The sequence below is a fragment of the Astatotilapia calliptera genome, chromosome 19, assembly GCF_964374335.1.
Source record: "Astatotilapia calliptera chromosome 19, fAstCal68.1, whole genome shotgun sequence".
Classification (NCBI taxonomy): domain Eukaryota; kingdom Metazoa; phylum Chordata; class Actinopteri; order Cichliformes; family Cichlidae; genus Astatotilapia; species Astatotilapia calliptera.
This window is the reverse complement of record NC_137440.1, coordinates 1891726-2034807: the sequence shown is the minus strand read 5'-3', so window position 1 is coordinate 2034807 and position 143082 is coordinate 1891726. Positions and strand designations below refer to the sequence as shown.

General features: G+C 42.9%; 6 protein-coding genes and 1 pseudogene across 12 annotated transcripts; 3 read left to right on the top strand and 4 right to left on the bottom strand.

The window, feature by feature from the left end:
- Positions 1–2733: 2733 nt before the first annotated feature.
- On the bottom strand, positions 2734–3427 carry LOC113012715 (oxygen-dependent coproporphyrinogen-III oxidase, mitochondrial pseudogene; annotated as a pseudogene). Its single transcript, XR_013903912.1, has 2 exons — positions 3400–3427; positions 2734–3254 (listed from the first exon to the last, which is right to left on the bottom strand). The product of XR_013903912.1 is annotated as an oxygen-dependent coproporphyrinogen-III oxidase, mitochondrial pseudogene (transcript).
- enpep (glutamyl aminopeptidase) lies at positions 3317–36735 on the bottom strand. The gene is made up of 20 exons (XM_026152794.2): positions 35563–36735; positions 34214–34355; positions 33173–33307; positions 32942–33062; positions 30208–30362; positions 27945–28058; positions 27715–27849; positions 26793–26858; positions 26604–26669; positions 23645–23805; positions 19783–19865; positions 18475–18611; positions 18232–18287; positions 17981–18131; positions 13646–13719; positions 6804–6908; positions 6053–6226; positions 5626–5766; positions 4968–5049; positions 3317–4809 (listed from the first exon to the last, which is right to left on the bottom strand). Exons 1-20 carry the CDS (start codon positions 36198–36200, stop codon positions 4663–4665), a joined length of 2883 nt encoding a protein of 960 aa, XP_026008579.2. The 5' UTR covers positions 36201–36735; the 3' UTR covers positions 3317–4662.
- A 2687-nt stretch (positions 36736–39422) lies between these two features.
- On the bottom strand, positions 39423–56433 carry lrit3b (leucine-rich repeat, immunoglobulin-like and transmembrane domains 3b). 4 transcript variants are annotated; one of them, XM_080293478.1, is made up of 7 exons: positions 56212–56433; positions 48304–48678; positions 48145–48230; positions 44366–44659; positions 44225–44284; positions 40084–40124; positions 39868–40006 (listed from the first exon to the last, which is right to left on the bottom strand). In XM_080293478.1, the coding sequence occupies exons 1-6, from the start codon at positions 56319–56321 to the stop codon at positions 40099–40101; spliced, it is 951 nt and encodes a 316-aa protein (XP_080149604.1). In that variant the 5' UTR covers positions 56322–56433; the 3' UTR covers positions 39868–40006; positions 40084–40098. The 4 variants fall into 4 exon arrangements, with proteins under 4 accessions (XP_080149603.1, XP_080149601.1, XP_080149602.1 ...); XM_080293477.1 differs by lacking the exon at positions 40084–40124 and having other exon boundaries at positions 39423–40006; positions 44215–44284; positions 56212–56432; XM_080293475.1 differs by lacking the exon at positions 40084–40124 and having other exon boundaries at positions 39423–40006; positions 56212–56426.
- Positions 56434–58042: 1609 nt separating this feature from the next.
- On the top strand, positions 58043–63352 carry fam241a (family with sequence similarity 241 member A). Its single transcript, XM_026151826.2, has 2 exons — positions 58043–58591; positions 62752–63352. Exons 1-2 carry the CDS (start codon positions 58442–58444, stop codon positions 63040–63042), a joined length of 441 nt encoding a protein of 146 aa, XP_026007611.1. The 5' UTR covers positions 58043–58441; the 3' UTR covers positions 63043–63352.
- A 3586-nt stretch (positions 63353–66938) lies between these two features.
- Positions 66939–75846, bottom strand: jkamp (jnk1/mapk8 associated membrane protein). 3 transcript variants are annotated; one of them, XM_026151825.2, is made up of 7 exons: positions 75706–75846; positions 73480–73559; positions 72257–72411; positions 69736–69942; positions 68674–68855; positions 68463–68539; positions 66939–67965 (listed from the first exon to the last, which is right to left on the bottom strand). In XM_026151825.2, the coding sequence occupies exons 1-7, from the start codon at positions 75707–75709 to the stop codon at positions 67747–67749; spliced, it is 924 nt and encodes a 307-aa protein (XP_026007610.1). In that variant the 5' UTR covers positions 75710–75846; the 3' UTR covers positions 66939–67746. The 3 variants fall into 3 exon arrangements, with proteins under 3 accessions (XP_026007610.1, XP_080149600.1, XP_026007609.1); XM_080293474.1 differs by lacking the exon at positions 73480–73559 and having other exon boundaries at positions 75706–75840; XM_026151824.2 differs by lacking the exon at positions 75706–75846 and having other exon boundaries at positions 73480–73569.
- An 8448-nt stretch (positions 75847–84294) lies between these two features.
- baz1a (bromodomain adjacent to zinc finger domain, 1A) lies at positions 84295–120349 on the top strand. Its single transcript, XM_080293468.1, has 29 exons — positions 84295–84854; positions 89119–89397; positions 89519–89680; positions 89760–89858; positions 90265–90352; positions 90439–90561; positions 95881–96123; positions 96228–96323; positions 97270–97408; positions 99674–99805; positions 100473–100793; positions 100906–101071; positions 101994–102101; positions 102409–102470; positions 102554–102651; positions 103326–103570; positions 103689–103873; positions 103970–104100; positions 104177–104319; positions 104428–104579; positions 104760–104831; positions 104959–105041; positions 116065–116229; positions 117471–117679; positions 117762–117860; positions 118747–118925; positions 119182–119390; positions 119841–119928; positions 120024–120349. The coding sequence occupies exons 1-29, from the start codon at positions 84742–84744 to the stop codon at positions 120197–120199; spliced, it is 4365 nt and encodes a 1454-aa protein (XP_080149594.1). The 5' UTR covers positions 84295–84741; the 3' UTR covers positions 120200–120349.
- Positions 120350–123835: 3486 nt separating this feature from the next.
- Positions 123836–134814, top strand: cfl2 (cofilin 2 (muscle)). The gene is made up of 4 exons (XM_026152377.2): positions 123836–124043; positions 126407–126714; positions 127725–127801; positions 133848–134814. Exons 1-4 carry the CDS (start codon positions 124041–124043, stop codon positions 133958–133960), a joined length of 501 nt encoding a protein of 166 aa, XP_026008162.1. The 5' UTR covers positions 123836–124040; the 3' UTR covers positions 133961–134814.
- The last annotated feature ends 8268 nt before the right edge of the window (positions 134815–143082 follow it).

Below are 143082 nucleotides of genomic sequence, written 5' to 3'. Positions count from 1 at the left end.
ACTCTTGATCCAGTGCTGTCTTTGTGCTTTGTGTAGCTGTCTGAAATTTGAGCAGCTGTTTAAAGAGTGGTCAACGCTGTTGCAATTAGGACAATACTTCTTCCCGTTGTGTTTGGCTGCTGCCACTGTTGGAGGGGCACCAGATTCTTGGGACTCAGTGTTCAACAGTATTGTGGTTGTCTTACCAGTGAACTTCCTCTTCTCCTCTCGGAAATACTGCTTTCTTTGAGCTGGACCGTGCCGTGTCGACTTGCACCTGCAGCTTATTATATATAAGCCGGTGTGAGAAGTCAGTCAGTGTAGGAATGGGAATGGTTTGAGGATGAATATACAGTTGTGGTCAAAAGTTTACATACACTTGTAAACAATATAATATAATGGCTCTACCGAGTGTCCCGTTATTTCTAAAACTCTGATTTTTCTCTGATAGAGTGATTGGAACAGATACTTCTTTGTCACAAAAAACATTCATGAAGTTTGGTTCTTTAATGACTTTATTATGGGTTAACAGAAAAAAGTGATCACATCTGCTGGTTCAAAAATATACATACAGCAGTGCTAATATTTGGTTACATGTCCCTTAGCCATTTTCACTTCAATTAGGTGCTTTTGGTAGCCATCCACAAGCTTCTGGTTGAATCTTTGACCACTCCTCTTGACAGAATTGGTGCAGTTCAGTTAAATTTGATGGCTTTCTGACATGGACTTGTTTCTTCAGCATTGTCCACGTGTTTTCAATGGGGTTTAAGTCAGGACTTTGGGAAGGCCATTCTAAAACCCTTATTCTAGCCTGATTTAGCCATTTCTTTACCACTTTTGATGTGTGTTTGGGGTCATTGTCCTGTTGGAACACCCAACTGCGCCCAAGACCCAACCTTCATGCTGATGATTTTAGGCTATGTTGAAGAATGTGAAGGTAATCCTCCTTCTTCATTGTCCCATTTACTCTCTGTAAAGCACCAGTTCCATTGGCAGCAAAACAGCCCCACAGCATAATACTCCCACCACCATGCTTTATTGTAGGCATGGTGTTCTTGGGGTCAAAGGCCTCACCTTTTCTCCTCCAAACATATCGCTGGGCATTGTGGCCAAAAAGCTCGATTTTTGTTTAGTCTGACCACAGCACTTTCCTCCAGAAGGTCTTATCTTTGTCCATGTGATCAGCAGCAAACTTCAGTCGAGCCTTAAGGTGCCGCTTTTGGAGCAAGGGCTTCCTTCTTGCTAGGCAGCCTCTCAGTCCATGGAGACGCAAAACACGTTTAACTGTGGACAATGACACCTGTGTTCCAGCAGCTTCTAATTCTTGGCAGATCTGCCTTTTGGTGATTCTTGGTTGACTCTTTACCCTCCTGACCAATTTTCTCTCAGCAGCAGGTGATAGCTTGCGTTCTCTTCCTGATCTTGGCAGTGACGAAACAGTGCCATGCACTTTATACTTACAAACAATTGTTTGCACTGTTGCTCTTGGGACATGCAGCTGCTTTGAAATGGCCCCAAGTGACTTTCCTGACTTGTTCAAGTCAATAATTCACTTTTTCAGATCCATGCTGAGCTCCTTTGACTTTCCCATTGTAGCATTTGTGGGCGTTTGTATCCAATGAGCCCTATTTAACTGGTCTAAGAGAAGTCACCAGCTGTCGTCACTCATAATCACTCACAAGAAGTTAAGAGGCCATGCTATGAAGCTCAGTTCACTGACAACTTTCTAAGTCACCAAAATTGCTAATTCATGTTGCTGTATGTATATTTTTGACCCAGCAGATGTGATCACTTTTTTCTGTTAACCCATAATAAAGTCATTAAAGAACCAAACTTCATGAATGTTTTTTGTGACAAAGTAGTATTTGTTCCAATCGCTCTATCAGAGAAAAATCAGAGTTTTAGAAATAACGGGACGCTCGGTAGAGCCATTATATTATATTCTTTACAAGTGTATGTAAACTTTTGACCACAACTGTATCGACGGAAGCTGGACCTCAAATCATCATCATAGCGCAAACATTCTGAAGGTCTTGGTATCTCCTGACATAACAGGTAGCGCTTGAGTGCCAGTTGATGCGGCTGTCCATACTGGTGGTTGAGGGCATGCCAGCGTGTTGCTGTATGTTCTAAAGGGTGCACCTTAGTCCGATTCAATCTAAGTCCATAACTTGCCTGCAGCAGCGTTACTCTCCGACTACACTGTTAATTGCCACAGCAATGAGAGGACGGGTGCGCACTCTGAGTGGCTATTGATTCCCCCAGGGAACCTGCATCGCCCCGTGCGCAGGGAACCTGCATCCTCCCATGCAGGTAGCGCATGGGAGGACTTTTTAACAATCACATTAAATGGCAATGGATTGGTTCTTATATAGCGCTTTTCTACTCTTCTGAGCGCTCAAAGCGCTTTACACAACTTGTGCATTCACCCATTCAGACCAACATTTTCTTAGTACACACACATTCATACTCCGATGGATGCATCGGAGAGCAATTTGGGGTTAGTATCTTGCCCAAGGATGTATGCAGACTAGGGGAAGCCAGGAATCGAACCACCAATATTCCGATCATTAGATGACCTGCTCTACTGCCTGAGCTACAGCCTGCCCTAAAATAGAAAAAGGTCTTCAGACACTACAGTGCAGCTCCATGTTATAAAAGCAGTATTAAATGTTACCGAGCTGGTCGATCAGGCCAGCTTTATAAAATAGACGTTTTTGCCCATACTGACGTCCAAACCTGGGGGTGCTCTGGTCACACCCAGTCTTTGGGGTTTCATAATGCGTCCAGCATCTCAACCTTCCGGGTGCCTTTGGCAGGCTCGTGCATGTACTCCCACTTTGCAGGGAGTGGGAGGTACATGAGGATGCTCTCAATTCTTGAGCCGGGCGTGGCCAGGCCAAACTTCACTCCCCTGTCGTACACCAGGTTAAACTCCACATACCGGCCTTGTCGAACCTGCTGCCAGTCCCTCTCCTCATCAGTAAAAGAGTCATTGAGATGTTTGTACACAAAGGGCAGATAGCAGGGCACCACAGTGAGGGTGCAGCGCTTGACGAAGCTGAACACCTCCTCCTGATTTGGGGAGTCCAGGTCGTCAGAGAAGATTCCTCCTATACCACGGCTCTCTCCTCTGTGGCGGATGTAGAAGTACCTATCAAACCATTTATTAAAGTCGGGCTAGTACTGTGGGTGGTGCTTGTCACAGGCCTTCAGGGTTTTGTGGAATTGAAAGACATTACAAAAGTTTACCCCCAAACCCAGGTGACATAAGGCTTTAAGCAAAAAAAGGATGTTTAACCATGTCAGACGCCTTTAAAAAGTCCAAAAACAACACTAAGCTTTCTGTCTTTATTAGTTGATGATAATCAAGCATATCAAGGTTGTGTACATTTCTTCCTTTTATAAAAGCCGACTGACAATCGTCCACTAAAAAGCATTTATTCATCTCATACGTTAATCAATGTGACAGTTTACACAGTTTTGCTTCCTCTATGATGCTAACTTGTTTACTGTTTCATAAAGAGTCAAAAGGGGAATGTCTTCAATTTAGACTTTTGAATGCAGGGCTTTTTTTTTTTAGCAATTTTGCAAGGGTAAGGCAACGCTTTATCAAATGGTAATAATCAGTTATGAATTTCATCCTAATCTAACTAACCTATTCTAAACTAGAGCTGATTTCTGATACCAATCTTGAGCTGAATGAGAGAAAAGAGAACAGATACACCCAGGACACAGATGCACTGATTTCCATCCCATGCCTGATAAAGTCCAAAAGGGGAAGCACTGTCTCGGTACAAAGTCCTCCAACTTCTTTGATCCTATAATCTAACACAGCAAAAATGAGCAAAGAAATAGCCAAAAATTATCATTCCAATTTGTACGTCCACAAAAATTGGGCAGTGGTTAATCCTCTGGTGCTTTTCACTGAAATTTCTACCTGTGAACTCCAAAGTGATGATGCTGCTCTTTAGTCATTTGTGTGAAACTAGAGAAAGAACCCCAAATCTTCTTAACAGCTGCTGTTATACTCATTTATGTTCGATGAGAATTATACACGATTAACTATTTACAGATATACACATAAAGAAATACTCTGATATAGCACTCTGTATTACTTTCACCATATAAACTCTTTATGTTAAGTCCTTTATTCTCCTCTTGGATGGAGATAAGCCAGTGGATTTTAATCTTCTTGGCAATGGTAATACATGTGTGTGAAACATTGCATATGTTTATTAAAAGGCCACCATCAAAGTTAAAGGTGGTTCAACGAAATTTTAGAATGTGTGTGGGTTTATTAGGAAAGAATAATGCATATTCACAGTGATAGAAGCCAGTTTCATATGGGAGCATGTTCATTTACATATTGAAATATCATATTTGTCAATTGCTGAAAGCAAATTGATTCCAATTTCTTTTCCAAGTTAATTTAGTGTGTATACAATACGCTGGTATATCCTGGTAGCAAGTGCCAGAACCTCAGAATTTGGGTGTTTTTTTAGACCGTCATGTTGTTTTGACTGATGAAAATCAGAAGAACCCTCGGATTAGTAGGTCCCTGCTAAAAACAAAGACAAATCACCGAATTGTGTCATTACAAAGTGCCAGTTTCAACAAAGTGTTGTGGGTGCTCTAGTTCTTTACAGCAACAGTATGAATGTACGCCTGTGATGTTTTCCATCAGGCAATGTTACTGTCCAGCCACTCCTTGATCTCATTTTCATTCCTCCTAATCCATTCGATATTGTTCCTCACTGTCTCAAGTGCCTGCTTCCTGGGCATCTCACCAGCACCAGCATTTGGAGTTAGGTTGAAGAAATGCTCCATCTAAAAAACCATAAAAAGGCATAAAAATGTACAATAACTCTAAACACAAGGTGTCAACCTGAAATTGTCAGTAAATAAAATCTATTAGCTACAATTAAAAAATCACAGCCTTGTTTGTATAAGGGCAAAGAGAAAGTTACATAAAAGCTCAGGCTAACCTTCCATAACTGGAGCTCTGTGTTGAATCTGGTGGTAATTCTATTGAGTAGGCGACCAAGGTTCCTGTCATCGATGGTGTACCTGGTAAAACAGTGTAATATATAATTTCCAGGAGTGAGTTTAAAGAAATTCTCTTGTCTTTCCAGTTGTGCCTGTGTGACTGGTGCTTTCATTTTTGGGAAGTGGACAAGTCCTGATAAAATGAATTAAGTCTGCATTAGATGACCTGCTAGAACACAACAAAATTCAGATTATTTCTACCAAGCATTCTCCCTCAGATACCTTAGGACTTTACAGAGGAACTCTGCACTGACAGTTTAAACCTTTGGGATGAATCCCTGTGATTAAAAAGAAAGACATGCAGTTTCCCTCATCTGGTGGAACATATACTCAAAGTGGTGACATGGTGGTGTAGTGATTAACACTGTTGCTTCACAGCAAGAAGGTTCCTGTTTTAACCCCTACTAATTAGTATTTAATTCAAAACACACTTAACTCTCTTAATGTTATAACAGAACAATAGAACTAGACCAGTCTGACCATTTACCAGCCCTACTGTTTCAACGTGGTCAAACATAAATAAACAAATGAATCTACCATCCAAAGTTATGATCATGGTATGCGTGCCTACTTTGTGTGCTGGCTTATTGTACTGACCTGTTTACCAGATAGTCCCAGTTGAGTGTACTCCACTCCCAGGCCATGCTTTGGCCAAGTGGGTTATAGGATACGTATTGGACCAAAGTAAACAAATCCTGACTCCTCACTACGCTCTCATCTTTTGTAGCCTCCAGGAGCCTGTTAGACAAGAAAATGTATTCTTCCTCAAAAAGGGGAAAGTTTATCTTAGTTGCTTAAGCCTAAGTTTAAAGGCAAAAAAGCCTGTGCCAAAACCAGAAAATTACTTGCACTGTTATTAATTCTTATAGTTCACTTAGGACAGCAGTCTACAGAAACATATTTTCAGTGAGTCTGAATTACAGGCACAGACCTAATGAAATATGGGTTAGCTAAATATCACGTAATGAAACTGTAGAAGACATGATAAGTGAACCGGTCAAAATAAATTAGACAGTGTTATTACCTATAAAGAAGCTCCACATTTTCCACAGATGCCAGTCCATACAGCAGCTTGTCCTTCTCTTGGGCCAAAGACGTCTCTTTATACCTCTGGAACATTATGTTCCACTTTTCTTCACTGCCTGAATTCTTCATACCGTATTGATATACCAGCAATCTCAGGTTGACTGCTACGCTGCTGTAGATCAAAAGATAATTACATGGTGCAGTGAAATAAGTTAAATTATTGTTGTTTGGGTTTCTTTTTCAATTTAACCTTTATTTATACAAGTAGTCGCATTGAGAGCCAAGAGAGACCTGTTCCAGACAAACATATTAAAATTACAACAATAAAAAAAAAAAATAGCTACAGTTGTCTTATGTACACAGTCATATTAAAAACAAGAACAAGTTCCCAGAGATGATTTCACAAAAACATTTGTACGTCTTTTGAGGTCTGCAAGTGAAATCAAGTGAGAGAGCTTCAAATTTTTCTGCAATGTATTGCATGAAGACGGGGCAGAAAAGCAGAGTGCCTTCTTCCCACGCTCTCTACAAACTGATGGAACGGTGAATGTCCTGAGACTGCAGTCTGTAACTAAACTGTTTGCATAAACAGTAAACCAGAAATAGAATTGAAGTTAAATTGACACCAACCATCCTGTTCATTGGTGTCAACCAATAATTGCTGTGTTAAAATAATAATGAGAATAGAAAATATATAACTTTTGAATAATATATTTTCTGTCTGTTAGTTAGAACACTGGAGAACTTGCCTAAGACTTCCACTGATCCACTGGTCAAAAATCCGAGAAGCTTCGTTCAGAGCATCCTGATCTCCCATCTGACAAGCGATGCCAAGCACTGTCTCCCTTAGTAACCTGCAAAATATAACATCATTGAATAGCCTCAGAACCCTGACCCTGTTCCAACATGAGATAAGACTCATCTGTGCCTGAACACTTCTGTAAATGTCTGAACACAACTCGCCAAGGACTTAGTTACTTATTTGCACTGTCAATTTTCAAAACCAATACAGCACCACTTGTGCAATACCTCACTTTTCATTACTTTTATGGACAGCATTATGCATATGTTATTAGCATAGGTGGGAAGTAACAAAGTAACAATACTTTGTTACTGTACTTAAGTAGAATTTTCAGATATCTGTACTTGAGTATTTCTTTTTCTGACACGTTTTTACTTTTTACTCCTAATATTTTCAAAACAGACTCTTTAGGGTCAACCGTATCGTTTATAGGGTTTATACTCAAGGCTTAAAGAGGGCGTGTCCGTAAGTTGTGTTCGCAGTACTTCAGAATCTATCTACCACTACAGAAGAGGAGTGAGCATGAAGGGAGTTATGTTTTTTAAGTGGCAGGTAATTTCAATATCGATGTCTTTTTGACTGTCAGAGAAGTGTTTATGTTGAGGTTTTTAAAGCAGTTATGACGCTAAACACTGGAGCTGATGAAGTCACATTAGAGATTTTTAATTTTCCACAAAATACATGTTCTAGGTCCAGCCAAGGCTCCTCTAATAAGCTTGGTTTAATTCATTCTGAAACATATAGCAACCTATTGGAGAAGAAGCAGTGATAGAAACCTGGCAGTTCTTAGACCACCATTGTGTTTTGATTTTTACAATGTCATGGTCCTGGGCCGGGTTGGCCCAGTATTCTTAGTTCTCTTGTATTTTTGTATTCAGTTCCCTGTTTAGGTTCTGTTTCCGGAGTTGCCCTGTTATGTTGTTCCCTGTGTGCTTTCCCTTTGTGACTCTCACCCCCTGTGTGCCCCTCTATGTATTCATGAGCCCTTGTCCCCTTTCGTGTTTTATTCCATGTTTTCCCCAGCCTGTTATGTCTGTGTTCTCCCCGTGCTCTCTCCTCCTGTCTGAACCTCTGTGTACTTCCTGTTTGACTCTGCCCGTCTCCCGTCAGTGTTATGTTCACCCCGCCCTGTCCCGTTATGGTTATCTGTGTCAGCTGTGTTCCCCGTGTGTTCCCACTTTCCTCGTTAACCCTCTGTGTATTTCTGTCTGCGTCTCCCTCTGTTCGGCGTCGCGTTCTCCCTCATGTTGTGTGTTATTCTCCCCGTGGTTCCTGGTACATCTCATGTTTAGTTTTTCCAGTTTAGTTCAGTACTGTTTTGTGTTTCACCTTTAAGCCAGCATTAAAACTGTGATCTTTAAGTTTATCCCCGTGTCTGTGAGTCTGCATCTTGGGTCCTTCTCCTGCCTGCCACACAACGAATCATGACAGAAGAACGCGACCCCGAACTGGACCCAGCAGCTCACAACCCCTCCGCGGACCTCCAGGAAGACTTGGTCTACACGGTGGAATACCACTGTGAGGAATGGGCGACGCTGCCTAGAGGCGAATACCGGGAGACCGTAGCCGTCCGTCTTCAGCGGATGGTGTCCGGGCTCCCGTGGCTATTCGGCGCGCTGCGCCCCCACATCCGGGCCTTTCTTGTGTCCGCCGGGGGCATCCGCCCGGGGCAGCTGTCCCAGAAAGAACCGGAAACGGTCAGGATCGGGACCATGGGGCTCACCACCGTTACGCCGCCTGTTCGCTTCTCTTCGGCTTCTACATCTTCGCCACCGCCTGTCTACACTACGTGGCGCACGGAGATGCCAGAGGCCAGCGACTTCGGTGAAGAGGAGCGGCAGCAGGTGTTACGGGCATATCGGGAGGACGAGCTCTGTTGGAAGCCCTGGCTTATCACCGAGGAGGAGCTCTCGTCAGCTGTCCCACCACAGATCGACCACCCACCCTCGCCGCCGCGATCGGGCTACTCGTCTCCTGCTTCCTGCCTGGCACAGATGTGGTCTGAGGGCGAGGAGCCGGTCGCCACGGAAGGCCGGGCTGAGCCCACGGCCGCCCCTAAGAGGAAACGGCGTTCCCGCCGCTGTCGCACACCGCCACGGCCCGTTCTGCCCTCCACTGAACAACACGAGGTGGCTGTGGGGGGCGCGGATTCCGACCTCGAGGAGCGGCAGCGCGCCATATGCGCGCAACTGGAGGAAGAGCTACGAGAGGAGCCATGGCTCGCTCCCCCCTACGATGAGGTTTTCCGCGGGACACGGCTAGCCCTTGGGGGGCCCCCGGAGTTGCCTGGGACTCCCGCCTGCCACTCCGCTTACTACCGCCTCCTCAGCCGCTGCGACGCCTCAGGAGCCTCCATCTCCCACGTCTACGGGGCCCACGGCCAAAAGAAAACGGCGTTCGCGTTGCCACCGCATCGCCCGATGCTCGGAGGTGAGTGAAACTGTCCAGTCGCTCCAAGTTACCTCTGAGCGGAAGGCATGTGAGGAGGCTACGGACTTAGCCGGTGAGGTGGCTAGCAATGAGCCATTCACCGAGCCGCAGGCCAGAGACAGTTCCGCTCCCGCTTCACTCAACCCGGCAGGGACCACAGACTCGATTCACAGACTGACAAGGTTTCCCACCGCCTTTGGTTTTAATAGCAGTAGGGAGGTGTTTCCTTTGGTGTCTCTTTCCGTGTCTGCAGTTCCAACTAAATCTGAGTTGCCTGTGGTTTCTCTCTTCCCTCCTGAGCCGGCCCTGCTCCTCCATCGGTCACTGAATGAAGGCAACGAAAGCATAGCTAGTGCTCCGGTGTGCCCAGCTACACTTGCTTTTCACGAACCAGAGACTGTGAACACTGGTCATGAACCCCTAGCATGTTACCAAGATGCACACATAACAGCAGATCATGGTGACCAGGACACTGTAATGTCACAACACGTCTCCTGTCTCCCCATAGGTAATAAACCAGGTGGTTCTGAACTGTTTTGCTCCAGCACCATAACCACCACTCAGGAGATGGAAGCTGGGGTCAGGATTTATGTGACACCATTTTCTCCTGCCTCTATGAACTCGTCACTAGATAGGGTTTTGGCCCCGAACAATGTCGTAACCACCCTCTCTCAGCCTGAAGTGTCACCTGCTTCAGTTAATGGTTCACGTACCGTTTCACCTGTATCTGTCTCTCCACTCAATAGGGTTAGCACTCTGAAACCACAGATCACTGCGGGTACGGGTTCCAACAAACACATCCATCCAACACACCACAGTCATGCTACCACGGTGCCAATGGTTAGGTCCATATCTGTGTATTTACTGTTTTTCCAGGAGTCAGCTCCTGATGATCTAAGCTTTGTTTTTGTGGATCAAGTGGTGGTTCTTGTTTTCCGTATGGTCGAACCAGCTCCTCTGAGCCGCACACTACCACCGGTTGAGTCCAACCAGCTTATGTTGACCTCTCCTAGGACTACACAGACTGGGCTAGTAACCTCTGAGCCACTTTGGACTGATGTAGACTCTGGGAACCTAATGATTGCTGGCTCAGAACTGGTGGTCCCTACCACTGTCCACTTCATGGTTTCTTGTGTTAAGATGTTAAGCCCTATAGACTGTTTTTTACCTGCTCTCTCTCTCTCTGGGTTTGTGCCTCAGCAGCCTGTGTTTCCTCAGCTCCTAGTCCAGCCAGGGGCCTTCATAACAGTTTGTCCTGCGTCTGCTGTTGGACTCCCAGGTGTGCCTATCCGGCACCCTGCGGCGACGCCACCGCTTCGCGTCACGTCAGCTGGAGGGCCCGAGGGGCCCGTTCAGTCACCCGTCTCCGCTGGAGGGTCCGAGGGGCCCGTTCAGCCTCCTGTCTCCGCTGGAGGGTCCGAGGGGCCCGTTCAGCCTCCTGTCTCCGCTGGAGGGTCCGAGGGGCCCGTTCAGCCTCCATCAGCCTCTGCAGCTCCGCCTGGTCCAGCCTCAGCCTCAGAGTCTTCGTCCTCGTCTGGCCCAGCCTCAGAGTCTCCCGCCTCGACCGGTCCCGCCTCGACTGGTCCTGTGCTCACCGGGCCTCGGCCAGTACGCCTGACACTGGAGAGCCGCCGCTGCCTTCCGCGCGGCCGGCCTCCTGAACTGCTCCGTCTCCTTCGCCGCCGCCGCTGCCTTCCGCGCGGCCGGCCTCCTGAACTGCTGAGTCGTCTCCTTCGCCGCCGCCGCTGCCTTCCGCGCGGCCGGCCCCCTGAACTGCTCCGTCGTCTCCTTCGTCGCCGCCGTTGCCCTCCGCGCGGCCGGCCTCCGGGTCGGCCCCCTGAACTTTATTTGAACTATGGTCTTGTGCTCCTGTGTTTTCTGTTGTTCGTTTTTGTTTTTTGTTCCGAGCCCTCCGTCCTAGGCCCCCGCCACCCGCCCTGGGTCGTTTTCTGTTTGGTTTTTGTTTTCCTGTGTTTGGGCTGTCTGGAGCCAGCCCTTGTGGGGGGGGTGATGTCATGGTCCTGGGCCGGGTTGGCCCAGTATTCTTAGTTCTCTTGTATTTTTGTATTCAGTTCCCTGTTTAGGTTCTGTTTCCTGAGTTGCCCTGTTATGTTGTTCCCTGTGTGCTTTCCCTTTGTGACTCTCACCCCCTGTGTGCCCCTCTATGTATTCATGAGCCCTTGTCCCCTTTCGTGTTTTATTCCATGTTTTCCCCAGCCTGTTATGTCTGTGTTCTCCCCGTGCTCTCTCCTCCTGTCTGAACCTCTGTGTACTTCCTGTTTGACTCTGCCCGGCTCCCGTCAGTGTTATGTTCACCCCGCCCTGTCTCGTTATGGTTATCTGTGTCAGCTGTGTTCCCCGTGTGTTCCCACTTTCCTCGTTAACCCTCTGTGTATTTCTGTCTGCGTCTCCCTCTGTTCGGCGTCGCGTTCTCCCTCATGTTGTGTGTTATTCTCCCCGTGGTTCCTGGTACATCTCATGTTTAGATTTCCAGTTTAGTTCAGTACTGTTTTGTGTTTCACCTTTAAGCCAGCATTAAAACTGTGATCTTTAAGTTTATCCCCGTGTCTGTGAGTCTGCATCTTGGGTCCTTCTCCTGCCTGCCACACAACGAATCATGACAGAAGAACGCGACCCCGAACTGGACCCAGCAGCTCACAACCCCTCCGCGGACCTCCAGGAAGACTTGGTCTACACGGTGGAATACCACTGTGAGGAATGGGCGACGCTGCCTCCGTCTTCAGCGGATGGTGTCCGGGCTCCCGTGGCTATTCGGCGCGCTGCGCCCCCACATCCGGGCCTTTCTTGTGTCCGCCGGGGGCATCCGCCCGGGGCAGCTGTCCCAGAAAGAACCGGAAACGGTCAGGATCGGGACCATGGGGCTCACAACCGCAGACCTCGTGTAACCACCCAGCCCAGGACCTCCACATCCAGCAGGTTCACCTCCAAGATCGTCTGAGACCAGCCACCCAGACAGCTGCTGGAACAATTGGTTTGCACAACCAAACAATTTCTGCACAAACTGTCAGAAACCGTCTCAGGGACGCTCAACTGCATGCCCGTCGTCCTCATCGGGGTCTTGACCTGACTCCAGCTCGTCGCCGTAACAGACTTGTGTGGGCAAATGCTCACATTCGATGGCGTCTGGCACGTTGGAGAGGTGTGGGCTTCACGGATGAATCATGGTTCACATTGTTCAGGGCAGATGGCAGCTGACAATGTCCCAGTTCTTGCATGGCCAGCATACTCACCGGACATGTCACCCATTGAGCATGTTCGGGATGTGCTTGACCGGCGTATACGACAGCGTGTACCAGTTCCCACGAATATCCAACAACCTCGCACAGCCATTGAAGTGGAGTGGACCAACATTCCACAGGCCACAATTGACAATCTGATAGACTCCATGCGACGATGTGTTGCACTGCATGAGGCAAATGGTGGTCACACCAGATACTGACCGGTTCTGGGTCCCCAGACCCCCAATAGCGCAAAAAACTGCACATTCCAGGGTGGCCTTTTGTTGTGGGCAGTCTGAGGTACACCTGTGCACTACTCATGATGTCAGATCAGCATCCTGATGTGGCACACCTGTGAGGTGGGATGGATTATCTCAATATAGCAGATGTGCCCACTACCACACATTTGGACTGATTTGTGACCACTGTTTGGGAGGGATGGTTATATTGTGTATCTGGAATGAATTTTAGGTCTCTACGTCCATCCCATGGGGAATGGGAGCAGTAACAAAGGTGTTGCGTTTATATTTTTGTTCAGTGTAATTTGGTGATAGAGCAATAATCTATTAGTTTACATTTATTATTTGCTGAGTGTCTACCCTTGATTAAACCTGTCTGGTCAGAATTAATTATGAATGAGTGATTTTTTTTCTAATCTTCTGGCAAGGACATTGCAAAGTATTTTAAGGTCTACATTTATAGTAATAAATCACACAGCAATAGTTACGTTACAAAATACATTTTGGGGCATTTACTCTGTAATCTGTAGTGGAATACATTTTAAAAGTAACCTTCCCAAAACTGTGCAAGACACAGGTGACCTGCATTAGCTGACGATCCTCCCATGCCAGTCAAACAGCAGACCGTGAGTGTGGGAGGGTCGTAACACTGGTTATTAGGTTTTGGGGGCTTACTTTTTCACACAGGGCCTGGTGGGTTTGTATAGCCTTTTCACATTCATCATGTTGTATTTACCTGGTATTCAGTGCATATTTACCTACATTGTTAAACATTAAAGTTTAATTAACGATCTAAAATATTTAAGTGTAAGAAAAATGCAAAAAAAGAAAAAGATTGAGGAAGGGGCTAATACTGTTTGACAGAACTATTAATGTTGTACCTCTCTGTCTGTGTTCCTTCATCCTCCCATCCAAGCTGTGTCGCGATTGCTTTAACATGGTCACGAAACAGTTGCTGGAGAAAAGAACCAAACATTTTTGTTAACTGTCACAGGAAAACCATATGTGTGTAGCAGTGCAGAAATGTCACATTGCAATATAGAAATGTAGTTTCTTCTGAATCAGTGATTACTGAATTTTTACATATTTGGACTCTAGTCTAGAGCCACCCCTCATTTCTTCATATTTTGCTGAGAAAACTGGAACATTTTAAACATTAATGAAAATACAGTATTTAAGACAAGAACAGAGTTTCTGCATTTGTTACAGACATGAAAGTCAATAATTCTTGTACACATCAACAACTCGTTTAGACAAGACTTGTTATGGGGGATTGGCTTGTATATTATGTATTGCCAATGCTTTCAGCTTCAGGTACATGAGCTAGTGCAGTGGTTCCCAAACGTTTTTTGCTAGGCCCCCTTTGTTTTACAACAAAAATGTTCGACAGAATGGCAGATAGACAAAATACTGTTAATCTGACTATCTGCAAGTTTTACACGCTTACATACACACAGGCAGTTACTGTCCCTCCATTTACAAAGGCAGAGGCGTCACAGTGCGATTATTTTACGTGTAGTTGTTTTTTCCTGTGTAATAATATTCAACATTGCTGTCAATACATTTTTCAAAAAATGCCTCTCTGTGCAAAATGGGTTCAAAAACATAAACAGCTGTGGGATCCTGTTTGTCTGTGATTTAGACAGGGGGAACAAATCGTGGCAGGATCAGCCTGATGTTATTTGTATCCCGCTGTAACTTTACTGTATAAAGAGCAAACATCTCCAAAATGTCAGGAGTAGTTAGTCATTACAACAAGTGTTTGTGAACTAAAAATCAAGAATGTGGGATCCTGTTTGTCCGTGATTTGAACAGCCCAGCGCTGCTCCCGACGCAGGGAAAAGCAATTCTGCAGGGAGACCTTCCTCAGCACTAGCTGGACTGGCCATCGGGCATACCGGGCATTTGCTCGGTGGGCTGATGGTGATTTTCCGTTTTTATGGGCCGATGATTTTTTTTTTTTGTAACAGCATGAACAATGAAAGGTGGTGGATTGGCCAGATGCTGGCTGGTGTGTAAAATAACTCAATTGTTTGGTGGTGGCTATGGCTGAGCTTCCACAGATTCAGTAACATTAGCAAGTGGTGGAGGCCAGCAGGTGGATGAGGGAAAGGGGAGGCAGGAAGAGGAGAGACCCGAGGCGGCTGCAGGTCCGAGTGTGAACTGAACTTCAGGTAAGAAGTTATGACCTGCAGTCTATCTGGGTCAGATATGAACCAACTTTAGGTGGAGTTTATTTTCGTTGTGCTGACTTTTTACCGTCAGTTACAATAACTCGTACTGCTACTAGCTAGCATGACAGAGTTTCTATACAGCTGGGTGGTGCTATGATGTTACTGATAGTGAACTTTATTTTATTCATAAGGTTAGTTAGTAGACTTGCCAACCGTCCTGTAAAAAGACGGAATGGTCCCTCATTCAGAGAAAATATTACGCGTTTCGTGTTGAGCTGAGAAGGGACGCAGTTTGTCTAGGATGGAAAAAGACACAAAGCTGGATTTATTCTGTCGTTACGCTGCAGCTGCCTCTTCTTTTCTCATTCTCTCCCCTCCCTCTCCTGTTGCTACTTCAATCATGAAACTGATCAATGATCAGCTGATCGGCTTTTCTCTCTTGTTTATTTATCGCCCACTTTGCGCCAGAAACAGGAAACCAGCGGATGTCGCGTTAAACAACAGCAGCACGTTTAAGCTTGATCAGCTGTTGTTAGAATTTATTTAATATTAATTTCTAGTATCAGCTGATGTTTGCTGGAGCCACAGCTGTAAAGCTGCTGGTCATGATGTCTGTTTGGATATGTGGTGAGAGGGAAACATGAGGATGAAACCAGGAGATGTCCTTACTGAACCATCAGAGCTGAACAGGTGATGGAGAAGCAGGTTTACCTTTTAGGTGACATGAATGAGTTGAAGGGCAGTTATAAGGGAAGGAAGAAATACATGGATACACCCATAGACTCGAGACAGAATTCACAATGCATTTTTGGGACTTTCAGGTGTTTGGACCAATGTTTTATTTTCTGATCAAACCAGAAAGCTTTAATGAGCAGCTAGACTTCTCTTGCATTAACTGGCTGAGTTAATGCAAGGTGAACTCCCAACTCTTGAGCCACGATCGCCCCACGAAAGTAACTTAACTAGTATTATAACAAATGTCTTTCTTCTGGGTGCCATTAAGTAACGTACTGCATTACTTTTAAGAAAAGTGTTCCATGTGATATGTGTAAGAACTTTTTTACTTTACTTTCAATTGAGTAATGACCCAAACACTGATCACATCATCTGACATTTACAAACATTTGAGCACTCAGCATGCAATGTCTTTGATATGCTACTTAGAGATGGTGCTGACAAACCCAATTAGAATTGATAAGGGAATCAACAGGGAACCCAATCGATAAGTGTCATTTCTAATGGAATCGGAATCACTAAATTCTTATCAATTCCTAACCTTAGTGATATGTCCCTGTAAAAGAGAAAATACAGTGTAATCAGATATTAGGGTTGCTATCCACTTTTATCATATCGATTCTCTAGAAAACGAAACGAAATACAAGTCATAATCACACAATCAAACGAATACATTTCTGTTTAACTTAAGTAGTGTGTTGATAAATGCAACATGAAAAGCTTAAAAAAGAGAGACATTTCTTCATGACCTCATACCACTGAGCCATACAGCAATACTGGTAAGATGACTTGATCTGAACAACTATAACTGGGTTCCACAGTTCATACCGTCTGATTTGTTGGTATAAACCTTTTCATCACTACCAAGTTAAATAATTTGGTAACCAATGAAATCAGCTCTGCAGGACTTGCACTCATATTATACTATTTATTTATGAGTGACTTATGTATGTATGTATGTATATATATGTATATATTGTACTATTCTTAGTTAGTGTATTGTCTGTCTTGTCTTAATGTTGGTTTAAAATGGAGCACTGTAACAAAAAATAATTTCCCCCAGGGATCAATAAAGTATTCTGATTCTGATTCTGATTATTATTCTTCAGATACTTGATCTGGGTTTTAACCTCTTCCTCAGAAAAAGTCTTGAAATTAAATATTTAAGTAAATTTGTATTAAAATCAAACAAATCTGTACCATACGGCTTTAGATGTTTATAACCATGAAACTCCTCTACCGTTATTCCATCACAGGCAATCAGTTGTGAAGATGTTCCTATTCATTATCATCCAACACCCTTTAGCATCCTTACTTTTATAGTTAAGCGCATATTAGTTTCTTTTCTATACTTGAGTTTAAACTTAAGTAAACTTTTACCCTGATGGGGGTAAGGCACAGGATATCCTGCCTTAATCTTTTCTTCTTACACTCATGATACTATTAACATTAACAGTTTTCACCATACCATTTATCACCTTAGACACATGTAACCCACTAAATACATACCTAATTGGATGATCTACATTATTAACAAAACCTTTTCCTTCCTTCCAACTTCTTTCTATTCCTTCCAAGCCCAGTGAGAAGCTCGTCAGAGCTTGTTAACTAAATTCTTCTCCCACCTCCACCTTTTCAATGCAAAACAAATTTTCCTGCCCAAATTAGGAGGTATCTGCTTTAGGCCGTGACAGATGTGGCAATCCCAGCTAACACCAGTATCAGAAAGAAGCATTTGAACACTGACAAATGCCAAGAGCTTCCAAGTGCTGTAGCAACCACTGGAGAAGATGTGGAAGGTAAAGTCCAACACAGAACACCCAAGGAGACACACACTTTGTATATATGGCATATATAAGTTAATAAGTATTTCTACCTATCTCACTGTTATGAGCATTATTTCCTGGGGACATTTTTCTAAATGCTACAGGTTGATATTATAATGTAGAAGAGAGATTAAAACTATCTCACCTGGTGTATATAATGGTAATAATATCAACGAAGCATGTGAAACTTGCACATTTCATTGCAGATGGAAACTCAATGTCTTACCCAAAGCACAAGAATATCATCTAAATTGCAGCTATAAAAACTATGCAGATAGTGGGATTAAAAGTTGGAAATGAGTTGAGACGTATTAATATTATTTATTAATAACAGCAATAATAAACTGACAGGTTTATATACTGTGGCCTTGTTTTGTTTGTGATTTGTGTTTCTGCTTACAATGATTATTTGCTTTTAAATAACTGAGCGCTTAAATGTGAATCATACATAGAAAGACAGAAGCGTTAACATTGTGATTACCTGAAACTTTGGATAGAGTAGAGCATTGCTAGACAACATGTTCCGGACATAGGCAATGGAGGCATCCACACGGTCCCAGACTATATACTCCGTCTCACTTGTCAGGTACTTAGTGAGGTTGAAGGCGTGACCGTAATCTATAATGTCCGCTCTAAACAGTTAAAAGAAAAAAGATTAGTATTCTGTATTTCCAATTAGACATCAATGATTTGTTTATGCAGATTTCTTTGAGTGTTTTGATGATATCCAACCTTGCAAGAGCAAAAACATCATCAATATAGCTTGTGCGATCAGCTGCATCAAACTCCTGGGGGACAAGAGATTCAGAAAGAGTAACAGTGAGGCCTATGAATGCTGTGGTATGGTTTGGCTCTGCCTCTTCATTTTCTAACTCCTCCATAATAAGAGTTTAGCAACCCAGATAAAATCTACAATATGATTGGTTGAGTGTAGAATAGATATTATTATGTTCAAGTGGGGTCTGAAAGGTATACCAAATGGTTGGTTTGAAGCTGTTGACTAATAGCAGTCCACATGCGGTCATCATGGTTGACTCTGTAGAATCCAATATGATCATCGTTAACCTTTAGCAGCCCATCCGCTAATGGTGAGTAACCGGTGATGGTTTGCTCTGAAAGTAGTCATTATAAGAACAGTGAAGGAAATATTATGAGCAGTACTGTTTGAAAGTTTGATGTTTAAAGTTAATTGTTACTTGTCACTTCTCTGGTGGGGATAAATCCCCTGGTTGAGCGATACTAACTAGATATATTTGGGCTCGCCTCAAAGCACAGCTCAAGCTCTGGAACCAGTGTCTATCTATTTCCCCCAAGATGTGCCCTCAGTGGGAGGTGGCAGACTGGGATGAATTTACTTGTATCCTCTTGGTTCAATAACTGCATGTTCAGTGTTTTACCCAGTGGATAAAAGGGTTGCCTGCCTGTGCCATCAGATCAGGGAATGGGTCCCTACTGTCGTAACTGTGCACCAAATAACAGTTCAGAGTACTCAGCATTATTGGAATCACTGGGTAGAATGGTGAACAGTGTTCCACCTGTGGACTCCACTGTTGTGCTGGGCACTTCAACACTCACCTGGAGGCTTGTGACCGGGAGGAATGGCCTGCCTGATTTTTCAGTACTGATCCTGGATTGCCCAATTAATTCTCTTAATGCATGAGTCATGAACTCTGGGTATATATACTGAGCTCTCCATTAGGAATATAATGAGCAGCTCAGCTATTTAAGAGGGGTTGGGAGTACAGTTTCTTCTTCTCCATATTAAAAGGCGCCAGTTGAGGTTGTTCGGGTATCTGACAAGGATGCCTCGTAGACAGGTGGAGGCATCCTTGTAGGACAAGCCCAAAATACCTCATCTTGGAGGTCCAAGATGAGGTATTTTGGGCTTGTTCTACTGGCAGGAGGCCCCAGGGCAGACGCAGGACTCGTTGGAGAGATTATTTGTTGGCAAGCTTGGTAATGACTCGTGTCCTCTTGGATGAACTAGAGGAGGTGGTTTCCCTGCTTTGACTGCTCTCCCTACAACCCAAACCTGGATAAGTGGTAGAGGATGGATGGATGGATGGACAGTTATTACCATCCAACTGGTTGCACTTAACATAGATGTTTCTCTATGTAAGAAGATACCAGATAAAAACTAAACTACGTACTATCAATTGCAGCATCTCAACTTTGCTTTTAGTGCAAAACATTTATATCACTGTCCTGCCTGCTGGTTGTGGATTTGCTTTTCATTATAATAAATGTTTTGTAGATGACCACAAAAAATTTAAGCTGAAATACCTGCTGTGTTTTTGTTAAACATAAGCGACATGTTTTTGTCACTTTGAAGAGAATGCCATTGGACTGGAATTGTCCACTTGTACCTGGAACAAAAACACATTTATAGTGATCAATTCACATACATTTTTTTTACTTTTTATCTATTCTGTGACTTAACTAACATGTCCTTATTTAGTCTTTTTCATCAAGATCAACAAATACTCTCCTTTACTGCTAAATGCTCCAATAAGTCACAAGAAAGTCTCTAATTTTGTCTCTCCAAGATCTCCAAGCTTCCTTTTATCTCAAACATTCTTGAAGCGGTTGTAAAACAATAAACAGATCGTCTGCAGCAGAATGGTTGATCTTAAAAGTTTCAGAGCTCAGCACAGCACAGAAACAGCTTCAGTGAAGGTTACAAATGATCTTCTTATGGCCTCTGACAGTGGACTCATCTCTGTGCTTGTCCTGCTAGACCTCAGTGCAGCGTTCGATACTGTCGACCATAATATCCTATTAGAGCGATTATGCTGTAGCATGCGGTCATTAATGTCGACAAATCAAAAGGGGTTTTCTTGAATTGTACAGGTCAACGGGTCTTTCACTTTTCACCCAGGTATAAACCACATCAACTCATTTCTTCAATATTTGGTAAAACTTTGGGGGGGGGGGGGGGGGAACTTTGGTAAAAGATGTCAGGGAATATTTGTCCACCTGTCAAGCTTGTGCCCAAAACAAGGCAGTCGCCTCCCTTTCTTCGGGACTTCTCTGACTTCTTCTAACAGACTCTGGACTTCATCGCCTGCCTTCGTCCCTCAGCAGACAACACAGTTATACTAATGCCTTCAAACAATTCCTGTGGATAATTGTTTTGGATCAAAGACTCCAATTCCATTCTGGTATCCATCCTTAGACCAAAAGCCAGGCAGAGTGGTATCACTGTTCTGGGTCTATAACCCTTTTTTTTAAAACTTTGTTATCCCTTTAATGTTTTAAACTTTATGTTTCCTAGTCTCTATTGGTATAGTTTAGTTACTGTGTGATTATGACTTGTATTTATTTTATGTATCTCTAGGGTAATTCAGACAACTTTAGATATTTTAGCTTTCTTTAATACGCTTCTCTTGAGCTTTAGCTTTCTCTTTGTTTTAGTATTTTTCTTACTTAGTCTTGTTGTTATGTCCAGTCTGTCAGAGTTTTGTCTCTATGTTCTGTGTACAGCGTCCCCATGTTTGGTTCCCTTCGCGCTCTATGTCTCTCATGCTGTCTGTCTCTGGGTCGTGGTATTCGCTTCCAGTGTCAGCTTTGTTTTGAGTCTGGGTATCTTTCTGTGTTTATTGTGTTTCCTGTCTTATTTTGATAGTCTTTGTCTCATGTGCTTTGTGTTTAGTTTTGCTTCTCCTGTCTCGTTGTATCTAATTCGTTCCAGCTGTGTTCCCCTGCTGTCTCCAGTCTGCTCATCACCTGTCTGTGTAGTTAATGGTCGTGTCCAAATTCATGGGCTGCATCCTCCTGAGGCCGCATTTGTAGACCGATTACGTCACAGCAACGCGCCGAAGGCTGTCCAAATTCGTAGACTCCTCCGAATACAGCCGACAAATGCGTCCTCCTTTTCCCTTTGAAGGATGGGTCGGGTGGGTCCTTCATGGCCTACCATATCCCAGAATTCATAGCGCGTCCCAGCCAAACTCCAGTTTCCAACAATGGCGGCCGCTACTAAGTTTTAAAATTACTCTTACTAATCTTTCTGGGTCACAAAATAAACTTTTAACATATTTTCAGGTGAGAAAGTAGCTGTGTAAACATCAAATATCTGCTCGGTTTATCAAGATATCCCATATTTGCCAAAGTGCTTCGATGTTTTCGGAGACGCCTGCTACCCACCAGCTCGACAGCTAGCCGGGAGCTTGAGGGTCACTGAAGCCGCCGAGAACGGCACAACTCCCGGCACATCATTTTCAGATCACCGCGGAGTTTCGCTACTCAGGTTAAACGTAATATATAAGTCACTTAGACAACCTAAACCTTTTTTCAGTGTTTTATTTGTTCGTGAGTAAATCGGTTTGGCTGAGATTAAAGTTATTAGATTAGATTAGATAAAACAAAACTTTATTAATCCCCCGGGTGGGTTCCTCCGGGATTTTCACACAGCTGAATAAACGTCAAGCAGAAAACTGATTAAACAGAAGTATGAGACAGTCGAGAGTTTACTCCAGTGTCCTGTTATATTTTAGATAGCATGAAGCAGACGGCCGAGTTTATTAAACTCCACCGAGACAGCGGTGACGCTAATCTGAAGGCTAGACCATCCAATTTCCCCAGTCATTTACTTCCAGCCTACCCGACCTTCTGAGGACCCGGCCCACGTAGACCGCGAAGGCCGGGTCCTCAGGAGGATGCAGCCTATGAATTTGGACATGACCATTGTGTGAGTTCCTTTTTGTCTCTCACCGGAACGTCAGCTGACCTCCCTTCGTGTCTTTCCCAGGTTCTATTGTTCTAGTTCCTATAGTGTTTTCCTACTCTTGTTTTTTGCAAATGTCAGTCTTACAGTAATTCCCTTTTGCTTTTTGTTTGTATTTTGAATAGTTATTAATCAGCATTAATAAACAATTCGCCTTTTGTTAAGATCCCATCTCTACATGTGCATTTGGGTCCTGTTTTGCTAAACACAATCTGCGCCCCACAGATCCTGACAACTGGACCTAACTAAGAGTGAGCTGGCCCTCCGGTGTGATGTCTATTCCAACCTGTCCACCTGGAGCACCAACTGGCCTTGATATAGTTCCCACACATATCCCTGACATCCTCTGACACTGGCCTCTCATCTCTTGAGTCGTCACTGGGGTATCAGTTGCCTTTGTTACCTTCTGTTAAGGGTGAGTGCACTGTCCCATCTGTTCAGCACCACTTATGCTGGTGTCGCGAGCTCTGGAAATCTGCTCAGGCCACCTTGCTGGGCACCGTGGAGCAGAATAAGCAGCTAGCTGGTCAATGCTGAACCAAGGAACCTCACTACCAGCCAGGTCAGAAAGTTTGGAAGAGGGCTGTGATATTTAGTGCAGCAGTCCCCAACCTTTTTTGCACCACAGACGGTTTAATGTCAGACAATATTTTCATGGACCGGCCTTTCAGGTGTGGCGGATAAATACAGCAAAATAAAATGATACGATCAAATGCGCCAACAACATTGAGAGTAAGATCCTCCTCTCTGCCACTTTATGCTCTCTAGTCGCTATGGTAACGTGTAAATATTTCTTTCAAAATAAGACACACAACTACAACACGGGAAAAGACCCAGGGAAACCGAGTTAACGATAAAAATCCTGAAAACCCTAAATATCACACCCGAGCCTCAACTCTTGCGGCCTGGTACCAAACGACTCACGGACTGGTACCGGTCCGTGGGCCAGGGGTTGAGGACCACTGATTTGGTGGACTGCTTATCAAAATATCAGAAGATTGTTAAAGCTGCAAATTCTGCATTTATGTCCAGTGTAATTTCTGCCCCAGAAACACAAAATACAAATAATGACAGAGCTGGAGCCGGTAACAAAGTCAGTCGGATGACTGGAAAAGAACATGGCACAGTAGAGCACACAGCACTGAGGGCAAGAGGAAACCTGAGGTACAAATACACATAAGCTAATGACTACCTTAGTAGCCTTCACGAGAAACTAAAAATAAAAACTAAAACTCTCAAGAATAAAATCCACAAAGAACCACAAAACAAATAAGACTTATAAATGCAGAGAAAATTCAACTAAAACCACTAAACAAACTGCAACTAAATACTAACTAGAACGAGGACAAATACTGAGACACAAATGCTGGGTCAATGACCCGAGGACGCTGTCATGGTTATTTTTTTTCTTTCTCATACCCAAGATCTGAAGGAGGCTGGCTAGTATCAGCTTTGGGGTCCAAGAGGAAACGCTTTTGGCTCAGTCTGGCATCCGTATCAGAGACAGACAGGTCCAGCACAGGATAGCCCATCTGTTTGGTCCATGTATCCATGACTTCTGCAATCGGCAACCCACTCACCTGGATGCAGAGAGGGTAAATTAGCTATGTGCTAAGGAAAATGTAAATACTTTTCAAATACACTTTAATGCTCTTAGATTAAGATATTTGTAATAAATCAATATTAATGTCTTTGTATTAAGTAAATATCCGAGGTTGGGATGCTGGTAGTTTGGCTCAGGTTAAAACTACTCTCAGCCGCCAGTGGTAATCCTCAGCCTTCTGGTAGATGCAGCTGGTAGAAGGTATGGCACGTCATTCTCAAGTTATTGCATTCACGAGACATTCAGAAAACCTGACCTTTGATCTTGACCTTGAGGTTGAGGTCTATGAGAATTGAGCTCGTTTGTGATCTTTAGTAGATGCACCTAACATTATCAGTTTCAAAATCATGTGTCTCTTACTTCTTGAATTATCACGTTAACAAGAGATTCAGAAAACTTGACACAGCGTTGCTCCTCCCGAGGAAAGCGGTGCCCACGCCGCCGTCATATGGACAATTCTGAGCAACTTGTGGTGGTGAGTTGAAATGACAACATTTCCCACACTCCTGAGCCAATAAACAGAAAGGACTATAATCTCACCTCAGACACCTTCGGGATCTCTTTTCTCGATGATGATTTGGATTGGGAGGCCAGTTTTGGTTTAGCTCCTCACGGTAATGACAATATACATTCCTCTGAGATTTTTAGTCCTAATACTGTTCATCGTGGTGGAAATAAGCTAAAACCCACTTTTGCCAAGTCTGTTTTTTCTAAACCTGGCCACGTAAAGTCAGACTGTGAAAACTGTTAAATCAAAGACTGTTGAGACTGTTGAGACTGTTAGACGTGGTGGTGGTAGGACGCTAACAAACATTTTAGATGAGTCTGTGTGCCCCTCTGTTGGTCTTCCTTGGTCTCTTGTGTTCTGGGGGCCTCTGGATGTCTGGATCTCCTCCATACCTGCTTCATGCCCTGGAGGACGGGGCTGTGGCCCCCCCACACCCTCTAGCAGATCATTACATGAAGGAACCTTTTAAAAACAAGCGCGTCCATGCTCAGGTGATTGATATATGTATTTTTTTGTCTGCTTATTTTGTTGGTTTTTGTTTTTTTGCCCTTTATCCTCGTCCCTCTTCTCCACTGTTTTTCCCCCTCTTCCTTTCTCCCTTTTCTTTTCCTCATTCAAGTCTGTCCCGCATCTAGCAAGTGAAAATAAAAAATAAATAAAATAAACAATAAAAGGTGAATCAAACAGACCATTACGGCAAGGCTGGGATGGTCCATTTGGTAAAGTAAATCCGTTGGGCATCTTTCTTCGCCTCTATACAATAATTCTTATGGCAAAAGAACCAAACGGGACAGGCAGAAGAAAAAAAAAAGACTGTGTTTGCTGAGCCTGCTCCTTCGCCCTGTTGTGTTCCTGCTCGGGCCCAGCATTTCCCTGCACCTGTTTCAGTGCTTCAGGTGAGGGAGGCTGAGGTCCAGCTGGTCTCTGCTCCGGTGTCCAGGCCGGCTGAGGCTCTGCCTGTCGCTGCACTCGTACTAGCTCCTCGGGTGGGGACAGCAGCGGCCCAGCCGTTGACGGTGCCTGTCCCGGCTCCCAAGGTGAGGATGACCGGGAACCAGTTAGCTCCACCACCCGTACCTGCACCTGTTTCTGACCTCGCACCACCCTCTGCGGCGCCACCCTCTACGGCGCCACCCTCTGCAGCTCCCACGCCGTCGCCGGCAGCACCACCCTTTATGGCTCCCACGCCATCACCGGCAGCGCCACCCTCGTCTGGTCCAGCCTCCGAGTCTTCACCCTCGTCTGGTCCAGCCTCCGTGTCTTCAGCTTCTGCGTCGCCTGGTCCTGCCTCACTCCGTCTAGCTTCGTCTGTGCCTGAGGTCTCCATGCCGTCTGGTCCTGCGCGTCCTGTCCAGCCTGCTCGTCCTGCACGTCCTGTCTGGCCTGCTCATCGTGCACGTCCTGTCCACTTTCCAGGCCGATGACTGGACGTCATTGCCGTCATGGATGGCCCCCTGAACTAAGTCGCCGCCAGTGCCCCCCGCCCGGCCAGCCTCCTGACCTGCTCCGTCGCCGCCGGTGCCTCCCGCCTGCCCGGCCCCTGAACTGTTTTCTGGGCTCTTGGGCCATCAGCCTCCGGGTCGCCCCCCTGAACTGCCCGGGTTTGGACTATTGTGCCGTCAGCCTCCGGGCCGGCCCCCTGAACTTTGGGTGAACTGTTTTTCCTGGCCGCCTGCGCCTGTCGTGAGCCTGTTTTTGTTCTGTTGCTTTCCAGGCTCCAGTGTTTGCAACTTTTTTTGTTTCTGGCTCCTTGTGTTTGGTTTGTTTCGAGCCCTCCATCCTGTTTTATTTTGAAGGTCCTTGCCTGAGGTTAATGTATCTGGTTTCGCTTCCCCTTGTCTCATTGGGCCTGATTTGCTGCAGCTGTGTTTCCCTCCTGTTATTCATTCCCTGATTGCTCCCTCTGTGTATTTAAGCCCTGTGTTTCTCTGTGTCCGTGTCGTGATCTACTGTTTATCTAGCTGTGTGTTCTGTCAGTCTTCCGGTGTAAGTTTATTTTGATATGTCCAGTTATTTTACATTTGAGTTTAGCATTAAAGCTGTTTTGAGTTCAAGTTTTGCCTCAGAGTGTCTGCACACAGCCGGTCATAACAGTTTTAACAGTCTAGCAGCTCGATGTTTTTAGGGATTTCAGTTGCTTGAATAAAATTCCTGAAGTGTTGATATGATTAAGAAAATAACCCTAAATATTTCCTTTTTCTTTTAGCAATTGTGTATTTTTCTTAGTCTTAACACTAGCACAGACTGAAGGGCAAGTCCAAACATACACTGGCAAGAGATGCCCAGAAGTCGCTCGTTTTGGCATTCTTGAAATAGAAGTCTTTCAAATATTTCTGTTGAATGAGAAAAAGACTTGATTACTCAGCTGCTGGGAGATTTGAAATTATAATTAATGTTAATCAAAAGAGCAACATCAATTTTTTAAATACTAAAAGAGCTGTGAGTCTATGACTTACTCGACAACCATCTCTGAACTCGTCTCTGCCCATCCAGTCCTCCAGCATCCTGAGAATAGATGCTCCCTGGAAAAAAGTTGAACAATTTTCATTACAAGGTAAATGGGCCGTGTTAAATCCTCCCAATTCTTTTGATCTTTGGGCTGAAGGAAGAACAATACTCGGTGTATAAATGCTCACTCAACAATCCTTTATTCCATACAATTCAACACTTTAAGAGCACAAACCATCCGGATGGGGAGACAGCAAATCTCAAAAGGGTGGAGCGTTACTCAAACCTTTATAGCCTCTGTTGACCCCCACCTAGTCGTAAAAGCCTAAAGATACATACCCTCTAACTCTCAGTGAGCCTGAGTTATGACCTTGGCTCCCTGTTTATCTGCTTCCAACGAGGGGGTGAAGCTCCTGTGGAATGTGCTCTCTGCACACAGTATTCTCTTCTTAACTCAGCAGTATGAAATGTCATGGAACAGTAACTCATTCACAGTAAAGCAATATAGGTTAATTAAAACCTATCTAATGAGTCTAATGATTTTCACATTCTTTTGTCATTCAGAAGCATAATGCAAACTAGAACTACGGCTACATACTAATTATACTCTCTATAATAAGAAGTATGGTGTGGCTTACAGCAGTATAATAATTCACGCATTTCGATTATAGGCATAGGATAACATGATAAAATAATCTCACAATTGATATCCATAGAGCAATTTTAATGTATTGTTGACAACTCACAGGACTTTTATAGTGCAATCTACATCCACCCATTCAAATATAATATCCAGTATTTATTCTGTTCATCTTAAGTGCTTAATCTGTCACACACAGTCACGAGTGATACATGTTGGATCTTGTTTGCATGTAGTGTAACAGTATGGTTAACTTTTATTGTCTGAGTGCTTACAGAGAGATCTCATACCTTGCTGTATGAGATGGCATCAAACACAGAGGTGATTTCAGCTGGGGTTGATACATCTACAATGATCGGATGAGAGGACAGCAGAGCGTCATCCACCATGACAGGAAGCACATCACTGATGATCATGATGTCTCGCTGTAAGACCACAGCAACACAGGTACTGAGAACTTCCAGGTGACTGGCAGTAATAGCTCGGTGGATCTTTAATGTGCCTTTAAAGGAGAACTCACCATGCCCCAGGTTGGTTCTGCTAATTCCACTCCGATGTACTCAAAGAAGCTGGCAAAGCCCTCATTGAGCCACAGGTCATCCCACCAATCCATAGTTACAATATTTCCAAACCACTGAAAAAAATACAACTGACATGAGTTTCAAGAGTCCACACAAAATAAGAAATTACAAAAGCACACAAAACAAATACGGAAATAGGAAAAACGAATTTCCATTTTCTTTTTTCCTATTTCTGCTGTGTTTTGTGTGCTTTTGCAGCGTTTTTCTTATTGCTGGTGTTTTCTTAAGTCGCAGTTTGTTTGGCCTCTCGGGGCCACCGTAAACTCTCTCTACATTGTTATAAGTGTGCCACAAAACCAACCAATCACAGACTAGGATGCAAAAATTCTGATTGGCTGTTACGGCTACAGCTGTAGCTAAATCCAGTGGAGTGGTTTGGTTTAAACTGTGGTGGACCACTGGAGGGCTCCACTTCCCCAGTGGACAGGAAATGGTTGCTGTGTTTTGGAGCGCAAAGTATTCAGTTGTGTGGTGATAGTGAATAAACCAGGAGTGATAATTGAGAGATCTCGTGTCGTCTGTGTTTATCTCCACAAAACTCGATTAAAACCAACAATGGTCTTAAAAAATAATATATTTCAAAATAAAATAATTAAACATACTAACTGCAGTAGCAGTAGGAATGCAGTAGCTAGCGAGTTGATTGGAGACCGTAACAGCCAATCAGAATTTTTGCATCCAAGTCTGTGATTGGTTGTTTTTGTGGCACACTTATAACGGTGTACAGAGAGTTGAGCGCGCAGGGAGCAGAGATGCTGAGAGCAGGTCTGCAGATGTCTGTGAGCACACAGAGCAAATGCCAACAACTGAGCGAGAGGGGCTGTTACTGTGTGTGTATATGGATGATAGCAAACACTGAAATACATTTCTTGTTCGCAGAAATGAATTTTGTTCGCTCAAATTAAATTTTTCTTCACTCAAAATAATTTTCTCCTCAAAATGCAACATTTGCCCTTGCATTTTTTTAACGTGTGCTCAGAATAGAGGCACAAAAATAACACCATATAAACCTAATGCAGACCGGTGAATAAAAAGTAGTGCACAGTTGTCTTCAGTATTCCAACACAGCAGTGCACTACCCTGTAAAAGCTTTATTGCTCAAAACATGTAAGAAGAGGGTTTTGTAAACATCAACTTAACTGCAATTTTAAATGAAAAACTCATCCATTCCTGTCAAATATCTGATATGTTGCAATGAATCATGTACATCATGCAAAAGGTTGAAGAACATATAAAGAATTTTTCAATTATACCTCTGGATTCTCAAATGAGTCTTTGCGCTTGCAACTGCTGAATTGTGACATACTGTAGAGGCCTGAACTAACCAAAGACCAAGTCACAATCAATGTAAACAAGTACAAATGGTCAACAGACTGGCACTTTTGTACTTTACTTAAGTTCTTTATACTACATGCCTCATTCAGCCATTCATAAAAACACTTTTTTCTATCCTTTATATTTAACATTTCCGTTCTGATGAATGCATCGGAAAGCAACTTAGGGTTCCTTATCTTGCCCAAGGATCAGATTGAAGCAGCCAGTCTGAACAACCTTTCAATTAGCAGATGAGCTGCTCTACCTCTACCCCGACGCTTACAGAAACTGGTATTCCCAGTTTTCTCTCATCCAAGAAAACTTGGTTCAAACAAGAGTGGTTCCATGATGGAGCTACTGTTTTATGCTTGTTCCTCTTAGCTGCATAAAATTTAAATTAGGATGAATGACTAGTGATGTTTAATACTGATGTTATAGAACTCGACCAAAAACACCCAAACTCTATCAAAACAGTCTAAAAATTCAAACAATGTTTGCCATAGAAGAAGAAAAAGACACATGATCCGCTCTGTTATTAACCATAAGATGAAATCCCCGCTGAGCGGGCTGAGCTTGCCCTACAGAGCTTCACTATGTTAGTTTATGACCCAAATTAATGTTGGACTCTGTCGTTTTCTCTGGTCCCCTTCATTCTTTTCTAAGAGTGAGATTCTAGTCACACATTCTCCTTAATTTCTTGCTCAGTAAAACTGACTTGAATTAAACTGAATTGTATCATACAGTTGGCATTTCAGTGGTACGTAATTCATTCTAAAATGTTTCTTTTAGTCACTACATTCAAGCACAAAATATAAAGTATGCAATTTAGCAAAGTGGAAGAAAACATTTTCAGGAAAAATGTTTAATCAAAATATATCAAAACATTACCTGGTGAACCAGTTCATGTGCGATGACACTGGCAACTCGCTGCTTGTTGTAAGAGGATGACTGGTTTTCATCATAAAGCAAGTTGGTTTCCCTGTAGGTGATAAGACCCCAGTTCTCCATGGCACCAGTACCAAAGTCAGGAATGGCTATCTTATCTGGATCCAAACAGCAGAGAGGTACAAATCACCACACACACACATACATGATTACCTCCGATGACCACTGGGACCACTGTTACCTTCACCTTCCATATCTTCTCCAGCTTCTCGTGTTCCTCTTTCCTGATGTTTCTGTCATCACTACATCTATCTAGGGGCAGGGATAGCTCAGTAGGTAGAGTGGTGGCCCTGTGATCGGAAGGTTGGGGGTTTGAATCCACTGAACGGCTACCCTGCGGTACCCAATGGCTGCCCACTGCTTCACTGAGTGCATGGGTTAAATGCAGAGAGGAATTTCCCCACAGGGATCAATAAAGTATAAAGTAAGTATATCACTACGGCCGTCTTCTTCTGTTTGTCTACCACCACTATGTCCGGTTGGTTAGCCACCACCATTTTGTCCGTCTGTATCTGGAAGTCCCACAGGATCTTAGCTCGGTCATTCTCCACCACCCTTGGGCGCATCTCCCATTTTGACCTCGGGACTTCCAGGTTATACTCGGCACAGATGTTCCTGTACACTATGCCGGCCACTTGGTTATGGCGTTCCATGTATGCCTTGCCTGCTAGCATCTTGCACCCTGCTGTGATGTGCTGGATTGTCTCTGGGGCATCGTTACACAGCCTGCACCTGGGGTCTTGCCTGCTGTGATAAACCCCAGCCTATCACAGCAGGATCTGTGCTCAGAGCTTGTTCCTGTGCTGCCATGATTAGTGCCTCTGTGCTGTCTTTCAGTCCAGCTTTGTCCAGCCACTGGTAGGATTTCTGGATGTCAGCCACTTCCTCTATCTGCCTTCCATGATGGTTCCTCCTCTTCCTCCTCTTATTTGGGTTTCTGCTGCCTGAGTACAGCCTCGGGTGCTGGACTTGGGGTGAAACCCTCCATGCATGGTCAGGAGCTTCCTGGTCTTGATGTCAGTGGCTTCCGTCTCCTTCTTTGGCCAGCTTATTATCCCAGCAGGGAATCCGATCATGGGTGTGATAGCTTACTGAACGGTAGATCTGGGCTACCAATACCTACGCCCTGCCTGTGTTCAGGTACCCTGTGGGATAATAACGAGTACATAAGAAAGATGGCCACAAATGACCACATGCCCAGTGGATATCTCAGGCAGCAGAAACCCAAGAAAAAGGAGCAAGAAGAGGAACCATCATGGAAGGACAGGCCCCTGCACGGTATGTACCACTGGCGAATAGAGGAAGTGGCTGATATCGAGAAATCCTACCAGTGGCTGGACAAAGCTGGACTGAAAGACAGCACAGAAGCACTAATCATGGCAGCACAGGAACAAGCTCTGAGCACAAGATCCATAGAAGCTGAGGTCCATCACACTAGGAAAGACATAGTAGTATACGTAGTATATACTATAGAATATAATTGTATTTTTTATATTTCAATATCACAATAATCTAACAATTTAGAACTACAAGTTAAAAAAGAACTAATATAAATAAAATACACTTCAGCTAAATACTTCTAATTTATTTTCCCAAACCACGCAGAGCCGCAGTATAAGGACTAAAGAGCCGCAGGTTGCCGACCCCTGTGTTAGTTGGTTTCAGAGAAAGAAAAGAAAGCTGCTAGCATGACCCAGCTAATGACCTGACCCGAATCCAAGTAAAAATCTATGATATGAACTAAATCTCAGAGTACATAGACGGTGGAACCTTCAGGATTTGAAAACTGTTTGTGTGAATGAATAGGACAAAATTACATCTGAGCAATGCATGCAGCTAGTTTCTCCATATACGAGGTGTTTTGAAGCCATCATCATCAACAAAAGTTATTAAATTAAGTAATAAATACATCTCAATGCTTTTTCCTTGTGTCGTTTCTCTTTATCATACTTTATTTGTGAACATCTATGGCTTGATTTCTTTGTCTAGATTGGATGGGTTTTTACGGACTGGTGAGAATTTCATATTAATAGCACCTTTAGAAATATATTTTCTTATAACACTAGTGACATGTTCAATCCTCATTTTACCCACTGTATACAAGTACCTAGGTATTCCACAGGTCAACAGGAACCATGATAAAAAGGCACGAAGGTCAATAACAGCCAAATAACGCAAGAAGGGAGCTGAGAAGCCAGAACAGTATTGATAAGATCCAAACATACACCCTATCAGTCATTAGATACCCAGATGGAATAATAAGCATCTGCCAATCATGTCAAGACATCATGGGTTTACACTATCGAGGGACAGAGGAAGAGGATGGCATCATAAGGACAGCACTCAGCCTCTGGTCATGGCAGCATAAGAACAGGCCCCAAGCACCAAATCTATGTGGAAGGATATATCCAAAGTGGTCCCGGGATTATTAGGAGCTGTAACCCTTGCACTGGAAGAGTTATTGCAGCAGATTCTAAGCACATATCACAGGTCTCTGCTCAGAAGAGTGCAGTCCAAGAAATACCTAAGTGATATGCAGAACCCTCAAACTCCCCAGCCCGTCAGAGGTCCCGAGCTTTAGGCTAACACACATACCACCCGCCTTGGGCTCAGAGGCAGATTTTTTTGTTGTTGTTTTTTGTTTCATATCACAGAAGTTGGTTAGTGTTCCATTTACCCAATTTTGAGATGGAGTATGTCATGTTGAAATATTCCTCAAAATAGTCAAAAATGAGCTTGGTTACATTTACTGCATACAAAGCTGTGCTGATCTGACTTGGCTGGGCCCAGATTTTCAACTGCAAAAGAATGAAAAATACAAAAAAGTGTGTGACAGTATAAATCCAACAGTGTGAATTAATGAATCTTATCAATACTCTGCAATAGTGGCATATAAATGTAAACTCACGGGAATTCCTCTGGCTGAAGTTCTCTCTACATAGGCAAACTGGTGCACAGCAAAACATACCAAATAGGTGCTCATTGGAACAGACTTCTGAAAGGTGGTTTTGATTTTATTGCCTAGTAGTTGCTGAGGGGAGCCCTGGAGATAGACAGCAAAAAATTATTTGGATTTTCTGCCCTATTATCACAAGAAGAGCACCATCTCAACTGTTGTGCTTTGAGATGAGATCGTCCTGTTGCAGGAACTGATAAACCTGACCTTGACTGTGTAACTGTCATCTGTGACAGGTGTACATACAAGGTTTACACTACACTCAGTTAGATGGTAAAAAATGTCACTCACCACCACACCAACTGAATTTTTTTATCACATGCTAAGATAGACGATGTTATGCTAATGGGTGCAAAGGATGATAATGCATGAAGACACAGCTAGCTTAAGTGAGAGGATTTTCTTGCTTCCTCCCTATTAAACAACTGGCATGTAAAGTGCCTAACACCAAAACAGTTGTTGACCTTGAAAATACTAAAATGCATAGAAATCTACTGGAAAATTGGCAAATATCGTTAAAAATGTATCAAATTACAGTAAATCATTGCGACTTTTTAAAAAAATCAGTTTTCCTCTGTTCATGCTCGACTACTAATGAACTCTACAGTTAGGGCCAGAGCTGTCTCTATTTCACAAGGCAGCTGAGGTCTTTCAACATCTGTTGGACAATGCTTAGGATTTTCTATGAGTCATTTGTGGCGAGTGTGGATGCTGTTGCATGCTGGGACAACATCCATCAGGCTGATATTGTCCAAGATAAATGTAACGCTGGACAACAACCCCCAACATTTCCATGATGTGCCAGCCAATCACAGGAGCGCGTTCAGTGAAACTGAGATTACCTAAATTCACCACTGACTGTTTTGCATTTTCAGGCATGTATACTTTTTCTACGACTTTTACTCACTGTACTTTTACACAAATACCAATTGTTTCCAATTTAAATACAGCACATAAAGTCTATTGTGATGGTAAACACACATGCTGACTTACCTCTACTGGCATGTTGGACAGCACGTTGTAATTAACATCATGAGTTATTGAGATGGTGTAGGTGGCTTTCTTGTTAGGTTCATCAAAACAGGGAAAAGACTTGCGGGCATCCGTTGGCTCGTGATCCGTAGCTGCAATCTTTCTGGTGTTCAAATCGAGGACAGATTATTGGAAAATGTAACTTCATTATTGGAGATTGTTTGAAACCAAATGTTCTACAATCTTTTTCAGCAAATTTTACTTTGAAAACTAATAATATGTGACAATTTAAACTAAAGAGTTAAGTTTAGAACAGTCATATTTGATTAATAACATCTTTCAGTTATTTTGTTCAGTTAGTTCTATACAAGCTAATGAAAACAAAAGTACCAGATGCCAATCCCAGCAGTACTAGGAGACTACAGGGGTTTTCCATTTAAAGTAGGACGCATAACCAAAACGTACATCTGTTTAAATCCCACATAATGTAGTGACTCTGAAGAAGTAAAGACCAAATAGCTGGTGAATTATAAAAAGTCTTCTATTGATAGTTTTTACCTTTTTTTAAAATATTTAAGCCACGTTACAGTCTACAATCTACCTCAATAAAATATGTCATAGAACAAAATGACCTGGACCTCTTTAGTGTAGAAATTCCATCAAAGAAGGAGCTCAGCTACATAAGAAATACAAGTAAAGTCATCAGTAAATATGTATGTAAAGTGAAATATGATAGGATGACTAGACTAAGTCTAAAATGATGTTTTGGTATACAGTGGTAAAGATATTCTGTATCTGTTCTTGTGATAGCAAATCTGAAACAGATGTCAGAGAAAGTTTTCAGCTCCATGTCCAATGAGTGATGCAGAGGGCAGGATCCATTAATTATCCACATCCACTGACCACAGCCGCAGTCATGTGGACGATATCTGTGTTGCTTAAGGATCCAGGAAAGAAACAGTTAGTAGAAGACTTGCTGTTCCTCCTGAGCCACAACCAACGACTCTGGTTTTTATCCAAGATAAAACCAGATAACACCAATTTTTACAACCATCATAAACCTGCTCTTGGTTGCTTCTCAGAAGACAAGTTTTACACAAAATATTACTCAATAATTAGTTTTCATTCTTAGCGGAACTTGTTTTATTCCAACATTTCAACATTTGCAACTTATGAACTATTGCATAGAATGTCCACAGTTATTTAACACCTATTAATACCTCCAGAAAAGACTGTAAGGCGACTCTGAATTTTCTTGAAAGATGCAACTATTTCATATGTCTTATGCCTTCTTGCTCTGTTCTTTTCTAATTCTTGATTAATAAAGATGTTTGTGTATGTTTGTGACAGAACTGAATCACATGACTTACTTGGTGATTCCATTCTCCATGTAGGTAACTCTGTAGAATCCCACCAAAGAGCCATTGAGCCAACCCTGGAAGTCTAGGCTGAGGGTGTATACCTCCCCTGTGTCCAGGACAGGCAGCTCCTCTGTGGCCTCCACCACCACATACTGCTGAGCTTTGTATTCAAAGCAGCTTTTCACTGCCACTTCCCTCTGTCCTCCTTGGCTACTCAGCACCTTCAACCTTGGCAAGGTACTGACAAATGTCTCCCTGATGTGGAGCCAGAGATGACGGGTGGGCTTGGTTACTTCAAGCTGGATATCAACAGTGCCTGTGTAGGTGTCATCCTCTAAGTTCGGCTCCAGGTGCAGATTGTAGTGGACGGGATTCACATAGTCAGGTAAGCGGAAATTCCTCCAGTCCCCACTGGAGTCAGTGGAAGGCAGGCAGGGCCCTCTGCCAGGTGAAGGGGGCTGGGTAGGCCCCGCTGTGGGGGCTGGTGTGGTGGTGGCAGCAGGAGTGGTGTTGTTTGATCGAGAGAGACCCACCCCGAGGCCCACTGCCAAACAGCACAACACCACTGTTATGCAGATGATGACTGCATGCTTGCGTCGAATAAAGTAACGCTTCTCTGGCTTCTCCATGTTCAAGCTGTCAACCATGGTAACTCCCAAAATGAAAAGTCCACCTGACAAAAAAAATCCCAAAAAACAAAACACAGCTTTCTAAAGGTAAAGTGTTTAGCTGACCAGAGGTCAGAGCTGCAGGCTTTGGCTGCTGAATTAGCTGTGTGAACTGAATCAAGGCTTGCCTCTGTGGTGCTGAGGGGTGGAGAGAAAAATGAGAAGTGAAGAGTATCAATCTTTCAGACGGCCAGAAATCGGAAGGATTTAATCTGTCCTTTGAGCTTTCAGCACACCTCCTGTTAAACATCTACAATCTTCCTGTAAATCAGCAGCTAAAGTTCTTTTTTTATCAACTATGCTAAGCTGCAAAACTGAACGTGTTGTTCTCACGTGAAACTAAACAATACACATGACGCCTACATCTAACATGTGAACCACTGTGCATGTCAAAGTGTTGTCTGGTTTGAATTTGAAGCATCAGAGTCAAATTTCAAAGCGGCTTCAGCACAGCACAGTCTGTCTTCTTACAGTGCACACACTGCAGAAACACTCTATGATCTGGACATGAGTCAGCATGTGGTCTTTGGTCAAAACAGTGATTGCAACAGAGACGTATGTGAAGCCAAAACAATGGTTTTATTGAACTGAGCCACGGTAGAATTTCCACAAATATTCTTCCCCTGCTCAGTTCTGTGAACTCTGGAAAAGACATTACTGAAATATCAATTTCTATCATTTCTGTCCACACAGATGATGTTTTGACTGGAAAACTAATCACGGTGTAGAATTTTCATTGAAATCAACTACAGCTAAGTCTAGGATATGTAAGGGTGTTCATGCACAAATTCCTAATATTAGGAACACACCCAGAGAAATACCCAGTACAAAGTGTGCACTGGAACTACAGTAAGTGTTATGTTTGTTTGTTATAGTTTGTAGTATATAGTACTATAGTTTATAGTGGTAGTAGATAGACATTTTGAAGTGGGCAGTTGTCCATTCACACACACACACACACACAAATCTGGTAGGCTGAATAGCCTCAACCAATGTGTCTTTTGGAAAGTAAAAACTTACAAATACTTGCTGTATTTGCTGTACTTAAGTAGAAATTTCAGGTATCTGTGCTTTACTTGAGTATTTATTTTTCTAGCAACTTTACTTTTACTCCCTCCATCTTTACACAAATATCCGTACTTTCTGCTTCTTACATGTTGAAAGCAGGCTAGTTATTTTAGGTTCAACAGTATCATCCATAGTGTTTATACTCAGGGGTTGAAGTGGGTCGGAAGGAGAGCAGGTGTCCGTCTTCTATAGCTACCTCTATAGAAGAGGAGGGAGTATGAACTGAGTTTTCTATTTAGTGTTTCTATCACTTTAAGAGAGTTAACTTCACTCAGAGAACAGGAGAAAGATAAAGACAGGACCGGAGAGGAAGAAGAGCGGTTAGATTTAAAGTGATGTTTGATAAACCGCTAATTTAAAGCTTACATGCGATGTCATTATTGGATTTCATATTGTGAAACATCCTGCTAAACTTTATCTTATTCAAATGTTGCATGAAAGTACCGTGTAGTTTTATACTGGGCAGTAAAAAAAAGTTGCTTCATTACTGCAACTTTTACTGGACGAGTTTTTAACCTGTGTTTCTACTTAAGTAAAGAAAGTCTCTACTTTCTCTGGTCTTTTGATTATGTATTTCATGACCTTCCAAAACCTCCCATAGGTGACTTCAGTGAGCACTTGTGATCTTTGTGAAAGCATGTACTTATTATATTTATGTAAGTGTTTTATAGAAGGTGTTGACACCAGGACGTTATGTAGTAAGTTTTGTTTCTACTGTAGTTAAAGTGTAAAAAAACGTTTAACAAACAGCTCATGTGACAGTGAGCATTTTGTGGATTTATTGGCCCTGTTATATCATACAGATAAGACAGTCGTAAATGTAATGGCTCCCTTATCCTTGAACTGTGCATAGGATCTGCATAAGAGACAACAATCACTGTCACTCAAAATTTTAATCACCGTCTAAAGTCATGATTCTTTCATGACGTTTATGAGACGCCATGAACCTTTTGTGTGTCTTATTTTTCACAGACATAAATCTGTTGGGCTCAGGTACAGCATGTTTTACCATGACCCTCACCAGGATTATCACAATGAGCTTATAGTGCAGACAGTGAAGTAAAAGGTGTGATATGGAGCTGCATGAGTGAAGAAGGCTGAGAGAGATTAGATTAAAATGCTTCAGTGGGTGGCTGTTGATGCACTGTACAGGTACAGGCTGACGCCATGATTGCCAGTCATCAATACAATAATAAGCATACTGCCAAAATGACAACATGGTTTCTGATGATGAGAACAGCTAAACTGATGGCTACAAGTCTGTCGCCTGACTCGTGTTCAAAGGAAACCTGTGCTGCATTTTACAGCAAAACATAGAGATACTTTGGTAAAAAACACAAAAGCCTGTCTCAAGGTTTTTGACGCTAGAAGTCAACATAGAGTTCTCTCTGTCTTCTTCCACATGTTCAGGTTCTAATGCATTTGTTGCCGACACCAGCACAAACAGGCCTGACTGTGAAGAGCAGTCAGGGCCTCCTGGCAGCCCTATGAGACCGGAGATTGGCTGTATGCAGTCTTCTCCAAGTTCTCTGGGTAGAGACCCATTGGCCATATTGTCCTGCAAACTTTGACTGCGACTCTGTAGAAGACTGCCTATGGTCCCTAAGTGCTGACAGGGTAAAGAAAACATGGTGGGAGCCCACTTTCCAGCCCTTCTCTGGCATGCCCCATCATGCTGCATCTTGGTTTTGAAGCATGCCAGGTTGAATTCGCCCCATGACATGGGCCCTAGCGTTTTCAGTCAAAGATGTCTTGCTTGGAGAAGACAAAACTGACCACTGCAGCAGGGTCCATGCTCACATATGCTGCTAATCTGGTACAAATCAGGCACCTGGTTGTCAGCGCCTGGGGTACCAAAAGCTCAAAACAAGAGTCAATAGCAGAATAAGGTGTTTGACACTGCAGGGAAGCTTTGTGAAGTTTTTGATGGGTGCATCCCACAAACTTAACTCTGCTGCTCAACTCACAAATGCATTTTCCTTATAAATGTGGCACCATTTAAAGGGAATAAACGGGCTTTTCACCTGTATAAGATTTATTGCCAAGAACACAAACAGGCACATTTTGAAATTTGAACTGAATAAAACTTTTTTTCACAAACATGCAGACTGCATCACAGAAACAACACGCACATTTTTGTCTTATGTTTTTATTTAGCGAGTAATTCACATTAACTGCTGCAACACTAGAGCTTTAACAAACAGTAACGTTTATTTCCTTTATTTTCCCACCGCCATGACCTCCGCTCTGTAACAAACACTGAGAAACTTCAGCAACAGTAAATCAAATTACAATGGTCAGGTAGCCACAGACTAGATCTATATCATGTTCCTGTCTCTTTGCATCTGCTGATTTCATTTAGTATTTTCTGACGTGCTCCAAAAAAGTCACGAGGCTTTGAGGTTTCTTGGCCTGGTTACTGGAAAATGGTGTGATACTTGATAGTATCTGATTATCCTTCACTGAGGGGACGTTGGTGATAGCTGACATCTGGTATGGTTTCCTGTACTTTGATGGGGATTTGGAGGAAATCTTTCTGGACTTCTTTGGAAGATGGGGTAGTTTTGTGATTCCCATGACTTTCAGTTTAATCAGGGCTTCAGAAATTCCTGCCATGTTCCGGGCTTGGCAGCGATATTCACCAGCATCCTTGTATGATAACCCGTTCAGGCTGATAATCGACCAGCGGACCCCCACCCGCGGAGATTCCTGCATAACTGGAACAGAGAGAGTTGTACAATCTTAGCTCTCGGCACCCTACATTTAGCTTTTTGCTTTTAACTTAAAAGAGTACCTTACAAAGGAAGTCTTACAGGCCTGGGTACTCCTGAGTCCCTAACAAACCAGAGACCCAAAGAAACTTTGGAGTTACACATTAAAACAAGATGTAGTTAAAAACTTTAGGAATGAGCTTATAAAATCAAAAGTTTCACTTGATTAAAATTTGGCCCATCTCATGTTCAAAATTATTTTCTCATGCACCTCTGGGCTGTTTTCATTGTGCATTCCATCTGTAGCTCTCTCAATGGAAGTCCTGTTCTGGGTGCTTGCACTTGTGCTTCTGTGATGGATGAGTGGTGAGTAAGAAAATATTATGTCTGTGTGGCCAAAGTCTCCTGTACTTCTGATGCAGTCAATCCGGCTCACAATAGCCACATAGCTCAGCTCATTTCTAGTGAATATTCTCTTGCAAGTGCCTCCGAGGGTTACAACAGAGCCCGATCCTGTGAATCTGATCCAACTTTAGCTTTAGAAAATAGGAATTTTTCATATTATTAAAAACGCTTTGCTGTAGCAGAAACCCATCGCCACCAAATAATCATCCATCCATGTTCTTACACAACATGAAGATCATCTCGAACGGGAGATTATTTCAATCACTACTATTGGTAATGCATAACTGTACTCATTGTACATTTCATTGTGTTTCTATATAATATTAATTATCCTGAGTCAATTTGTCACATCTCTGTCACAGAGATTTGTTTAGAAACAAGTTTGTTCCATCCGCTATGTTTCTCATCAAAGGAGCCAAACTCACTAAGTTGTATTGTGATCACTACTGAACCGCTGTTGTTACTATGGTACAGTTATTTTGTTTGTAGCTTGCTTGTTATGCTGTCGTATAGTATTTTATTGTTTATTTTATAGTTTATAACCTAGAAGTATAAGTTAAGGAAAAGACATTTTGTAATATTTACTTTATGTCTGTTTTTAGTTTTATGGGGGAAAAGATGTCAACCATTGGACTAACAACGAAGTAAAAAGCCCTGAACTTACTTCTGCCTCCAACATTCGTTGAAGTCGTTAGCTGTCAAAGAGTTATGGTAGTCATGTGACTGAACTTATGATAAATCCTGCTGAGGTAAAATAGCATAAACTGCATGAAACATGAAAACTATATTCATATGTGATGGAGTTACTGATAAATCGTGTGAAAGTACAACATAAAAAAGGAGAAAATGAAATGATGTGATTTTAATGAAGTAACCTCCTCCTTAGTTAAAGTAGGTGAAAACTCAGAGAGAGAGAGAGGCTGGACATTGGTTGACTGCATATCAACAATGACTGGAGGGAGAAAGAGAGGGAGGAGGGAGAAGGGGAGAAACTATATAACAACCCCATGCAGACAGAGTAAGTTGTCCTTCCTCTAGTTCTTGTGATGTTCAAGAAACACGGCCTGAACATCTGGCCCTGGGAGTCCACAGATTAAATTAAACAGTACTTTTCACACTAAGGAGATACTAGTGTCAGGCTGATCCATGTTCCAGTCCAATTCTCCTACCCGCATTTCCTTGACCTCAGTGATGTTTTTATTGAAGTCAAGAAAAAGAGGTTAGAAATAGGAGTCGGGAGACAGGGGAGACTTTGAGGCACACCCTCGGGCCAGTCGGAAAGGTGATTGGGGCAGAGAGGAAACATCTGGAAACACAGCTGAAACTCATCAGGAAAGCAAGACGAGAGAAGCAAAACTAAACACAGCGCACCTGAGACCAAAGACTGATAATCTGTGTTTGGACTTTTTTAGCTTTTTCATTTGCTTTTTCAAAGGATGTAGACTGATGCACTAAGCTAACAAACAAAGAAAAAAACAACACTTACATGTCCAGACATAATCAGTGTTGGTCAAGTTACTTGAAAAAACTAATCAGTAACTAATTACTGATTACTTCCCCCAAAAAAGTAATCCTGTTACTTTACTGATTACTTATTTTCAAAAGTAATTAGTTACTTAGTTACTTTTTAAAAACACGATTTACAACCTGAAGAGGTGATAAAGTGATAGATCTTTCAGCCCAATTCTACTTTTTCTACATAATCCATCATACAAAATGTAATCAAATGGAAAAGTCTCTTTTTAAAACTTGTTTTATTAGTTTTAATCTTTTAACTTTATGCATCAAGCAAACATTTAATTATATGCAACATTCTCTGACTGGAAGAAATTAGTTTAACATTGAAACCTATTTTCTACACATTCCAGCTCATAAAATAAAATATTTTTTGTGTTTACACTCAGTCTTTCAAATAGATGCAAGTAAAACACAGCAGAAAATAAATAAAGTCAAAGACTCAGCGGTCCTGTTGCTCTATTTTCACCTGTAAAGCAGGAGTTGGGTAGGCGGAGGTTTACCCTGGTGCAGGTGTGCAGCGGTCAGTGGAAGGATATGGCAGTGTCTCTGTGAGTTTCCCATTACGTCGTAGCTACTCGGTGCTTGTTGGAAGTTTAGGGGTTTTTTCGCTGTAAAAAGAAGTTTTCTTCCCACGCACAGCGGACACTAATGTTTTTGTCACTTTTTATGGAATCAAACTCAAAGTAAGGTCAGTACTTCCACGCTTTAAACGCTGCACGCTCATACTCTCTCCCGCACTCGATCCACTATTGATCTGCACACAGCTGTTGTCACTAACGTCGCACTTGCTTACGTCACTGTCGTGAGACATTCTCGCAAAGAAATCACGGTTTTAGTAACGCAGTAACGCAGCGTTCCTACGGGAAAGTAACTGTAATCTAATTACCGATTTTGCAATAGTAATCCCTTACTTTACTTGTTACTTGAAAAAAGTAATCGGATTACAGTAACGCGTTACTGTAACGCGTTACTGCCCATCTCTGGTCACCACACCCACGGTGTGTGTGTGCAAGTGTTGGGGTCCGACGTCACAGTGTTTAAAGTATTTCAAAAACTTTATCTGTTTGTCAGTGTCAGTGAGTTTTTGGATGTCTATGTTATGAGACAGGGAGTGCTTTCATGGCTTTCATCTGGGGTCAGGCTAACAGGCTAGTAACATCTTGTAACATGTTTTTTGACTAAATTCATCATGATATCTACTACTCATTACAACTATGAGGAGAGCCAAAAACTACGTAGGTTCAAATATTTGACAAATATGAATTTAAAAAGTCCAAACACAGAAACTCTGAGTCAGACTATGACAGCTCTGCTCTCAGCTTTATGATAATAATGTACATTGTGCACGTCTTCCTATTAAAACAGGGACTTTGGCTTTTATGAGTTAACTGATCTGCATATCAGGTGATGCTGCAGAGTAAACTCCATTGCTACTTCTACTATTACTTTTGATATTAATTATTAGTGGTAGTAATCATAATATTTCCAGTGCTGTAGTAAAGTAGTGTACAAGATTACTTTCTGCAGTGAATAAATAAAAAAGTAATAAAGGCCATAATATTGACATTTTAAATTCATCAGTAATGATCCACTTAAAATTCCCAATCTTTAAATTTAGTGCATCGCAGTGCTGAGTCTCACATGCATTAATGTCCTCTGACTCCGGTATTAACTGTCAGTTGTTCAAAACTATTGCAACCATGGAGTTAGGGAACCAAGGGATAAGGGTCTTTCCTCCCCACTGCTGTCAGACTCCATAATAGAGACTTTAACTGATCAAGCACACACATCCATACATATGCAATAATACTAAGTGCAATAATCCTTTCTGTCATCGTTGTATTTTTACTCAGTTGTATATAGTATTTGTATTTGTATTCTATTTTTATCTTATTGTATATTTATTTTATTTTATTCTACTGTATATAGTATATTATTTTATTCTATTCTGTACAGCTGTGTACTGTATTTATTCTTATTGTATTCTAATTTTTGCCTCATAACTTTTGCACTGTCCACTTCCTGCTGTGACAAAACAAATTTCCCACGTGTGGGACTAATAAAGGTTATCTTATCTTATCTTATCTTATCTTATCTTATCTTATCTTAAAAACTGGTCAGAACAATGAAACAGCCTACCTACAGAAACTGAAGTGTTCACTGCACTTCAGTTCTAAATACTTTAAATACCTTCTCCGTTATGGACGCAAATACAGATACAGTACTTTAAGTAGTAAGACAATCTGAATCACTGTATGAAATAAAAATGTTTATTAGAAGCGACAAAGCACCTGCACTTACAACTCTCCAAAATCCTAGGCAGCTGTTCAGAGTTGTCAAGGTTGTCTTGTTGGCAACAATCTGTACAGAAAAACAAATCACAGCATGACTCAACTAATTCTCAAATGTTAGTGACATTACTTGACACCCGAGCCAGCTTACTTGTGTAGGTTGAAGTTTTAATCCAAGTCAGTGTTGGCGTTGGGTAGCCAGTGGCGTCACAACGTAGGATTACATTGCTGCCCATTGGGGAAATTACCCTGGTGGCCGCAGGCTGGACTGAAGGCCTCATACAGCGGGACAGCTCAGCTTGGGTCTGCAGCAACTCTGACTGACTCAGAGACTTACTGCACATCAGCAACTGGTCCATAAGAACTACAGTACTCCCCAGGGTCATGGACAAAGACATCAGCATGGAGATCTGGCAGTCACACAACCAGGGATTGTCATGGAGACCTGGGTATCCAAGACAGTTTAACTTATTCACATTTAATGTCATTTGTTATTGTTTATTTAACCTTCATTTAACCAGGTTAGTCCTACTGAGATCAAGGGAAACCTGGTCTTCAACCGTGCCCTAGGTTGTACTAAGGGCAATTGGCCCGTTGATCTCAATGCTCTACTAGGAGTGTACAAGCTGAGAAGTTCAACAAGATAGCTGGGAGCAATGTTATTTATAATTTTAAAGGTAAGTAATAGTATTTTAAAATCAATACGGTATTTGATGGGAAGCCAATGCAGGTCAGCGAGGATAGGGGTGATCAATCAAACCTGCCAGTCAAACCTGCCAGTTCCAGTTAAGAGGCGTGCCGCCGCATTTTGAACAAGCTGCAGCCTGCGGAGAAGGGTAGATTGGAGGCCAAAATAGAGAGAGTTACAGTAGTTTAATCTAGAGGTAATAAAGGCATAGATACGTTTCTCAAGATCGTTACAGGGCATGTAAGGCTTAGCCTTGGCAATTTGGTGTAATTGGTAAAAGCCAGATTTAACTACAGCGGAGACTTGTTTATCGAGTTTAAAAGAACTGTCTAAGAGAACACCCAGGTCGCTTGCAGTGTCAGAAAGAAAGGTAGCAAACAGCCCAAGTGAGCCTGTTAGTTGGCCCCTAGGAATATGGCTGTCGAAAAAAACAATTTCCATTTTCTTTTCATTTAAAATGAGTGCGTTACTCAATAAGCAATCCTTAACTTCTCTCTTACAATCAAAAATCAGTGTAGTGACGGTAAGACATCCTCAGTCAGATGAAAGTAAATATGAATATCATCTGCGTAACAGTGAAAGGAAATTTGATATTTTTCAAAGATGCGACCAGTGTTGGGAAGGTTACTTTTAAAATGTATTCCATTACAGAATACAGAATACATGCCCCAAAATGTAATCTGTAACGTATTCCGTTACGTTACTCAATGACAGTAACGTATTCTGAATACTTTGGATTACTTAATATATTATCATGCTTTTTACAACAACGTGAATGTACTGTTGCTGTGTGATTTATTACTGTTACTGAAGGTCCACGACTCCGAACTGTAGTAAAGGGACCTCTGACTAATACGGCGGGGTCCCTGTCGGCTCGTAGCCGAAAAATAGCTTTACTTTGTTGTGTGGGTCAACTTTTCTGGCGAGAGACAGAGCGAGGCGTTGAAAGGCTGCTCCAACGGAACTTATTGTTTTCGGAGGAAAACACGAACACGGTGTACAGTCGAGTCTTAATAGCTTACTTACAGCTGGGCTCGTCAGGCACTCTTCTTGGCTGCAGTGGTTATTATTATATTTACATGCTTCCAGCTCCCGTTTTTCCTCGATGACAACTCGTACCTTTCCACTCCCCTTTTTCTCCCTCCTCGCGCTCACAGACCCATAACGTGTATGGCAGTCCATTCTCCCTGCAACACGGACTACACTGCCCATGATGCTACATTCTTTAGAGCTATGCCTGTAGCATTCTGCCTGTTAGCTTAGCACAACAACAACAACAACAACAACAACGAAAAGGCGCTCTCTCACCCAGGAAACACACAGTCGCAGAGAGAGAGAGCGTCGCCCTGTAACCATGGCAACCGTAACGCTGCCGCCTGGATCAACAGAACGTAGCTGTCAAACAAAACCCAAACAGTCATGACCCGCGACAATATGAAACAGGAAAGTACCGCAGTGTAATCCATTTATTTCAACAAAGTAACTGTATTCTGAATACCACCTTTTTAAACGGTAACTGTAACGGAATACAGTTACTCATATTTTGTATTTTAAATACGTAACGGCGGTACATGTATTCCGTTACTCCCCAACACTGGATGCGACCTAGAGGTAACAAATACAAAGAAAACAACATAGGGCCCAACACAGACCCTTGGGGCACACCACAGGAAAAGGGGGCAACAGAGGAAGAGTAACTTCCCATCATAGCAGCGATGGACCTTTCAGAAAGGTACGTCCAACTTCAGAAAGGTAACCAACTAAGAGCACTACCCTTAATGCCTACCATGTGCTCTAGCCTCGTTAAAAGGATATTGTGGTCCACTAAATCAAACGCTGAGGACAAATCAAATAAAACTAAAACCGCTGAGCGCCCTGAATCAGCAATTAAAAGGTCATTGAAGACTCTCAACAATTCCGTTTCCATACTATGACGTGTTTGAACCCAGACTGGAATTTATCAGTGATGCTATTCACATCTAGATAGGCCTGTAGTTGCAAAAGCACAATTTTCTCTAGAATTTTAGCCAAAAAAGGAAGTTTGGAAATCGGCCTATAGTTTGCAGGGTCATTTTGGTCAAGGCTACTTTTTTTAAGAACAGGTTGTACTACCACATGTAGTATGTTACAAGAGTAAGTTTGATGTTGTTCTGACTGTAATTTATTCCAAGCATTTATTGCCAGAAATCTGCATGCTTCCCAATTCAGTCGGTGTTCTGTGGACTACAAATTGCAGAAGATCCATAGATCTGTGATTTTAACTTTCATGTTTTCAACAAGATGTTTCCAAGAGTAGTTTTATAAATATTGAATAATAATGGGACGCTCTTTTTTACTTACAATACTTGAATGACTCCTCTATCTGTACAACTGCCTGTGAGATCATTTGCAAACCACTCAAGTGCTGGTTGAGAAAAAACAATGGTTGATAAGCCAGTATCAAATAAACAACACTGCTTCTTATCAAGAGTTTCGGTTATATCATTTATGACCTTGCGCAGTAGCAGTACAGCAACAGCAGCAGTACTGTGATTTTTTATGGAAACCTGACTAAAAGGAGACAAGATGGCGTTAATGGCCAGAAAATCTTTAACCTTATTACTGACCCGAGATTCAAGCACTTTACCAGAACTGAGAGTTTAGAGATCCATCTATAATTATTTAAAATACTAGGTTCACTTTTCTTTTAATAGAGGAGCAACAATGGCAGATTTGCAATCCGAAAGAACTTTATTTGTAACCAAGTAGGTTGAAAATGTGACACAGTGGTCCAATTATAGTTTCAGCTGCTAGTTTTAGGAGAGCTGGTTTTCAAGGATTAAGTTCTTTTAGCCCTCATAACCTCTGTTGTTGTAAAGGGAGTCAAATTAAAAACCTGGGTACTGCTACTGCTTCTTTCAGTCGAATTGTCAGAATTAAATAAAATAAAAAAAACAGAAAAAAAATTATTAAAGAAATATACTAGATGGAAAATTAACTAGATTATGACAAGATAATAAAAACTTTATGGCCATCCAGAATTTCTTTGAATTTTTAAGGCACTATGTTGCAGAAAAATATAATTGAAGTAAAAGTACATTTGTTGTGGGCAGTCTATCCTTTCACTGGCACCACGCGTTAGTAAAACTATCCCTTAATGTGCATTTCACTCACTTTTTTTGACTTAATGATGACCACAACTAATAGATATCAACTGTACAATAAAAGATTATGTCTTACTATTGCTCCAAAACATACTGTACCCAAAATTCTTCTTTCCACTTGCCCTTCACTTTGTCCTGGAAGAGGAAACCAAAGATCCAGCAGCTCAGCTGGTAATATAGTCAACCTATTGATAGAAAAGGAAAAGAGAACTGAAAACTTGAGCAAATCTGTTGAAGATTTTGTGAAATTGGACCAACCTGTTGCTGGACAGATCCAGATATGTGATGTTAGGAAGGAAGAGAGCAGCATGGGCTGGAAGACTGGACAAACGATTGTTATGTAGACCCAGAGTCTGGAGACGGGGCATGTCTCTGAGTCCCTCCCAGGGAAAGGATGTTAGGAGGTTCCCATCAAGACGGAGCTCTCGCAGGGCTTTCAGGTTGACAAAGCTGCTTGGGTGGATCAGAGTTATTGAGTTATAAGTTAGCCATAAGAACCGCAGCTCTGACAGGTTGTAGAAGGCTGCCCTGGACACCTTGGAGATCGGCGTCTTTTCTAGACGAAGTTTGACCGTGTCAGCTGGGACACTAATGGGAACAGCTGTGATTCCAGGGTCACTGCACTGGACCAACCTGATGAGTTAAAAACAGGAGTAAAGTCTGAATGAATAAATCGTATACAAACAGGCAGATAAAACATTATGATCTGTAGTGACAGTAGGGAACAAGTTAAGGCTTGAGAGGTGGAGGTGTGCACAGGAAGAAGCACGACAAAAAGCAAGTCAAGTGCAAGTGTGAATGAGAGCGAGGTGGAATAGAGGTAATGGACTGGTTCTTATATAGCTCTTTTCTACTCATAGCACTCATTCATCCATTCACACCTATTCATTCAAGCACGTTTTTCTATGCTTTTTCTATTTAAGTGCTTTCTGTCACGGCACTGGATCGGTGTCCCAGTGTTTGTGTTTTTGGTTTACTGTTCTTTGATTATTGTTATTCATGGTTTTGATTATCTTTTGTCTTAGGTTCTTCGTGATCGTACTTCTCTCTCCCTCAGTGTATAGTCTCTATCTCCATGTTTTCCCGGTGCCTTTCCTGTGTTCCTCGCTTCATGTCGAGTCACCCTTGTCTCTGTGTTCATTCATCTCCTGTGTCTCCCCTGTCAGTCGTGTCTCCTTGTGAAGTCCGTGTCTTTGTGCCTGTCTTATGTTTCCTGTTTTACTTTGACAGTCTCATGTCCTGTCTTCAGTGTTTTCAGTTTTGCTTCCTCCCCATCTTATTATGTCAGAGCTGTGTTTCCCTCCTGTTTCCCATTCTCTCATTATTCCCTGGTGTATTTAAGGCCTGGGTTTTCCTCTGTCCATTGTCGTGTCATTATACCTCACATTGCTGTGTGGTCCCCTTCTTGCTCCTGGTAAGTCCTAGTTCTCTGTTTCTGGCTTAGTTTCCTAGTTTTGAGTTCCGTGTTTCTAGTTTCTAGTTTTCTTAGTTCTTTTTTGGAGATCTTGATTCAGCAATAAAGCTGCCTCCCTTGGTTTATTCCTGTTTTTGAGTCTTGCATTTGGGTCCTATTCTGCCTGCCACACCACACTAGCCATCACAGAATGATGCAACACTGATCTAGTTAAACTTTTTAGCCCTGTGGCTATGAAATTAGTAACAATGTAACAGACTTAAAGTTAGGTCCGCTCCTAATAAGTCTTTGTTTTCTCCGTCTCTCCCAGTCACAAGACCTTTTAATCAACAGCAATGCTGACTTCTGGACTCAAATCTGCAATAACACTTTCAACTGCATCAAAAACACAAACTTACAACTCATGGCACACTGCACAGGTGACAGATTACACAAAGTACGATTTACTGAATTAAACAAATTTACATTCTACTCTCAAAACACCCCTGATACTTACTTGCATGCCATTTGGCACTGCACCCCAGTTAGACACTTTTAAATTCAAATTATGGATCATCTCTCACATGTATCTTAGGTGACTTAACTATGCAATTGCAAGGTTAATACACTTTTGTTCCATTTACACCTCTAAATATCACCAAGAAGGTCATCCTCGTAAACTGTAAGTAAAAAAACTTTATAACAATAAAGCAATGGAAAAATCTTCTAACAGACTATTTATATCTCTAAAAGCTTGAATTCAGGAGACACACAGATTAGGCTTAAAACGTTCCTTTTTGTACATAGTCAGAGCCAGAACAGATGACCCTGAATCCTCCTTTAGTTATGCTGCAATAGCCCTAGGCTACTGCCATCTTCCAATGATGCGCTGTTTCTTCCTCACTCACTTTTTTCACTCATTATGTGTTTATACACCAATTTGAATTTAATCATAAGTTATTATTCATCTCTGGCTCTCCACAGTATGTCTTCTTCCCCTCATCCCAACAGGTCATAGCAGATGGCCCCGCCCCTCCCTGAGCCTGGTTCTCCCACAGCTTTCTTATTGTTGAAAGGGAGAGTTTCCTCATTTTTCAATCTAATTGTTGGGGTTTTGTCTTTATTATTGTAGGACTTTTGCCCTACAATATAAAGTGCTTTGCGTGATTGTTATTGTGATTTGACGTGATATAAATAAAGTATTAAAGTATTTGTACTTCATTACTTCCTATGACTGCTGCTAAATATAGCAAGTCATAGTCCTAGTATATAAAAACAAGTATTGAAGCCAAAGATTTAAAACACAAGCACACAAAACCACGAGCTGTGCTTGTTGTGCTCTTGCGATCAGGCTTCTCTGATAAAACAGCACAATGCATGCAATTAAGAAAGTTGAGCAGATATTCTTTGACTTCTAGCAATCAGACTAATTTAGCAAGCTAGCATTAAGCTTAAACCCACAAGATAAAACTGCAGTTGAACTCAAACCTCTGCGGGACTCACACAGGATGCAAGCAACTATGTCACACAGTGAAACTGAAGAAAGAAAATGAAAGCTTGAAATACTAAAGTAATGAAATAAAGAAAAGGATAACTGAACTCCAGAGTATTGCAATTCACTACTGAGAACACCAAAAGCCAGACTGAAGTAGAGTTGTTCCTGATGCTAACACAACAGCCTGGCAGGTGCAGTAGATGTGGCAAGTTAGGAAAAAGAACTATTGTTAATGTGTGATCATCTCTAGAACTGCAAGGGATTTCACAGATGTTCACAGATGTTCAAGAGAGTGAATATCTGAAGAAGAATTGCTAACAGGTGACAATGAGGCTCAGAGTCGACTTTGGCCAGGGGGGGAGAAAGCTGGGCAAATGAGCAAGAAGGCATACGAAGCAAGAGCCTTTACTGATGGCAAAGAACTAAAGACCTAAAATATTAATGGTATATTCTATAAATCAAGGACAATCAGTATAAAAGAACACTATTCGTAAACAGTTGACTGGAATAATAACTGATTTCATTATATAGTAATTGATCTGCTGCACTTATTTTACTTATTTTACTATTTTAAATGCAACTTTTTCAAATTAATTTGTTTAACATATGTTCCTTTTTAGGAAATACTTTCAGAATATACCATAAAATGGGTTACACGTAACAAATATGTAAAATATACCATTAAGTATAAGCAAAATCAGTTAAAAACAACAACCTCCCTACGCCATTTGGTATACATGAGGCTTGTTACTGTCATTGGTGACATCCTGCTCTGTGATATATTCCATATTTATCAAGGCTTCCAACTCAAAGGTTCGTTTTTCTTTACATATTAGCAATTATTGATAATGTTACTTCGATAACAATATGCAGCCGTCATGAGATTTCTGCTATGTGAAGAACCGATCTGCTTACTGTTAATCATTACAGTTTTATTAAGTTTTATTATCTTTATGTCAGTTTCAGTGTTCTCAATTAATACCAGACGTATTAGGAATCTGCTAAAAAGAAAGGCTCCGTTTCTTATTGCCAATAAAAAAAGTGCTGACTGTTGAATATTATTCAGGAAACCCGTGCATGTTCAGAAGATGCTTTATTTTGGAGAAATCGATGGGGAAATGATATTTGTTGTTCTTTTGGTGCAAAATGATCAGCAGGTGTCGCTATTTTAAAAGGAAAATATTAACACTCTCAATGATAACCCTTACTTATCTTCCTATGTTGCCCAGTTTTATCAAAAGATGTATTCTTGATGTAACAAACACCCAGTGCAGAACATTTCTTAGGGAAATTACAACATAATAACAGGTAAACTCACAAGGAATTTAAAGAAACATGCAACACGAAGGCCTGCCTGAAATAACCGATTCCATAAGAAACCCTAAGACAACAAATCACCAGGCAATGACAGATTAACAGGAGAAGTTTACAAAACATTCATCACGGCTCCTTTTCTGCTTGCTATGTTTCAAGAATCAACTGATAAACAAGGAACTTCCAACATCATCACAACAAAGAGTGATTACACATATTACAAAACTGAATAACTGGAAGCCAATTAGTTTACTAAATAATGATGCAGAAACATTTGCCTATAATCTTTGCAAAGAGACTGAAAAAGGCCACAAAATAATTGATGAAGAACAATTTGGATTCGTAAAGGGAGACATATCAGCAATAACATTAATCTTCTATTAGACAGTTCAGTTAAGCTGTCTCCTGGAACCTCTAAAAGTTTGATTGGTATAAGACAAAGACGCCTGATGGCACCTTCTCTACTCTTGTTAGTAATACATATAATGGCGCATTACGATGAATGATTGTTTTGGGCACCAGTTTTTGGAAAACAGTTCAAACTGTCCTAAAGGATTATCTTGTTTTAGGATGAACCCCTGAGCAACTGAGCAACTTCATGCAGCACCAAATCAGCCCCAGACCATCACACTTCCTCCTCCATGTTTGACAGGTGATGACACACACTGTGGAACCATCCTTTCACCTACTCGACGACAAAGATCCTGTGTGATGAACTGAAGATTTCACATTTGATCCATCGGTCCATAATACCTTCTTCCAGTCTTCAGCAGTCCAGTGTTGGTGTTTCATGGCACAGACGAGCCTCTTTGTCTTGCCTGGCTTTCTCGCTGCAACTCATCCTGTCAAACCTGCAGCTTGAAGTCTTCTCTTCACAGCTGAAACAGACTTTCTTACTACGAGCACTGTTAAGCTGCTTGAAGCTGTTGTCCTGTGAGCCGCCATCACATGACCTGATTCAGTCGTGTCTCTGGGTCTGTCAGACTCTTCCTGTCACAGTTTGTTTCATAGTGCAGAAGGAAACTGGACTCACTGACACCTTGACTTTCTTTGCAGTCTCTCTGTAGGACAGACCTACATTTATAAGAGTTATGATGGTCCGTCTCTCTTCCATTGTTAATTGCCTTTTTCTCACCCTGTTTGTACCAACACACTGCTTTCTGCAGCACAGTACTGTTCAGCTGATGCTGACGAGGGTACCACAGTGTGTCCAACACTGCTTTATGCAGACAGAGAAATTAGTAGCACCAGCTTCCAAGGCTGATCAGCCTCCTTTGCTGCAGAACAGCTTTAAACTGTTAAATCACGTTGTGTTCCCTAAAAAAGACCTTTTTTTATTATTCTGAAATGTATGTTATATTTCAGTTTGGGGTAACCTTAGCTTTTTTTAACCTCTGGCAGTTCACCACTTACCTTTGTACCATTTCAAGCTGTTCATTGGACTTGAACAACTTGAACTGCAATAAAAGTCTTTGGCTTAGAATGAAGTTGGTTTGGAAACATATTCAGCGATGCTTCATCTCCTGCTTTGCGTTTCTGTAGGTGCCCCATGCTAGCAGTGTCCAAGCATTTTTTTTTCCCCTTTTCATACCGCGCCCCCCCTGCAGTGGCTCTGCAACCCCCCTAGGGGGCGGGCCCCACACTTTGGGAAGGTCTGCCTTAACCAATGACATCTATTTGTGCAGGTGAAGAAGGCTTTCTGTGGGTGTTGCATCTTCACCAAACAAAAATGGAATCACTGAGCCACACACGGGGAACATAGTTGTTTCTCGTTTACTGAACCTTTTGTAGTCACATGTTCACAACATCACAGTGTCCGTCTACTTCCTACATCAAATCAAATCAATTTATTTATATAGCACTTTTCACAGGATAAAAACCACAAAGTGCTTCACAGAAATACATAAAATACATTAATAATAAAACACACAGCACAAATCTAATTAAAAGCCAATCTAAATAAATGAGTCTTAAGCTGCTTTTTAAAAGAATAAATACAATCAAGGCAACGTAATGATGGGAGAGCATCCCACAACCTGGGGGCCACCGCTCTAAAAGATCTATCACCTCTGGTTTTAAAATATGTTCGAGGGACTACCAACAGCCTTTGATTAGAAGATCTCAGGCTGCAAGAGGGAGCGCGGGGTTCTAAAAGATCAGAAATGTAAGCAGGGGCATCACAATTCAAAGCTTTAAAAGTCAAGACCTTCATGATATATCACAGATGAGATGACAAGATAAAAAACAATATACTGAAGCAGTCGACAAAAACACGGAGCACGAACAGCGGCCAAGCCGAACACAGGCGCCATGTTCATCATGTACATGACGCTCTTCTGTCTTCTTACATGACATTTACTTAACACAGCACCAATACCACCTCTCCTGGCCTTGCTGGTATAACAACACAAAATGCCCTTTCTCACACCCATCCCACTCCGTGTGCTTTTCCAGAGCAATAAACATGAACTAACAATGCCTGTACCTGGAAATAATAACTGTTATGCATACCCATACACGTATACATATATTTATATAAGCAAATGCTTCGTTACAATATCACATCTCCTCCGCCCTTAAGTCAACTACTCCTACTTGTCTACAAACAAATGCTTATACTGAAAAATGCTTAACAAGGAATTAACACATAACTATGGTAACCATACAACTGTACATATGTTTCTTTTTTTAATGCTAACTAGGACGATACGTCCTTCCTGTGAGATCAGACTGCATTGTTTGCTCTATTCCTGGAAGATCTCATTCTATCTAACAAAGTCCATTAGAGTCTCTGGTGGACGTCTCTCTCTCTGGGAACGTTGCAACACTGGTGCCACTGAGGAGTCTACAAGAGCCGGAGTCTCCGGAGCATATGGTAGCTCCTGGGGCTCCGATGATGGTTGTGGCGTGGTGCCCACCCCTGATGGCAAGCAGCACTCAGGAATGGCTTCCATGTCATGTAATGGCTCCACCTCCCTGTCCGGTGCACTAGGAACAGTGTCTGCAACTCTTGCTCTCGCCTGATCCACACGTTGCTTCACAGTTTGACCCGATTCGATTGCAACGATGTAAGACCATCGAGGGAGAGCTCATCAAGGCCAGTCAATGATCTCACAGTGACTGCTGGAATCCACTTCGGACCATAGGAGTAGTTTCTGATGAACACCTTGTCCCCTGGTGTGAACTTCTCAGTCTTTTCTAGATGTCACGATTCTCTTTCTGTTTGTGCTGCGTTTTTGTTTTCACATCAGGCATGAGCAGTGTTGGAGAGTAATGGAATACATGTACCGCTGTTACATATTTAAAATACAAGATATGAGTAACTGTATTCTGTTACAGTTACCATTTAAAAAGGTGGTATTTAAAATGCAGTTACTTTGTTGAAATGAATGGATTACACGGCGGTCTTTTCCTGTTTCATAAGGCTATGAACTCCATATTTTTGGTTTCCATGCCGGTGGAAACCCAAACAAAACACTCATTAAGAGGCTCTCATGTCTGTGTTTCAATCTCGCAGCCCATGTCACCTCTACTTGCAGCCTTCATAATGACGTAAAGAAATATTTTAAAAAATTATTCACAAAATGATTTAATATGAAGGCAATAGGCAGAGTGTTACAGGCATCGCCCTAAAGCATGTAGCCTGATGAGCAGTGTAGTCCGTGCTGCAGGGAGAATGGACTGCTGTACCCGTTACGGAATACGTTACAAAATACATTTTGGGGCATGTAATCTGTAATCTGTGGTGGAATACATTTTAAAAGTAACCTTCCCAACACTGCCAGTATCTAATGTTATAAAACAGCACTGCTGTTCAGCACTTATACTATTGGCCCTACTGATACTCGGTTGTCACAAGAGTACTGCAATGTGATGCCACATACTAACAAAATGAGCAGTGATCATTGAGAAACAGATTACATACACATAGAAACACAGAAATGAAATCTGAGCCTCACTTAACCTGAGTTCTGCTATTCCACTTTTCCCATCATGGCAGGAACATAAGGATGGACAGGAATGGGCCGCTAACAGAAGCGACTGCAAAATGTGAAAAAGTACCAGCAGATGCATCCTTTGTCAAATTAACCTTACAAAAACACAGCCTTTTGTATATCCATGTTAGTAGCCCTATCTCTCTGATGTTGTTTCCAAGGTGCAGAGTGAAAAGGAATCCCAGATTAGCTGGGATTACGCTGCTTACGAGTGGCATGTAATCCCACACTTCAATCAGAATAACACATTAAAACATCGGGGCCAGCCTAAGGCTTTTTGAACCTTGTGGGGGGTCCGCCTGTGCACCGCCTCCTAATAGTTTTGTACATCGCAGCATAAGCATTAAACAGTCCTGCTAATGTTTTCACACACACCATGCTGGGGGTGGAGGTGGTTGAGAGGAAGAGGAGTGAAGGGGCACTGAAGTATTGTGGTTAGCACAGGACGGTCAACATCAGCTGGAGCCTTTGGAGTTTCCTCCCACAGTCTAATGTTAGGTTAACTGGTTGAGTCCATATCATTATAAGTAAGGTAATACTAGTGCAGACATGTTAATTAAATCAAAATAACATTACCAATTACATGGAAAATGACACCCGTGACAGCACTTTATTGTATCAGTGAATTAACGGAAACACCATTTTTACTTGTTTTACTGCCCCATAAATGCACATCACCTCAAAACTTTAAAACTGTACTGCTACATTACAAAGTAGCACAAAGCAACATACAAAGCATGTCACATAACTCAGCAGAAGCACACTGAGACACCACATACAAGCACAGGGCTCCTCTCTGAAGGTGATGCAAAATGATGCACATCCACACCGGTATTTAATGGGTTCTACTTTAGACTCAGATTTAGTTTAATCATGCTGATAAACTAAATGAACGCGAGTGATCACATACCTAAGGAAGTCTGATTATGAAATCATTACATAAAATAAAAAGGTTTTGTTTAAATTAAAAAAATAAAGTCATGAAAAACGTGGTGATGTGGTGGTTAGCAACTGTTGCCTCACAGCAAAAATGTTCTGTTTGGGGCTTTCACAGGTTCTCTCCGGGCACTCCGGCTTCCGTCACATCCAAAGACTGTGATTAAGTTAATTGGTGTGTTAGCCCTGTAATAGACAGGGCGTGTGCCATCTGTTTCCCTGGGACAGCAGCTTCAGCCCACCCAACATCAAATGGATAAGCAGAAGAAAAGTGATGGGCCTATTTCCAAGCAGACATTTGGAGATTTACTGAAACTGCACTTAAACATGACTCCCAACTGTAAAATTGTATGAATTAACTAATGTATGCTTATCTACCCAAAATGTTAGTAATAGGAACACAAATTTTTGGCACACTACCAGGAAAAAAATATATGAAGATGGTTAAGGCCACATTAAGACAAAAATATTACTGATCATTTTGAGAATAAAGCTGAAATTCTATTCCAGAAATTCAAGGAAAAAAGTGGAAATACTATTTTTTAAAAATGTGGAGCTTACAGTTGTTTCAAGGCAAACTGCTGCTATACCCTGTACAAAATGTCTTGTGTAGATGAGTTAGTGAAACCATACCTCAGAGTCAGTTTTAGTTTCAAGGAAACGATTTAAACACAGTGTGGTGATGGGTATAAGGGGGTGAAAAAAGTCAGTGCAGAGCGTTGCATCTGGTCACAAGGGAAAAAACACACAAACATGGATTTGTGCAAAATGAAATGTTGCCAGTGGACAGGATATCGTGCAGTAAAGAGGATGGAGGACAAGACATGATAAGACAGCTGATCAGTTTGTGTCGCTGACTCATCTACACGAGGCTGTTTGTACAGGGTATAGCAGCCTTGAAACCACTGCGTCTCCATATTTCGACGTATTTCAGCTTTATTCTCAAAATGACCGATAATAATTGTTTCCTTAATGTGGTTCTTTTTAGTGGAGGAAGCATGTTTCCATAGAAACAAGCTTCCATACTATTTGCCGTTTTTCCGAGCATTTCCACGACTGTCTGGCTCAGTGTTCCACATAAGTGAAGGGAGATAACAACGCTGTCATTACTTTCCTGCCCTGTAGGTGGCGCCTTGTCACAGGGTCGATGAAGTTTAGACGCTTAAAAAAATCTGCTGGCTCCCGAGATCGAGAACGCGCTCTGAGTCGCTTCCCCAGCATGTGTTTACTCCTAAAAGTTCCTGTCACTGTACTAGCAGGACTATGTCTGCTGTGACGCCTCCTGTTCATGGCCGGCATGTTTCTCATCGACGTGAGTTAGAAGAGCTACCAACGGAAAACCGGAGAAGACAGCATATTCCTCCGCCTGTCCAGGGTGGAAGGCAGGCACCACTGCACAGCCAGCGGCACCGGGTAAAGCGGCCGAGCGGCGTTTGTTGAGCTAGCCGTAGCCGCCTTTTTCAGATTTCATGCTAACATTGTGGCAAACAGGGCCGAGTTGTCAAGATCTGGGAGCGGTTTCACCGTGTCGGCTTAGCCTGCCGTCAGGTCTAACTTTGTTTTTGAGCTTTATCTGTTGTCCTAACGTAAACACTTGAGTCAGATTCCATTCAGATGTTATTTTATTCGAAGAATTAAGCAAAGGATCCGCGGACAGGACAGGATATAACTTAAGTCGGGATATTATAGAAGCCATGTAACATCATACAATATGAAGTTAACGATCCCGTCTTCTTGTAAGACGCATTGCTTTGTGTCAGAACACGCGATTGATCATTGAACCCACAGTAAACTTGATCGGTCAAAGTACACCAGTGGCAGTGGGCCCTACTTTAAATATCACAAATCCTCTGTTATTTCTAATTGTTTTCTTTATTATTTCATTTAATAAAGAAAACTGCATCTATTGTGGTGTTATTAGTTCAGCAAGCGAGTTTTTAATCGACTGCTGCCTTATTAATGAGCAACGGTAAATGTTCCAAAGTGGAAAAACAGGCATTTCAAAACTGATCTGCTCATTGTTTTGTGTTTTTGGAAATGTCAGTGTTTTAAAATTTCACTGCATCCAACATCTGTCAAAGAAACATTTAATATTTTACAGCATCCACTTTCCAAATGCAAAAGTAAATAGATGATCTCCAATAATCGGAGGCAAACAGCCCTGACAGCAGCGTGTCTGCATGTTTAATGAGAGAGTTATCAGCACTCTGAAGCCTGTGCTGCTGAAAACGGATGTTGTAATGCTGTAGATGTTAATAATAATCCAGTGTCCAACCTAACAGCCCCAGGTCAGTGGCTCAGAGCCCATGTACATTTTATTGGCCTGTAGAAAGAAAAAAAAAGCCTTTATTCTTATATTTTTCTAAAGCATTTGCTCTCCGGAGTGTAGGAGGACCCGGTTCCACATTAAACTCTCATCGTCACTGCTGCTGTTGATTTTTCTGTCTTCCTGTTGGGAAACTGGTGGGCTCTTTATCCATACTTTCATTATTGCAGGTCTGCTATGGTTGGCGCTATAGAGTGATGCAGTGAAACAATGAATTTTTATAATCGAGTTATTCCAAGTACTCGATGAATCAGCCCTACGTTATGCTTGAGTTGAGTTTTCTTCTATATGAACTATAAATGTGATGCTTTTTCACACAAGTGCCGACGTGGAAATGTAAGCTCGTATGTAGACGTGATACGTGCCAGCAAAGCTTTGATTTGCTTGACAAAGGTCCATTAAATGATCTTACTTTTTGAGCGCAGTCTTGGCCTCAGTAGATGTGAGTGTGTTTGGCAGGGACTAAACCCGGGCCTTGCTGTATTCTTTCACATCTCGTCACCACTGGTTACATCTGTAATGCAGTGTTTCCCACAGAATTATGTAGCATTTGGAGCAGTACCATAGCCGGGGCCACCCACAGACACTTTTTAATTCATTATAAATACTACCACATTAATCGTCATAGTAATTTGTATCTTCCTAGCTGAATGGATTCAGCATTAAGCTTTGAACTGTATCTAAAGGGACACTTACTTTATCCTCAACCAAACAAACACGAACACACATAATCGTGTTTGATCAGCGTGTTGGTTTGTCTGTAGAAATGCCACGCTGGAATGAAGTTTTAGCTTGACTTGTCCAATCTTGTCGAGTCTTACTAGTCCTACTGGTTGGTTTGCTATCTTGGGTGAGATGCTGCCTTTATGGAATCTGAACTGTTACAAAAGCGGACAGTATGAGAACTGTGCAGTAGGGCTGGGCCATATTATACCGTTCACGATAATACCGGTATAATGTTAGGCAACGATAGGAAAATGAAATATCGCGATAGAATGGGAGTAAAACGCGCATGCGCAGTGCCTTTGTTTTCATACGCACATGGCCGATTGTTGAGTGAAACAGATGAACCAGAATTGGTTTGTAAAAATGGTGCAACTTCCGTGATGTGGAACTGGTTTGGTGTTTGTCCATCAGATACACAACAAAGCACATTTTTTTGCAGAACATGCAAGCGGCCGTTGTTATTGTCGTATTTGTCGGACTAAGATGCTCTTAAATCTGGGAGTAATCTGGGTCCTAAACTCCGTATGCTTCAGGTCAAACAACACTGCAGCATCACTTAGAGTTAAAAACTGTCTAAATTCTTTCATCTTTAATAAAACGATCAGCATTGCTGCTTTACCAGGTGTAACTATAAAGTTTAACTTCCAGGCATCCATGAAAACAAAAGTTATTACATTTAACGGAGTTAGAAGTTAGCAGGAAGCTAGCGGAAGTTAGCTCGCTAGTTTCGCTAGTTACCTAAGCATGATATAGCATGTTCTGACAGAGATTTCTGAAAAAAATCAAACGTACAGCTCTGCTATCACTTCCAACATAAATGAAGACAGGAAACTAAACAGCAGTGACGTTTGTAGGGTTACTGAAGTTGGGCTAGCTGGTATATAATGATGTGCTACGTGATCGCTAGCGACACAGCTATGTTAGCATAACATAAACAGTGAAGCTGGAGGACGAACACTAACACTTTTCCACTTATAAAAGTTAACGTGAAGGTTCTTCATGGTTAGAAACAAATGCAATCGCATGGCAGGATGCTGTAAACGGACCAAACTTCAGTCAGGAGAACAACTGAGATAATCCATCCACAATACGAGGTTAGTCATTAATATACTGCAACAACATGGGAATAGAGCAGCTGCCAGAGAATTCAACATTAATGAATCAATGGTACAGAAGTGGAGGAAGCAAGAAGAATGAGTTTAATAAAGTTTGATTTATCTGACTGCTTTGTTTCGCTTAATGTGCCTTATAATCCCGTGCACCTTATGGTCCAAAAAATACGTACTGCACACTGCAGTTTAATGTTGCAAAGCACCTCTTTTTAACTTCAGTGGATATTATACATGGTTATGCTCAGGATATGTCAGCCCATTTCTACTGGAAATGCCTTTTGGTTAAACTTTCAGCAAGGAATTTGCATTTGCACTGTTACATTTTTATAAAGCTTTAATGTACATAAAAACCAGCTTCTTGTTTAAGTGAAAATAAATGGAAGGTTGTCTTTTTGCGCTAGTAATGTTGTGGAGTTGTATTTTGTCTCGCATCAATTATATCGTCGGTTATATCGTTATCGCAAATTTTCAAATATATATCGTGATAAATATTTTTGGCCATATCGCCCTGCTCTACTGTGCAGCACAAATGGAGGCTGTGGAGAGAGACTGAACTACTACACAGTTAACTTCTGCGTAGATAGGCTTCTAGACTCAGCTTGTAGCATGTTCCATTAGGTGCTAGTACCAGGTACTTTGTATTTTAAGTACCTACTCAGCTGGGGTTGCAAGCAGTCTGAGACGATCCAAAAATGTGACATCAGAGGACTGCATGTCACTGATTGCCTAGTCATTGGCATCACTAGATGAGGCTTTTGTAGGACACAACTTTAGACCACAAAAATGGGAGCTCTACTAAGTTGCCTGACTTTCTTTAAATCATAACAGAGCGTCTTTTTTTTACGCTGCAGCAGAAACAGTTGGAGCACACTGCTGAATAAGAGCAGTTCATTAGTAGATGCACATCCAGTGTGATAGCCACACTGCTCTTTAAACCGGTCAGCTCACTTCTCTGGCTAAGCTAAAACAACAGCACATCATTACAGATACAAAGAAGTAACTGAGCGTTATAATTATGTGCTTCTCAAAGCTTCCGCTGTCACTGACTGTAGCTCTCTGCAGATCTCCACAGTGCAAACACATTGTGGCTGTCAGTTTCTCTACATACTGTCTATGTATAGTTTAACATTTTTATTTACGTTTGCTATTCATCTGTTCACAAGTTGAATTATTCTGAGTAAAAGTAACCTCTGAGGTCAAGCGTGCGCATACTCGTTTCTCACAATGTTTCTTTTCATTTTTTTCACTTAGTCGAGTAAGTGGTTGACAAAAATCTTCACAATCAGACATTTTCTTGCCCAATATATTACAGGATGCACTATAAGCTGTCTTACATTTTATACAAGTGTTGCATTAATTTACCTGCCATCTGAATTTAGGAATTCGTAAATATATCTTTGCCTCCACAGACTGATGTCAGCCAGAACCGCCCTCGAACTGATCCCAGTGCAACCTGGTCCCGCACGAATGATCCCAGTACCAGAGAGCCTCTGTTGGACGACTGTGAGCGAATGGGGACTCTGTTTGGTTCGCTCAACAAGTGTCTGCGGGGAATGGGCTTCAGCCAGATGTACTTTGGGGACAAAATAGTGGAGCCGGTCGTGATCGTCTTCTTCTGGCTGCTGCTCTGGTTCCTGGGCATCCAGGCCTTAGGACTGGTGGGAACTCTGTGTATTATCATCATCTACATCCAGAAATAATGTTGATGATTTGAGTGGTGCTTGGTGAAACTCTGGAGAGGCCTGTACTTATACACTCTTGGTGATTTACGATGCTTTATAATTGTGATTGTCCATCTGGAGCCTTCACTTGCTTTCCACAGTTGATGCAAACAATGGAGACTGATTAAAGAAAAACCAGCACAGAGCCAGATTAATGGATTTGATCATCTTGCAGTATTTACCACAGAGGACGCGGCGTCAGTTTGGGGTATTTTTGTGGCTGGTTTGATTGCATGCACGTTTATGTTCATGTACATTTTTGGGAGAAATATTAAATGAATCCCACAAAGATGATTCACTAATGTTTGCAGTGCACAGTTCACTGTGAACTGTGTTGAGTGTAATGCTAACAGTGTCTCATTTTGGGCTGGATGTGGTTGTGATTGTGTGTCTTTATTTGGACAGAGAAGGGCTGATTTATCGAGTGCATGAGTGATGTAGAGGCCTTCATGCTGTGAGCACAGTAGCTGAGCTCTGGCTCATCGTGCTTCACTCAGTCCTCATTCTGCATCCACATGTTTCTGCATCAGGACAGAGGAGGAGAATCCCGATGCATGGAAGTTACAGTGACCTGATGGGCTTCCAGTGTGTCAAAGATCATTCCACAACGACACAATCTGTTGTGTGTTTTCTCAGCCTGCACAAATATGGCGACTGTTTTCTTTCTTTCTGATTTTACAGTTGTTACGAAGCAAATTGAAATGTAATTTCCAATGTGACAATAATGAGACTCGGAGCTGCACGATGTGACGATGTGGAATTTTGACTTTGACGCATACCTGCACCCTCACACAGCCTGCTGAAAACAAACCGTGTTGTGCATGTTTAAGAGTAACGGTAACATGAACAACTTAGCGGTTACGCTCAGATTTCAGGTTTATATGGTGGAATTGTAATAACAGCGCCCTCCTCTGGTTGAGTCCTGCACTACACCTGGCCTGTCAGATTTATGCAGAGAATCGCTGTCAGCCTGCATGACCACACAGTGCATTGTCCGTTCTAACAGAATTTGCCTTGATATCAAATTATCTAAATTGCCATCGAACTTTGAACTCCCATCAGCTCATCTGAAGACTTTATCGGTCATGCTAATAGTGAACACAGTCCGTAATCTCTTAATATCGTGTCATTGCCAGAAACACCTTTAGTCTCCTTTGCAATGATTCTGCAGGATTTTATTAGATGGTTAAAATTATTTGAATAGATTTAAAGTGAATATCATTAATGGAGTGTTGTCGCACCCACACCCACATAGTATGACATGCATGCTGCTGGGAAAAGGAGAGAAAAGAAGAGACTGAAAAGTTTATTTCCGCCTCCAGGATGACCAGAAGAGAACACACAGTTCACCACAATGTAACCAGTTTACTTAAGAGCGAGGTTATCTGAGCACGTAATGATTTAGTGGTTCTGGAGTTTTTTTCTTTGACTTGAAAGTGGAAAAATTAAGCTAGAATGATACACTGGTGAACTTTGAGGACTAATTCCTGCCCCATGCAGCTGATCAGAGCCACTGCATGGTCTCTGTGGGCAGTCGAGTATTTCACCGCAGTCTTCCACTTTGTGTTTGCTAGTGTGGTAGAGTGGCTGTGAACATCAGGCCAGGATGTTGTATGTTCCTAAACTAAATGCGATAGTGAAGATATTGTTATTTTGTTAAACACAAGTGTGTGACAGCGTGTTCAGCTGAAATCCTAACATCGCACACTTTAATGTGTGCTGTGCAAACTAATCTGTGACCTCTCGGGTTTCCAAAGAGCTGAATGCTTAAAACAGCAAATGCTGATGTGAGTAAACCCTGGACTCGCCTTCGCTCTTGTCTCAGGTTATTTAAGTATATTTGTGTTCAGACGTGCAGGTGTCTACATTAACTACACTCTAATCATGGGGAATGCATAATCACAGATGGTAAGCTACTGGTTTCCAATGGCCAAGCTACATTTGTCCCTCCTTTAAGATGCTGCAATCAGCTATTATCAAAATAAAGTTTTTTCATATGGCAAACATGTCATCTAATGATATTCCAGTGTATTAATAAAATGTTTTTAAAAATATTCTCTGGTTGTACTGTGTTTAAAAAAAAAAAGTTATTCCCAGAAAGTAACAAATTACTCTTTACTTAAAAAAACACAAGTAATCACACCATGTAGAAAGTAATTTGTTACATTAGTTCCATCATATTTTTGTTACTTGGCAACTTAGTATGGAAAGTTGTCTGCCATTAAACAGCACAAGCTTACAGTAAGTCTGTAAGACTAGGAAGAGATCAAAGTGCCAGGACATTGTGAGACCACACACTTTGAGCATCGAGCTGCATCTGGTTTGGATGTCACGTCCGCATGTTGTCTTTGCAGGTGCTTGCAGAACTTCAGTGTCATGTTTTGCAACAGTAGGTGTTTCTGCACTGGCACAGTTTATACCTTATTATCACATTGTTTTTCATTTGTGTAATAACTGGCTGTAATACGTCTGCTCTCCTCCAAAGCGGTACATCATTGCCGCTTGAACGAGCTGAGCTCAGGCAGTTGTTGCAAACGTTTACCTTATAAGCCCCAACAGATCATTTCTATGCATCTGTCATTCAGATTATTAGTACAGCAATGTTTTATATATTTTAAATCTGTATGCAACAGTCTGTACTAGTCATCAGGGTAGACAGTCGGATCCATTCTACAAGTGAAACGTTGTTCTTCACTTTTCTGTGTGTGAGCCCACAACTACAGATTACATGTATTCACAGTGGATGGTAATCAGCTCGTGCTAAGCTGTCAGCGTGACATACAAATAAACTATAATATAAATCTCAAATATTTATACACTTATGGCAAATTGAAGTAAATGTAAATGTAGGTGGTATTTCTGTCAAATGTACTGCTTATTTTTCATAACTGCAACACTCTGAATACAGTGGTTCCCTCGCTAGGTTCACTTCTCGCGGCCTCGCTGTTTCGCAGATTTTTTGGGGGGAAATGTGAACACTGTGTCATTGGTTTGGCTGTCAAACATCTAATACACCATGGATCAGCCTTCGCCTAGTCTCCCTGATGTGCACTTCTTCTGTTGCAACACAGTATTTTATTCTCTTTTGTATAGTATGTTATTCTACTTTATCTTCTATTCTATTGTTCTTTTCTTAATTGTTGCTGCTTTTAACTTTAACTGTCCACTTCCTGCCATGACCAAACAAATTTCCCAGGTGTGGGACTAATAAAGGTTTATCTTATCCCATCACATCAGAGGAGTCACCCCGTGGTATTCTGAAGATAAGTAAAGACAATAGATATAAACACAGAAGCAGCACAGATTCCTTTTGGCACAACACCGGCTTTCACGTCCTCGGGGGACGTAGCCCTTGTACCTTTTTGACTTTGCTGTGTGGGTATGTGTGTCAGTGATTTGAGTGTAATATTCCCAAATTTGTGTGCATTTCATTTCCAATACCAGTTTTGCCTTTTTGATGATACGAAATGTTCTTTTTGTCTCAGCTTTTGTTGCTTTGCTGTAGTTTCTCTTCACACACATGCCCACAAAGTTATGGTTGATGTGATACGATTTACAGGAGCGTAAAATCTTCACGTATTAGTCAGATCTGTGGTTACTGTGGATGAATCCTTACTTGCATTAACTGTAAGATGAGAAAACATAAACGCACTCAGGTCTGCTGTAGCTGCATTCTTCTAAACAGTTGGTGTGGGTATGTGCAAAAGCTCAGTATACAAATGAAGAATCACAACAGGAAACAGTCTTTTTGAGGATTTTTCCACATTTCCAGATGCAGCAACCTTCCTGTTTGTCATCTGACAACCTGAGAGAAGAACAAGCTTCCCACCTGCACTGCCGGGTTACAGGACGTGTCAGTCAAAATGATACCAAAATCATTTTCTGACACCTTTATTCATTTACAAAGAAACAGCAACATATGTTGCAGCGTATACAGATGACTGTGAGCAAAATGAAAGTGCATCGTCACACAGATCGACCTGCAGTAACACAGGTGTACACTTTGATATCAGGTAAATGTTTGAGACCAATAAAAGTTGAATCTCATGGTAACAAAGATCAATAGTCAGAACACAAAGATAACATTCAAAGTTTTAGTTTTAAATTATGTATATGCAGATAAACATACTGAATACACTAACATTTACAAGCAATGTACAGTATATACAGTGCACTTTCACCTCCACAAACCTGTGAAGGCTGAAATATTCAACAGGAGTCAACATACAAACCTTTTCAAGTATATCTGTCGGAGCGATTTTCCTCTGGAGAAATTCACCACCAATCAAAATTTAAAATAAACATTAAAAGCAGCGACCTGTTAACGCTTTAGAAACAGCTGCTCAGCTCCAGTGGAACGATCACATCTTCTACCACACTTGACAAAGCAGTAGTGCATACACTTTACTGTACACGCCAGACTTCTGGGACCACATCATTGTCATGTCAGACCTGTAGACACTTCACATGAGAACTGAAGCTGAGCGTGAATGAATTACTGAGCTTATATTTCATGAGTTAAAGAAATTAACAAACTACGTTTGGCATTTTGAGTCCGACTCCTCACTGACTGAGATTTTGAACTAAAAATAAACAGACAATTTCAAGACATCACACTGGACAGGGGCAAGCTGCTGTGACTTTTTTTCAAGAGTTATTTATTGAACTCCTGATAAATCCAGCTCAGTGTCCATTGCCAGCCTCCAAGAGGATGCGGCTGGGCTCAGTGAATTTGGCTGTGACGATGTAAAACAGAGCGGGTCCTGGCACGAGGGCCAACAGCGGCAGGTCCTGTTCCAGCTTGTCCAGTCGGGAGATCGAGATGATGCCGTAAGCATGCAGCAGCCAGTGGCTGAACAGGACGATGAGACGCTTCTTCTTGGCAACCAGATTCTTAAAAGACTGTGTTCAAAGGAGATGGGTTATGGTAAGTGGACAGAGAAGAGAAATAACCCATACACATATGTCAGCTTCCAAACGCAAACAAACATGTGCAGTAATGACAGCAAACCAGACAGAGTCCTGAACATACATGCATACGTGTGTGTGTGTTCACAAGTTATCATGTTCGTGTGGGGTCTGTCTACACTGCCTGCCCGCTGAGGGGGCAACAATACCCCATCAGCCTTTTACAGGTAAGGGGTTTAAAAAAAACACAACAACAACAACAACAACCATCTACAGTCTAGAGTAGTTCCTAATTCCTAAATGGTTAGTGACCACACAATTAGTTTGGAGGAGTCATTTTGCTGTTGTAACTTTATACAAGTCGATGAATAAACACTGTAAAGAAGTATAATTAGTATCCAACCTCATATCAAATCGAAGAACTTCTTGATCACAATTGTAAAGTTAAACTGGGAAATAAGAAATGCCCACACCGCAGTGACTGTAGTTACCTGTATCTCAGAGGCAGACATGTAAACAGCCAACGTGACAAGAGACAGGACCAGGATGATGTAGGGGAATGCATAGTCTGAAACAATAACACAGTCGTCTTTACTCAGAGTTATTTAAACAAAAAGGGCATTAGTCATAGTCTTATGAAAGCTGTAAAACAAAAATGATACCACAGTGTGAACTAAGAAGCAGAGTCCCACAGGTACTCACAGAGCAGTCCTCCTCCTATAGCCTGCAGCACAGTGAGGATCGGGAAGAAGTACAGAGCAGCATAGATGCTCTTAAAACGGTCGGATTTGCCCAAACCACACGCCATCTTCTTCACCAACAGAGGACGCAGCATCATCATTAGTATCAAGCAAAATGCATAGTAGATCAGCACGATCGTGTAGCTGAGAAAAAGGACATTGAGGAGTTCGTGTTACGCTGATGCAACAGATACAGAATGAATGACAAGCCTGAGGTGACCTCCCACCAGCCTATGCACCAGTTCAGAAGGAAACTGCACAAGAGTTAAAAAAGAGAATAAAGAATCAGAAGCATGTTGATCGGTTTACTCATTCAGCAGGTGTCTGTTCAGCTTGTCTAATAAACAAAGTAGCCTCGATCATTCGTCAGTGTGAGGCTACTCTCCTGCTGCTTCATATCGAATGAACCTCCCAGTGTTTCTCCTGTCAGCACGCTGCTGCCAGCCTCCACCACCCAGCATCAATGTGTCCACCTGTCATGATCTGCAGTGTAACAGGAGGAAGAACTCATCTGACTGAAACACTAAGATCCAATAAGTAACCTCAATCTTTTGAATAAAGACTGGGTATGCTGGTCTCTCCTCAGCTTGCTGCCTGTACGTTGAGGTTTTTTCCCCAGTTGATAACAGGGTTTGTTCCCTGTGCCTCAGGGTCGGGGAACAGTTCCTGACGAGCGACAGTTCAGAGTACCCAGCCTTCTTAAAGTTGCTGGTGTTTGAGAGCGCTCCGTGTCTCTGCTGTCACTCATGTAGGCATCAACAGTGAGGCTGAAGGCACTGACTGGGAGGAACCACCTGCTTGACCTGAACCGTGTTCTGCTGTCCATAACTAAGCTTTTTCTTATTTAACGTATAATTGCATTTTCTTTTTTTAATTTTGCCCTAAGACACAGAGCTCAGTGTCCCACAGTATGGCCTTGATGCCCTGCTGCAAACACACCTTTGTCCTCTTCTGTGGAGTGCTGGGAATTATTGTTTTATGGTTAATTGTAGAATTTGGCAAAATGATTACTGGTAATACTCACAGTGGGTACACAGCTTCCTGAGTGCAGTGTAATGTGTTGACATAGTCTGGACTTGGGTTGTACAGCATCGTGTACCAGTCTGAAAGCATTTGCACTCGACAAGAACGGATAGTGAGCATTCCCACAGGCTCTGTGACCAGCAGAGTGACCACAGCTGACATACTGCACTCCAACATGGCGGTCACATGTTGGAGTAAAGCACTGGAACTACAAAGGAAGAGCATGAGATCAAATGACAGAAAGAAAACACACTGTCCTCACAGACAAGAGCACTAAAGGGATTCTGTGCTTGGAACAAATACTCCCTAAGTTAGACATGTTTCATATAGCACCCCAACCAATCACAGCAGATGGCCCCGCCCCTCCCTGAGCCTGGTTCTGCTGGAGTTTTTCCTTCCCACTGTCGCCAAACGACTTGCTCATAAGGGGTCATATGATTGTTGGGTTTTCTCTGTATGTATTATTGTAGGGTCGACCTTACAAGATAAAGTGCCTTGAGGCACTGAAATGAAGCCAAAAATTGTCACACTACAGGAAAACCTTAAAGACATAAAGCCCTGGGTAACTAGTTATTTTCTACTTCCAAATTCAGACAAATCAATGTTCTGAACAAGACCTTCAAAATTAGACATTTATGAGTGATGCTGAAAAATTAGTTCATACCGCAACTTAACAGCAGCACAATTTGAATTCCTTATTATTCAGCTATCAAACACTAATTAGACTCAAAATGCCACAGTGACTGAAACGGGGGGGGGGGGGGTTGCACACGTGTTGAAGAACAAAACAAATAGTAATATTAGACAAAAACAACCCAAGTAAGTACAAAATGTGCTGAGGGCAAAACCTTCTCCAAACCTACTGTATATGGTCTTATTTAAGAGTAATTGCCTCCTAAACCTACTAACTAGACCCTTAGAAGCAAGAACTGCAATCAAGCATTTACAATAACTGGCAATGAGTCTGTCACGTAACTAGAAGCTCATTTTTCTTTACAAAACTGTTTTAATTCAGCTACACTGCAGGGTTTTTCAGCGTGAATGACCTGTTTAAGGTCAAAGCTGTTTATTTTAAGCCCTGACACTGACTACACCAGTCCAAAACCTTCATTTTTTTATTTTTAAGCCATTAACAGGTGGACGTGGGGGTTTGTTACTGATCATTGTTCAAGTGTGTTTGAGCTTCTCCTCCATGATTTTCTGGTAGAGCGCAGAATTGACTCCATCAGTTACAGGAAGTCAACCAGGTCCTGAAGCAGCAAACAGCCCCAGAACAAACTGACACCACCATGTTTTACTGCTGCCATGTGTTGTTTTTATGAAATGCTATGTTAGTTTTACAACAGATGTAATGTGACTTCAGATCTCTTCTTGTCAGTGCACAGCATGCTTTTGCTTTGTCCAAAGTCTCTGGTGCAGGGGGCAATTACTTTTCCTACATAGTACCCTGAAAAATGCATTTTATATTTACTTGATTTATCTTTGTCTAATATTAAAGTTAGTCGTAGTTCCCTAGATATAGCCAAGCTATACCATTCAACATTATACTGTGACAGGAATAGAAAAAAGTGTAGTTCAACATGAAATCCTGAGAACTTGAATTTGTTTGAAAACATAATAGTAAGGTCTCCACTACTGAAGGCTTGTAGAAAGATAGGGGGCTGAAATTTAAGGGATGGCAATCAAGAACCTTGTAATTATCAGTCTGCTCGTCTGTGGATTCTGCTTGTCGTTTCCACTTACACTACAGTCAGCTGGAGGAGGGAAATAGTGGAACAGTCTGCAGCGTAGATGTGGACGTTATTTTTGTTGTTATTGCACAAAAGGACGACAGCATGTTAGTAAAGTTCAAACTGCATCCAGAACAGAAACAACTGCATTGTACTGCTAACAGAACATCACAGACAACGCTAAGCTAGCCAGAGCGATATTAAAGCTGAGTAAATGCTGACCGGGCGGGGGCGGGGTCACGTCAGCCCCGTGTTCATTTTTATTTGAAGTGTTTTCTATTTATTGTTTCATTATGACTTTCTTATAATGCTACAGTTATAAGACGGAGTGTTTTTGTCATAAGCCGTACTGCTGCCACAGATTAACCTTTCAGGTGCGTCTGGTATTAAACATAATCTAATGTTAGGCCTGTGTGCAGGCTTAAACTGCTTATTTGCCTTTTTTCAGTTACATGTTTTCATAGAAGCAAAGGTTAGAACAGCAGAAGTCTGAATGTTATAATTCAAATTTGGGACTATTTTATTTCACTTAATAGAAAAAGTACATTACTGCTACAGTTTACATATTCTTTACATTTGCTATTTTATATAGTAATATTTTATGTTTGGCCTTTAGAGATGTGTTTACAATATTAATTACACATTAGACCAGAAGTGCCACTGAGTGCTCATTATATAAACTCTTCATTAAGTTTGAAGTTATGCAATATGACTTATGGACATGATCACTTTGGTCACTTCACACAGAAGTAACTTCCTCTGTACAGCAGCAGCTTTGGAACTCAGTCTCACCTCTTCTTTCCAGAGTACCATTCAATAAAGAACCAGTGCAACACAAGAGGCAACATGGCCATAAACCCCAGATAGAGCCAGTCGTAGATCTCAGGAGACTCGATGCAGCGCTCACACACTTTCTGCATGTTGGCCCGCTCTCCTCGAGGACAAACCTGCCAAAACACATTATTGTGAGTACAATCTGAATCTCATCCAAATCCACTCTTAAAGCTGTCTTTCATTTAATTGCGCTGCTACATTCATTCAAATCCACCATTCAATGCTTTTTTAATACTTTGAATACAGAACACAACAACTGAACGTTACAACTTAACAATTACAGTTACTGCTTTGTGCTTACAACATATAAACGTAGTAAAATTAAAAACGTGATGACCTCAGATTACAGGAACAAAAGTCCAGACAGTGACTATAAAAACGACTGACCAGGAACAGTCGCAGGTGTCACAGCTGGTTTATTTAACGCTTTCTTTGGTGTGTGGGGAGACGTTGACATGCACTCTTCATTTTGCAGCGGATGACTTTCAGCTGGTGGAATAATTTCGTGGTACTGCTGCCTTTTGCTGCAATAGTTTTACAGCATGTTTTGCAAATTTCTGCATTTCGTTCTGCATCATCCTTGTGAAAACGAGTCAACAGCGAGTCTCGTTCACTCGCTCGTCTGTCACCATATTTTTCCCTAACTGGTAGAATATAAAGACGCATGCTCAGCACAGTGCGCCAGGTGGAAAATTTTCCAGTTGGGAGGGGGGATTAATGATGCATTTGCAGCGTGTGGGAGGAAAAAAATGATTCATTATCTATTTTACACACGGTTATTGTAACTGAAAATAAGAACACTGGTAGAGTAATGAGCATTTCTTAAGTGCTGGCTAGTTATGACCTTTCTAAGTGGAGACAGCATGTTCTCTCTGTGCCTGTGAGAGTTTGGCTTCTCCAGCTTCCTGCCACATGTCCATTCATGTCTCTGCACTGTTCCTACAATTAGTGATAGTCCAGGCTGTGATAGGCTCTACTGGCTCACAACTCGAACAAGCAGGACGAGCACTTCCGAATTTCCTCAGAACAGTCTGCTACACCACAATGACTGGATCTCAATATGGAAACCTGAATTATTATGAGCCGCGCTCTCTTTTATGATGCAAGGCGCAAAGTTAGACATACATCCACGTACTGTCTATCCAACAGCACATCAGCAACAACTAATGTTTAGTACTCACACCACATTCTCCCTCCACTGAGCCGTTGACCATCATCCTGCCACAGTACAGCCCTGGACATGTTGAACTCACGGCCACAGCTGCAAGCATACAAAACCATTGTGAAGTGTGCAAGCATCAATACTATAGTACAGTATTTTCAAACAATCAGGATGCTTGAAACTTAAAAATTGAGCTGTAAACTTTCTTTTAGCTTGGTGGTGGTATAAAGTTCATTTAAAACAGGCATGTCCAAAAAGTCTGGCCCGGGGACCAATCATGGCCCTTTCTGCCTACCTTAAAATGTATCATTTGTGGCCCACCGCCACAAACAGGACTAATAAAGTGTAATTTCTCTGTTCCTCATGTTGTCAGCAACATGAGATGTAACCAGTGAGTGTATACACCAACACAATACACACAATGGTAAGTCTCTTTAAAAATTAACCTGAGATTCAGCAGCTTTATCCCACACAGCCTGATCTTTGTGTTCATTTACTCTCCATATGCAAATGAAAAGTAGTTTTATTTTGTAATTATTATGATTTTTGAAAGAATAATGATTATATCTCAAAAACAAAAGATTGAGTAAGATTGTTGGTCCTGGGTGACAGACTGGATGATGATGGCAGTGCAGAAGATGACGGGCAGCTCCTGTGACAGGTCGAACTTCCTGAGTTGCCGCAGGAAGTTCAACCTGTTGGGCCTTCTTCCAGACACAGTGTATGTGAAGAATATTGTACTTCCCATGAAAAGATGGATCCTAGGAATCTAAGGCAATCCACAGTGGGTGCACAGTACTGTTGAAGATGGCGAGAGTAGAGGGGGGGTCTCTAAAGGTCCACTGTCATCTCCACAGTCTTGAGCAGGTTCAGATCCAAGTGGTTCTTACTGTGTTGTGTGTATGTGACTTCAGGTCATCATACAGCCCACTCCAAAGTCAAAGGTAAATCCCACAGAGCACCACTGCACCTCCAATCAGAATCATGGTTAGGTTGTCTGCGTCGATGAAAACCAGGGAAAATATACGTAGAGAGGACCGTTTAAGAGTTCCTCTCTGGTAAAATGATGGGAGGATAACAGCAAAAGACGGAGCAAAAAACACAGGAACATGCAAAGCATGAGAACACAAAGCGCTGAGGCTCCATCCTCAGCGACATCTCGGATCATCTACTGAGCAGATGCACCTGTGGTATCAATTTCAAAAATCCAAGATGCCGTCTTTCTTGAGTTATCATACTCACAAGATTTTTTAATAAAGTTTGACATCTGACCTTGAGATCACTAAGATTTCAACTCATGTGAGATTTTCAATGTTAGACCTATGGTATGAATTTGAACATTTCTTCAGTTATCACATCCGCAAACTTGGGTGTCGACCCTGGCCCAGCAGGGGGATAAAGATACCCCGTCAGCTTTTTACAGCTGAGGGGTAAAGAGTAGAGGGTTAAAAAAATAGCAGGCCTACACACAAAGTCTTTTTCTTAAGAAATGGAAAAAAAATTCTGCAGGACGCAGAACCTGAGAGAGCATCTGACCCTTCAATCGATCCCTCTCTCGTTTGCTGAAGCCGGATCAGAAATGGTCACAGCAGAGGGTTTGCTGTCATGAAGCAATGTTTAAGGAAAGGAAACAGGAAGAAAAGGTAGACCAAATTACACAAGAACTGAACTTTAAAAACAAGGAGCGACATGTCTATTGGAGTGATGACTCTAAAATCTTTGGTTCAAACTTGTACATAGAAAGCGTGTATAGAGCTTAATGACTGATTGTCTACTATAAAACACAACGGATGCGCTCTCCAGCCAGTGGTGTTGGAGAGGTTGTCAAAATGAATGTAATTATAAACACAGACATTACTGTCAGGCATCTCTCTCCTCTCGGTTTCAGTGGGATAACTGCGCGTCTTATTTCTGAGTTAAGCCTCCCATGCAACACAGCAGCAGAGACGGGACACAACAACAAGACCCCCCACTCACACGTACACGTTGCGTGAGCTTGAGATTAACACATATCCACTCCAGTTCTTAGGAAAACTGTACACACGCTACTGCAGTGTATGTAACCGGCATGCAATATTTCTGTCACTTAGATAAGCTTCAAAGGCCGGGCGGTTGTTAGCTAAACTTCCAAGCTCACAGCTAAGGCTAACTTCCACATTTTATAAAAATACATATTATGAGAAACGCCGCAAAGTCTCTCAACACCTTAGGTATCATGTGAGGGTAAAAGGCGACCTCAACTTACCCATTTTGAGAACGATATGACTTGTAAATCTGCCTTTTAAAACCACAGCTTAATCGTGTTTGTTTGGGACTGCTGTAACCGGAAGTGGACCAGAACACTTCTCTTGTTTAGCCGACTGGTCTCCGCGTAGTGCTGCCCTCTGCCGTCTGTCGCTTTTCACTCCTTCTTGACATCTGTGGGGTTTTGTGACATTTGTGTTATTGTCACCTTCTGAGCTGCACCGGAATACTCAAAAACATCTGTGCTTTTTCTGTTTCTTATTTTTTAAGTGGAGCAGGTGGAGGAGCCTCAATATTAATTGCCATGGTTAATTCAGTAAGATATAAGCAGATGTCTCATAAGCTAAGCTAACTGACTTCATTACTAAATATATTTGTTACTGCGTTTATGCACTTATCACTTGGATCTCATAACTCATCAAAACAGTTTGTACTTTTGTCAGTCAGAATTTTAGATCTCTTGCGTTCCTGAATACTGTCAATCATTTAATTCGTTTTTACTATCAAATGACTTCAATCTATGTATGAGGGAGCAACGCCAGTAACACATTGTCAAAGTAAATGGGGTCTTTTGCACAGGTCAGTTTGTGTTGTGAAAAAAGGCATAACTGTTTTGAGGACATTCATTACAGTGATAAGCATCACTTTTCTGTGAGAACTGTGCCATAGTGATTGAGAAAAACTGTAATCTACCAGAATTTTCCCACACAACCATCTTCAGGGTTTACAGACACTGGCTTAAAAAAGAGAGATGCAGAGACTGGCAGTTCTCTGAGTGAAAATACCTTGTTGATGTCCGAGGTCAGAGGCTGACAGGAAGGCAACACTAACTCAATCAACCACTAGTTACAAAAGAGAGAAGAACATCTATAAACGCACAACACATGGGCTACAACAGCAGAAGACCACAAGAGGTGTCACTCCTTTAGCCAGGTCCAGAAAACTGAGGCTACAGTTCACAATGACTCACTGAAACTGAACAAGAAAAGATGCTGTACTCCAGTGACCTCCACAGTCCAGTAGAGCACCATTGGGATGAGCAGACAACAAATCTGACAAACAGTGAATCAGAATCAGAAAGGGTTTTATTGCCAAATGTTGAGCAGGTTTACAACATTAGGAAATCGCTGCGGTGCTTCAGTGCAAACATACTGTCATAAATTACGCTTAAATAGACATGAAAATAAGAATGAGAATAAGAATTAAAAGTACTAAGTAGATAGATATATACATGATATATACATGAGTGCAGGTGGTGATCAGTGCCAAACATAGAATGATGCAGTGAACACAGCGTAGGGTCATGTGTTAGTGGAGGGAACAGTCATACGGTTATTGTTCATGTGTCCAACAGCAGAGGGGAAGAAACTGTTCTTATGGCGAGAGGTTCTGGTGCGAATGGACCGGAGCCTCCTGCCTGAGGGGAGCAGGTCAAACAGACTGTGTCCAGGGTGAGAAGGGTCAGCTGAGATCCGAGCTGCACGCCGCAGTGTCCTGGAGGTGTACAGGTCCTGCAGAGATGGGAGTCTGCAGCCAATCACCTTCTCAGCAGAGCGCACAACACGCTGCAGTCTCTGTTTGTCCCTGATAGTGGCTCCAGCGTACCACACGGTGATGGAGGAGGTGAGGATGGACTCGATGATTGCAGTGTAGAATTGCATCATCGTCCGTGTTGGCAGGTTGAATTTCTTCAGCTGCCTCAGGAAGTACATCCTCTGCTGGGCTTTCTTGATGACGGAGGTGATGGTGGGCTCCCACTTCAGGTCCTGGGTGATGGTGGTACCCAGGAAGCGGAATGAGTCCACAGAGGTGATGGGGGTGTCAGTCAGGATGATGGGGGGGAGTGGGGCTGTGTGCTTCCTGAAGTCCACAATAATCTCCACTGTCTTCTGGGCATTCAGCACCAGGTTGTTGTGGCTGCACCAGGACACCAGACGTTCAACCTCCCTCCTGTAGGCAGACTCGTCCCCGTCCGAGATGAGCCCAATAACGGTGGTGTCATCTGCAAACTTGATTAGCTTGACAGACTGGTGGGTGGAGGTGCAGCAGTTAGTATACAGGGAGAAGAGCAGAGGAGAAAGAACACAGCCCTGAGGGGGGCCGGTGCTGATGGTCCGGGAGTCCGAGACATTCTTTCCCAGCCTCACGTGCTGCTTCCTGTCCGTCAGGAAGTCAGTGATCCACCGGCAGATGGGATCAGGCACATTCATCTGGGAAAGCTTGCCTTGGAGATGGTCTGGAAGGATGGTGTTGAAGGCAGAGCTGAAGTCCACAAACAGGATCCTGGCGTAGGTTCCTGGGGAGTCCAGATGCTGCAGGATGAAGTGTAGGGCCATGTTGATGGCGTCGTCTACAGACCTGTTGGCTCTATATGCAAACTGCAGGGGGTCCAGGAGGGGGGCCGTGAGGGTCCTGAGATGGGAGAGAACTAGGCGCTCAAAAGACTTCATGACCACAGATGTCAGAGCCACGGGTCTGTAGTCATTTAGTCCAGTGATCCTAGGTTTCTTGGGGACAGGGATTATGGTAGAGGACTTGAAGCAGGCAGGCACATGACATGCCTGCAGTGAGGAGTTGAAAATGCCAGAAAACACTGGGGCCAGCTCGTTTGCACAGTGTCTGAGGGTGGCAGGAGACACGCCGTCTGGGCCGGGAGCTTTCCGAGCATTCAGACTCCTAAACTGCTTCCTCACATCTGCTTCATGAATATGAAGAGTTGTGGTGGGAGGAGGTGGTGTGAAATCCTCTTTTGTGTGGGGTGAGGAGGGGGGTGTTGCAGGTGAAGTGTTTGAAGGTGGTGATGGCTCTATGGAGGGGGGAGAGGTGGGGGAATTAGTGTCCAAAGTGCCTCTATTGTTGGGGCCGTTGGAGGTGTGAAGGCTGCCTGATGGCTCGTCAAAACGGCAGTAAAAGTCGTTAAGGGTGTTGGCTAAGAGCAAGTCATCAGTGGAGTGGGGGGTTTTAGGCTTGTAGTTGGTGATATTCCTAAAACCTTTCCACACAGAGGCCGAGTCATTCTCTGAGATCTGCTGCTGCATCTTCTCAGAGTGCTGATGTTTGGCAATGTCCACTTCTTTAGTGAACCTGTACTTGGCCTCTCTGTAGCAGTCCCTGTCTCCGCTTCTGAACGCCTTTCTCTTTTCCAGCCACAGCTTTTTGAGTTTAGGAGTAAACCAGGGTTTGTCATTGTTATAACTCACCCTGGTGCGTGATGGCACAATGCTGTCCTCACAGAAGTGGATACAGGAGGTGACAGTGTCCGTAAACTCGTCCAAGCTGTTAGAAGCAGCCTTCATTGTGTCCCAGTCTGTAGACTCCAAACACGTGCGAAGCTCCTCCACAGCCTCGTTGCTCCACAGTTTTTTAGTCCTCACGACAGGTTTGGAGAGCTTCAGCCTCTGTCTGTACGTGGGGATCAGGTGGATCATGACGTGGTCAGAAAGTCCGAGTGAAGCGCGCGGCACCGCGCGATAGGCCCCGCTGATCGTGCTGTAGCAGTGGTCTAATGGCCTCTCCTCTCCTGTGATGCTGTTGTGTTAATATGGAACAAAATCTCTAAGGAATGATTCCAGCAACAAGCTGAAATTCTGCAAAGACAAACTACAGCAGCTCTGAAGGCAAAATGCGGTGTAAGTGTACCTAATAAAGTGGTTGATGGATGCACACATTACTGCAGTGTATGCAACTGGCATACAGTATTACTCTCACTTAGTTAAGCTTCACTTATTATTGCTCTTTTGTACATATTTGAGTCTGAAGTAAAAGCTAATTCAGTGCTGGACAGTATTCAGGAAAGTGACAGATGAAATGTCATCAACAGAACCAAAGTTTCTTTAGCACTGAAGCACGTGTAGAAAAATTAGCTGTGTAAGAAAGGCTAGTGTTGTGGGGACATGTGTCACTGATCTGACAATTGCAGTAAGAGTAGAGCAGAATCCCCAAAAGTTGATTCTGTTCATCTGGACGTAGCGTTTTGAACAGATGAACACAATCAACTTTCGGGGATTTGCTTACATGGATGATTGAGCATGCATCAAGTAGAGCAGAATGACTTTTCTGATACGAGATTTGCACCCAAGATATAGAGAGAAACTGGTAATCTCAAAGTGAACCACCAACTTTCTGATTGGTAAACGACCCACTCTACCCCTTGTGCCAGCAGCCATACTAAACAGATTACGAATGCTGCGGAGAACAGAAAGGAGTCAGAGGGCACAGCAGCGGCAACAACACCTTGGCCTGATACATCCTAGATTCATGATATAAATTGGAGGTTTCATCAAATTCGATCCACACGGTGGAACCCACGATGTCGCTGCTCCTGTGGGGGAAGATGACGCAGCTACATAGAACAGGACAGCAGGTCAGAGTAACCTCCCACACCTCTACAATGGTGCTGGGAGGCTCTGGACAGCCCTGAAGCAAGTCTTCAGGTGTTGTAGCTCTCAGTTGAGTCCCTCACCCTCTCCCGCTTCTCGGTCGAGTTTCCTGGATCTGAAACTGGTGAGTAAGCACTGGTTTCCTGTACATCTCTCCACCCCTCTATATTCTTCCACTGGGTTTGTTGTTTGTAGACTAGCCTATACCTAAAGATACAGTGAAGATTAGACTATGAAATAAGACGTTAAGTTTTGTATTCAATTGAGTACACAGATAAACTATATGAAAACACCACTGTGTGTTGTAACCGAAACAGGAAGTGGTACTGCACCGCAGAGAGCCAACACCAGTTCCTCATCTCCAAAGCAACCTCCGTCTCACCTGGACTCCAGCCCTTTGGCCCCTCCTCCATCCGTGTCTGTGGGAGGTCCGATGACACCTCTGGATTTGATCATTCGTTTTTATTCATCTCTGGCTCTCTTTCACTGTATGTCTCTGTCCTGTCCACACACCCCAAACCAGTCGACGCAATGGCCTCCCCACCCAGAGCCTGGTTCTGCCAGAGGTTTCTTCCTGTTAAATGGGAGCTTTTTCTTCCCACTGTTTCCAAAACGCATCCTCATAGGTGGTCATATGATTGTTAAGGTTTTCTCTGTATTATTGTAGGGTCTTTACCTTACAATATAAAGCGCCTTGAGGTACAAATGGGATTTGAGTAGTACCCAGTAGTTCAACCTTTAGTTGAATTGTTAGTCTGCATGCATATCGATCCCTCTTGATCGACTGGTTCATTTGCACTTGTGCTACAATCAGTGGATTTCAGTTTGTGTGCCGGAGAAAGAAAAGATATGGATATTACTTGTATTTTATTTTTAAATGACGAAAGGTAAAATGAGGTAGGTAATTGCGAGACAGTGTGTTTCAGCTATTTTATCAAGTAATTTTAAGAAAAGTCTTCTGTGTAATATGTGTAATATATTACTTGTTTTGACTAACGACCCCAAGAGTGTTCACAACAAAGATGGGAAATACCTCGCACATGCACAAACATTTGACATGCATACAATTTATTTGCAGAATATAATGTCTTTGATATGTTGCTGCTTAGAGTGAAACCAATAAGAAACCAGTAAAACCAGCAGGTTTAGGAACAGCTTCTTCCCCACAGCTGTCACCGTACTGAACTCTGCTGAACCTTTCCATCCACACTCACTTAACCCTTCTACACTCCTCCTCCCCTCATCCCTCCCAGTGACCATGATCAGGACTGTCATTCATTCTCAACATTCACCATATGCTCACATTGGTTACTGCTATAGTTTAGGACACTGACATAACATAGTCTCTGTTATAGTGCTCACACTGTTCACTATTATAGTCTGTCAGAGCTCTGTGCTTCCACTGCTGTAGAGCTCTGAACAGCAATATAGAACATCTGTATGCTATAGAGATCATCTGTATATACATATACAACATTACATCTGTACATTTGTCTGCAGTTCATCTGTATATTTGGTCTCTACTTAACTTATCTGTATATAATCTGCTCCTATTGCATTTACTGCTTAGATGCAAACTGTATTTCTTACCCTGTATTGTTTTTGTGATTTGGCACTATATAAATAAAACAAAACTGATATGAATTCAAATAAACTAAATTTTGAATTGAATTAATTCATATATAGTGTAAAGGACCATGCACCCAGCGAGCAGAAAGGCCATGACACACACGCAAGAAAGTGAACAACACCAACAAAAACAGGGAAATGGGCAGCAGCAGCAGAAGCATTCAGGGAGATGAGTTTCAGGGTGCTGTCTCAGTGCAATTTCCAGCCTGAATCCTCCTGTGGTTCTTGTGCTGACAGAGTTAGAAGAGAGAAAAGACAGAAAGTGCTGCCCACACCTGTACAAGCTTGGTATAGGTAAGTGCATCAGGACGTGAGGCGTGGTTGATGATATTTGACAAGTGTCATCAGTTACTCTGAAACTGTGTAATCAATATATACTAATATTGTAATAGTATATTGTCAGATTAGTGTAGTACAGTTGTTTAAAACTGTAAGAGAAAACAGATGCTAGTAATCATCAGGACCACAAAAGCACTGTTAACAAAACTTCCTACATTTGCTCTTCTAATCTTTATTTATAGCTGCATGTCACAAAAATACAGTTTTCCCCCTGATTGTTGTGCAGTTATCATTTTTATCATACTAGGTCATACATACCAGTGTACAACAGATCAGACAGCTACATAATGTCTTACTTAGCTAGTATTTCGCTTGGTCAGCCCAGTAAAACTAAGTTTTGAAGCCCTTATTTCTGATTTAATATTGTTGGTATTCCTGGTTAATAATATGTTTCTAACCTGTCTTCTGTTTAAAACACTACTAATTTTCTGTGGATAATCCACTACTATGTTTTCATTCACAAATTCATATGATCTAAGTGTGCGGATAACGTACAGTGTCATTCTTCAAAAACATCTAACCTTTTACACGTGCATGTCTAACTTATGCGCCGATATGGGCGCGGCTAGCGCATTTTGCCGACTTCCGGGAACTAATGCGAGGAATTAACCATGATGACGCGAGCCTCCCTGTGTAGCTGCGGAAAGGGGGTGGGGGGGTTCATAAAGCCTGGTTGGTTGGCAGTTACAACATGGCAGGTCAGCGGACCAACAGCCTTTGAGGAAGACAGGAAAACCCTCCCACCAAGACTCTGGATGGTGCGTTTGGGTGAAGCAAAGCAATTCAGTAACAAAGTCTTTTAATGGTTTAGTAAGCGGTTTTCTCTTACTTGCTGTTGCATGTTCTGATCATGCTCTGGAGTTTAGTTTAGTTACAGTTTTTGTTTTTATGAGTATTTGCTTTATTGCTTTAATCATAGTTCATTGCTATAATTCTGAAGTAAATATTCTTGGTAGAATTTCAGCCGCTCAGCCGCACAGGCTGCCATTTTTATACGTTTACTATGTTTCTATGCACTGTGTTTATCTCCCAACACTTATGTTACTATGCAGCCACGGTGATTTATATACATCGAAAATATGGTGAGACACTGTCAAGGACATCTTAACAATGTGCTATTTTAAATTTATTTTCTTTTAACCCATTTTAAGTATGTTTTTCTTTGTTAAACTGTACATTTAATAAATGTAAAGGCTTGGATAAAAGTCATTTGTTTGAGAAAAAAACACATTTTGTGTCTGTGTCACTGGGTTCTTTGTAATTAATACTTTTCTATACAGCAAATAATAACAAATGAGAAAAACGTAGGTAAAAATAATAATAAGTTGTTGCCCCCTTTGAACCAGTAACAGCAATAGAATCAGTGGACCAAAAACTAGACAGACAGATACTTTATTGAGCCCACTGCTGTTACAGCAGCGTGATAAAGAGTAAAAATAGTAAAGTCTACAATGAACAACAAATAAATAACACAGTTAAAATAAAAGTGCCACATGCTCCTGGTAAGAACCTTATACGATGAGATTTATAGGAATGATAAAAAACAAAGAAATGTAAAAATGAAGTTAGTTAAAAGCAGTAAAAGTAAGACTAGCATTGTGTAAATGATGCAAAGTGCACTAAATTACATGTACACTATAAATCTAAGAAATACAGCTGCATGAAGGTATAGTACAAGAATACTTTTGGGATCATCTGAATGCATAGTTATTATACAGCTTTATAGAGATATTGAATTTACAGATTCAATATCTATCCAATATCCTCACTTATGTGGAGGCAGCGGAGAGTGAGCGGCGGGCAAGGCAGAGTCCGGAGAGCTTCCCTCAGTCTTTGGTGGTGCCTCTGCTCCACCTTGCTGCTTTGCACCAATGCTGCAGGCTGACAGAGCTCTGTGAGGACGTCTTATAAAGGTTCTTATAAAGAACCAAGCAGAATCAGTCTGGGGGAGAAGGAGCTCTGCTGAATCACAACTGTGGAGTAGAGACGGTGTGATGGGTCAGGGAGAGCGGTTTGGAACTATTTGGAAATAATTCATTCAGTGTCCATCATTTGTTCTTTCTTCTGATTTTCCTGATTTCATAATAACACTTACATGCTTACGTACTACTTTAATAACATTTCAGATGCAGTATTTATATTTGTAACAGACTAATTTTAAATGGTGGTGTTAGTACTTTTATTTTGGTGAAGAATGCAGATTAAGCGACACCGTAATATTTCCCAGCTCTTTGTGGGTCCGTGAAGTACACGAAAACTTGGTCAACAAGCCGCCAGTGAGCGGCTTTTCAGCCCGGACTTCTTCCTCAGATTGGACGGCGTATTATCGCTTCTTTGTTACACAACTCGGTAAAGACCACCAGAAGCGTGTTTTTAAGCTGTTCTCCACTAGGAGCGAGTGGATGTGGGCTTTGTGATTTTTATTTTACTCTCTAAGAGTTGAGTGTGTCGATTTACACGGTGAGGAGTACACTTCCATGTGGTCAGATTATCAGCGCGTCTAACAAAAGACCCGCTCACCTCCTCTTGTCTCCTACCACTCGGTTAATCCCCGCCGCGTTCACAGTCCGGGTTCCGGGTTTACTTTACTTTGAAGTGTTTGGTCAGAGTTTACGTCTGATCTTCGGATATTGATATATCCAGTTTCCTTCTTATTTTCTAAGTGCGGCCGGTGGAAGCGGAGCTGAAAGATGCCGCTTCTCCACAGAAAACCTTTCATCCGACAGAAACCCCCGGCGGACCTACGACCAGACGAGGAGGTGTTTCTCTGTAAAATCACGCACGAAATCTTCAGGACCTACGAGTAAGTACCTTACGGCCACTTGTCTCACCTGGAGGGTCCTTTAAAGAGTCACTTGAACTGAAGTTTGAACGATGTCTCATTGACAGTTGGTGCTTAGCAAACTTCCAAACAAGATGAACAAAAAACAACTTTTGTCCTGAAAAAACAAAACAAAAAACTTTTATGGGCTCGGGCGGGGGGATGCATGCCCCCCTTCTCCCGCGCCATTAAAACGTAGGTTAAAGCAGGTAGTCGGGTTTGAAGGTGGGATTTGGCAGGTGTAATGTTATCCAAGTCAGTTAGCCAACTGAAGCTAAAGTGGGTTAGCTGGGTAAGCTAACACTGAAGCTGTCAGTGAGCCGGCGGTTAGCTCAGCTAGTTTTAGCAGTTAGCTTGATGTGGTGAGGCTCGGTATCCGTTCATAGTGTAGGTCTGTTGCACCCACCTGCTGAGGTCCAGCGCACTAAGAGTGCTTTTTAAGAGCACACATGAAGTTTGCAAACTCACTCGGTCATTTTCCCGAGCGGAAAAAATCAAAGAAGTTCTCTGTTTTTACTCCAAACTGAAGTTAAAGTTCCGCTAAACTCGACGTCAGTCTGAAGAAACTCGGGCCAAATGGACCGTGGACGTCTTCAGCTGACAGCTTCAGTATATAGTGGTACATGTTGGGTGAGTGTACTCAAACATTATGTGTAACTTTATACATCTGCTCCACTGTAACATAGTGGCAAACATGACGCGATACGTCACAACTTCTGTTTTTTCTGACAGCTTTAGCAATAAAAACGGTGTAAAACAAAAGGTGGCACACCTCAAATTTCTATTCAAGTAAGACAAACTTTTCACTTTGTTTCTCTGTTTTTATATAGAGACATGCTTACTTGTTTTGGCAGAGAGTTGAAATATGTGCAGATTGTACTAATTCTTCATTTGATGAAGTTAACATGGTGTACTCACTGACTACATTTACATGCACACTTGTATTTCTGAGCATTATTCATATTGGCATACCGTGCAGGTCTTAGAGGAGCCTTTGTTATGACATTGACGAAACTGAAAATTACTTGTGCATATAATTATTATGATAGATGGATCTGCTGGTTTGTTTTCTAAGATTAGCGCCTGCATATTTGTATCCCTGGTTCCTACGTGTTGAACAGTTCCTAATATTTTAACTGCCTCTAGTTAAAAGTTAAAAAGCCAAGTATGGTTCAAAAAGAGGTTCACATTCTGTGGACGTCTTCGCACTGAAAACCAAAAGTGACTACAAGGCAGTTAACAGATGTTGCATAATTGATAAAGGCAAGCTTGGGCTTCCAAATGTGCGGGGGGGTGTTGTAGCCTAGAGAGACGATCGGGAAAATTAAGTTCAAGTAAAACAAGAACATACAAAGAATGTAAAATTACACTAAAGAAGGAGCAAATATATCTGTCCACGTATGCGACTGATGGCACACCCGTAACCTGTATCACTTGTGTTTATTACGCTCTCTGTACAAATGTTCACTCAGTTTTAGATCAGGTTTAGTTTGTTGGGAACTGTTCTCCCTTTCTGGGAGCTAATCAGATCATTTGATTAGTTTTAATCAAGTAGATCAAGTAGCGATGCTTAGGAGGAACTAAGTAGATTATTAAAATGTGCTAGATTTACAAACTAGAAAGAAACAGAGTTTACTAAAGAAACTTACTTGGCCAGTCTCTCCTGCTACATTTTGCAATTCTGGATTTTAATATATATTTTTCATTTGTCTGAGACAACATTGCTTTGGCTTTAGTAAGGGATACCACCCTCAGTCTTACTTTGGATGTTTGCCTGCTTCATAACAGTTAGTCCGTACTGTACAAGCCTGCTCTACAAAGCAGAAGGTTGAATTATCCAGATAACTTTACTGTTAACCCTGGAGCTTTCTGGGCTTCGAAGATGCTTCAGTACTTCCTGAGGTGTAGCACTTTGGAAACATATGGTTCCCTAATGTTTGGGGCAAAGACACTTTTTATGTATTTCTTTCTTTCTGTACACCACCACAGCCTTTTGTAAATCAATCGATATCATGTTGAAGTGCACACTTGCAGTTGTTGTGGAGTCTTTAACTTAAAATCTAAAGTGTCTTGAGGCGACTGTTGTGTTTTGGCTCTACATAAGTAAATTCATGTAATATTCAGTGTCTGCCTGAAGTCTACAACCAGTTTCCTCCTTTGCATCGGTGTGCTAGACCTTTACTGCATTCAGTTTTGTATTTAATAATGGAGAAGTATGTTAGGCTGAGATCAGATGACTGACTTGGCCATAACATAGAACTTCTAAACATGCTGGTTTTCTATAGAAAGCTTTTTTTGGGGGGGGGGGTTTGCATACAAATTATTTCAGAAAACCACCAGGGTCAATCTTATTAGTACTCTGAAAAATGTAGAAATGTTTAGCAATTAATGTAATGCTCAGTGCTTTCAAAGTCAAATTAAAATGGGGATCTTCAGATTCCAACATAATATAAAGATTTCAGGTTGAGGTTCCAGAAAGATCGTGTTACTGGAAGTGCTTCCTTTCGGCAGATGATGTGAAACTAGAGCTTTTTGGAGAAGGCCTGTTTATGTTTGTTGACTGAAGAGAGATGCATACAACCCACAGAACCCAGCCTCCACAGTGAAACACGGTGGTGGGAGTATCATACTGTGGAGAGATCAGAGCTGGAAATCTTCTTAAGGTGGGAGGGATCAAGAAGAGAGAATGATGGGAGAAGACTTTGAAAGACAGCCAAAGCGGGTCTGTGTCGATGCTTCGTCTTCCAAAATGATGACGATACAACAATCCCCTTCCCTCCTGGTGAAGAACTGCCTGCAGAAGGACAAAGTGAACATTACTCACTTGCTTCAACAAAGTGCTGAACTGAATGTTTGGCAGAGCTGTGTTAAAATCTGTTTAATAATCTGTTAACAGCTCATTAACACTTTGAGTCTAGTAATGCTGTCCTCATGTATATCTGGTGTCATTATCATTTGCACTGCAGATGCAGTCCGGTCTGTTTTGCAGCATTTAGATGACTCTGAGCAGAGAGCATTACGCTTTAGAGTTCATCTGCTCCCCATCAGCAAACACTAATGGCCCAGTTCCACTGGCAGCAGTACACAGCCATCCTATAATGATGCCTCCACCATGTTAGACGAGCTGGTGTGCGTTGGATCCTGAGCTGTTAGACTCAGTCTCCATTCTTTGTCTCTCTGTGGTTTCACAGAACTCTGCATGCTTTCACACTTGGTGTGACTTTGACCTTCATATGGATCCAATCTTCACCAACATGAAATCAGCTTGAACTGTTTTTGGTTTTTACCCGAAATTTTAAACTATCTCAAACTGTGGAGGCTACACTGCTATAAAACAGGCAGACAAACGGATTCTATTAAATACTTCCTCCCTTCATACTCTCACATCACTCTCACTCTTCTGCAGCAGCTGTGTTGTTTCAGTCCATATTATGTGGTTCATCCCTTGTTTTTCTCATAATATAGTTTTATCATTCTCTGTAAAGTCAGTCCTTCTCCTGCCAGTGTACTTATCCATAAAAGTGACTGGTTAGATGTTTCCTTCCACCCCTTTCACACGAACGAGCAGAGAAACCCTGGGATAGCTTAGTCAGTTGATCACCGCCTTCATGTAGCTGCGTATTCTGATGGCACGTGTTAGTGAAGTGAATCCAAAGAACTGGACCTGTGCATGTTGAACTCGCTTTGTAGTACAGGGCTCAGGTTGTTTCAGTGGTCCTGGATGTTGGTCCTGATTGCTCTGCACTGGACTGTCTTGGTCTGCAGCTGATGGTGTTACTCCTTGTTTTGAACTGTAGATTTGGTGTGACTTGAAATGCCACTCTAACCAAGACCTGAATCAGGTGAAGAACTAATCCACTCCTTTGCAGTGAACCTACCAAGCCTACAGAACAAAACGAGGACAGCCATCACCTGCTGGAGTCCATTGGTGGAGTTGGTACTGGGATCAGTAACTGACTGAACAGCAGTTGACAGCCAAATAAATAAAATAACTGTGTGGGGAAAAACTTTAAAATAATTTCGACCAGCATATGATGGGGGTCATATTTGTCAATCCTGCCTTATAGAGAACTGTCTGCAGGGTTCTGGTCTTTGGATAAGTTCTGAATGTCATACAGGACAGTGAACGAGATGAGAGGTACTTGATGTGTGTTTGTAAACATTCTTGGAGCTTCTAGAAACTGGACTGGAATATAAAGAGGCTGTGTGCGCCTTAATATCTGATTGTGACCCTCCTCTTCCTCAGTGAGTTCTTTGAGAGGACCATTCTGTGTAACAGCTTGGTGTGGAGCTGTGCTCTGACGGGGCGAGCGGGACTCACTTATCTTGAGGCAGTGGAGAGTGAGCGGCGGGCAAGGCAGAGTCTGGAGAGCTTCCCTCAGTCTTTGGTGGTGCCTCTGCTCCACCTTGCTGCTTTGAGCCAGTGCTGCAGGCTGACAGAGCTCTGTGAGGACGTCTACACTTTTGTCAAAGACCGGTTCTTTCCTGGGGAGGTGGTGGACGTCAGTGGATGTAACGGAGCCAGGTACACATTTGAAATATATCCATGTTTGTGTACTTACAGATTGTTAGCCTCCATCTTTCTGTGTTAAAGAGCAAAGGTGAAACCAGGTGGAGTGAGGTCATTTTCTGCTTTTGCTTTTCAGATATGTGTGTGAGATCCTGCAGGTACACCTGCCTGATTCCAGTGTTAGTCGAGCACCAGATGTTAACGGCCACGGCAAGATGGCTGACGATGACACGATTGTCATCAGTGATAGTGATGACGAGCACAGCGCCTTCCAGAGTTCCACAGTACAAGTCAATGGGTCAGTAGGTGAAAGGTCATGCCAATGTTACGATCTCAAGTTATTGAAGTGTGATCTAAAGTGTGTGTGTGTGTGTTAGCAGGAAGAAGTCTTTGAGTCCATCAGTGTTCAAATACACAGTGAGGATGATGAAGAACAAACACAGCGAGCCATTCACTGTCAAAGCCAATCAGATCAGGTGAGAAGCTCCCAGGTACAACCATGGAAAGTATTCTCATAATGCAATAAAATAACAATCTGCTGCGTTCAACGGGGTAAACGTCGTGGTGCATAATACTCTGTGAAACACAAATTTCAGAGCAGGGAGAACTTACAAGCTCTGTGTCAGACTCTTAATCCTAAATCGATGTGATATTATTGGCACTTAAAGATGTGGTGTGAGAGGACTTCCTTGTCTGTTCACTGTTCAGTGCTGGAATTATCAAGTGTTTTGTTCCATATCTTGACTATACATGTTGTAAAGGTGAAGCATGACACATTAATAAAACTGATGTGGGCTGAGTTGGAGTGGGAATGACTGCGCTCAGGCACTGATGGGAAAGTGGTTTCTCATTGTTAAACTAATTGATTTATTTTGTATTAAGTCGCAAGAAAAGCGCTCTGTCCAGAGAGAGACTGAAGCTGCTCTTCAAGCAGCACTGCGAGCCTCAGAGTGGGATCGTCACACTAAAGGTGAGAATATTACTGCTAAAGTCAGCATCTGGTGCAGCTGCAGCACCCTAATCACAACCTTGCTGTCGTCTCTCGCTGTGTTTCAGCCCTCCTCCATGGCAAAGTACCAGCTGTCTAAACAGACCTTCTCTCAGTTCTTTCCTGACGAGCCCCCACTATTCTCCTTCAGCCCCTCTTCTAAATGTGGAAGGCGTGACTCACCCGGACAGGTACGTATGAGTTATCATGCACTGGCATACAGTAGGGTTAATGGGGGGTGACAAAGGATTAACGGGGTCCTACCCTGAAGCCGGGCTTCAGAGTCTGATGGCTGGCTCTTAGCCCCTGGGGCCCAGCCAAAGAAGCTACCTAGGTCCCCTCTCCGGTGGGCCCACCGTCCACAGGAGGACCACATATCCTCGGTTGAAGGTCGATGAAAGAGTTTGTTTGTATCCCAGATCTGAGGTTATATGTCCCAGTTACTCTGGCTCTTTAAGAAAATCTGTGGCAGAAAGGTGAGTCCACGTGTTGGTCAGCCCTCAGATTCAGGAGGAATGGTCCCATACAAATGCAGGGAGAACTTGGTCTGAATGTCTGCTGTATGCTGGACTTGTTCCCAGTGGACTTCCAGCTGCTTGTCACAGGTTCTGTTTAGGGCAGTTCGATATAACGATATGTATCGCATGACGATATAAAAACGTCTGTCGTTTGTTTCGTGGTGTCGCAAAATAAACTGTTTACAGCAATATTTTTTCATGTTCTGATGTCACTGTAGTGACTTTATTAATTTCTTAAAGTTCTCTCTTTCTCTTATATTTAATATAACCACACTACGGACAGACAAGCGCCTGTTTGTACGTGTTGTCGTTAGCAATAGTGACGGTAAAACCATCGCGTGGCTCCGCCGTCCACGTGTTTGTTTTCCACGTAAACCTTTCACCATAAAGCTCAAGACGCTGTTGAGACTTTTGCATGTAATTCAGTTTATTTTGAAGAGTGTGCAGAGAGTTTACGGAGGAGAAGCAAAAAAGAGCCGTCAGGTGCTAAAAAATAAACCTTAGACTCAAACTTTGAAAGAAAACGGCGGCCGTTACAACTTGCGTCTAAAAATGTATCGTTTCATGCATCGGTCAAAACACTCGACTCCAGCTGCACGACGCCCAGCTGGAAACAACTTCACGCAAGTCGAGCTGCCAGAGATTCACAGAATTTACAGAAAATGTTAAATTTTTGTGATTTATATCGTTGCCAGGACGATAAATGTCTTGTATCGGGATATGAGATTTTGGTCATATCGCACAGCCCTAGTTCTGTTCATAGTTTCCATCAGCAGGTGTGTAACCAGCTGTTGGTGGATCTCCACTTCAGTAGTTTCAGGATTTCAGCTTTGTTTTCGTGCATAGAATAGAATTCAACTTTATTGTCATTGCACATGTCACAAGAACAAGGCAACAAAATGCAGTTTGCATCCATCCAGAAGTGCTTTAGCAGTAATATGGATATATTGCAGAGTATGGATCTATTATAGGAATGTTACAATGTACACGGTATGAAGGCATGTTATGAATATACTATAACTACACTCAACAAAAATATAAACGCAACACCTTTGTTACTGCTCCCATTCCCCATGGGATGGACGTAGAGACCTAAAATTCATTCCAGATACACAATATAACCATCCCTCCCAAACAGTGGTCACAAATCAGTCCAAATGTGTGGTAGTGGGCACATCTGCTATATTGAGATAATCCATCCCACCTCACAGGTGTGCCACATCAGGATGCTGATCTGACATCATGAGTAGTGCACAGGTGTACCTCAGACTGCCCACAACAAAAGGCCACCCTGGAATGTGCAGTTTTTTGCACTATTGGGGGTCTGGGGACCCAGAACCGGTCAGTATCTGGTGTGACCACCATTTGCCTCATGCAGTGCAACACATCGTCGCATGGAGTCTATCAGATTGTCAAGTGTGGCCTGTGGAATGTTGGTCCACTCCACTTCAATGGCTGTGCGAGGTTGTTGGATATTCGTGGGAACTGGTACACGCTGTCGTATACGCCGGTCAAGCACATCCCGAACATGCTCAATGGGTGACATGTCCGGTGAGTATGCTGGCCATGCAAGAACTGGGACATTCTCAGCTGCCATCTGCCCTGAACAATGTGAACCATGATTCATCCGTGAAGCGCACACCTCTCCAACGTGCCAGACGCCATCGAATGTGAGCATTTGCCCACACAAGTCTGTTACGGCGACGAGCTGGAGTCAGGTCAAGACCCTGATGAGGACGACGGGCATGCAGTTGAGCGTCCCTGAGACTGATTCTGACAGTTTGTGCAGAAATTGTTTGGTTGTGCAAACCAATTGTTCCAGCAGCTGTCTGGGTGGCTGGTCTCAGACGATCTTGGAGGTGAACCTGCTGGATGTGGAGGTCCTGGGCTGGTGCGGTTACACGAGGTCTGCGGTTGTGAGGCCGGTTGGATGTGCTGCCATATTCTCTGAAACGCCTGTGGAGACGGCTTATGGTTGAGAAATGAACATTCAATGCACGGGCGACAGATCTGGTTGACATTCCTGCTGTCAGCATGCCAATTGCACGCTCCCTCATTGCTTGTGGCATCTGTGGCATTTTGTTGTGGGCAGTCTGAGGTACACCTGTGCACTACTCATGATGTCAGATCAGCATCCTGATGTGGCACACCTGTGAGGTGGGATGGATTATCCCAATATAGCAGATGTGCCCACTACCACACATTTGGACTGATTTGTGACCACTGTTTGGGAGGGATGGTTATATTGTGTATCTGGAATGAATTTTAGGTCTCTACGTCCATCCCATGGGGAATGGGAGCAGTAACAAAGGTGTTGCGTTTATATTTTTGTTGAGTGTATGTACAGGCTATAGCTGTAGTGAGTGCACAGGCTATGGACAGGTTATGCGTATGAAAACTATACAGATTTTAGATATACAATTGAGTTTTATTAAACAGTTGTAGAACTATAATTATCACATTGTACAGAATGACTGTCTGTACAGCATTACAGTAGTGCAGTTTAGATCAGTGAGAGTGGCTAATTTCCACAGTGGTTATATAAAGTGCTGGTGGTTGTGAGTGGTGGTTCAGCCCATGTTATTATTGTGTGTATGAGTTGTGTCCATTTGTTTGTTGTGTGTGTGTGTGTGTGTGTGTTAACGTGGGTCAGATGTCAGGAGGCAGAGTTCAGGAGTCTGACAGCTGTGGGGAAGAAGCTGTTCCGGTACCTGGTGGTCTTAGTCCGGAGGCTCCTGTGGCGCCTCCCAGAGGGCAGGAGGGTGAAGAGTCCATGTGATGGGTGACTGGGGTCTTTGATGATTTTCCCAGCCCTTTTCAGACACCGCCTCCTTTAGATGTCATTTATGGCAGGAAGTGGTGCTCTGGCGATGCGCTGGGTGGTTTTCACTGCAACGCCTTCTGGTCCGAGGTAGAGCAGCTCCCGTAGCAGACTGTTATACAGTTGGTCAGGATGCTCTGGGTGGTGCGGCGGTAGACGTTCACCGGTTCGAAGTTCACTACGTTGGCCTCATCAAGTTATGACCTCCAGCTTACACTGGAGCAGTTTGCGGCCGAGTGTGAAGCAATGGGAATGACAGTCGGCACATCCAAGTCCAAGACTGGTTGATTTCTGAATTTACAGTCATTTTTTCATTCTGACATTAAGACAGTTGATCTTAAATCACAAGAAAATGCGAAAATCATCATGAAATGCTACGAGAAAGTCTCAGTTTTAAAAACATATCCGCAGATTTTAAAAACAGCAAAGTTATATGCAACCATTTACCTAAAAATGCAGCCAGTGTCTTTTTTTGTACAACAATTTCAAACTACTAAAAATAAAATGACAGAACAGTTCGCTGCCACAGAATTTATTTGTGCCACTCCACAAAATAGTTTCTGTCCAACACAAGACAGAGGAGCCAATCACAGGCCTGCCAGCAGGTGTATCACTCCCCTGCGTTTACACTGCAAACGGCCTCTGGTGGCTTTTTGGCAGCGACTGTGACATTTGGTTTGTCTTCATTGTTCTGACACAAAACAAACGACTACACTCCAAACACACTGTGTGGCACCAATCTCTCGTCTCAAATCCCGCTAAAACTCACTCGCTCCTGAAACTTTCTCCTCTTCCTAAACAACCAAATATGACGTGGTCATGTCATTGTTCTTGTGTTTGACGTGGTGCATTTTCCCACCAATAGTAAACGGGTTCAGTGCGAGCAGAGTGCGCCTGTGAGCCTGTCCTTCCTGCTCTAAACATGATGATAGTATTCAGGAAAAAGCTTCGCATATATTCCACGTATAACTCTGGTTTGACTGGCCCATTAACACAATTTTAAAAACTTGTGTTGAAGGTGCGGACTTCAAACTATATACAAGTCGAAATGGAGACTTGGTGTGACTGCTCCTCAGTGATATATCATCTTAAATTGGTCGAGTGATTTGGATGCGACCCCAGAGGATGAAGCAGCTCTGTGCTGTTGACCAGTGAAGGGACAGTTTGACATTGATCGACAAATTGGGGCAGATGTTGTACCGGCCGTGTAAAAGTCACCCAAACTATACTTGATGTTTTGAAATAGCCTGTTTGTGCTTCACCAAATACACTTTTAATATTTTTTAGCAGAGAATGTAGTGACATAATCTTTAAATATCTGGTCAGTTTGTCAAGACGGAGCCTGTTTCCATAAGTGTAAATAAAAAGTCTGGCAACATCAGGCCCACACGGGTGTTAAAGCAAAACGCTGACATCACAACAGCAGCAGTGACGATGACGCCAGCACAGTTTAACATGGAGCCGTTAACGAGAAACAGGAAACGGGGGTGAGTCCAGGCTTGTGGTTGCCAAAAGCCTTCCAGGCTTGAGTTGAGTTTGCTCCTGCAGGGCGTTGGGAAGAGTGAGGGTTGATGTCTGCATTTAGTCGCACCAACGAGAGGCAGAGGGGCCTGCTGCTATCTAGTGGCAGCTTTTTGACAGTCATTAGAAGTAGCTGCTGTGTGGATTATCACACTGATGCTGTACATCAATGAAATCTGATTAGATTAGTCCACAGTGTTTTTAAGCGTCTAATCAGCCGGGCAGGCACGCCATGCGTGCTCTCTTTGAAACGTCACAGTTTCACAACAACTTCTACTTAAACGTTGTGTTTATAAATGTGAGCTGGTGACATTAGCCTGACACGCTGCTATCTTGTTATGTTTTCCATTAAAAACTGCAAACTCTTCAAAAGTCTTGATATTAATTGTTGCTGCAGGCTGATCTTTGAGGAAACCACTCACACATGTTAGCTTCCATGTTTGTGTTAAAGTTTCTGTATCCACAAGATGAACAGGTTTATTTGGTCCAGGTTACATAAACGTCATCCTTAGACAAAGAGTACATGTGTGCACCCTTCAAACTGTAGTATAACAGGAATGAGTGTCAGTGGTGTCTGCGGTTTACTCTCATTAGGTAAACCTAAAATGTTACGTTTGTGTAGAAATAAAGCATGTAAACGTTGTTTTCAGGCGAGTTCGTCTCTACTGAAAGCTGCAGAGGAGAAACTGAAGTTGCTACAGCAGAGGGAGGAGATGGTGGCTGCAGCTCAAGACAAGGCGCGACTGAAGAAAGAAAAGGAGGAGGTGCAAGAAGCCAAGCGGAGGGAGAGGGAGGACAAGGAAAGGCTAAGGGAGGAACAGAGACGCAGGTTTGAAGAGGAGAAGCAGAGGAGGAGGGAGGAGAAGGAGCGCAGGAAGCTGGAGAAAGACCGGGTAAGTATCTTTAATCATCAGATGTAGCTGCACGTCTGATGATTAAAGCTGCACATCAGAAAAAATTACAGGAATGATGTTGAGACATGTTTTCTGATTCACAGGAACGAGAGAAGTTAAAGGAGGAGAAGAAGAAATACGCAGAGCAGCTGAAGCTTTGGAGCAAACCCAGAGAGGACATGGAGTGTGAAGACCTGAAGGTCAGTGAATGCACCGCCTCTGCCATGAGCACATTTGGACAAGCGTGTTGACTGAAACTTTAGTGTTGGTCCAGGGGAACGAGCCAGTGGACGTCATTTACACAGTATACAACACAGTTGTCACATTTAAAAGAAGAAACATTAGCAAATGCAATGCTGTGTCTGAATACTCGGGATGAGGAAACTTTCACTTCCTCATTGTTTTGTGTTACACTGTTCCTCACTGACGGCATATGCCTGCATTTATCCATGCACTGTCATCTTTACATGAGAGAGTGACTCAGTAGTGCCTGTTGTTGTCTGAGGAGCCGTGAGACAAGCTTTTAGAAGGAGCTTGGTCTAATGTAAATCAGAGGACGGTGTCTGTTGTAGTCTGTGCCCTCCTGTCTGTGGTGACGTGGCACTGAAGTCAGTATAGGTCACTGCTACAGAAGCATTAATCAAGTTTCAGTTGTTTCATTTTGTAAACACTGAGTCAGTTCAGTTTTATTTCTGCAGCGCCAAATCATAACAACAGTCACCTCAAGGTGCTTTATATTGTAAGGCAGACCCTACAATAATACATACAGAACCCAACAATCACAAGACTCCTTATGAACAAGCACCTGGTGACAGTGGGAAGGAAAAACTCCCTTTTAACAGGAAGAAACCAGAACCAGGCTCATTGAGGGGCGGGGCCATAATGCTTTATCTATAAAGCCCACATGGTTTTTTGGACACCACCTAGACAGACAGCAATTTAAGGAGAACATGTGACTAAACATGTGACTCCTGGTCTAATTGGGGAGGGGACCAGAGAAGACCAGAGTCCCACATTGTTTTGGCAAAGTTACACACTGATTGATTTTAATGACCTCTGATTGACATAGCCGTGTCACGGGTGTCATTACTGCTGACGTGATTTATAATTTTACTGAATGTGTTCCTCTTTTGCTTCTCCCACTAGGAGCTGCCAAGGCCAATTCCAGTGAAAACCCGGCTTCCAGCAGAGCTCTTTGGAGATGCTCTGATGGTTCTGGAGTTCCTGCAGGCCTTTGGTGAGGCCTTTGACCTGAAGGATGAGTTCCCTGATGGGGTCTCTCTGGGTGAGAATACTTCTACATGCTCTTTGCAGTTGATGGCAGAATTATTCTTCCAGTGAAAGGTTCACAAATGCTTCAGCAGAGCCATGAATTTTCTACATAGCATTTCTAAACATGCTAGATTTCTTTATAAAGAATAAATTATTTCTATATGCACACCATTTAAAAATACAAGATTCCTGAAAAACTGTCCTTTTTATTGTGTTTTAACCAGAGATGGGCAGTAACGCTACTGTAATCAGATTACTTTTTCAAGTAACGAGTAAAGTAAGGGATTACTATTGCAAAAACGGTAATTAGATTACAGTTACTTTCCCGTAGGAACGCTGCGTTACTAAAACCGTGATTTTTTTTTTTTTTTTGCGAGAATGTCTCACGACAGTGACGTAAGCGAGTGCGCCGTTAGTGACAACAGCTGTGTGCAGATCAACAGTGGATCACATATCGAGTGCAGAGAGAGTATGAGCGTGCAGCGTTTAAAGCGTGGAAGTACTGACCTTACTTTGAGTTTGATTCCATAAAAAGTGACAAAAACATTAGTGTCCGCTGTGCGTGGGAAGAAAACTTCTTTTTACAGCGAAAAAACCCCTAAACTTCCAACAAGCACCGAGTAGCTACGACGTAATGGGAAACTCACAGAGAAACTCACGGATTCTTCCACTGACCGCGGCACACCTGCACCAGGGTAAACCTCCGCCTGCCCCACTCCTGCTTTACAGGTGAAAATAGAGCAACAGGACCGCTGAGTCTTTGACTTTATTTATTTTCTGCTGTGTTTTACTTGCATCTATTTGAAAGACTGAGTGTAAACACAAAAAATATTTTATTTTATGTGCTGGAATGTGCAGAAAATAGGTTTAAATGTTAAACTAATTTATTCAAGTCAGAGAATGTTGCATATAATTAAATGTTTGCTTGATGCATAAAGTTAAAAGATTAAAACTAATAAAACGAGTTTTAAAAAGAGACTTTTCCATTTGATCACATTTTGTATGATGGATTATGTAGAAAAAGTAGAATTGGGCTGAAAGATCTATCGCTTTATCACCTATTCAGGTTGTAAATCGGGTTTTTAAAAAGTAACTAAGTAACTAATTACTTTTGAAAATGAGTAATCAGTTAAGTAACGGGATTACTTTTTGGGGGAAGTAATCAGTAATTAATTACTGATTACTTTTTTCAAGTAACTTGACCAACACTGGTTTTAACTTGGTAATGCTCAAAGCTTAAACTTAGGGGTTATCCCCCAATTTACCCAAAGTACAGAAACTCTGACAGGGGTTTGACCTGTTATTTGGAAAGCAGCATATCAAAAACATCCTAATCAGGCTGGATTTAAGAGTCGCTCACAAAGCAGGAAATTGATATACATCTAGTCAAGGTGGGGGGAATCATGACGACAGGAGAAAACCTTCAGCTGTCAGCGGCAAAACTGGGTCTGGGTCATTGCTTTGTCTTCAGAGGTGACAGTACATACATCGCTTCTGGTAAAGAAATGCCTCCTTTGAAATCCTGTGGGCTGAACATGCTGCATCTGTTATCCAGCAACAAGGATGCTCGTCGCCATCAGTGGGCTAATCGTTTTGATTCTGGTAGTTTTCAGTTTCAGTGAAATGTTATTGTTTCTATGTTCAAAGTACAATAACCAACCCAACTAAAACGAATGTTTCTAAAATCTGTGTTACTGCTCTGTTTAACAACATTTCCAGTGTGTCCTCGTCTGTACTCTGCTCCCAGACTGGTTACGTGTGATGCTGGGCTGTTTTGTGGCTAAAGTGATATGTAGATAAAGGAGGTTCTAATTATAGATGCTTCACCCGTTGCCTGCTGGTGGTGGTCAGAGGGCCCGGTGGCGCCAGTGTCCGGCAGCCTCGCCTCTGTCAGTGCGCCCCAGGGTGGCTGTGGTTACAATGTAGCTGCCATCACCAGTGTGTGAATGGGTGGATGTGTAAAGTGCTTTGGGGTCCTTAGGGACTAGTAAAGTGCTATACAAATACAGGCCATTTATAATCTGCTGCCTTTTCTTTCATTTTCTTTTCTTCTATGTAAAGTCCATCAGACTTTTTGCAGAACAGACAAATTCTTTTCTTTAACTTATTTAGAACTTCTACAGTTTTGTTACTCAGTCATTGGTAGAAGGGACTTTGATTTCAAATACCTATATCAAAGTGAAACACTGAGTTAGTTCTAACGTACAGAGATGCAGGACCTTTATTGTTCAGTTTTCCAGTTTTCTGACTGCGATGTTTGACTGCTGTCTCCTTACAGAGGTTCTGGAGGAGGCTCTGGTGGGTTCTGATCCTGAGGGTCCTCTGTGTGAGCTGCTGTTTTTCTTCCTGACAGCCATCTTTCAGGCTCTAGATGAGGAGCAGGAAGAGGTAGCTGCAGACCAGGTTGAAGGTCAGACACACTTGCTGTCTTTGTTAGCAGTACACTACAGGAAACTGACAAACACAAGAAAAACCTTACACCCACAAGCTGTCCCAGTATCTGAATCTGATCATTTTCTCTATGAGCTGTGTTCAAGTCCCAGTGTAACATGGGGACACCGGGCCTTCCACTGTGTACCTGTGTTTGTTTGTTTACTGTAAATAAAGTGGACACTTGTACACACAGACAGGTGTTTGAAAGAGAAAATGATCAGATTCATGAAGCTGAACTTAAATGTGTGTAAATGATCGATATTTCTTCAGGTTTGGGCATATGTATGGAAATAGTTTTACATTTGAAAATGTGTTACACATGCCGATCGTATCGTAAACATTTGCATCACAGCAAAATTCTCTCCACACTTAAAAGAGGGGAAGAATGTGAGCCCCCGAAAACTTCCCAACTGTTAAGCTGTGTTGAGTTTTATTGTCTGTAATTGGTCGATTCAGTCAGGATGTGAAACAGAAAAGGGGAAATTTAAAATTTTCCTCCCTTTTATTAAATTTTGCACTTGAGGAACATGCACACTTTTCATGTTTTTGAATGGTGAGACTTTTCAGCGGTCCTGTTCAGTTCTATGCATGTGTGCACAGTCTGTGTCATGTGTCTTTTGTTCTTACTATGCATGTGCCTTCAGACCTGACAGACGCTCTGGATGACGATTCTGACCCCACGTGTTCGGCTCTGAGTGCTATCGCCTCATTGGCTGCAGCTTGGCCTCAGCTCCATCAGGGCTGCAGTCTGAAGCAGCTCGACCTAGACAGCTGCACGCTGTCTGAAATCCTGCGCCTGCACATTTTGGCATCTGGTGCTGACTGTAACCACGGGAATGCAAAGTTCCGCTACCAGAAGCAAGGCGGGTTCACCGTAATGGACGACCCTTGTGTGGAGCTGCGACTGGCAGATCCAGCGCTGCTGAAGAAGCTGTCATCCACGGCAGTGTATGACCTCACCCCAGGTCAGATACCATCTGCTTTGTGTTCAAGAGTCAGCGAATATGTAACAGATCAGATAATGATACAGTGATAGTGCTGTGTGCACGTTTCATCAGTCAGCATTGCTGTCTACAGGGGAAAAGCTGAGGATCCTGCAGGCTTTGGTGGGGAAGGTGCTGACATTGGCGTCCAGCAGAGACTTGATTGAAGACTGTGTGGAGGAGCAGCGAGCGGCGAGGCACGAACTGAGGGAGATTAGAGCTGAGCAGCACCGTAGGGAGAGGGAGGAGGCTGCACATAGGTATATGCACACGGGCGGGCACCCAACAAATACACACAACTCGGCTGAAGAGTGAAGGTTATCTATCGGGCAGTGTAGATTTGTCAATATTGAAATCAATGTTCAGTCACCAGAACTGGTTAATAGACTGGTTCAGGCTTCTGTGCTGCAGTGTTTACGGGACCCAGTTCCTTCATAGTCTGTCCTACAGATGAGGACAAATAACCACCCGCCTGTGAAACCCTGTCAAATTTTGTAGTTTTGTTTTTTCTGTCATGAAAACGTTTCACCTCTCTCAAACGGTGGAGAGTCCCAGGCATTAAAACCCCCTCGAGGGTCGTTGACCCATTGATCATCTGCCTCATCACATGAGCCAAGGTGTGAAAAAAAGAGTGGCCACTAGAGGTTTGGGGTCAAACCACTGTGTGACCTTGCCTCATCCTTTCATGTGGCCTAGTGAGGACATCTGACACTGAAGCCATGAGTTGAGCAAGGGCGGCGTGTCCAAATAGAGCTCACGTTAAGGGCTGTTCACATCACGAGACCAAAGATAAACGAGGTCCCATTTCTCTGAAATGATTCGAGCTGTTGAAAAGACACATTCGGAGGGTCGTCACGAGCTTGCACAGAGATGTAAGCACAATATGGAGCCGCCAAAAAGAAGGAGATCAGCAGATCGGGAGCACATTAAAAGCAATGCAGTGCATAAGTTAATGTAATTTGTTACATTGTCAACTGTGGCAAAAAAATAACAAACCACTTTGAGCCTTCAAAAACATTATACATCATGTACAATAGTTAAAAGAACCCGTATGTAATGAGAAGGATGTACAAAGGTACTCCTATATAGTGTGCTCACAATGCAGACATGCAGGGACACATGACCGTATATACAAAAGTCAAAGCTTGAACATGACCGGTTTAACCTGCTGTGTACTTCCAGGGTTCGTCTCCGTAAGGAGGAGAAGATGAGAGAGCAGGAGCAGAGGATGAGGGCGAAAGAGGAGAAGATGAAGGAACAGGAGCTCAAGGGACGACTTCAGACCAATGGGTACGCAGGGAACTGCAGACATTCGTAACTTTAGTGAACTGCCTCCTTCAGTAACTGGGAAGTGCAAAGTCATTTTATTCTGCCTGAAACGTTCAGACTTAAGATAAACAGCTGGCTTTCACATGTCGGTTACAGTCTTGGTAAAAACCAAGTAAAAGGGCATCTTTACCACGAGTGTATGACACTCCATCAGTCGTGTTAGCAATACTTAGGTCAATATTATAAAATCTTTGATTTTATTTGCCTTCCTACTGGTTTTCATTGAGTCTCTGACAGATATCAGAACGTTCTTGTATTTGTTCTGCAGTGACTCGTGTACAGAACATCACACTGGAAATGAAGAGGAGCAGAGCAGCAAGATAATGAAAGGTGAAAAAGACAACAAGAAGAAGCAGGAAGAACGATAACGTTTGTGAATGTCTGAAGTCAGATGTGTTTGTTCTGTCTTCCAGCCAAAGGAAACCAGAAAGAACAGCAGCAGCAGACGGCGTCTGACCTGAAACCTCCCACCAGCCTGACGGCAGAGGAGCTGGAGAGAGAGCAGGAGAAGGTCAGAAACAGACGCTGGTTATTAGTCTCTCTGTCAGGGAGTCGGGAACAGTTCTGCTGTTCACACTGTCATCGATACAAAGAGAGAGCATGTACGCACAGCACCGTCATACAGCAGCTATATCAGTCACCAACACTTCAGTGTTCTTTGAACATCCTAGTTCTTGTTGTCGTCTGATCTGAACGGGCTTTTAATTAAAGCCTTCTGCCAAAGTCCAGGCGTTTGAAACTGCTTTTAAAACCAGCGTTTTTTCCCCCTGTAGCAATCAGAATTATAAGTGGATGATTTACCGTTCCACTTGATTGTCTTAGTTTATTCAGTCTTTATTATTATTTTTATTTTAAGTTATTACAATCAGAACAAACACAACCGGGGCACAGGAAAGAGGAGAAGAGGGAAAAGACTGAAAATCTGCTTCAACAAGCAGAAAGAAAACAACACAGCAGGGAAACCATGGCAACAACCACACAACAGTAAATAATAAATACTGAATGGTACTGAGCAGCACACAGGACTAATGATGTTCAGAGGCGTGTGTGTGTGTGAACATGTCTGTATTCATAAAGCACTTTTTGTTTTTCGTGGCGTCTTCTTCAGCCAACTTTCTTAGTGAGAATGACAAAAGCCTAAAAAGCAGAAGAATTCAGTTTGATCCAGCTCTGTCGTCACTGCAGGTCAGAGAGCTGCAGGAACGCATCCAGAAAGCTGCAGCCTGCACCTGCCTGTTGCCTTTGGGTAGAGATCGTCTGTATCGCCGATACTGGCTGTTCCCTTCAGCCTCCGCCCTTTTTGTGGAGGCAGACCACTTCGGCCTGACCGAGGACATGCTGCAGCCTAGCCCAAAACCTGACCAGGACACAAGCACCACCAAGGTGGAGAAAGGAGAGGAAATGGCCAAGGATAAAGCAGCTAGTACAGGGTAGGTAACATTTTATACTGGGAGTGAACCAGTTAGTTTTACACACATAACACAGCTTTCTGATGGTGACGTGACTAAAAAGTGCCGCCTCAAATCCCGCCCCGCTCCACATCTGCAGCCCACCAATCAACCAGTCCAACCAGTGGTCCTTCTACAGTTCACTGGAGGAGGTTGATCATCTAATCGAGGCTCTGAATCCTCGAGGTCACCGAGAGAGCAGCCTGAAGGAGGCGCTGCTGCAGGAGAGAGAGAGGCTGCAGCACCTGCTGAAGAGCTGTGACAGAAACAAATACGAGCACACAGGTAAGAGAGCCTGAGCCTAAATACATGGGTGCACATTAGGACTACAAATATTATTCAGATGCAGGTAGTAATCACTCACACCTTTTCTTTACCCAGAGGATCAAGAGTCATCCCAGGCACTCCCAGAATGCACTGCTGCAGCTGAGTCTATGATGGAGGTGAGACTCAGAGAGCTTCTGCTGGATATTGAGGACCGGATCCACCAGGGAACTCTGGGAACTCTGAAGGTGAGAGTTCCTGCTGACGATGGTAAAGGATGGGTATCCTAAGCCACAGCTGACTCATCTCTCTTTTGATGTTCAGGTGATGGATAGACAGGTATGGCGCTTGGCGTTAGAAGCTGGAAATTATGAGCTGCTCGCTTCTGATGGCAGAGAGAACACTGGGATGAACGGAAGAGTGGAGGCCATGGAGGTGGACTCTGCCCACCTGAGAGCCAGAGACAGGTGCGTAGTTTGGCCATGATGATCCAGTGTCCAAATCAGGGTTTCAGTCTTCGTGCGTTCAAAGCTGAACGTTCCTGTGTGCGGTGTAAACAGCTGCTTATTCTTCAGGCTTCAGGAGGTGAAGTCTGACAGCTCTGCAGCGTATGGGTCCAGCGGCAGTGGAACTCCTCAGGTGGTCAGCAACTCTGTACGAATCCTGGCTCAGGCTCTTACCAACATTGAGCAAGGCATCGAGAGACGCTTCCTCAAAGCTCCGCTCGGTGAGTTTCTTTACATGATCGCATGTAAATGGTGTGTGAGAGTGAAGGTGACTGCCTGACAGAAGAGCAGGAAAGGGCAAAATGTTGGTGGCACCAAAACTATTAGAGCTACATGTTTAAATGTACTAAACCTTTCCACTTATGTTTACCGCATAACAACTGCCTCCTTCACATCTGCAGCTGATGAAGACTCAAAGAAGGACCATAAGATGAAGAACAAAAAGAAGAAAGATGAGGACCAAGCCAGTGATGGTATGACTGTCTTCTAATAATATTATCATCTGGTTGATATTCTACATTTCTCAGTAGAGCCGGGTTTCTATTTTAAAAATAAAAATCACTGTGGTCTTACCTGTGTGTGTCTGTGTTTGTGTGTCAGATGGCAGCGACTGTGGTAGAGTCAGTAAAACGGTGTTGGAGCGATGGAGGGAATCTCTGCAGTCCTGCTCCAGCCTGTCTCAGGTCAGATTATTACATATCCCATCTCAGTTATGTTCACTGCGTTTATTTTATCTTAATGAAAATCTGTTTATGGTCATGCAAGTTCTTCTTCCACCCCAGATATGTTTATTGAGCTGTTCACATGTTTGTATGACAGAGTGGAATTTACAGAATCAGTAATTGTTTTTTTTATGCAACACTATGTGATACAACAGCCTCCCACACACACAGTCCCAGCTGTCCAGCTAGTCTGTCTTAATGAGAAGCCTAAAAACTACCTGCTGGTTACAGCTGCAGAAATGTAGAGCTGGGTACCCAAACTCTACTGAAGGAGGAGAGTCTGTCACTAAGAGTATGTTGTGTTCAATCCAGATGTAATGCATTTGCAACATCATCATAAGCCAGAGCTTTAAGGGAGTTGTGTCTCTTTCCTTCCAACGAGTGAGAATAAGCTTCTTTGCAAAAATAATACAGTAGGATATAAAACATGGCTTTGCACTGTCTATCCCCACAGCATCATTAAAAATGCCCAGAATAGTTGTCAGTGGATCAGAGCTCAGCTGCACGCGAAGAATTTGACACATTGAATCAAAGATGTCTGCCCCTTGGGACAAAAAGGTTTCTTCAGCTGGAGAGCATTTCTCACAGGAGAAAATTAACCTTCCTCTTTAAAAGTGTAGATGTAGAGCATTGAATTGAGTCAAGCACTGTCTTGCATCATAAGAGCATTTATGGATATTCTCCAAAACCTTTTCCCAGTGAATATCAGTGATTGTAATACCTAATCCCTCTTCTCATTTAGTTAAAGGACGAGTTCACAGGGCTCACTGACATTAGGCTCTGATAGATGCAAGAACGTTGGGTTACTTAACATAATCCCTGGTTCTTTGATAACAGAGTGAGGTGTTTCACTATGGGAATCGCCTCGGCGTGACCAACTACGGAAGCTCCAATGCCACCACGTCTGTCTATGACAGACCTGTCGAGCCGTGCTCAGGGCTCCGCCCCCTCATTCTAACACGGCCGACCAGCTCCTCCTAACTCATTCCAAGCAGATTTCTTTCCGTGCCTAAGCAAGGAGGGAAGTGTTGGTGAAACACCTCACTCTGTTATCAAAGAACCAGGGATTACGTTAAGTAACCCAACGTTCTTTTTCTAACTTCGCTCGGTGTTTCACTATGGGAGACATGGCCCACTCCCAGATTGCGCCAGCTCCCGAAGCTACTCTCCAGTGCTACTCAAGGATCTCAGGTCGAACCTGAGGCACCAGAATCCAGCACTGCCTGAGCCAGGGATGACTGTGCAACATCCAGCCGATAAAACCGGACAAACGTGTGCGGCGTAGCCCAGCTTGCTGCCGCACAAATATCCTGGACTGATACACCTCTGAACAACTCCCAGGATGTGGCCACACCCCTAGTGGAGTGAGCTTGGAGTCCCGGGGGGTCCTGCGAGCCCTTACAGCTATAAGCCAGAGCTATGGCCTCTACAATCCAATGAGCTAGCCTCTGGCGTGATACGGGCCTGCCCTTGTGAGGTGAGGCCCAGGAAACAAACAGCTGATCCAACTTCCTGAATCCAGCTGTTCTGTCAACATAAGTCCCCAAGGCCCGGACAGGGCACAAAGTGTTCAGCCTCTGCTCCCTCTCGGAAGAGAATGGAGGGGGGTGAAAAGCTAGGAGCTCTACTGTAGGGCACCTGTATGATGTTTCCAACACTTTAGGGACAAAGGCTGGGTTGAACCTCAGGTGTGCTTTAGTGAGTCCCGGGGCCAACTGTAGACAAGAGGGGTGAATAGACAGAGCCTGTAATTCACTAACTCGCTTGGCTGTGGTTAGAGCCAACAGCAGAGTGGTTTTAAGAGAGAGAAACTTCAACCCCCACTGAGGATGTCTAAAACGACTGACGGATCCCATAAAGCAGGGGTGCTCAATACGTCGATCGCGATCGACCAGTCGATCGCAAAGGTAGTATTGGTAGATCGCATGGCATTAAAAAAATAGATGCCAGCCTATCATCCATCCCGTCACTTGATTGATACAGGGAAGCCAGTCAGATGACATCAGATTTTTTCTGACGCTTAGGTCGCTGCGCATGCGCAAACAGCGGCGCGAAGTGTAGTAAAACTGACAAGCTAGTCAGCGAGTTAACTCCAATTTTTAGCTCTCGGTTTTTTCTCTTAAACCTGGCCGTCAGCAGCTACTGTCCGGACTATGCATCCCTGGCTGATTCAATTCAGTGCAAGTCATCAGAGTAAACTCATGTAAATTTTTTGTCATTACCTAGTTAATTGTGTTGTGAAATATTGGATATTGCGGTTATGCATGTATATACATTGTAGATATAAAGAATCCTCAATATATTTATAAATAAGTATATGTTTTGGATTTTTGTAGTGGGTAGATCATTTTGACTTGGTCATTTTATAAGTAGCTCACATGCGGAAAAAGTGTGAGCACCCCTGCCATAAAGGGACCAGTGGTCTAGAAACTGGGAGCGTTCGACGCACCCCTCTCATGAAGCGACATACAAGGGGGTGCTGCCCGGCAGGTTTATCACCAAACCCCATGTGGCAGGCTGAAATAGCTGCTAAATAGACCTTTATGGTGGAAAAAGCTTTCCTTTTGTCCAGCAAGTCTTGAAGAAAACACAACAGCGCCACCACTGAACACTGAAAAGGGATAATCTGCTTTTCATGGCACCACTTTTCAAAAACACGCCATTTACTGCTGTAAATGGAACAAGTGGAGGAGGCTCTGGCATTCTGAATGGTTTCAATAACCTTCGGAGGCATGCCTGCTGCCTTCAAATTCCACCTTTCACGGGCCAGGCCCAGAGAGCAACCTGGTCTGGATAGGGATGGTATATCTCCCCCCCGCAGAAGGTCCCTGCGGATGGGGAGTGGCCATGGCTCGTCCACCAGAAGCTGGATGATTTCTGCTATCCAGTGTTTGGATGGCCACCGTGGAGCTATCAAAATCAGTGACAGCCCCTGATCCCTCACTCTGATCAGTGTTGGGGAGATCAGGCTGAGGGGAGGGAAAGCATACAGCAGAGTTTTTGGCCATGAATGGGCCAGCGCATCTGCGTCTGACAGGGAGAAAAACAGAGGGCACGGTGTGTTTTCTCACGAGGCGAAGAGATCTACGGCAGCCTGGCCGTATCTCTGCCAAATCTGCTCCATCACCTGTGGGTGAAGCCTCCATTCTCCGAACAGTGGATTTCCTCTGGACAGGAGGTCCGCCCCCCTGTTCAGAATTCCTGGCACGTGAGTTGCCCGAAGGGAGAGGAGCCGAGTGCTGCTCCACATAATTATTTCCCTGGCTAACCTGTGTAGCTGCCGGGAACGGGTGCCGCCCTGGCGGTTGATATAAGCAACAACAGTGGAGTTGTCTGTTTTCACTAAAACATGTTGACCCCGGAGATACGGCAGAAAATGCCGTAAGGCTAGGAGCACCGCGCGGAGCTCCAGCACATTTATGTGATTCAGAGTGAGTCTCTGTGACCAAACGCCATTCACTGCTCTGCCCATCATAGTCGCACCCCAGCCTGACAGGGATGCATCTGTGGTCAGCGTCACCCTGGATGATACTCCCCCGAGAGGTACCAGCGAGAGCTGTCGGGCTCCTCCAAGGCCGGAGAGCCGCGATACACGGCTGCGTTATTTTTACACCACGACTGAGATGTCGGCGAGGGCACAGCTGCAGAGAAGCAACCCACCGCTGAAAGTCTCTCATCATAAGCAGCCCCAAATGTACCACCGATATCACCGAGGCCATGAGGCCAAGGAGGCGCAGACAGAGTCGGAACCGCACAACTTTCCCCAGCTGAAAACGGGAAAGACAGTGAGTGAAGGATGCGATCCTCCGCTCTGAAAGTGCGATAAGAGATGGAGTCTATTCTGAGCCCCAGATACTCTGTAAACTGTGCGGGTTCCAAGTGGTTCTTTTCCAGGTTGATTGTGATTCACACGAGGTGGTAGGTGATTTGCTACCACCTCGGAGTCTTTTATCGCCTGCTCGTGCGATCGTGAGCATATTAGATAATCGCCGATGTAAAAGAATATTCTGATGCTGCCGTTCCTTAACGGAGGCAGCGCTGCCTCCACACATTTGCTGAACACCCTTGGGGCTAAGGATAGCCCGAATGGGATAGTTTGAAACTCGTACACTACGCTCTGATAAGCGAACGTGAGATATTTCCTGTGTGGAGGATAAATGGCGATGTGAAAAAATGCGTCTGATAGGTCGATTGTAACAAACCAATCGCCTGTGTGAATTGAGCGACAAAGCGTCTTGTGTGTGAGCATTCTGAACGTGTACTTTCTCAAATGCTTGTTTAACACACGCAGATCCAGAATAGGGCGGAGCGACGTTCCGTCCTTTTTCGGGATGAGGAAATAGCGGGAGTAAAAGCCCTGCTGAGCGGCTTCGCTCGGTACCGCACTGATCGCCTATTTGTGTAACAGGGAGGATATTTCCTCCTCCAGCACATTCGCTGAATCGCGACTGGCCACAGAAGCTAACACTCCGCCGAATCTCGGTGGTTTTACCGCAAACTGTAGTCTGTAACCATGGGAAATGGTTGACGAGACCCAGGGATGAACTGCGCATGCGCGCCACCGCTCCGGCCGCGCTGCGAGCGGGCCTCTGAAGAAGCGGTAGCGTGACGTCACCCCTGTCTCCCGGAAGGAGTTGGGGCTCTCCCCCTCGGGAAGAGCGTGAGCTCCCCCCGCTGGGAACAAAGACAAATGGCAGTGACTTTCTTGTGTTTTTATTTTTGAAACTGGGGTGACATTCTGCCCTTGTGCATTTCTGCAGCCAGGCAGTTTGCCGTTTTATTTCTTTTGTTACCCCCAAACCACAGTGAAGTGTCTGGTGACTCTGGGCAGTGCTTGGTGACACAGAAGGAATGCTTGGTGACACTGCGCCATTTGTCCACAAGTCTGTCCTCCCTGAACTGGAGGAGGAGACTGAGAGGGTGCTCCTGGTGAACTGGAAACTTCCAGAGACCCTGAACCTTGGAGTGATTTGGTTACCCCTTCTAACACCTTCCTTCTCTTTGGGGGATAAGAGAGGGGTGACACAGAATGCTGCATGTGTGCTTGGCTGACCACTTCTTTTTCCCCTCTCTGGGGTGTGACGGCTTGTTCTTTGCAGCAGCTGCTGCAAAGGAATGCTTGCCCCAAGGTCTTTGGTTCTCTACCTTGGCCTGGTGGGCACCCTGCTGGTCTCCTGCTCCTCTCTGCATTCTGACCCCACTCTGTCTCCCTCTCACAGCTGCTGCTGTTGCGGCAAAGCCAGCTCTTGGCACCTGCTGGGGCTGAGAGTTAGGTTTTCTGGGTAAGCAGAGGTTGAATGCTTCTCCCTCCTGCTTTCTGCGGGTGCTTGTTTCTCTCATTCTCTCCAGGGCTGGGCCAAAGAGACCCTTAGTTGGGTCATAGGCTGCATCCATGACCTCAGCCTTCTGAGCATCACCTAGGCCTGACAGGTTTAGCCACAAGGCTCTCTCACCCGCGACTGCAAGATCATTAACCACGCAGATTTCATCCCAGAGGACTGGGTTCTGGGAACCCGAGTCAAGCTGACGGCCCATGTCTTCCAGAATTTCTGCCTGATATGCTGATAGCAGTGTGACTGCATTAAGCGAGCAAACTGACTGTGCAGCATATTTGTACATCCTTTGATAAATAGATGCCGTGAGGCGATCTATCTTGTTGGGCAAAGAAATGCTAGAAGAAGCTGAGATTGCCCTGCGGTTAGGGTGAAGGTTCGGTCAGCCCCAGTTCACCCATCCCCTGGATCTCAAGCTTAGAGAAGCCCTTGGTCAGAAGCTTGCTTTTAAAAGAGCTTGACCAATAGCGACTCATTTCTTTCATGCAGGCCGGGACTGCTGGCAGAAGCTGCTTCAATGGCGGCAAGGCTGGAGGGAGCCTTTTGCCGTCATACAGGTCGCGTTCTGCCCCTTCGGCATCCTGGGCGGCTGGACATGGGATGCCTAGCTTGGCCCGTTTGCAGACCTCGTACAAATTGCTGTCCACCGGGGATGCAACTTCAGCCACACTCGGTGTCCTGGACTGCTGGGGAGGAAAGGTAGAGTCATCCTCCTGTTCCTCATCCATGTCCACCAGGTCGAGGAGGTCTGAGTCGGCATCGCCCTCCGCGTCCTCGCCACCCGGCTCGCCCACGTTTTGATCGAGGAGGTCCTCGAACGATGGGGGCATGAGCAGGTCCTCTTCTTCCATCATGTCCGCCCAGCTTGTGGAGGCTCGCGGATGACGGATATTGCTCGTAGCAGTAGCGGCCAACAGGCAGGGGTCCTGACTGTTCGTTACTGCTACTCTAAGCCTCCTTTCCAGGACTTTCTCTGGCATCAAAGCACAGTGTGGGCATCCCTGAGGGCCACCAGTGAAGCCTGAGCATGCTTGGCACCCATACAGATGATGCACATTGGATGAGGGTCCCTGCCCGAGATGGGGGCATTGACGGGGCACGGGCGGGATGCAGCCTCTTTGGCCTTCGGCTCCGACCTTTTGGCAGGAGTAGGAGCCGCAGACATGGTTAGCGGAAAGGGGTGAGACTAGGCTACACCAGGCTCGTTTCGACACGTTAGCCCGTAAGTAGCTAGGACTAGCAGCGGGTGTTAAATCCGAGCCAGTCGCTGCGAGAGTCAGCTCGTCATGACACGTTAGCTGCACTCCTCTAGCCAATAGAGATTGAAAATGTGACGTCATTCAGGGGTAAAACCGCAAAGGATTCTGGGAACTCGTGGCAAGAGGTACTAGCGCACGCAGGCTTTCAATTGAAATCCGTTACACAGCAATAAAAAGAAACACAAAAATGGCAAGAAGCTGTTGTATTATTAACTGCAATAGCCGGTCGCATGACAGCCACGGGAAGCCGACGGGTAAAGAGATCGGTTTTTATCGGATTACGTCGTTGAAGAGAAATTGTTCGAGTCGTGTTTCCGAAGTAACAAAGAGGCGACTGGATTGCAGCCATTCAAAGACCAAATATAACGTCCCAGAACACTCCAGCTCACAGGTTAGTCTGCTCCAAGCATTTCCACAAAGGTCAGTCTGCTGAACAGAAATTGTCGCGCTATGCTCCTTTGTTTATTGTGCATAAATAGTGAATTGTCCTGACACAATATTGCGTTTCGCTTCTGTTATTATGGTACATTGACAAAAACATATACTTTTATTCACAGGGTAAAACAGGTTTTTTGTATCACTAATTGTCCAGTACGATTACAACATACAATATTATTGTCACTGCTACATTTCTGTAACGAACCAGAAATTATTTCCACTGCTAATTAATTACCGTTGAGCTCAAAGGTCCTATTAATAAACGGTTAACGAATGTGTATTTATGAAGACAATTTGTGAGACTGGTAAACTTATGATACGTACGATGGTCTTTCGTTCTACACGGTGCATTTCAAGGTCCTGCACCCATCCGTCCGTAAACTGTACCTGGGCTTGTTGCAGTGACCTGAAGTTACTAAACTTCATGAGTGTATGCACTCACTCCAAGAACCGTATAATTATAAATATGAGCGTGGTGAAAGTTGGGCAGCACGCTAACGTCTTTTGTCCACTCTGTGTGCTCGTAAGGGTCTAACCCTTTCACTCCTTTGATTTTTTTTCCTCGTATCTTTTCTTTGACTTTTCATCAAGTCTGTCTTTGTACATACCTTTTTGGGGGGCAAAGAAAAAGCAACAAGGTATTGGAACCGGAGAATGAACGTTTTGCGGTGCAGCATTTGATGCGGTACTTGGATTGTTTTTGCCTCGAGTTCCCGACATGTAATTTGCGCGAAAGTCATGTGGTCTGTCAATCTCTATATCATTAGCAACTTAATGCTAACCGAACCCTAGGTCGACTAACAAGCTAATGCTAGTGAGACGCTAATGTGGTTCGTGGCCTGCTAACAAGTTAATGCTAGCCGGACACTGAACGAACAGCTCGCCGTAACGCGTTAGCCCGAGTTACACAACATCGGCTACCTCGCTAACTAAAACCAGGAACCGCTGGGACAGCTCGCCTGACGCATTGCTGTTCCACAGTGCAACTCTAAGTACACTTCTTTCGAAGGACTTACTCAGCACGATCCAAACTGGAACCGGAAAAACTGCGTTCGGCGACGTGCTCCTACACGGGACGCCTGAAAACTGTTAAGCAGCTAATCAAGTTAGCCTGGATGCGCTGTGGGAGCTAAAAGTAGTTTGTCACGGGAAGAAAGCGAGAATGAGTTAGGAGGAGCTGGTCAGCCGTGTTAGAATGAGGGGGCGGAGCCCTGAGCACGGCTCGACAGGTCTGTCATAGACAGACATGGTGGCATTGGAGATTCCGTAGTTGGTCATGCCGAGGCGATTCCCATAGTGAAACACCGAGCGAAGCTAGACAAAGAAAGTAATTTCTTCCTACGAGGTGGAAGTTGCAGACTTTTATCAAGACATTAATTGTTAAGACTCTCACAGCCCTGTACGCATTTCCTGACAGAGTCTCTTATCTGCAGGTATCTGGAAAAGTTTCTCCCTGGTAGCTTGAAAGAGGCAAAGACACTCTCCCAGTGTTGATTAGTGGTTGTCCTACCTGTTTCCAAAGTCTAAATGTGTTATGTAGAATAGATATGATAGGATAAAGACTTCAAATTAAAGTGTAGTTTAATCTGCTTAAGAATACGTATGGTGCTATGTTTCACCACATTGCTGTCATACATAGGCTGACGAGCTTCCTGCTCCAGTTACAACCATGTAGAGCAGGACTGTCCAACCTTTTTTGCGCCACGGACCAGTTCATGTCCAACAATATTTTCATTGACCGGCCTTTAAGGTGTTGCGGATAAATACAACAAAATTAAACCAGTACCCAAAAAAAAGAAGATTTGTTCATAACACAGAGAAAAAGACCCAGTGAACCCAAGGTAACAATAAAAAAGATTACAAAATAACGCGAAATAACATTTTAAAAACCATGAATTTCACATAAGTAAAGATGAGTGAACTCAATTTTGTAAATGTGATTTAGCAAGAAATAACGGGAGATTTTGAAATGAATATAACTACTTTGGCAAAATTATCATCTTAATGCCATTATAGAGGGAGCGTGTTTACTGTATACTCAACTGGAGCTCAGATATTAAGGGAGAGAAGTTAGATTTTAATAGCGAGGAATAGCACTTTGTAAGCTGAATACCCAAATACGTGAACTTCTCATAAGCTGTACCGAATGGGAGGTTTTGTAGCCAAGATGAGTTACTCACATGTTACCAGTAGCGGTTTTAGATACGGGCGGTATCGTGGTGGGGGGGGGCGGCATCACGGACATCGGCAAAAAAAAAAAAATGCTCGTACTCATGCTGCCCCGACGTCAGCCAGCGCATACTGGGAATGGCACAGGCACCGATCGGTTTTCTATCGCCCATTTGCTGGGAGTAAGGGCGCCCTCCGTTTGCGGCACAGAGAGGAGAGGGCGGGGCGGCGGGGGATTCTCTGGCTGGAGCAGCAGCTAATAACCAACTCGCAAAATAAAACAAAATAAAAACAAAACAACAAACACGAAAACACCAGACATCATGATACAGACTTTATAACCTAACTTTATAATTTGCACCGATGTTTTTTCAAAGTTCTGTACACGAAAAGTGAGCGCGAGAGCCCTCGGTGCACCTGCTCGCTGCTGAAGTCAAAGTAAGCTTTATTGTCATCTCCGCTACAGACAGTCCAGTATGTAGAGACGAGACGACGAGGCTCCAGTTACAGCAGTGCAAGTAAACCAACAATATATATAAGAAGAGTAAGAAAATAAATATACAGTTTAGGACCAGGAGTAAAGGATCAATAACAATTTAAAATTTACAGTTTGATGATTTAAAGTCTCACACAAGCCGTCGAAAGGGGAGGGGCCGGCTGCTTCCAAATAGAGCACATTTCATTTATAATGTTGTAAATCCAAGTCCATTATGTATTCATGATTTGAATCCTGGGTTGTGTGAAATCCCAGAAATGCGCCTTAGACAAAGAGAATCTGTGAACTAAGGTCTGTTAGGTTAAGTTGTGGTGATCCTTGGGTTGAGGGATTTGTGTTCATACTGGAGTGCAAAATTAAAACCAATGTAAGATGGACAAGAAAAGTTCAAAGCCATCAGGTGCTCAGTTTAGAAAAAAGAGAAAAGAAGAGGAGGAGAAACGAGCAAAAGATGCAGGTAAGCAGATGTGTGATTGGATAATGGCAGCTCATCCTGAAACTATCAGAGTCAGAAAACTTTATTAATCTCTAAGGAAGTTATGAGAGTTACAGTTGCTCCAAGAAGAAATGGTAAAAATAGCAACAGTAACAGACTAAACTCCAAACAATACATTATGTTACAGATTTTAATATTAATTGGGGGGGGGCCTCGACTGTGTAGTCGAGGGCGTCTTTAGGATCGGTAAAGCGTTTCTTCATATTGCATAACACCTAGTATCCATCTGCACTTTGCAAATGCAGTGGTGAGGGCACTGGGTGAGGGCACTGGGTGAGGGCACTGGGTGAGGGCACTGGGTGAGTCCGAAGAGGCTTCCAGGCCTACATCGCTCGCATCATTCCTCTTAGGTTTAGGCTTCACAACTGTTGAAAAACTCTCAAAAAATCTATCCACATTGATTAGCAGGTTATAAATTTGCATGTTTGAGCGTATTCGAAGATTTATTTTTTAAGTAATTCTGATGAGCTATCCCACGGCTCACTAGCGCCCCCCTGAGCTCATGCAAGTTCTTTTCTTGTCCTACTCTTTGTTTTTTCTTTTTTCTTCTTGTGTGTTTGTATTTTTGACTGAGAAATGAAATTTTGAGAAACTTGGAGCTTTTTAGCCACCTCGGTGTTTTAGTTTTGAATTTTTTCCACAAACCTTTTTTGAAGATAAAAACTTCAGAGATTTTAGCCAATATATAGTTTTAGGAATGTATTCAGGTTTATGTTGTGGTGATTTCTGCGCCGTCCTGATGTTTATGGTTGAATTAACGTCTTAACAAGTTTATGTGGTGGTTTGTTTTCAGGTGTTTGTTCACCTGTCCAGTCTGGAGCGAAGTATCCTGTGGTCTCGCTCCATTCTCAACGCCCGCTGTCGCATCTGTAGATGCAAAGGAGATGCAGACAACATGGTGCTATGTGACAGCTGTGACAGAGGACACCACACCCACTGTCTGAGGCCACGCATGAAGGTAGGCACACTACACCAGCACTGTGAGGGACAGCTTTGTTTGCAGGTGCACTAACACTGCATGTTTACAGTGCTGCTGTTTTCTTTCATCTACTATTTTGCATAAATGTGCTAAATTCAGAGATCTAGTGTTCCTTCCTCCTCCTGTGTACAAATTTCTAGTTTCACATATAAAATGTATGAAGTGTGTGAGCCATGAACCAGCAAGTATTTGGAATTAAAAAAACGTGCTCTCTGTGATTGCAAAACCTGCAGGTTGGGCAGTAAGCAGGTAAATGTTTTTTCCTGCTCCACCCAACCTTCTTGAACTTGCCATGAACAGCACCGTTACCAGGGATGTGCATGACAGGCTGAGTGATCGTCGCTGTTGTTACTAGTCAGTACCGGATTTACTAGTCCTTCAGTCTAAGGCTGCGTTCACTCTGCAGGTCTTGATGCTTAATTCCGATTTTTTGATCAAATCCGATGTTTTTGTCTGCTCGTTCACACTACAAATAAAATGTGACAGCAAACGCGCTCTAGTGTGAACGCTCAAAGCGCCCGCATGCGCAAAAGAAGACGTCACACACAGCGCGCTCTGTTTAGACCCAGAGCAACAGTATGTTTGACTGATGGCCTTAATATAAAGACTTCGGACTTCACGTTAAGTTATTTTGTTATTTACATAATAATGTAAATAACAAAATATTGATCCTTATTGCTGTTTAAGAGAGGAGCGGTGCTTCAAAGGATAGCTGCAGATTTCTGTCAGAATCTGCAGATTATACAGAACAAATAAAATGTTTACGTTGTCTTCCCAAGAGTTTCGCTGGATGTCCAGGAAGCGTTCACCATGTCTTCTCCGGCGCTGATAATTGGCGTCTGTCTTGTGTCGGTGACGTAAAAGACGGATTTAATGCGACATGACCATCAAACAGCAGTCGCTTTCTGAAACATCAGATATGTATCAGATTCAGCACCACATACGAAAGTGACCCAGAGCGGATTTGAAAATATCGGATTTGTGCCGTTCACACTGTCACACCATGAGGCTGCCCCCAGCTGTTATGGGAGGAGCATGTCATACTGAGAGGAACCCCCATGTGTAGGCCTTAATACGCTGGAGCAATTACATCTGCCTTTTAAACTCTTTGAAAAGAATGAGCTGTGTGCACAGTTGGAAAGCTTCTGATTGTGAGGCAGCTTCAGGCTGAGCACGTGTTTGACATGTTTGAGGGAACCAACCAGTGTGTTTTCACTCAGTCTGTTCCAGAAGGTGAATGGTTTTGTCCAGACTGTCGACCCAAACAGAGATCCAACCGCCTCCCATCTCGTCAGCGCTTGTCTATTGACGAGGAGGAGGAAAGAGACTATGATGATGAGGAAGAGGAGGAGGAAGAGTCTGAAGAGGAGGAGGAGGAGGAATCTGAAGAAGAGTCAGAGGAGGAATCGGAGCAAGAAGTTGTCGTGAAGTAAGTGTTAAAAAGAAATCAATAAATGACCTTGTTCTTCAGGAATGAATCGTTCTGGAGCTTTTCTTTTGAATCTCTGCAGCCCTAAGAAGAGGCAGACTCCACTCCCCAAGGGCAAGAGCCAACAGGCCACACCCAAGAACAGCATCACCACGTCAGGGAAAAACACATCAGCCTCCAAGTGAGTGTCTACCATAGATTGACCTCTTAGGTCATGTAGTCCTGATGGCAGTTTTGCAATATTCCCTGACCTTACCTTAATTCCATTTTATTTATAGTTGCCTCAAGGCACTTTATAATATAAAGTAAAGACCCTACAATAATACAGAGAAAATACCAACTTCATATGACCCCCTATGAGCAAGCAGTTTGGTGACAGTGGGAAGGAAAAACTCTTTTAACAGGAAGAAACCTGCAGCAGAACCAGGCTCAGGGAGGATACTGCCTAAGAAAAGCATGTATAATGTAAATGGTACATAGCCGATCATTAGAGATAGGTTGATCATATTTAAGATCGAAGCATTAATTAATGGCAGGACTTCTTTGATCAGTTTTGTAGGAATGGGGTCTAAAAGACACGTTGATGGTTTGGAGGAAGTAATTATTGAAGTTAACTCAGAAAGATCAATTGGAGAAAAAGAGTCTAACTTAACATCAATGGTACTAAGAGTAGCTGTAGATAATATTACATCTGTGGGATGATTACTGGTAATTTTTTCTCTAATGATAAAAACTTTATTTGTGAAGAAGTTCATGAAGTCATTACTAGTTAACGTTAAAGGGATTGTTGGCTCAACAGAACTCTGACTGTTTGTCAGCCTGGCTACAGAGCTGAAGAGAAACCTGGGGTTGTTCTTATTTTCTTCAATCAGTGATGAATAGTAAGATGTTCTGGCTTTATGGAGCGCTTTCTTATAAAGCAGCGAAACTAAACTTTAGTGCAGTCACAACAAGTCCTGATCTAACTTTACTATTTACTTATGCTAACTGTGAAACTTCATTTTGTGTTAATCTAGATGAGTTTGCTGTGTTTCCAGTCCCACTTTACTGACTCTGTCTAATCACAGATCCTCAGGGAAAAAGCCCATAACCCCTCCGGCCTCTGATGGGAAAATTCCAACCCGCTCCAGGAGTCGGACTGGTGCTCATGTGAGCCATGAGAACGTGGAGCCAAACAGTCACATAAGCAAACGCAACACCAAAACTGCACCAGCTCAGAGCGAGTCTCGCAAGAGGTCATTAACAGGTAAGCAGCCAGTCAGCAAACAGTAAACGCCTGCTGAGGGTGAACTTTAACAACTAACATATAAACATCCACTCAACAATGTGTGCACCAATCAGTAACCAGCCAGTTAACAGGTGAACACTGTGGTCCAGGCAGGTTTCTGTGCAGTACAGGAGCATGGACCACAGTGGCACCATCCTGATTCTTAGCCAGCAGAATTGGTGCATTTGCTGCTCTGATCTGAGCACACATCGGTCTCTCCCTCTGCTCCTCGTAGAAACCGCCGCTCCTCGTAAACTGTCCAGACCCATCCTGCCTGTCCTTCCCTCGTCACACTCTCCAGGAGCCTCCTCATCGTCCTCTAACCGTCGTTCCTCTGGGAGGAACCAAGGAGTACACGAGCTGTCCGCCTGTGAACAGCTGACAGTGGAGCTAGTCAGACATGAAGACAGCTGGCCCTTCATGAAGCTGGTGTCCAGAACCCAGGTACTGCACCCATGTAGCTGTGTTTTAGTTTTATGTTTAGACCAACAAGAAGTTGATGAAAACGAAGCAGAAATGTTTCTCAGTCCGTTTACATCAGAATTAAATTTAGTCATCTTAGTAACAGTTAGATACTTACCTCAAACACAACTTGGTAGGAAAAGCAGACGAGTCAGGTTTAGGAACATGAACTATGGTTCAGGATGGAGGTTTAACTCTGAAGATGTTGTGGACCACAGCACTGTGCATCCTTTGTTTTGTGAGGGAAATGGATGCAGCAATATGCAGGTATGCTTTGACAGTACGTTTGGGATCATTGTCATGCTGGGAAATGGACTTTTTCCACAGTAGTAATTAACTTCAGGCCCGGGTCGAGTCTATATTTGATGTCATTGTGTCTGACCAGAAACGCAGCCTGTAGCATATTTCTGTACCCGTTACATCTCCATACAGGTTCCAGATTACTATGACATCATTAAGAAGCCGATTGCGCTGAACACCATCAGAGAGAAAGTCAACAACTGTGAATACCAGACTGCAGGTGAGCCACGTGTAGATCACTGCGGTCAGAACATGCGTGCTTCTGTGCACAATGTGAACATGTGACTCTCATTTCTCTCCATTTGGTGTCTGCAGGCGAGTATATCTCAGATGTGGAGCTGATGTTCTCCAACTGTCTTCAGTATAATCCTCGTCACACTAATGAGGCGAAGGCCGGACATCGACTGCAGCGGTTCTTCCACGCTGAGCTGAGCAGACTTGGCCTATTGGAGCACGGCTCTGCCCTGCCCACCAAACGCTCCCGACACTGAAGCAGACGCACTCCTGTCACCTTCACCGCCGTCCAGGGACTGGAAAGAGGAGACAGATGTAGAAGTTGCAGTTGTTTTGTTCCCGAAGGACTGAAAAGGTGTCAAAATATATTAGCAACCTGTGTGCTCCGTTAAGCAAAGGGATAACGGAGGGCAAAGGTCAGCAGAACCATTAAATTAATGTTAAAAAGAGTTAAAGTTCCATTGTTAAAATGAGCTTTTTTCCACTGCTTCTTACATGAATCTGTTCTGGGAGCTCTGCCCTTCTCATGTGTTGTGCGTTTAAAAGCGTCTCTCTCAAAATTAAATACGTTGCAGCTGCTGTGAGTTCATGGGAAAGTTGTGAGCTAGGCTTTGTATGACCTGCTGATCAGGGCATTTATTTCTAGTCTATTGGATAGACAGACATGTAGCAGATTGATGGGCACAGACACATTCCTGTGGCGCTGTAACGACAGTAGAGTCCCACCTGATTTCACCTGATGTTTCCTTTAATCCAGAAAAGCAAAAACCACTAAATACTCTGGGACTTGAGGCCCTCAGTGTTTTCTCAGGGATTTGTGATTTCAGTGTAAACTGTTTCAGCTAGTTTTACTGAAGCGGAGCAGCTGCAGGGATTCGGGGCTCAATCGATGGAAGTCTGTGGCCAGCACTATTACAACAGTAAACTGCATTTAAATAGGTTTTCTAGCACGTGAAGTATGACCAGATTGGTTTACAAAGGAACATTTAATAATAGAAAAATAACTGATTAATTCCTCTACATGAAGTTATTTGATGGCATGCACAGCCTGCAGCATGACCCTTGGGCTGACGTGATTGCAGCTTCCATGCACTCAGACTCACTGTGGGGCGTAGAGCTGAGTAACTTTAGCTTGGTTTGAACGGAAATGCTTGATTTTTCATTAGGATACAATCAGAAGACCATAAAAACTTTTTGGCTAAATTTCATTTAATGATGACACTGAAACAACAGCCTTGTTTTTATTGGGATGTATAAATTTAAAACACGCAGGTAATATGTACATGTACACCTGTTTATGCTAATTATCAATTCAACCAGACTGTGTTGATTGTGGCTTCCACAGACTTCTGTAATGATCTACTGGGTGAATTTCAAACTGTAACCAATAACATGCAGCTAGTAGTGCAAACCCTTTCATTATATTGCATTGGCAGAGTTATAGATGCAGTTTGAGAGACTATGAAGATGCTTCAACATCTCAGGAACACCTTCCCCCAGCTTAGCATTGAGACTCAAAGGATTCCTTTAAAGCTCCATTCAGACGGGATTCAGTTTAAAGGCGTGGATCTGAGTCTGTCGTGCATTGAGCTACTTGATAATAATTCTCCTTGTTAATCTGACAAAACACAAAAGTCTGATCAGATCTGATCACTAAAGAAGTGCACGATTTGAGCTGGTCCTTTAAGCTGCAGCTGCCTCTGTGGATTTGTAGTTTTTTGTTTGTTTGTTTGTTTGTTTTTTGACTACTGAGTTTTTCTACATTAGTTGTTTTGGTTTTGTCAGCATTGTCAATTACATGCTGTGATGATGATGATGATGATGTCTGCGTTGAAGGATGGAGGTCAGCAGTAGACACTACACTGGAGCTGCTGCAGCCTCACTCCTCCCCTCCCCATCTGCTGTGTATTTATTTAGCCTCAGTATTGTCTTTATTTATGACTGCTAGCCTCCCTCTTCCTCCTGAAGCTTTCATCTGTTTGTTGTTCTAATGTAAAAATAAATTGCCTTTTTATAAGCAACTACATCCAGTCACATGATCTTTCATCTTGAAAGTTGCTGTTGTGAATCTGTTTTCTTACATTATATATTCTTTTTTTTTTCGTACATTATAATCTGAGGCGATAACTGAAATATTCACCGGTCTTTGTTACTATCAAAATTAATCAGGATCTAAAAAAAAAATGAAAGCCATCATGTAAAGTCCACATTTGAGCGCACAAAAACAGTTTGCAGACTAGTTGGGCAAAGAAGCTTCTGCCACCTATCTCGACCAGGTTCACCTGTGTCTGCCAGTCTTTATCACCACAGTCCTGCACCATGGCTCCTCGCACACCTCTTCCGATGACCAACTACACAATGATGATCTTTTTCCCTCTGTGGAGAGCAAAACTACTGGTCTTATGGTAGTGTGGATGACATCTGGAACCTGGGGCCTCCTCTTCAGGTCTGCTCTTGGTTTCCATTCTTAGGCTGACTGAAGTAGACTTCAGCTGGTTTTACTGGATACTGCTGGCTTTGCTCCCTCTGGCATAAAGGTTATTGCAGGTGTAGTCTTAGCTGTAAACAGACTTTCCCTGAGCCAGTACGCTGTCCCAATGAGATACGATGAGAGATGACAACCCCAACCCCCGTCCCAAAGAAAATATGTAGACTAATAAAAAATTAGTAGTTAATGAAAATAATTTTAACATCTGGATTTTGTGTGTGTAGACCTGATCCAACTTCAACCTTGGCAGAATGGTGGTTGTGTGTGTGAGAGAGAGAGAATGTGAGACTGGCTGCAGGAAAATATTTTTTTAAAGTGTCTCCAGCCTATTATTATACATGATTCTGAAAGAGAGAGATCCTATTAACTTTAAGCGCCTTGAGACGACCTTCGTTGTGATTTGGGGCTATATAAATAAAATTGAATCGAATTTGTGAGCCGGCTCCCTGCCTTCCTGTATTGGGGTGCCTCGTTGAAGATCCACACTGGTCACATCAGTCTCACAGATATATGAGGAGAATCTCACACTCACACACACACACATATATATCTATATCATATAGATAGATAGATAGATCTATCTATCTATAGAGAGAGAGAGAGAGATATAGAGATATATAGATATATATATATATAGATATAGATAGATATAGAGATATATAGATATAGAGATATATAGATATATAGATAGATAGATATAGATAGATATAGAGATATAGATAGATATATATAGATATATAGATATAGATAGATATAGAGATATATAGATATATAGATATAGAGATATAGATAGATATATATAGATATATAGATATAGATAGATATAGAGATATAGATATATATAGATATAGATAGATATAGAGATATAGAGATATATAGATATATAGATATAGAGATATATAGATATAGATAGATATATAGATATAGATAGATATAGATATATATCTATATATATATCGGAAATCTCTGTCCAGAAGAGCGCAGTCCTGGGAACAGCTAAGATACTGCGCAGGACCCTCAAGCTCCCAGGCCTCTGGTAGAGGACCCGAGCTTCAAGGATAAACCGCCCGCAGGGGCGTGCTGGGTGTTATATAAATATAGAGAGAGATATCTATAGATAGATAGATAGATAGATAGATAGATAGATAGATAGATAGATAGATATTAGCTCAAACAGCTGAAAAGCCTATTTTTCCCAGCTCGGGCGTGTTGAATTCTATAAGAAAGCCATAAATAGGTGTGTCTGAGTCTTCTATCAAAAATTACAGCTGTCTTTATGAAGTTGTAGAAAAACGCTTTATTTCGCGTTTCTCGCTATTACATGCATTTGAATGGAGTTCTCGCTAAAACTAAGCTGATCTTGTGAAAGTTTACAGTGAAGAAAGAAGTAAACGAAGCTCTTTAAACATTGAATGCGCCTCCACAGCTCTTCCTGGTGAGTCTTACGGAGTGACATCGGTCAAGAACCGCCTCTCTTCCTCTTCCACTCCCTTCCAGACTCCCCCCTCCTTTCCTTCTTCTTTGGTCAGCCGGCCACATTCCCCGCTACCTTTCACCCACGAGAAATACCGTTCTGACAGCAAAGCAGTCCGGACAAACCCCGGGACAACATGGTAAGAACCAGCCGAAACGGTCCCGTGTGCTGGGCCGAGGTTCGGAGGAAGCTCATTGTTTGCGGTGCGGATCTGTGACACGCCGTTATTTGCGTCTTGGCGTGTAGCATGATGTTAGCTAGCATGGCTGCCGCTCCCGTTAATTAGCCGCTCTCTCAGCAGATTATTCGGTGTCTACGTGGTCGAGCCACCTCCGACATCAGGATTTAGTCTACTGACGTCGGTACATTGTCTTTCTTTAGTTTGTGTTCAAAGATTTTTATCCAAATTAACGGCCCGTATTGTGAGTTAAGCCAGGCCGGACCAGACTGGGCCGTGCCTAGCCGCAGGCCGTGTGGCCCGGGGCGGCCATCTTATTCCAGTTGATGTCCTGGTGCGGTGACGGGCCTGAATCCTGCGGGTCCGTGTGAACGAGGTTCGGACCGGATCCGGCTGGCTGGACCCGCTAGATTAAGGTGAATGGGGTCCGGAAGGCCCGACCGAGTCCGAGTGAATGAGACGGACGGTGACTGTGCAGTCTGTATGGCGGCCTGTAGGCTAAGCTGTGGTGCACCAGTCAAACCAGCCGGGGACTTCATGTCACTTCTGATTGTTTTAAAGAGAGCAGTCCTGATTCTCTTTGCTTTATTCTGAATTTATTAATGCATCCGGCGGTTTTCTTCATTGTTGTTATTGTTATTTATAAGCAGCTAATGCAGCAACTAACTTTGTGTAATCTGACTAATATGGATCAGTTGTTTGTGTATGCGCATCGATGTGTTTTTATACCTCGAATATTTTTCATTTGAAATGGAAACTCATTCAGTATTTGTGGATGCCGTTCTGTAGATGCTAAGTTGGAAAAGCATCACCATCATATTGCCTATTGCATTTTATCGTTTTCACTTATCACCTCTCGGTCTTCAGAATCCAAAGTCCAAACCAGAGATTGTTTTTATCATCAGAGACTTTGGGTGGAGCTGTCATGCCAGCTGTGGTCATCACCGTCTCCCACTTGTAGTGTTTCCTCAGGTCGTGGGTATCATCCTCCTTTAACATAGAAAGATACACTTAAACATTTGTAAACGTGTGTGTGTGTATGGGGGCGCGGTCAGTGCTGCATAGTATAACAAACAAAAAGTGTTTACATATTTGTCAAATATCGATCCAGTGATGCCAAATAGTGATATTTTCTTATGAAATGCAAATATAAAGCAAACTCGTTTTGTATCAGTTGCTCTTGCAGTCCACCAGATGGCGCAATTGAAGAGTTTTTTCCCCTTAGTGAGCTCGGCAGAGGTGATGACCACATGTGGGATAACGGAGGCAGAGATAGAAACGAGGAAGGTGTCATTTGTGTTTAAATCAAATTTCTGGACATTTTTTTAAATGAAATGGAAGTGATACATGGGGTCTGCAAGGAGTGTCATATGAAAATATAGAAATTCTACGAACATCAGGACTCATGTTACACCCAGGGATGGCTTTGCCTTCCTGTGTTAATGTTAACTCTGAATCAGCTCAACTGAAAAATGATCCAAGCCAAGTGCTGGTTGGCTACCTCCCAATTCAGAGCAAGCCAAGAAAATAACACTCTATCTGCAAAGACCTGTGTCTGTACAGCATTGTGGAAAATGCTCCAAACACTGGAACCCAGGTATGGGATACCATCACAACGTGGATTCTCTACAGAAAGAGAAGAGGCCGTTCCCGAGCCAGTAGGCGATAAAGCTCAGGAGGAATCTGACATCACTGAGCAGGATGACAGACCGACACCCTGTCATACCAGCCAGGATGAGGAAGCCGTGTGGGCTAACAGACTGGCTTGGTCACACTTATGATGATGTTGGAGCACCTCCAAAATTATTATCTGCCACAGCTGCAGAGGAGGAAAAAAGATCTCAGGAGGGCTACACCACTGGCACTAAACTGGTAGAAATCCCATGAGCAAGTCTGTCCTCTCCTGGCCATGCTGGGGGGAAAAACTCCTTTGTATCCCAGGTACTAGTGTTTTAATAGAAGTCTTCTCGATGGCTGGAGACATCGTCACACTTTGACCTCACAGCATGTTGATCAGCTCCTCTTTAAGAATCACAGTGTTGACTTTCCTAAGAATATGAACTTACTGTCGTTGGAGGCCGACCCGTGACTGCTGCTCTCAGATGCTGCTGGGCTTGTCTGTTTTCTCGCTGTGTGCTAGAGAATTTAAATACATGGTGTCAGCAGTATTAAACTTTATGTCACATAATATAAAATGTTATCAAATTTGGACCGGTATTATTGGAGACTATATTACAAACAGTTGTAGACTGAGGCTCCTCATTCTTTTTTGACATTTTGCAACAAATGAAGAGCTTCACTGAGTTACTGCCTCTTCTTTGCAGGCATCAGGTGTGACAGTGAACGATGAAGTCATCAGAGTGTTCAATGACATGAAGGTCAGGAAGTCTTCAACCCAGGATGAGGTGAAGAAGAGGAAGAAGGCGGTGTTGTTCTGTCTGAGTGACGACAAGAAGACAATCATCGTGGAAGAGGGAAAGCAGATCCTGGTGGGGGACATCGGCGACACAGTGGAAGACCCCTACGCCAGCTTTGTCAAACTCCTCCCACCCAATGATTGTAGATACGCTCTGTATGATGCCACCTACGAGACCAAGGAGTCCAAGAAGGAGGACCTGGTTTTCCTCTTCTGGTACTGTATTATTTGGGAGTAGTCAGGATTATGAGATCAGTCTGAATCTGGGCTGAAGTAGATGGGATGGGTGCAAGACTTTGAATACATAATCTTTCTCTGTGACAGTATATACATATGCTATAAATAATTTTCTTTACAAAGTTGATTTGCTGTAGTTTCCTCGCTGACAGTTTAACCAAAAGGCATTTCCAGTGGAAACTGGCCGACACATCCTCAGCATAACCATGTATAATATCCACAAAACTTAAAAAGAGGTCATACACACACAATACGGTAATATTATGTTGAAGCACAGTACGTATCGCTCCGCGAGGCTCCGCCTACGATAGCCGTAATGCTCCAACAATCCATCAAGCGGTGTGGCTTCGTAGCTCAGCAAAGTCGTACTAAAACATCTGACAGATTTTCGAGCGCCGTGCACATAAAATCGTTTCGAGGTCAGTAAACACAACCAGAGTTCATACATAAGGCACACGGGATTATAAGGGGCGCTGTCGACTTTCAGAAAAATCAAAGGATTGATTTTAAGTGCGCCGTATTTTCCAAACAACACGGTAATAACGACGGCCCGCTAGCATGCGCTACCAAAAATAGTGCTTTGTTGTGTATCTGACGGACGAAAGCTAAACCAGTTCCACACCAGTGAAGCTGCAGCATTTTTACAAACCAGTTCAGATTCATCTGTTTCATTCAACGATCCACTTTCACTCTTCTCATTCTCCGTCGCCGCCATGCTTTTTCGGCCATGTGCGTATGTAAACATAGGCACTGCGCGTGCACGTTTTAACCATATTCTATCGCGATATTTCATTTTCTTATCGTTGCCCAACATTATACCGGTGTTGCAGAGAACGGTATGATATAGCCCAGCCCTAGTCCTAAGCCTGAGCTTTTGGCTCGCAGGTCTTGCTTTTTCCATAAGCTGATCTCATTATTTGAACCTTTGTCACCGTTTAATGTGAACATCCACCATGACATCATGTGACTCTGTTTTTCTTCCTCCTCAGGGCTCCAGAGAGCGCTCCACTGAAGAGCAAGATGATTTATGCCAGCTCTAAAGATGCCATTAAAAAGAAGTTTACAGGTAAGTGTTCAGATCTGCATATACACCACTCTGTTATTTTTTTGGGCCATCATCGAGCCTCTTTATTGATGATGTTGTAGAGCTGGGCGATATGAGATTTTTTCATATCACGATATGTTTTTTTCATTTCAGGCGATAACGATATCTAACACGATATAAGCCAAATAACTATATTTGTAAGATTTAAATGTGCCGTTGCTCACAAGTAAAATGTGAAATAATCAGCAGCTTGTTTTTAAATATTTATTTCCCATAATAAGTTCAACAGGGTAGATGTACTTAAGGAACATGAGACTTTTTCAGATAAATAAAGGCAAATATTGCAAACTACACAAAAGGCAGCCGCTAAAGCGTTTAAGTTTCAAAATAGAACAAACGAAACAGACTAAACTGTCAATTCCACTTAGAAACAAAATATTAATTCTAAAAATAAATCTTAGTTTGTTTTTCAGAAGAACAGACAAAACTGACTAACTTTTGTCAGTATCAAATAAACTGAGAACTAAAAGGAAATTCTCAATCTCTCCTTGTTGTATAGCTTAGCTTTTCAAACAGTTTTAACAGTTACTTTAGTCTGACAAAAGCCGAATGACGAATTAGCGCTTCCAGTCAGAGACTGAGGCTACGTACACGGGTATTTTTGAAAACGGAGATTTTCCGTTTTCGTTTTAAAAAATAATCCCGTCCACACATAAAGGCAGAAATGAAGGAAAACGCTGCTATGAACATGCCAAAGCAGCAGGTGGCGCTAGATTCCTAACCGTGCAGAAATGTTGGCCAATCAGAAGTCTAGAAGCCTCGGTGGGAAAAAGTAAACAAAGCTGGGGCATAGAAGCAGAACCGAGTCGTATGTGTGGAGGGACAGTAACTGTGTGTATATGTAAGCATTTAAACACTGCAGAGAGAAGAATTAACAGTATTGTAGAAATTCATTTCACCGAAACAATAACGTGGCGCACAGTGTGACGCATGCACCAGTTTATTGTATTTCCAGACTTGCTTTCGGCACAATTTACAGTGCACGCTACTCTGTTTTTTGTCAGACTTGAAATAGCCGAAATACCTTCACACTACGGAGCTTCTATGGCTCTTCCGTTCGACAATCTCTCCGGCGTTGGAACCATCATCTGTTTTCTCTTCGGTCACGCTCGGTTGATTTTTCTAGTCGGCACACTCATTTCCTCCATTACCCGCTGGCTGCTTCCCAAACAAACCCACGTGCGGCTTGGCACTTGTGCCGTACGTTACAAGTCACGCGACGTGACGCTGCGGCTGTGATTGGTTCGGCTCTACTTAATTTGGATTGGCTGATTTTTTATTTATTTATTTATTTTTTTTAAGAGGACAAGAGCGGCGAGGTCTATCGCGATAGCTTAATTTCTCTATCGAGTAAAAGTTATATCGCGATACATATCGTTATCGTTCTATCGCCCAGCTCTATGATGTTGCTTATTTTTAGGTAGAAGCACGAGTCGGAAGTTCACGCGTCTGACACACCTGTGGTTATGACATTCACTGCTTAAAAATTTCATGGTCCAAAGTTTGAACATATATTCCTGTGAAATAGCTTTTAAAGGGGTGGGGGGCTTGGGCTGAGACCCAGCCTATTCATTTGTCCTCTGTAATGCAATTTTACTGTATTTATACAGCGTCAAATCACAACAACAGTCGCCTCAAGGTAGAGCCTACAATTAGGGCTGAGCGATATGGCCTAAAATTCATATCGCGATATAATTTGAAGCATGTGCAGTAACGATATATATCGCGATATATTCTTTTCTTCTGTATAACATATTTTCCACACTATAAGGACTTAAAATCCTTTAATTTTCTCAAAAATCGAGAGTGGGCCTTATGTATGAATTCTGGTTGTGCTTACTGACCTCGAACCGATTTTGGCAGAAATCTGTTAAAAAATGTTTTAGTACAACTTTGGTAAGCTGCACTGCTCGATGGATTGTCAGAGCATTACGGCTGCCGTAGTGAGGAGCTTCCCGGAGTAATCTGGGTCCAAAACTCCGTCCGTTTCAGGTCCCAAAGTCAAACGAACACTGAGAGTTAAAAACGGTCTAAATTCTTTCATCTTTAATAAAATGATCAGTGTTGCTGCTTTACCAGGTGTATTAAGTTTTACATCCATGAAAACAGAATTTATTAAATTTAACGGAGTTAGAAGAAAACTAAACAGCAGTGGCATTTGCAGGGTTACTGAAGTTGGACTACCTGGTACATAATGTTGTGCTACGTGATTGCTAGCGACACAGCTATGTTAGCATAACATTAGCACAGTGAAGCTGGAGGATGAACGCCAACTTTTTTTCCACTGGATAAAAGTTAACGTGAAGGTTTCTGGTGGTCAGGGACAAATGCAATCGCATAGCAGGATGCTGTACACGGGCCAAACTTCAGTCAGGAGAACAACTGAGATTATTCATCCACAATACGAGCTTAGTTATTAATATACTGCAACAACATGGGAATAAAGAGAGAATTCAACATTAATGAATCAATGTTACGGAAGTGGAGGAAGCGCAGTTTTTGGCTTTCCCCATATTTCAAAAGTGCTTCATCTCTTTGCTATGACTCTCGGCATAATTTGCAGATGATAATGGCTGTAGCCGCTGCAACGCTTTCGACTAAAACATGCGCAGTTTGATGACATCATTAACATGCACTATCGCCATAGAGCGGTATAGTCAAAATCTCTATCGTTGGCCAAATTTATATCGTTTCTATCGCCCACCCCTACCTACAATAATACATACAGAGAAAACCCCAACAATCATATGACCCCCTATGAGCAGCACTTTGGCGACAGTGGGAAGGAAAAACTCCCTTTTAACAGGAAGAAACCTCCAGCAGAACCAGGCTCCTGTGTGAATATCATCTTGGTTTTTACACAAAGTGCAGGGAAAAAAACAAAATTTTTTTTGAAAGCCTAACATAAGTAATAGAATAAAAAGTTAAAAATACACTAAAACCCACTCAGAGTATGGAAAACAATGATGAGGACAGCTACTGTTTTTTTTGTTAGGATTATTTGTGATTGGCTGAGTGGGTCCAGGTTATATTTGTTGGGTTCAGGTGTTGTGTTAAGAAACCTGTATGAAAGAGCAGACGTGGCGATTTTAGTCAAGTCAGAACAAGTGACTGATTTAAAAAGAATAGGGCTAGATTTACAGTAAAAGTAATGCACGGAACAGACAAACTCGTAGTAACCAAATAAACATGATAAATGCATGAAAAAACTCACACAGTAATAAAAAAAGACCTTCAGGGTTAGGGTGGTTCACTCCTGCCAGCTCAACATGTATTAAAGCACCGCCCACCCGCCAACGCAATGCTACTGTCAGTGTTGGGTAGCGTTACTTTTCAAACTAACTTGTTCCATGATTATTGGCAATAAAAAGGAAATTTATTACCGTGTTACCTTCTGAGAAAACAGGAGGACAGGACACATTACAGTAGTTTTTGCCATAGAGGGAGGTGGGATTATTGTAGGGTTATTTTTCTGACCCCTTCCCAGAAGAGTTATAACCTGTTACAGCTGCAAAGGGTGCACATTAAACCCGAGGGTTTAAGAATGAGATATCATTCCAGGTGATGTAATTGAGAATAGGGCTGTGCGATATGACCAAAACCTCATATCCTGATATAAGACATCTATCGTCCGATAACGATATAAATCACAAAGATTTAACATTTTCTGTAAATTCTGTGAATCTCGGGCAGCTCGACTTGCGTGAAGTGTTTCCAGCTGGGCGTCGTGTAGCTGGAGTCTTGTGTTTTAACCGATGCATTAAAGGATGCATTTTTAGACATAAGTTGTAACGGCCGCCATTGTCTTTGTATTTATTACACGGCGTGCTGCAGGGAAAAGCCTGTTCTAACGTTTGAGTCTAAGGTTTATTTTTTTAGCACCTGACGGCTCTTTGCTTCTCGTCCGTAAACACTCTGCATACTCTTTCGAGTGATTCAGTTTATTTTGGAAAGTCTCAACAGGATCTTGAGCTTTATTGTGAAAGGTTTATGTGGAAAATAAACAAGTGGAGATGCGATGGTTTTACCGTCGTTGTTGCTAACGACAACGCATAAAAACAGGCGCTTGTCCGTCTGTAGTGTGGTTATATTAAATATAAGAGAAAGAGAGAACTTAACATAGCCACTACAGTGACGATCAAAACCATGAAAAAATATTGCAGTAAACCGTTTGTTTTGCGACACCACGAAACAAACGATAGCATAAAATGAAACAACAGATGTTTTTATATCGTCATCCGATATATCGTTATATCGAACAGCCCTACTTGAGAAGGGAAGCACTTTCAGCTATAAGTGTATATTTGGGAACTGCCAAATTGATTTTTCTGTTTTTAGAGCTGCTGCTCATTCATCTCAGTTCAGTTTAATTTTTATAGAATCAAATGACAACAGCAGTCATCTCAAGGAGCTTTATTTTGGGAGGTAAAGAGCCTTCAATAGAGAGAATGACCTCTGCCACTGTGAGACGATCCATAGGTTAGCGAGGTTAACGTGGACCTAACTGAGAAACCAGGGAGCACTGCACATGCCCAGTCAACAACTTGTCAATCTGACTAATTGGACCCTAATTTACAAAATTACACATTGCTCGCAGTATGATTAGCGAGTGAAACCAGGAACACAGGAGGAAAATGTTTGCTGAGGTTACACAGTGAGCGGTTGTTTCCTCATAGACTGCAGCCACACGAGTACCCATTAGCTTTGTTCTGTGGAAACCCCACAATGTGTCTGGAAAGTTCTTTTGGTTGTTATGCAGCGTTGGTCAAGTTACTTGAAAAAAGTAATCAGTAACTAATTACTGATTACTTCCCCAAAAAAGTAATCCCGTTACTTAACTGATTACTTATTTTCAAAAGTAATTAATTACTTAGTTACTTTTTAAAAACACGATTTACACCCTGAAGAGGTGATAAAGTGATAGCTCTTTCAGCCCAATTCTACTTTTTCTACATAATCCATCATACAAAATGTAATCAAATGGAAAAGTCTCTTTTTAAAACTTGTTTTATTAGTTTTAATCTTTTAACTTTATGCATCAAACAAAAATGTAATTATATGCAACATTCTCTGACTTGAATAAATTAGTTTAACATTTAAACCTATTTTCTGCAGATTCCAGCACATAAAATATATTTTTTGTGTTTACACTCAGTCTTTCAAATAGATGCAAGTAAAACACAGCAGAAAATAAATAAAGTCAAAGACTCAGCGGTCCTGTTGCTCTATTTTCACCTGTAAAGCAGGAGTGGGGCAGGCGGAGGGTTACCCTGGTGCAGGTGTGCCGCGGTCAGTGGAAGAATCCGCGAGTTTCTCTGAGTTTCCCATTACGTCGTAGCTACTCGGTGCTTGTTGGAAGTTTAGGGGTTTTTTCGCTGTAAAAAGAAGTTTTCTTCCCACGCACAGCGGACACTAATGATTTTGTCACTTTTTATGGAATCAAACTCAAAGTAAGGTCAGTACTTCCACGCTTTAAACGCTGCACACTCACACTCTCTCTGCACTCGATATATGATCCATTGTTGATCTGCACACAGCTGTTGTCACTAACGTCGCACTCGCTTACGTCACTGTCGTGAGACATTCTCGCAAAAAACTCACGGTTTTAGTAACGCAGTAACGCAGCGTTCCTACGGGAAAGTAACGGTAATCTAATTACAGATTTTGCAATAGTAATCCCTTACTTTACTCGTTACCTGAAAAAAGTAATCAGATTACGCGTTACTGCCCATCTCTGTTATGTACACACATCTCCTATTGCTTTCTTCTCCGTGTCACAAAGGAAACAATTCCAACAATTTTAACGTCGTTTGACGACATCAGTGTGGGAGCTGCTTCGTGTTAAGATGCATTTCATGAAATAGAAAATTACATGGAAGGGATAAGGAAGTGGGCTGATACTGTTTCATCTTCAAAGAAAAAGTCATTTAATATTATATTAAATGGAATTTCTTCATGAACATTGTGAAGTGTTTGTACATTGTGCTGAGTGGGTGTGTCTCCACAGGTATCAAACACGAGTGGCAGGCAAACGGGCTGGATGACATCCAGGACTTTCGCACACTGGCTGAGAAGCTGGGCGGGAACACGGTGGTGTCTCTGGAGGGCAAGCAGCTGTGATGTCTCGGCGACAAACTGAGCAGAGTCAAGCCAACCGCCGTGCCATCCAGACTGAAGCACCTGACCCCACCTGAACACCACTGCTTCACCCAGCAGCTTGCTCTGTCTGTATCAATGTCCTGAAGGAGTTAGCATCTTTAGGCCTCTTTGTTTTCTTTTGGTTTTTGTTCTTTTTACTTTCCCTCCCCTGACATTAAGAAGATCTCATTAACATAATGATATGCAAACACCTCCCAGTTTGTTGCCACATGACTTCTGTTCACCTTTCAGAAACAAACAAGAGATGACACTACCAAACCACAGGAAAGGCTGTCTCTCTCACACAGCCACTTTTGCCAAAAAGTGAAAGACGCAGCCACGTGTGTTGAAAGCGAGGGTTGCGCCTCCAACAGCACACAGGTCACACTCACCATGCTTTTTTGACTTTATTTATTATTATAAAGTGTTTTTTCTCTCTCTCCAGTATGTTTCAGCCAGACAGACACTGTTAGACTATGCATTCAGAAAAGATTACCCAGCACTTTCTGTTGAAACACTACAGGTTAAGACAGCAAAGATCTGCATTAAATTCTCTGTATTTATGTCTCCAAGATAATTTGTTTACCTCAGCTTTCATTCCTGTTGGACTCACTACTTTCTAGTTTTGGTCATCGCCTTACTTTCAGTTTGAATGTAACTGTCACACCAGAGTTAGAGTGCACTTTTATTTTGTAAAGAAACACTAAAGGATGCAGATTTGACCCCAGCAGTGAGAGACTACCCCACAACAACACGACATTTGGAGCCTTAAAGTGGAACGTTGTTTCTGAGATCAAAGGAAGCCACTTTGCAATAAAAGCCTGTGGCAGAACTGATGCCTCCGTGCCTCGTCTCTGTTAATCATGGGGAGAAATGTAGAAACTAGTGAAATCGACATCGCTGACATGGAACACAAACGTGTTCTAATGCCCTCATTAGACAAGCAAAATGTCTAAAGAACGTTCTTTGGATGCTCTACTACTTACCCATTAAGTAGTAGTGTATTCAACAGTAGAACATGGAGCCCAATTTTAAATCAGACTGGTCTTAGAACGTCTTAACTAGCATATCGACAGAATTCCTTCAAACTTTATAGCCTTCATTAGAAATGTGACTTTACCACAACCTTGTTAGACCCTCATTAGAACTTATGGGTTATGGATAAGTAGCACATTGGGATATATTGGCAAAAACTCCAGACCTATCAGATCTGATAGGTCTGGAGTTTTTGCCAATATATCCCAATGTGCTATCAGATCTGATAGAACCTATTATTCTGATGAATTTAGCAGAACCCCGTTTGAGACTGGATGGCTTCAAACATTGTGTGACCTCCGTAAAGGTCTCCTTAAAATTTAGACTGTAGGGAACAGAACTAAAACTCTGGAGTTTCAAGTTGAACATTGGAAACTGTTTTTCTAGTGATCTCTCTAGAACAGCGTGTGAGTGTTCCAACGGAGTGATTACTGTCAGTGGACGTCAGAGCCCTCGTGCTTTTAATAAAACTGGAATCCCACCTCGACCATGTGCAGCATGCTGTCTATAACTAAAGTAACAAATGACCACATGTTGAAACATAGAATTTTATTGTAAATAAGCAGGTTGGCACTAAGCTGGGGCGATCGTGGCTCAAGAGTTGGGAGGTCGCCTTGTAATCGGAAGGTTGCTGGTTCGAGCCCCGGCTCGGACAGTCTCGGTCGTTGTGTCCTTGGGCAAGACACTTCACCCGTTGCCTACTGGTGGTGGTCAGAGGGCCCGGTGGCGCCAGTGTCCGGCAGCCTCGCCTCTGTCAGTGCGCCCCAGGGTGGCTGTGGCTACAAAGTAGCTGCCATCACCAGTGTGTGAATGTGTGCGTGAATGGGTGGATGACTGGATATGTAAAGCGCTTTGGGGTCCTTAGGGACTAGTAAAGCGCTATATAAATACAGGCCATTTACCATAAGCTTGCATATTCTATAAAACAGGTCTGTTGGGACACTAAAAAATAAAAACAAAATAATTAGTTTGAAGCCTAAATGCAAAGGTACCAAAGACAACAGAGGCTCATTCTGGAAAGTCTAAAGTACAGAGGCACATGTGAACTTCAGGCCCTCATGTGACTTCAGATTCGTTGCTGAAAATTCTTCTACATGGGCTGAGGAACACATTTGAAAACCGCTGGACCAATGTTCAAACTAGAAAATTTCAAATGTTTTTTCTTTGCATGTGTCCTCGCTTTAAAAAAGAGAGATTACATTTATCCTGTCTTCAAAAGTCCCTGAGCAATGTCTTTACATCATCATGTGATGTGAGTGGAGCCCTCTGGTCAATAACTCTATACAGGCCATCATAAAGTGGACGCAAGGAGAGGTTGATGAAAACAAACTGAGACGAGTCCAACGACTCCAGATCAGCCTTAATTGAATCGAAAAGAGGGACAAAGTTGAGCTTGAACAGCTGATAAGAGGGAGAAACCCTTATATAAATAAGTAAACCCAGTAGGAGACCACGAAATGGAAAGGGAACAGTTGTAACCGGAACTGTCAACAAGGAACCCAAGGGCATGGCCTCTGACTTGGCAAAGTTAATCTTATAGCCTGAAAATGCACCGAAAGATGAAATTACGGGGGAGGGAGGTTTCAGGTCGGGATAAGAGCACCAACATATCATCTGCATATAAAGAGATTTTATGTATCTTCTCTTTAACACAAATACCAGAAATTAAAACATCCTGTCTTATGGTCTGGTTCAGCGGTTCTATTAAAGAGTAGAGGACTAAGAGGATCGCCCTGCCTATTTCCACGGTGGAGAGCAAAATTGCTGGAGCGCATCCCGTTAGTTATAACTGCTGCGACCGGGGAGTTATAGAGAACTTTCACCCAATTTACAACAATTTCACCCAATCCAAATTCCTCTAAGGCAAAAAATAGATACGACCATTCAACGTGATCAAATGCTTTTTCTGCATCAAGAGAGTACAAGGAATGGCTCATCAGAAAGATGAATAACATTAAGAAGTCTCCTCATGTTATCAGAGGAGTTACGCCTTTAACAAAAACTGTTTGGTCCTCATTAATTATATAGGGGAGTACCTTCTCGAGTCGTAGGGCTAATATCTTAGAGAGTAACTTCAAGTCTGAATTCAGCAAGGTAATGGGCGTATATGAAGTACATTTATCACGGGGTTTACCTTTTTTAAGAATAACAGAAATATTGGCCTCCTTGAGGGACTGGGGCAGGATGCCATTTAAAAAGTGGATCCAGAAGGACTGTCTGAAACTGTAAAACTCACAGCTAAATCCATCCTGGAGCTTTACCTGATGGCATGGCGTTCAAGGCAAACAGGGCTTCTTCTCTTGTAATGGCAAGAGAATCGGCCCTTCTTTTTACAAGGTTGGCAAGCAGGGGCGATTCTAGAATCAGAGCTTTGAGGGTGCGGAGCACCCAGAGAGCTGCCCATCCAGGCAAGATAAACTTTACTCATCACGATGAGACTTCTTCCCCGTCTCTGTCAGTCCCTGCATCCTTAAATGTCTCCAGTTGTCCTGAGTTCCCTCTGACTGTCTCCTTGGTGCATTTAAACCCTTGTTCCTCCCTGTCCTCGTCATCTGTTGTCTTCATCTCCATTATCAGTCCTCATAATTTTACCATCTCTGTGCAAGTCTGCAAATTTCTTTATTAAATCATAAGATTCTTAAATCTTATGATTTATTTATATAATCAAGTCTCTCTGTGCCTGGGTCCTCGTTGTACATTTTAACACAATTTAATCCCACATTTGTGAAAGAAAAGCAAAACACTTTTTTGAAAAGTCTGTAACAAAACCATCAAATCTGATAAAGGTTATTTAAATGCTGCAAAAGAAGAATGGATTGGAATAAAAAAAATACATATCCTAACCTGAATTACTGTGGGAGAATAATGAATGATGCTCACAGTGAATAAAAAGTAAAAAAATTTTCTTTTTGCATTTTTTGGACAGAGATTCACTTTTAATGTGTGTGTATAATATAATACAGATACATAAAAAATACACTCCAAAAATAGAAGAGTCCTTGAAATGTACAAATTACTATTAAAAAATTAGAAAAATGGAGACACCTTGGCCTCTGGTACAATGTATACAATGTATGAAAAGATCGTTACTGCAGATACTACTACGGCTCTGCAGATTCTTTTCTTTTATCCTATGTCGCCTCACCTTGAGGTTGGCAAATCTGTCTATCACATTTTGGTGGTCAAGTCTCTCAAGCATCTCTTTCTCAACTGACATCACAGCCAGGTGCTGGAGTCGGCTTTGACCCATGGTCCTTCTCAGCCAGGTATGGAGCTGACTCGACACTAAAAGACCTCTCACAGCTACAGCTGCTAACTGGGTTTGTTAGGGCAACCTGAATAACAGTTTTCAGTGTGGGGAAGATCTGATTATCCAGAAGATTGTACAATGTTAACATATCTGGGATGGCACCAGCCTCACTCTTGAGCTTCAAAAAGTTTTTGGCAACCGTGACTTCCTCTGACTGAAGCTCAGTATGGTAATGCAGTGCCAGGGCTGATAACCCAGTTTGTTTTGCAGATTCTGTATAGCAGCTTTAATATAGGGAGACACAACTTCCAGATTGTGAGTAAAATTAGTTGGGTTTTTTTCTTTGCCAATTTAACAGTTTCTCTTTTGCCTGTTAGTACTCCCTGCCTGTTTTCTTACTTGGTTCTTCCTGACCTTGTACTTTCTACTCATGTTCCCTCTTTCCTCTCTCCCTCTTTGGACTGACAATCATACACAAATAGATTCAATTAGATTTTAAAAAAAAACAAACTATTAAGATCACTAATAAAAAAGTCCTCTCTCAGTGTACTTTCAACCAAAAGGCAAATAACCAAACCACATGTACATCTAATAAAAGATATAAATATTGAAACACTGATCCAACATTATCCCTTATTGATTGCTCATTTGATCTTACACTTTTATCTGAATGTGGCTCATTCTTTTTGAAAAAACCTCATATCCAACACACACACACACACACACACACACACACACACACACACACACACACACAAACAACAGGAGTTATAAGGTTAATGGGCATCCAGTCAGTTGGCTAGTTAGTACCTTGGGTTCAATATCGGCACATATGACAAAATAACCAGCTTCTCTCATTAGATTTCAAACAGGACAGTGGTAACAACAGCAGGCTACGGACAATGTTGTTTTAGATTTTAAACAGCCTGTATACATTTCAATGGGAGCAACAGGACGGTCAAATATCGCTGATTTTACTACAGAGCAGGACAGATTATAGGGTAGCAAACATAGTCGGGAAACACGTTTTCAACACTGCAGGTTACCTGGATGTAATGTTTTTCAGCTAAAAAGAAACATGGTCTGACTCCTACCTAACTAAAGAGTAACTTAGGGTTAAATGCAGCTAATAGGTCCTGTTTTAAGCCAGGCACTCATACCTCCGCTCAGCTGCGTCTCAGCCACTATCGCTCTGGCAGCAACGGCGCTAGAGTCAGAGTAGGGGAGAGGCGAGAACAAACCATTTTGGGAGGGGGGGAGGGGTTATCTATACTTTTGTTGTTAAAATGTTCCATCTCAATTAAGTACTGTATGCTTTTTATATTTTTAGTAGTGTGTCCCACAAACAGCAAATATTGTTTAAAAAAGTAAGAGATCTTTGGGGGTGCTTTGATTCATTGTGGGGGTGCTGAAGCACCCCCAAAAATGGGCTAAAATCGCCCCTGTTGGCAAGATATCTACCCGGTTTGTTGCCAAATTTGTACATCCTCTGCTTGGCAAATTTAGGAGTATGCTCAGAATTCTGGATCATAAGAGTATTTAGAGCTGTGCGAGTGGCAGCGAGGTCCTCAAGTAAATATGGCGTAGGAGATGCAATATGAAATTTCTCCAGCTCGGTCAGCTTGGTTTTGAGGGCTAAATATTGCTCATTCCTTTGTCGCTTCCTAAAGGCCACAAAACAGATGATCAGAAAAGGCTTTACACGTTTCCAGAGGATAGAAGGGTTGTCTAAGGAGGGGGAGCTGATTGAGATCCTGAACTACGAATTAGAATGTGAAATAAACTTCTTGTCTCTAAGCAGGGACGAGCAAAATCTCCAGCATCCAGACAGAACCCTAACATCTGGCAGGGAATAAGATAAATACAGGGGAGCGTGGTCCGATAAGATAATGTTACCAATCTCACATGAGAGAGACTGGGGAATTTTGGAAGCGGAGATGAACCAATAGTCAGTTCTGGTGTAACATTTTTATTAGGGCAGGGAGAAAAATGTAAATCCTAAGTCAGTAGGGTGTCGCTGCCTCCAAACATCACAGAAACTATAGTCAGAGCATAACAAAGGGAGCATTCTGGCCTGGCTCGAGGGAGGGGAACTACTAGACGGCCGCTTATCCAGCACAGGATCAATGTGACAGTTAAAGTCCCCGCCCATGTCTGCAGATGCAAGACCGGCAAACGTGGCAAAAGAAGAGGCAAGAAAGCTAGGGGAGTAGCCAGGTGGACAGTACAGATTCATAAATGTCACTTCTTTTCCCAGAAGTGTACCCTTAACTATTATATAGCGACCATGGTCATTTTTGACACAGTTGAGACACTGGAATGCAAGCTTTTTGCTAACGAGGATCGCTACGCCCCTAATAAAAGAAGAATAGGAAGTTGCAAACACCTGTCCAACCCAGCCCCTCTTAAGTTTGATGTTGTCCTTATCCTGTAAATGAGTCTCATGGAGAAACACCAAAGAAACCTCCACCCTTTTCCAAAAAGGAAAGCACAGCTAGTCTTTTGGTGGGTTTCTGCAGACCTTGAACGTTCCACGAACATAACTTAATAGTACCAGAAACTGAAGTACTAATCATGTACCCCACACACAGATGTAAAATGAATGTTCAAGTAACTTCAGCTCCCCAGATATAAATGGCAAAATCAAACAGGAAGAGAGGATGCAACAAAAAGAGAGAGAGAGGGAAAGGTAATGGTGCCTACAATAGCCGAGCATGAGAAAAAAGAGCATGTAAAACCTGAGCTGCAAACACAAAATAGAACAACAAGAAAGAAAGAATAATACGGTTGAGGGTCTTTTCCCAGTTAAACGGGGACCAAGCAAACAACTAACCCTGTAGCCCACAACAGAGAGCAAACTAGTCATAACAACACCACGAATATGAAGAAAAAAACTTAGGCTCATCATGCTGGAGCTAGACATTCCAAGTGAAGAGCACCTGTTCATAAACCGAGCGCCCAAGCCACATGGCTGATTCGGCATGCAGGGAACAGTCAGAACGAAACCAGGACCCAGATGTAGAATGGGAGGCAGAGCCTTCAGTTTTCAGGCCCCTCTTCTGTGGAACCAGCTTCCAGTTTGGATTCAGGAGACAGACACTATCTCTACTTTCAAGATCAGGCTTCAAACTTTCCTTTTTGCTAAAGCATGTAGTTAGGGCTGGACCAGGTGACCCTGAATCCTCCCTTAGTTATGCTGCAATAGACGTAGGCTGCCGGGGGATTCCCATGATGCATTGAGTTTTTCCTTTCCAGTCACCTTTCTCACTCACTATGTGTTAACAGACCTCTCTGCATTGAATCATATCTGTTATTAACCTCTGTCTCTCTTCCACAGCATGTCTTTATCCTGTCTTCCTTCTCTCACCCCAACCGGTCGCAGCAGATGGCCCCGCCCCTCCCTGAGCCTGGTTCTGCCGGAGGTTTCTTCCTGTTAAAAGGGAGTTTTTCCTTCCCACTGTCGCCAAAGTGCTGCTCATAGGGGGTCATATGATTGTTGGGTTTTTCTCTGTATCTATGAAGCGCCTTGAGGCGACTTTTGTTGTGATTTGGCGCTATATAAATAAAATTGAATTGAATTGAATCTCCGAGAAAGTTATCCCAGAGAGAAGTAAAGCAAGTGTGTAAGTTCATCTCTGAATGTTTGTAAAGCATTCCAGCGTTAAGCTTAACAACCGATATATGGAGCGACTGCCTTTCTCTCCCTCCCTCTCCTGCTGGTACTTCAAACGTGAAACTGATCAATGATCGGCTGATCGGCTTTTGTGTCGCGAGTAGGGATGGGTATCATTTAGGTTTTATCCGATACCAGTACCAAACCGGTACTTTTGAAATGGTGCCGGTGCTTAAACTGTGCTCGAACCGGTGCTTAAAGAATGGAGAACACAAAATTGGTCCAAAAACCTCTCATGTTCAGCTGTTTTTTTGGAAAAAGATAACAATGTTACCCTTTTCTGTCGCTATAGGGGATTTATGGTATCACTCTTGGCTGGAAGCAGTGCTTAGTCAATGGAAAAAAGACAAACTTTGTCCAAAAACCTCTCATGTTTAACTGTTTCCCACTTTTTCTTTGGTCATTTTAGCCTTTTTGGCCAGGGTGAAGGGAGTATCTGCCATCAAACAAGAAGACAGCCGCATGTAGCTATGACGGTGTTTGCTAGTTCACCTTACATGCATTAATGTAATAACGTGGTTAGTCTACTCAACGTAAATTGCACACGAACAATATTATGATATTCACGCAGAGAAGAACGGCTGCTGCTGCATCATCATCTGTCATCATTTCTGCTACACTGGCAGGGCTAGGGGCCAGGACTCTCCTCTTCGGGTTTTTGGGGGATGTTGCTAACTCCGGGTCCGATAACAGGCACCACACCTGCACGGTGTGAAGTCTATCAGTCGGTGTGAAGTCAGCAGGCTATCAAATACGGCGCATTTCTCGGCTTTTAACAAAATGCTATACATCGCTAGGTGTTTCATCAGATTCGAGGTGTTACCTCCTTTGCACAGTATCACCTTAAAGCACTTGTTGCAGGCTGCTGAGTCTGCATCTGTGAAGTACAGACAGACTTTGACCGCTTCGCCTTGGGCATTTTTAATCTGTAGCTCTGCTCTAAAAGAACGTACGTACCTGGGCCCGCCTACTACGCTTGCAAAGGTAAAATGATTGGCTAGAATCCAAAGTGTGTGACATCTCAGGAAAAAGCACCGAAATAAAGCAAAATGTGCGCTACTTTTCGGTCTGGTTCCTACCGTTTATGTCAGAACCGGTGCCATGATGGCACCGGATACCGGTACCCACCCCTAGTCGCGAGTCCGT

Excerpts from the sequence above, each read along its gene's own strand:
- lrit3b (XM_080293475.1), bottom strand. The coding sequence starts at position 56,321 with ATGCATCTGCTGGTACTTTTTCACATTTTGCAGTCGCTTCTGTTAGCG. Across the intron at positions 48,231-48,303 it reads CTGGATCTGTCCAGCAACAG|GTTGACTATATTACCAGCTG; the intron begins GTTGGTCCAATT and ends TTCTATCAATAG. Across the intron at positions 44,660-48,144 it reads AGTGGAAAGAAGAATTTTGG|GTCTCCATGACAATCCCTGG; the intron begins GTACAGTATGTT and ends TTGGATACCCAG.
- enpep (XM_026152794.2), bottom strand. The coding sequence starts at position 36,200 with ATGGTTGACAGCTTGAACATGGAGAAGCCAGAGAAGCGTTACTTTATT. Across the intron at positions 26,859-27,714 it reads ATGCCATCTCATACAGCAAG|GGAGCATCTATTCTCAGGAT; the intron begins GTATGAGATCTC and ends ACTTTTTTCCAG. Across the intron at positions 6,227-6,803 it reads TGGATCAGTGGAAGTCTTAG|CAGCGTAGCAGTCAACCTGA; the intron begins GCAAGTTCTCCA and ends TTTGATCTACAG.
- fam241a (XM_026151826.2), top strand. The coding sequence starts at position 58,442 with ATGTCTGCTGTGACGCCTCCTGTTCATGGCCGGCATGTTTCTCATCGA. Across the intron at positions 58,592-62,751 it reads TGCACAGCCAGCGGCACCGG|ACTGATGTCAGCCAGAACCG; the intron begins GTAAAGCGGCCG and ends TTGCCTCCACAG.
- cfl2 (XM_026152377.2), top strand. Across the intron at positions 126,715-127,724 it reads GACCTGGTTTTCCTCTTCTG|GGCTCCAGAGAGCGCTCCAC; the intron begins GTACTGTATTAT and ends CTTCCTCCTCAG. Across the intron at positions 127,802-133,847 it reads CATTAAAAAGAAGTTTACAG|GTATCAAACACGAGTGGCAG; the intron begins GTAAGTGTTCAG and ends GTGTCTCCACAG.
- baz1a (XM_080293468.1), top strand. The coding sequence starts at position 84,742 with ATGCCGCTTCTCCACAGAAAACCTTTCATCCGACAGAAACCCCCGGCG. Across the intron at positions 104,101-104,176 it reads GAACTCTGGGAACTCTGAAG|GTGATGGATAGACAGGTATG; the intron begins GTGAGAGTTCCT and ends TTTGATGTTCAG. Across the intron at positions 118,926-119,181 it reads TCGCAAGAGGTCATTAACAG|AAACCGCCGCTCCTCGTAAA; the intron begins GTAAGCAGCCAG and ends TGCTCCTCGTAG.
- jkamp (XM_026151824.2), bottom strand. The coding sequence starts at position 73,569 with ATGCTTGCAGCTGTGGCCGTGAGTTCAACATGTCCAGGGCTGTACTGT. Across the intron at positions 68,856-69,735 it reads CAGGAAGCTGTGTACCCACT|CTACACGATCGTGCTGATCT; the intron begins GTGAGTATTACC and ends CCTTTTTCTCAG. Across the intron at positions 67,966-68,462 it reads TGTCTGCCTCTGAGATACAG|TCTTTTAAGAATCTGGTTGC; the intron begins GTAACTACAGTC and ends CTTTGAACACAG.